Here is a 144,179-nt window from a genome sequence, read left to right as displayed (position 1 = left end):
TGCCCCTTCTCCAAAGACTCCTTGATATAACTCCGCATAGCGGCATGTTCTGGTACAGACAAATTAAAAAGTCGTCCCTTAGGGAACTTACTACCAGGAATCAAATTTATGGTGCAATCACAATCCCTATGAGGAGGTAGGGCACTGGACTTGGGCTCATCAAATACATCCTTGTAGTCCGACAAAAATTCAGGGACTTCAGAAGGAGTAGAAGAAGCAATAGACACCAAAGGAGCATCGCCATGAATCCCATGGCAACCCCAACTTGACACAGACATTGCTTTCCAATCCAGGACTGGATTATGAGCCTGCAACCATGGCAGACCTAACACGACAACATCATGCAAATTATGTAACACAAGAAAGCGAATCACCTCCTGATGTGCAGGAGTCATGCACATGGTCACTTGAGCCCAGTACTGAGGTTTATTCTTGGCCAATGGCGTGGCATCAATTCCCTTTAGTGGAATAGGGAATTGCAAAGGCTCCAAGATAAAACCACAGCGCCTGGCAAAAGACAAATCCATCAAATTCAGGGCAGCACCTGAATCCACATAAGCCATAACTGAGTAGGATGACAGAGAGCAAATCAAAGTAACAGACAAAATGAATTTAGGCTGTACAGTACCAATGGTGACAGACTTAGCGAAGTTTTTTATGCGCTTAGAACAATCTGAGATAACATGAGCAGAATCACCACAGTAAAAGCACAACCCATTCTGACGTCTGTGATTTTGCCGTTCAATTCTGGTCAGAATCCTGTCACATTGCATAGACTCAGGCTTCTGCTCAGAAAATACCGCCAGATGGTGCACTGGTTTGCACTCGCGTAAGCGCCGATCAATCTGAATGGCCAAAGACATTGACTCATTCAGACCCGTAGGCATGGGGAACCCCACTATAACATCCTTAATGGCTTCAGAAAGACCCTTTCTGAAAATCGCTGCCAGGGCACACTCATTCCCTAAACTTCTGACAGAAAACCTCTGCTTCATCCTGACCCTGGGAGAGAGCCAGCAAAACCTTTTCTGCTTGGTCTACCAGATTAGGTTCCTCATAAAGCACTCCAAGCGCCAGAAAAAACGCATCCACATTTTGCAATGCAGGATCTCCCGATGCCAGAGAGAATGCCCAATCTTGAGGGTCACCACGCAACAAAGAAATAATAATTTTAACTTGCTGAACCGGATCACCAGAGGAACGAGGTCTCAGAGAAAGGAATAATTTGCAATTATTTTTAAAGTTCAAAAACCTAGATCTGTCTCAGGAATAGGTATCTTAGGCTCTGACATAGGACTGCGGACTACATAATCCTGAATGCCTTGTACCCTAGCAGTGAGATGATCCACACTAGAAGACAGACTCTGAAGGTCCATAGCTGCAGCTGAATTCTGAACCACCCAGAGATTAAGGGGAGGAGAGAGGCTAGACACACTGCAGAGGGAAAAAAAAATGAACTCGGGATTTCTCTTATCCCTCTTCTGCGATGCATTAACTCTTTATTGGCCTGCTGTACTGTTATGATCCGGTGGTAGGATCACCAAACTGACCTGATAGGTAAACCTGAATAGTAGGACAAGCTCCGGGAATGTGGAACTATACCGACCGCAATCCTGATCCTATCCACACACACTAAAGGCAGCCGTGGAGCGTTACCTAAAAACCTAGACGCCTCTTCACAGCCTGAGAAACTAGCTACCCCTAGAGAGAAAGCAAAGCCTCACTTGCCTCAGAGAAATAACCCCAAAGTTTAGACAGCCCCCCACAAATAATAATGGTGAGTTAAAGGGAAAATACAAACGTAGGAATGAAAAACAGGTTTAAGCAAATGAGGCCCGCTAACACTAAATAGACAGACGATAGCAGGGATCTGTGCGGTCGGTACAAAAACTATCAAAAACTATCCACGCAGAAAGTACAAGAACCCCCACACCGGCTCACGATGTGAGGGGCGCACCTCTGCTCCCCAGAGCTACCAGCAAGCGAAAAATCACATATAAGCAAGCTGGACTGAACACATCATATACTGAGAAACATATTCAAGGAAACAATGAGCAAAAAGAACTAGCAAGACTTAGCTTCTCAGAAATAAACAGGTCACCAGGAAAATCCAGGAGAGGTCAGAACCAGTACTGAATACAACGACAGCAGGCAACAAGTAAAGGTCCAGGTGGAGTTAAATAGGAACCAGCATAGCAGGAAATGAGGCAGCTGAGCCCAGCTCCAGACCCGCAGTATCGCTAAAGGCCACCAGAGGGAACCCAGACGGAATTCACAACATATAGGGCACCGATGGTGTGGTGGATTGTATGGCAAAGAACGAGGACACAAGTTTGCAGTCTTTACCTGGTTTACTGATGGTAATAGTAGTCCTCAGTCCAGGGTACCAAGTGCAGGGTAGCTGTGGTCCGGCTGGCTTGGAGGCAATAGGAGATCCCTCTCCCAGGTGAAGTCCGTAAGCCTTTCCTACTAGCGCTGTTTAGTTAGTAAGGTCCCTGCCACTTGATGCTCAGTGCAAGTCCCCTCTCTCCTGTCCTAAGACAGATGTCTGTATGATAGGCAGTTTAAGCCTGTTTATAGGGTCTCTATCATGACCCAAGCTCTAAGGTCACTGATTTACCCCAGGCTTGATGCAGGCAATTGACATACAGTCCTATGCCCTCCGGTTCTGCTAAGTATCCTAGAGTCCCACTATAGCCTCGGGCTCCCAGTACTCGGTTCTGCGCTCTGGCCCCCATGGTGTCCTTCCACTGTTCCCCTGCTGAGCCTCTTCCTCCTCTGTGCTTCTTCCCTTTAAGCTCCTCCACAATTCAGCTCTTTCAGTAATCCTCTTTCCAGGGGTTGCAGCTCCCTCGTAGCTGCTCGGCCCCCATGTCTGCTCCAGAAGTCCTTCTTATCACTCCTGGAGACCAACTGTGCCCCTTCACTGTCTCCCTCAGACTGGCAAAGACTGACTGGCTCCTCCTCCAGACCAGGATACATAAAGTGAAAGGAAACTCCCCTGAATCCAGGTCCTGAGCTCCCCCTCCTGGCCTGGATTCAGATGTGTTGAATGTGAGTGCCTTACCTGACAGAAAGAATCTCCCTGGGGTGTTGTACAAACATACATCCAAAATACATACTTGAACACCCACATATGAATCCTGTACAAGTGTGGCACCCCAGGAGTACCACAGTGGTGCTGCCTTCCTCTTGGGGAGGTGTCATGTTCTCAATGGCAAGAGAACATAGCATCAGCATATATAGGAACTAGCTCTTGGAAGATGGGAACTGAGCTGACCATGAACTAAACCTAACGCACAACTAGCAGTGGCCGGGTAGCATGCCTACGTTGATTCTAGATGCCCAGCACCAGCCGGAGGACTAAATAATGCTAGCAGAGGAAAATATTAGTCCTAGCTCACCTCTAGAGAAATACCCCGAAAGGAGACAGAGGCCCCCCACATGTATTGGCGGTGAATTAAGATGAAATAACAAACGTAGTATGAAAATAGGTTTAGCAAATTTGAGGTCCACTTACTACATAGCAGAAGACAGAAAGGACACTTTCATGGTCAGCTGAAAACCCTATCAAAACACCATCCAGGAATTACTTTAAAACTCTGGCATTAACTCATAACACCAGAGTGGCAATTCCTGTTCACAAGAGCTTTCCAGACACAGTAACGAAACTACAGCTGTGAACTGGAACAAAAATGCAAAAACAAACATGGACAAGAGTCCAACTTATCTAGTAGTTGTCTAGGAGCAGGAACAAGCACAGAGAGGCTTCTGATAACATTGTTGACCGGCAAGCAACTAACAGAGCAGCAAGGTTATATAGCGACTCCCACATCTTGATGGGAACAGGTGAACAGAGAAGATGAAAACACCAGTTCAATTCCACCAGTAGCCACCGGGGGAGCCCAGAATCCAAATTCACAACAGTACCCCCCCCTCAAGGAGGGGGCACCGAACCCTCACCAGAACCACCAGGGCGATCAGGATGGGCCCTATGAAAGGCACGAACCAGATCAGAGGCATGAACATCAGATGCATTCACCCAAGAATTATCCTCCTGGCCGTATCCCTTCCACTTGACCAGATACTGGAGTCTCCGTCTGGAAACACGAGAGTCTAAGATTTTCTCCACAACGTACTCCAACTCACCCTCAACCAACACCGGAGCAGGAGGCTCAACGGAAGGCACAACCGGTACCTCATACCTGCGCAATAATGACCGATGAAAAACGTTATGAATAGAGAAGGATGCAGGGAGGTCCAAACGGAAGGAAACAGGGTTAAGAATCTCCAATATCTTATACGGGCCGATGAACCGAGGCTTAAACTTAGGAGAAGAGACCCTCATAGGGACAAAACGAGAAGACAACCACACCAAATCCCCAACACAAAGCCGAGGACCAACACGACGGTGGCGGTTGGCAAAAAGCTGAGTCTTCTCCTGGGACAACCTCAAATTGTCCACCACCTGCCCCCAGATCTGATGCAATCTCTCCACCACAGCATCCACTCCAGGACAATCCGAAGATTCCACCTGACCAGAGGAAAATCGAGGATGAAACCCCGAATTACAGAAAAACGGGGACACCAAAGTGGCAGAGCTGGCCCGATTATTGAGAGCGAACTCTGCCAATGGCAAAAAAGCAACCCAATCATCCTGGTCAGCAGACACAAAACACCTAAGATATGTCTCCAGGGTCTGATTAGTCCGCTCGGTCTGGCCATTCGTCTGAGGATGGAAAGCGGACGAAAAAGATAAATCTATGCCCATCCTAGCACAGAATGCCCGCCAAAATCTAGACACGAATTGGGTCCCTCTGTCAGAAATGATATTCTCAGGAATACCATGCAAACGAACAACATTTTGAAAAAACAGAGGAACCAACTCGGAAGAAGAAGGCAACTTGGGCAGAGGAACCAAATGGACCATCTTAGAGAAACGGTCACACACCACCCAGATGACAGACATCTTCTGAGAAACAGGCAGATCTGAAATAAAATCCATCGAGATGTGCGTCCAAGGCCTCTTAGGAATGGGCAAGGGCAACAATAATCCACTAGCCCGAGAGCAACAAGGCTTGGCCCGAGCACAAACGTCACAAGACTGCACAAAGCCTCGCACATCTCGTGACAGGGAAGGCCACCAGAAGGACCTTGCCACCAAATCCCTGGTACCAAAAATGCCAGGATGACCTGCCAACGCAGAAGAATGAACCTCAGAGATGACTCTACTGGTCCAATCATCAGGAACAAACAGTTTATCAGGTGGGCAACGATCCGGTCTATCCGCCTGAAACTCCTGCAAGGCCCGCCGCAGGTCTGGAGAAACGGCTGACAATACCACTCCATCCTTAAGGATACCTGTGGGCTCAGAGTTACCAGGCGAGTCAGGCTCAAAACTCCTAGAAAGGGCATCCGCCTTAACATTCTTAGAACCCGGTAGGTATGACACCACAAAATTAAACCGAGAGAAAAATAATGACCAGCGCGCCTGTCTAGGATTCAGGCGCCTGGCGGTCTCAAGATAAATCAAGTTTTTGTGGTCAGTCAATACCACCACCTGATGTCTGGCCCCCTCAAGCCAATGGCGCCACTCCTCAAAAGCCCACTTCATGGCCAAAAGCTCCCGATTCCCAACATCATAATTCCGCTCAGCGGGCGAAAATTTATGGGAAAAGAAGGCACAAGGCCTCATCACGGAGCAGTCAGAACTTTTCTGCGACAACACTGCCCCAGCTCCGATCTCAGAAGCGTCGACCTCAACCTGAAAAGGTAGAGCAATATCAGGCTGACGCAACACAGGGGCAGAGGAAAAACGGCGCTTAAGCTCCCGAAAGGCCTCCACAGCGTCAGGGGACCAATCAGCAACATCAGCACCCTTCTTAGTCAAATCGGTCAATGGCTTAGCAATATCCGAAAAACCAGCAATAAATCGACGATAAAAGTTAGCAAAGCCCAAAAATTTCTGAAGACTCTTAAGAGAAGAGGGCTGCGTCCAATCACAAATAGCTTGAACCTTGACAGGATCCATTTCAATGGAAGAGGGAGAAAAAATATATCCCAAAAAGGAAATCCTCTGTACCCCAAAAACACACTTAGAACCCTTCACACACAAAGAATTAGACCGCAAAACCTGGAAAACCCTCCTGACTTGCTGGACATGAGAGTCCCAGTCATCCGAAAAAATCAGAATATCATCCAGATACACAATCATAAATTTATCCAAATAATCGCGAAAAATATCATGCATAAAGGACTGGAAAACTGACGGAGCATTTGAAAGACCAAAAGGCATCACTAAATACTCAAAGTGGCCCTCGGGCGTATTAAATGCGGTTTTCCACTCATCCCCCTGCCTGATTCGCACCAAATTATACGCCCCACGAAGGTCAATCTTAGAGAACCACTTGGCCCCCTTTATGCGAGCAAACAAATCAGTCAGCAACAGCAATGGGTATTGATATTTTACAGTGATTTTATTCAAAAGCCGATAATCGATACATGGTCTCAAAGAGCCGTCTTTTTTTGACACAAAGAAAAAACCGGCTCCTAAGGGAGATGACGATGGACGAATATGTCCCTTTTCCAAGGACTCCTTTATATATTCTCGCATAGCAGCATGTTCAGGCACAGACAGATTAAATAAACGACCCTTTGGGTATTTACTACCCGGGATTAAATCTATGGCACAATCGCACTCTCGGTGCGGAGGTAATGAACCAAGCTTGGATTCTTCAAAGACGTCACGATAGTCAGACAGGAACTCAGGAATTTCAGAGGGAATAGATGATGAAATGGAAACCACAGGTACATCCCCATGAGCCCCCTTACATCCCCAGCTCAACACAGACACAGCTCTCCAGTCGAGGACTGGGTTGTGAGATTGCAGCCAAGGCAATCCTAGCACCAAATCATCATGTAGATTATACAGCACCAGAAAGCGAATAATCTCCTGGTGATCCGGATTAATACGCATAGTTACTTGTGTCCAGTATTGTGGTTTATTATTAGCCAATGGGGTGGAGTCAATCCCCTTCAGAGGAATAAGAGTCTCCAAAGGCTCTAAATCATACCCACAGCGTTTGGCAAAGGACCAATCCATAAGACTCAAAGCGGCGCCAGAGTCGACATAGGCGTCCGTGGTAATAGATGACAAAGAGCAAATCAAGGTCACAGATAGAATAAACTTAGACGGTAAGGTGCAAATGGAAACAGATTTATCAAGCTTTTTAGTGCGCTTAGAGCATGCTGATATAACATGAGTAGAATCACCACAATAGAAACACAACCCATTTTTCCGTCTAAAATTCTGCCGCTCGCTTCGGGACAGAATTCTATCACACTGCATACTCTCTGGCGACTTCTCAGTGGACACCGCCAGATGGTGCACTGGTTTGCGCTCCCGCAAACGCCTATCGATCTGAATAGCCATTGTCATGGACTCATTCAGACCCGCAGGCACAGGGAACCCCACCATAACATCCTTAATGGCATCAGAGAGACCCTCTCTGAAAGTCGCCGCCAGGGCGCACTCATTCCACTGAGTAAGCACAGACCATTTACGGAATCTTTGACAGTAAATTTCCGCTTCATCTTGCCCCTGAGATAGGGACATCAAAGTTTTTTCTGCCTGAAGCTCCAAATGAGGTTCGTCATAAAGCAACCCCAAGGCCAGAAAAAACGCATCCACATTGAGCAACGCAGGATCCCCTGGTGTCAATGAAAAAGCCCAGTCTTGAGGGTCGCCCCGGAGCAAGGAAATCACAATCCTGACCTGCTGTGCAGGGTCTCCGGCAGAGCGAAATTTCAGGGACAAAAATAATTTGCAATTATTTCGAAAATTCTGAAACCCAAATCTATTCCCCGAGAAAAATTCCGGCCAAGGAATTCTCGGCTCAGATACAGGTGCATGACAAACAAAGTCTTGCAAATTTTGTACCTTCGTGGCGAGATTATTCAAACCTGCAGTTACACTCTGAAGATCCATTACAAACAGGTGGACACAGAGCCATTCAAGGGTTAAGAGGAGGTAAGAAGCAGCTAGACAGCAATTAAGGGCTAGGCAGCAAAACTCTGAGGGGAAAAAAAAAAAAAAAAAATTCCCTTAAACACTTCTTTTTCTCCTGCTTCAGCCCAAACAATTAACACTTTGTGGGCCGGTCAAACTGTCATGTTCTCAATGGCAAGAGAACATAGCATCAGCATATATAGGAACTAGCTCTTGGAAGATGGGAACTGAGCTGACCATGAACTAAACCTAACGCACAACTAGCAGTGGCCGGGTAGCATGCCTACGTTGATTCTAGATGCCCAGCACCAGCCGGAGGACTAAATAATGCTAGCAGAGGAAAATATTAGTCCTAGCTCACCTCTAGAGAAATACCCCGAAAGGAGACAGAGGCCCCCCACATGTATTGGCGGTGAATTAAGATGAAATAACAAACGTAGTATGAAAATAGGTTTAGCAAATTTGAGGTCCACTTACTACATAACAGAAGACAGAAAGGACACTTTCATGGTCAGCTGAAAACCCTATCAAAACACCATCCAGGAATTACTTTAAAACTCTGGCATTAACTCATAACACCAGAGTGGCAATTCCTGTTCACAAGAGCTTTCCAGACACAGTAACGAAACTACAGCTGTGAACTGGAACAAAAATGCAAAAACAAACATGGACAAGAGTCCAACTTATCTAGTAGTTGTCTAGGAGCAGGAACAAGCACAGAGAGGCTTCTGATAACATTGTTGACCGGCAAGCAACTAACAGAGCAGCAAGGTTATATAGCGACTCCCACATCTTGATGGGAACAGGTGAACAGAGAAGATGAAAACACCAGTTCAATTCCACCAGTAGCCACCGGGGGAGCCCAGAATCCAAATTCACAACAGGGAGGGTAGTGCCATGCCTGGAGACAGAAGCGGTCCCTTTGGCAGGTAAGCTGTACACACAACACATGCTAACTCCAGGCCAGAAGGGGGAGCTCAAAATCCTGTTTTAGGGGAGCTTCCCAGATTTACATCCTGGTCTGTAGGAGGAGTTAGACAGTTTGCGAGGGACAATAGACAGGAAAGGAGTACAGAAGAGAGATTAGGAACTTAAGGAGGCTGCGATTGGGCCTCCTGTGAGCCAGAGCACAGAAACCAGGCACCGGGAGCCCGATGTTGTGGATAACTGCAAGGTCCACAGCAGAGCCAGAGAGCATAGGACTATACATAAATTGCCATACCATACCTGAGGTACAGCAGCAGTTGGAGCCTGGAGTCACCGTGTCAGAGACCCCAAGAGAACAGCTCAAGTTGCCTACCATGCAGGTACTGTCCCAGGACAGGAGGGAGAAAGGGGTACCTTGCACGCAAGCTACAGGAAACAAGGGACCAGAAAACAATCGCATAGTGGAAGGCTCCCAACTTGACCTGCCAAGGGGATTTCTACTTATTTTCAGGCTGCCTGGACTCATTCTGCACCTGTTGCCGGTACCCTGGACTGAAGCCTGCTACCATCAGTAAACCAGGAAATGATTGCAATTCTGTGTACTCCGTTATTTACCGGCAACCCATCATCCTTGCCATAAACCCTGGGGACCCCGCTTCACCTGTGGAAGCGTCACCATCTTGCTGCAACAACATCACCCCAGAGGACCCCTTTTAGCAGCGTCGGTCCCTCTGACTGAGAACCACAGGTGTCGTAATGAATAAACTTTATTCCAAAACACCCTTTAAAGACATTTCCCCTTAACTTGAGTGCCCAGGGCACGGAGCGGGTTGCTGCCACCGTGACCATCCCCTTAATTGAAACCGGACCCGGTGCCGAGTATCCCAGACACCGGTAGGGCGACTCACATACACACATACAGTGCTCAGCATAAATGAGTACACCCAAAAGTAAGATTTTAATCAACATCTTACTGAGTACAAGAACAATGTCCAAACTTTCGACAAGACTGACTCTCATAGATCATTTTGTAACAAATAACAAAGCTTAAAAATAGAACATTCATTACAAAATCTTCAGTATCACTCAAATTAGTTGATGCAAAAATGAGTACACCCCACGTAGAACACTATGACATCTAGTATTTTGTATTGAGCCGAGGCCACGGCCCAACTAGTGATATGGACGGCTAATGGGCGTGTCTGACTAGAAGCCGTGGCTTCACTCTATACAACTGTATGGAGAACAATGATACTACGGAGAACCGAGAGTCAAAACTAGCCAATATAGGTATACAACAAGTTAAATTTTATTTCAAAAAAGTTACATACATAAAACTGTACCATAAAGTGGTAAATAGCAACTATATCCTAAGTACATCAAAAAGAGCGATCCAGGGAGCAACAGGACATAAGTAAATTCAGTGGACACTACTTCCCAATCGTGTGCATATCAGTAGGTGCTCTCACACACATGGGACCTGCTAGTCAGTGGCAAGCGGTGTTAAAACCAAGCAGTGTGCTTCTAATAACGTTATCAGATCAATTCCCCACATAACATACGGCAATCGTTAATAGTACAACAGACTAACATAGTTAGATGAATTTACCCATTTGTATGCAGGCGTCCTGTGTAAATCCGGGATCGCAAAACCCGATCCCGGATTTACACAGGACGCCTGCATACAAATGGGTAAATTCATCTAACTATGTTAGTCTGTTGTACTATTAACGATTGCCGTATGTTATGTGGGGAATTGATCTGATAACGTTATTAGAAGCACACTGCTTGGTTTTAACACCGCTTGCCACTGACTAGCAGGTCCCATGTGTGTGAGAGCACCTACTGATATGCACACGATTGGGAAGTAGTGTCCACTGAATTTACTTATGTCCTGTTGCTCCCTGGATCGCTCTTTTTGATGTACTTAGGATATAGTTGCTATTTACCACTTTATGGTACAGTTTTATGTATGTAACTTTTTTGAAATAAAATTTAACTTGTTGTATACCTATATTGGCTAGTTTTGACTCTCGGTTCTCCGTAGTATCATTACTTATATTAAGAGTCGCCATAGTTATGTGTTATATATAACTGACGCCTTTATTTCGCTTGTATGGAGAACAAGGCCACGCCCACTGGCAGGGGTATTAACAACTCATACTTACACTTTGGTCCAGGGTCAGAAACCCGCGACTCCCCGCAGCACAAAGTACACAGAGTAACTGCAGACTAATTAATTTGGCTGGACAACCCCTTTAATAACAGCACCAACTGTTCTAGGCCTGGAATGAGCTCGTTAGTGACATATTTCAACATCTATCTTTTTCCATTCTTCAAGAACTACGTCTTTTAGAGCCTGGATGCTGGATGGAGAGTGATGACAACTTGTCTCTTCAGATTTCTCCAGGTGTGCGGTTGGGTCGCATCAGGAGACACTTGGCTACTGAATCACTTTCACCCTGTTCTTCTCCAGAAATGCAACAAATTTGTATTTTGGTTTTGGATTATTGTCATTTTGGAAAAGGGCACGTCTACCAAGTACACGGAGTGATGGCGGCATGTTCTCTTTCACTATATAGTAGAATATCTGTGAATTCATAATGCACCACAAAGGACATGGCCACCACCAAGTGTCACTGGAAGCAAGCCATTCATACATACATACATATACACGCACATATACAGGACATATAAACACATGCAATCGCACATACATACACACATAGATGCAGCAAAGTAAAAGAGCAGCACTGGACATAGACAAAAATATAATGCCCTCCTCCAACACGTGATCCATTGGTCCCATACACAAATCACCATATGAGAACTGAAGGCAGCATTCAATATAATTAACTAATGTTAGCCAGTTTTCCTTCAGAGTAAACAGAACAGAAACTGATGAACAGACTCAACTCAAAATAAAAGTTTTTGGGAGGAATATTTATGTCTAACACAATAGTGATAGGGTGGCACCTCCAAACTTACTTTACCATCAACTGGGGCACAATCAAATTGTATTGTACACTTTAAAATGCAAATGGAAGCTCCCAGCCAAATGTGGAGAACTTGTCAAATTCGAGTTTCAGTAGATTTGCTCATCTCTTGATGCTACAGCTTTACGGAGAAGAACTGTGTAACAAATTCCTTAAGACAAACTGGCTAAATCTCTGAGAATGGCATGGTGGCTCCTAGAAATAATGGAGTTCTCAAGGACTTCTAAATAAGTTGCCAGTGCTGCTGAAGCCTCCTGAGACCTCCTAGGCCACTAGTGCTGCTGAAGCCTCCTGAGACCTCCCAGGCCACCAGTGCTGCTGAAGCCTCCTGAGAACTCCCAGGCTACCAGTGCTGCTGAAACCTCTTGAGACCTCCTAGGCCAACAGTGCTGCTGAAGCCTCCAGAGACCTCCCAGGCTACAAATGCTGCTGAAGCCTCCTGAGACCTCCTAGTCCATTAGTACTGCTGAAACTTCCTGAGACCTCCCAGGCCACCAGTGCTGCAGAAGCCTCCTGAGACTTCCCAGACAACCAGTGCTGGTGAAGCTTCCTGAGGCCTCCCTGGCCACCAGTGCTGTTGAAGCCTCCTGAGACCTCCTAGGCCATCAGTGCTGCTCAAGCCTCCTGAGACCTCCCAGGCCACCAGTGCTACTCAAGCCTCCTGAGACCTACCAGGCCACCAGTGCTACTGAAGCCTCCTGAGACCTCCCAGACCACCAGTGCTGCTAAAACCTCTTGAGGCCTCCTAAGCGAATCAGTGCTGTTGAAGCCTCCTGAGATTTCCCAGGCCACCAAAGCTGCTGGAAGGTTATTTGTGTGTTGTAGCGATATGCTCCATCATCAGAACGAGCCCCAACATCCAATTGTAAATTTAGGGTCTGGAAAAAGATTGATCGAAGGGGTGTGCAGATGTGTGGTTATAGGAAAAAAATGTTGGCATCATGCTCTTGGAGTTACATCAGTACGATTTAGAAAGTAAGCACCTGTGTTATTGGAGCTGGACTTGCATGGTTCCAAAGAACTCACTTTTAAGAACTTAGATACTTATAGAACCATTAAATAACCATTTAGGGACCGGGTTTTGCGATTTGCAATACAGGCAAGAAAATGCAGCCACGCTCAGGTTGTAATCTACTTCTAATATACATATAAGGTCTATATTGAGTGTCGAGCATACAGTACATGAATGTGAATGTAACGACGAGCAGTAACAAGCGCCCAACCGCCCACGGTTATCTGAATCAGTCTCATCAGCCTATGACATAATTCTGTGTATTATTTATACCAATCACCGCCGCCTATAATATATTACAGAATCACAAAGCAACGTGTTCTACTCCTTGATAATTCAAACATTAAAATTCTATTTTAATAATCCCATCCTTCAGGCTTTGCCGGCTCTTTATGTATTAATGCAGAAATTATCCTAAACAGTTAGATTATAATGTCTTTAAAGATTAGACACTCGGTGATGAATATTAACATCTCCACTTCTCCGAAAAATCTGTGCTAATAATATCTTAGATAATACATTTACTTTACATAGTGCAAGGTCCGACTCCAAGAACCGTCTCCAGGATACTTGGGATTCAGATCCCGCAATGTGCTTAACCAGCGACATTTAAATATACGGTCGGACAACTCTTATTTTTTTATTTGCATATTTTCCTATCTTAATTCCCCGCTCGTCAGAAGCTGACTAGGACCTCTTAGCCCGATCGTTTTCTAATCCTAATTCAGTAGGAGGCATGCAAATATATATATATAAAGTAATGCGGGATTAGCGGTCCTACGCCAAAGGAGGCTGGATCCTGCTCTTGGTGGTCTTGGCCGTGTCTTTATTTCTTAACATAATCGCCAATCTGTCAAGTAATTCGTAATTCTTGACTAAGTGCAGATGCGCATATATTTGTACTCTTGTGAAGGGCTAGACCGAGCCCATTAATGAGAGGAGGAAAGAGGTGGAAAACAGGTATGTACTATATGTTCCTCGGTCATTCAGACCTCATAGAAGTCACCTGCAATTCTTCAAATCTAGAAATTAGTGATTCTAAAATAAAAGAAGATAATACACGATCATAATACCTGGCGCATGTGAAATTCACTATATTCCCTTAGTATTGGGACATGGCCTAATTATTGAATTTAGTTTTTTCATTTACTCCTACTAAATGTTCCTCCATCACTTGTGAGTGATATTATTGAGAAGTAGAAGGAGGGATAATGTTATGGGCTTGTTATCAGGCGTTGGCCTCGGCCTCTTTGTTCCAGTGAAGGGAAATATTAATGCTTCAACAAAAGACAACAAAAGACATTTTGGACAATTGTAGTTTTTCGGCTTTGTGGAACAAGTTTGGCAAAGGTCTTTTCTGTTCCCCATGACTGTGCCCAGTGCACAAGATCCATATGTGGCGCCCCAGGGTCCTGGTCATCACAGTAGCATTGCTTTTCTCTCGGGGAGAGTGATGTTACGCTTGAGGGCCAGAAGGGATAACTGCAACCAGGTACCACAAACATGCAACACATTCACACTCCAGGCCACCAGGGGGAGCTTTTGATCCTACTTGCTAGGTGACTCCCCATATATATAACTGGTAGTCTGTAGGGAAAGTTAGCCAGTTCCTGCCAGAGACACAGAGGGAGAAGGAGAACAGTCTTGCCAGGAAACAGACTGGATCCGTCTGAGGCAGAGGAGGGTTTTATGGAGCTGTGTAGCCTCAGTGCCACAGTTCCTGGAAAGAGACATTTAGAAGGCCGAATTGATTGCAGTGAACGTGCAGGAGAGCAAAGCACAGGAGAGAATACCAGGGGGAGACCAGCCCCAAGCAGGCTGCCTCCTTCTGTACAATTAACCAGAGAAAAAAAGCGATCAAAGGAGGCCAAAATAAAAAGTAGAAAAACTTTAGTATACAAATAGTTAGCAGGAATAAACAGTGGGTACCACAGCAAAGCAATGTGCAATCTAAAATCAAGAAACGCGGGACGCAGACTGGTAACGGCAAGGATTCATAATGCTTATCTATCAAAAAACCAAGTATTGTATATATCTTCCCTCATGGTGACTATGGTAATAGTGACCAGCATATATTTATAGCATTTTATGGTAGCTCAAAGGAGTCACCCAAAGCCACATAGGAACCCATATGGCGATAAATCAACATAGAAACTAAATAGGCAATAAGGAGTTAATAATTTAAGAGTGACTCATACCTATATAGCTACACCAGGGTCACCGAGAGATGAGCGAGCCGTCCAACTAGTCCGCGTCACCCCGACGCGCGTTTCGGCAAAGCCTTCGTCAGGGGGCATAGCTAGAACTAATAATGCACGTTTTTTATAGAGACCCGGAACCTATAAACAACAACCCGGAAGTTTTATCCCGTAACCATAGTGACCTAATGCATTCAATTAGTAGCCGCATATACGCTAATAGTGTGGCGTAAATTTTTACATTAATATAGAAATAATCCAGGATGCGGTATACAACATTGAAATGCAAAATATTAAGAAGAATGAAATATCACACCGCTACCATTGGAGACGCATGCGCTGCCGATATCCAGGCCCTGTCAGACGGCGTCCGCGTCACGGGGAGGCGGAGCCAGGACACATGTGACCTGACTCACGTGACCCCAAAGACTTTGCCTCCTTCTGAAGCACAGAGAACGGTAGCCGGAACACCGAGGTTGTAAGGACCTCTATGACTTATATCAGAGACCGGCAGGACAGCCGAACTTTAAGTTACCTGTCCGACCTAACACCCATGAGGCATGGTGGCACCCCTAGAGATAACACCTGTGAGGACCTTATGTGGAGCTTTAAGCCGTAAGGAACTACAACACCACGGCGCTAGAGGAAGGCTTTTGATTTCCACCTGGGTAAGGGGACTCCTAACTTGCCTCAAGCCGGCCTGACCCTGCCTGCCCTGTTATCTGGTGCTCTGGACTGCGGATGCTGAAGTCTTCAGTAAACAAGGTAAAGAGACTGCAAACCTGTGTCCTCGTTCTTCACTGCACCATTCACCATCTTCCATCTACACACCGGGAGCCCTGGGGATATACTTCACCTGTGGGAAGTTATACCATCTAGCTGCCATAACATCACCCCAGATGATCCCTTAAAGCAGCCTCAGTCCCCACTGACCGAATACCACAGGTGGCGTCACGAACACAAACTTTATTCCCTTTAAAGACCTTTCCCTTTAACGTTGATGCCCAGGGCCACAGACCGGGTCACCACCGCGACATCCCCCTGTGAACCGCAGGACCCGGTACCGAGTACCCCATGGCCCTGTGGGTGCATCACATACAGAGATGGAAGGGGGAGTTTGGTGGAAGAACATGAAGTACACAGACCGGACACTAACCCCATCCAAAATGTTTGGCCTAAACTAGAATGGAAATTGTGAACCGGACCACCCCCAACATCAGTGTATGACTCCACAAATACAATTTTGGCTGAAGGGTCAAAAGTTCCATGAGACATATTCCAACACCTTGTAGAAATCCTTCCCAGAAGAGCAGAAACTAAAAAAGGATCGACTCCATCTTAATGTCTATGTCTGTAGAATGGGGTGTAATGTGGAGTGGGCACATACTTTTGTATGTCTATAGCTGAGTTTTGTTATTGAACTTCTTGGTACTGTGTTGGTTGTGCATTATAGTAACTCTGAGTGACAACGAGAGGACAATTTTGATGTTAAAAAGTGATGCATAAGTTTTTCTCTCTACTCCCAGCCACACATGTTCTTCATTGTTGGCTACTTGTTGGCTTTACTTTGTTATGAAACAGCGATAATTGGTATTTTCAGTTCTGCAACTTCAGCATTTTTTAATGGCAGCCTAAAGTACTATCAGTACTCATCACAGGTTCAGGCTACTGCATTCACCTGGCTTTATGATTCACACTACAGATCTCCTTGTTCAGGTTGACTCCTGTGTATAAGCACAAGCTCAACAGAAATTGGGTAGGATGATTGCGAAAAGAGAGAAATGGAGAGCGAGAAAAGGAGAGGAGAAGATGAGACATCTTGCTTGGTACAGATACTGAAAGAGGAAGAGACAGAAAAAATACATGGATTCCTTCAGCCTGAGAGCTAACAGTAAGTAAGCAAAGCATAGGAATCAATGTATGAGCTGTAGTCAGCAGTGTGTCTTCTGAATGATACCAATGTATCTGAAGGAGAGTCCTTATGTCATGAAGCATCATTTTCATGAACAGAAGTGCAGAGAATAGTTTGTGAGATATTGCAGAGCTGAAATAAATACCAACTCATTGAGTTATCACTATGTGTTATTTGTAGTTTTGAATAGGACCCTATTACCTATTACATTTTTAGTGAAAGTCATTGCAAGGATGTAATATATGGACCTTGCATAAGGTCTATAGGTAGGGAACACAGGGTTTGTAGCTATATTGGGTGCATAGGTTTCAGTCGCTCCCAGTTTCAGGCCTATGATGCCTAAAGGCTCCCTTACCACATTACAAGTCACCAGTATTATAATTAGTGGATAGGAGATCTTGATAATTATTTTATATTGCATCCAAAGTGCTCCAGTTAACACCTCGTGGAGACCAGCTCAGATTTTCCTACCTATGCTCCTCATGGGCAGAGTTAACCACTATTCTCTACTAGCACCACAAATTAAGAGTTAAGCAGCTTAAGGGTCATTTCAACATTTCAAATGAATGGAATAACGGGAAAGAGCTGGAAAGGACATGTGCCCTAGGGTCTTCACCACATTGGAATCATAAAAGACCACCAGTAGTCAGTCAATGACCCAATCAAGCCAGAAGAATGGGAACCAGTTGTCACACATGTGCGTGGAGCCTTTTTATGAAGTCTAAGGGAGTTATTATCTTAGCAGTTTCCATGGAAGGGACCATACATAAGTGTCGTCATCTCTCCTGTATGAGTCTCTGAGGGATTTAGAAGGACATGCTGTACGGTCCTAGATGTGAAATAAGGGATAATTATTTTTAGGGCTGGGAATAGGTTTAAAAATAATAATAAACAATATATATTCACCTGTCCTAGGTTTTCCTCTCACCTGTTCTCTGCCACCGGTCTTTGAAGCTTCCAGGGCTCCCTTCGGCACTGAAGTCTATGATTGTCCTCATCTGATTGCATGATGATGATGTGGATACACATCATTGACGTGGCGGAATAAGTAAGAGTAGTTGAATTGTGAACCTAGGACAGGTGAGTATATAATGTTTATTATATTTTAACCCCTTCCCTCTCCTTCATGTATTATGCTTTTTGGGTCTGGAGTGAACCAGTTTAGGGTGCATGAGCCGCTACAAGGTGGAATCCTCGTTGAGCACAAGTATGCCAATCTCCAATAGTAGCATGGCAATTTCATCTTTGATACATCTATTTGCAAATATTGCATTAATAAATCTTCCCCCAAAATATACTCCTATAATTTTTGTGGCTCTTTTGAGTTATTGCTGCCTTACTCTACTCAAACTTTTCTCCCCTGTGAGGGCAGATGGGGATGGCAGCTCTCATTAGCATTCCTGCCTAGTTGGCCATGAGCTTTGATAAGTGCCTAGCAGAGAAATATCTATTTTTATTGCGAGACGTATCCTCTTAGTTTGTCTGTTTTTAGCCGAATCAGCGCTTACAAATGCTAATTGTCCATTACCATCTTGGAAGTCGCAGGGAGACGTCTGTCTTGTGCCCGCGCGGTGGGAGGACATAGGTTAATGAGAGGTGTGAACGGTTTTATGTCACAAACCTTGTAGAGAAATTTCTAGTCATAAATAATATTGTGTCTCGTATTGGTCGCTGTCTGGGATGGAGTCTCCTAAGTGCTGCCCATCTGTACAAATTACACGTGTCACTAGTGTTAGTAAAGGGCAGCCGTCACCAGGGAATTATTTTTTATATTTTCATCAACTGATGAAATTTGCCAAATAAAATTGTAATTCAATCCCAATCTAAATTTAAAGGTTTTTTTTCCATTTTCACAGATGGATATTGTTGGATAGTACTTGTAAAAACTAGCAATTTGTTGCTTATCCGAATTTGCAACCGTTCTTGAGATATCATCACTTTTCATTTCTTTACGAATCATTGCCAAGGAGACCGACCACTACTGTTGCCTAGCGTGTAAGCAGTACACTAAAGATGGCAAGGATTACAAGCTAACAATATGTTCCAGCTATCTTGGTTAGCTTCAAAGCAGTGCTTAAAAGCTCAATGGAAAAGAGTTTGTAAAAACTGTGCATGTTCTGCTGCCTAGCAGCGGTGGTCGGTCTCCAAAGCAGCGAGGTGCAAGCAAAAGAAAAATGTAAATATCTCAAGAACGATTGAAAATTTGAACAAACCGTAAATTGCTTGTATTTACAAGCACTATCCAATAATATCTATTTACGAAGAGGGGGAAAAACCCTTTAATGGTAATATATAAGTGCAAACATTTCTTTTCGAGGCTGGGGTCAAACAACAATTTCTATAATTTTTTTTATTGAATTAAGCATCTTTTGCAGCATTGTTTCATGTATTTTGCATCATTTGAGTTACAGTTGAGTGAATCGATTCATAACAAATCAAATTTGTAATGAATTTTCAACAAATTTCAGATTTTGGCAAAATATTTGGGGTTCAATTCACAAGAATCCAGCCAAATGACTGGAAGGGGTTACAAATAAATAACATACTCTCCTGTCTAACTCTCATGACCCCACTATATGGAAGAATGCCTTTTGGATAGTATGGAGCTTCCGTCGGCTCCTCTGGGAGCGGTTCATCCCCCAGAGAACAACATGATTGGTTTTTGGAATCCAACAGGTGGGATCGTTTTCTCCCCCTCTCTTCTACACCTCTAGATTTAAAGTTATTGTCACTTTGACCTTTTGCATAAACTTTCACCTGTGGATCACCTACAAATAACAAATGTCAACCCAATCCTAGCATACCCGGCTATTATGTAATCTCTTTATGAAATGAGATTACCCTAAACGCTTCCCTTATAAAGACGCACTACGATCATTTTAGCTTTAATTTTAAATAAAAGTTGACAGAACAGATTTAAACGTAATTTCAAGAATCACTGCAAATCCTTCCAGGGATTTAACACTGAGTTGAGTGCCAAAGAAGTCGGAGCGGTTCAAAAAGTGGAAGAAAAACTGATTGCATTAACACCGGCATTTCATTGTTTTGTTTCGTATCTTAGAGACTTATTATGTTATGGCAACAAAACTTTCTCATGGAGTACAATTTTTTTTTTACTCATTTTTTTTATTGAGCCACGGGGTAAGATTTATAGACTGGTAACTAATACGTTTGTGTTGGTTTTGGTGCCTTGTGAAGGACTTTCTCCATTTTACACCTATTTTTCATTTACTTTGTATAAAAAGCGCTAAGTCTTCGCTTTGTTTTGCCAGGAATTGTAGAAATTGTAATAAATTTGGAAACATTACATAGTGATAGAGCCATGCTTTTTTTTTTCTTATCCCTGCGCGCAATTAACCGCTTTCATGTCGGCTTATTTGTTTTCTTTTCATAGTGACATGCTTTGAAACGAACAAGTCTGCTCGCTGCACTTTTCACTCAGTTTGAAAAGCTCCTTAATGTACGTCTACAAAAAAAAAAAGAGAGATAACAATCTGCAAATCCCGCACCTGTCGGTGTGACCTGGCAGATTAACTCAGCAGTAGAAGTCAGCGGCTTTGGCTCAGGGATTGTTAGAGCCGCGGTTAGTATCAGACCCGTATCAGAAAATCACGACTTAGGGAATAATCCAGTTGTAGAATTTTTTTTTTTTTTTTGTCTAAAATATAGTTAAGAAAATGTAACTGACAGAAGTCACATCTATGTATGTGATTGCTGCTTATACCTTACGTAATCTACCCGAAAAAGGTTACTAAACTTAATACAAACGACTTCTAAAATAACAATAAATAAAGTAATATAGAAATGGAGAAATGTAAAAATTCAAATATAAAAATCGACTTTTAATTATGATCAATCACTGACAGTACGTTCTAAAAATTGCACACTTGATACATTTCCACCAAGCTTTTTTCTAGAAAAAAAAGTTGGGTGTCCCAAATTTTGGCCCCCCACCTTTCTACTTAGTTTGACATCGATAGCATCATTGATCCTTTTCAGGGAGCTGCCAGAGTGGTAGACTGTATATGAACTAGTACAACAAGAAAATTGATGCCTGTCTTGTAGTAGTCAGAAACAGACAGGCAGTACTATCTGTACCTACATCAGTAGTGGTGGAAACAGGGAGGCAATACTATCTGTACCTACATCAATAGTGGTAGTGGAGCGCCCCCACAAGTAAGGGCAGTGGGGTACTCGGTACTGGGTCTGTCTCTCTCAGTTCTGGGGATGTCACGGTGGCCTGACCCGGTCCGTGGCCCTTCTGAGGGGCGCCCAATTAAAGGTGTAGTTGTTTGTACGGTGTTCGTGACGCCACCTGTGGTATTCGGTCAGGGTGACCGATGCTGCTAGGGGTCCGCTGGGGTGATGGAATGGCAGCTAGATGTTATACCTTCCCACAGGTGAAGTATGTCCCCAGGGCTTCCCAGATGTGTAGGTGGTGATGGTGGATGTCGTAAGGCGCAAGGAATAACGAGGACACAAAGGTTGCAGTCTCTTTTCCTTTTATTGAAGACTTCAGCGTCCACAGTCCAGAGTACTGTTCACAGGGCTGGCTGAATCCGGCCGGTCCGAAGGCACATCCAGAGTTCCCTTATCCAGGTGGAAATCAGTAGCCTTCCTACTAGCGCCTGTGTGTTGTAGTACCTCCCTGCTGAGCACCACGGGATAGTCCTCACAACTTTCGTGGATGTTTCTGATGTTCTCTCTCTCTCTCCCCCAGGTGATATGGATAGGACAACCCGTATGACGGGGTAGGCCTGGAGCTATTTTATAGGGACCCTAGAGACGCCCCTCTCCCACAATTTGCCTCCGTTGTCTTCATAGGTATTAAGGTCGGGCAACCAACTTGGAATTAACTGTCCTGCCGGTCCCTGAAGTAATGCCTAGAGCCTATTACTCCCTCGGTGTTCCGGCCACCAGCTACGCGCCTCAGAAGGATGTTGCCGGTCTTAAGGCAAGACTCCTCCTGGTATTATCTCCTTGTGCTGTGACTTCATTTCTCACTCTCCACAATATACTTTGCTTCGTGTCCTTTCTTAGGATGCTGCCACAATGAAGTGCAGGCGCAGCTCCGTAGCTTTCTATCTCATGCTTGGCCTCTGTCAGGATCCAACCCCTGACAGGGACCCTCTGTCTACAGCTCAGATGTTCCTCCTTCTCCCCCTGTCTGCCTGACAGGTCCTCTCTGGGTCTAACCCAGGCAGCTTCTGACTGACTTCCTATCCAACCCACCAGTTTTACCCGTGTGTGAGGAGTGGCCTAATAGATAGGACCTTTGCTCCCTCTGGTGGACTGGAGTGTGAAGTGTAGTGTGTGACTGTGATACCTGGTCAGGTGAACTCCTTTAGTACAATCAGACGTAACATCACTCCCCCTGGTGGAAGAGCGACATTACTGCAACGACCAGGACTCTGGGGCGCTGCACTAGAAAAAGTGAGGCAGCACTATTTGTGCCTACATCAGTAGTGGTGGAAACAGGGAAGCAGTACTATCTGTACCTACATCAGTAGTGGTAGAATCAGGGAGGCAGTACTATCTGTACCTACATCAGCAGTGATGGAAACAGGTAGACAGTACGATCTGTATCTACATCAATAGTGGTGGAAACAGGGAGGCAGTACAATTTATACCTACATATCAGTAGTGGTGGAAACAGGGAACCAGTGCTATCTGTTTCTACATCAGTAGTGGTGGAAATAGGGTAGTACCACTATCTGTACATACATCAGTAGTGGTGGAAATAGGGAAACAGTACCACCTGTACCTACTTCAGTAGTGATGGAAACAGGGAAGCATTACTATCTATATCTACATCACTAGTAGTGTTGAGCATTCCGATACCGCAAGTATCGGGTATCGGCCGATACTTGCGGGTATCGGAATTCCGATACCGAGATCCGATACTTTTGTGATATCCGGAATCGGTATCGGGATTAATATCAATGTGTAAAAGAAAGAATTAAAATAAAAAATAGGGATATACTCACCTCTCCGACGCAGCCTGCACCTTACCGAGGGAACCGGCAGCCTTCTTTGCTTAAAATGCGCGCGTTTACTGCCTTCCGTGACGTCACGGCTTCTGATTGGTCGCGTGCCGCCCATGTGACCGCAACGCGACCAATCACAACAAGCCGTGACGTAATTTTCAGGTCCTGAATGCATTCTAGGCATTCAGGATTTGAAAATTACGTCACGGCTTGTGATTGGTCGCGTGCCGCCCATGTGACCGCGACGCGACCAATCACAACAAGCCGTGACGTAATTTTCAGGTCCTGAATGCCTAATTCTAGGCATTCAGGATTTGAAAATTACGTCACGGCTTGTGATTGGTCGCGTGCCGCCCATGTGACCGTGACGCGACCAATCACAAGCCGTGACGTAATTTTCAGGTCCTCAATGCCTAATTCTAGGCATTCAGGACCTGAAAATTACGTCACGGCTTGTTGTGATTGGTCGCGTCGCGGTCACATGGGCGGCACGCGACCAATCAGAAGCCTTGACGTCACGGAAGGCAGTAAACGCCCGCATTTTAAGCAAAGAAGACTGCCGGTTCCCTCGGTGATGTCCAGGCTGTGTCGGAGAGGTGAGTATATCAATATTTTTTATTTTAATTCTTTATTTTACACATTAATATGGATCCCAGGGCCTGAAGGAGAGTTTCCTCTCCTTCAGACCCTGGGAACCATCAGGGATACCGTCCGATACTTGAGTCCCATTGACTTGTATTGGTATCGGGTATCGGTATCGGATTAGATCCGATACTTTGCCGGTATCGGCCGATACTTTCCGAAACCGATACTTTCAAGTATCGGATGGTATCGCTCAACACTAATCACTAGTAGTGTAAATAGGGAAACAGTACTATCTGTACATCAATAATGGTGGAAACAGGGTGGCAGTATTATCTGTAACTATTTGTACATCAATAGTGGTGAAGACAAGAAGTCAGTACTATCTGTACCTACATCAGTAGTGGTAGAAACAGGGAGGCTGTTCTATCTGTATCTATATTGGTAGTGGTGGAAACAGGGAAGCAGTACTATCTGTACCTATCTATACATCAATAGTGGTAGAAACAGGAAGGCACTACTATCTGTACCTACATTAGTAGTGGTAGAAACAGAGAGGCAGTACTATCTGTACGTACATCAATAGTGATGGAAACAGGGAAGCAGTACTATCTATACCTACATCAGTAGTGGTGTAAGTAGGGAAACAGTACTATCTGTACATCAATAGTGGTGGAAACAGAGTGGCAGTACTATCTGTACCTACATCAGTAGTGGTAGAAACAGGGAGGCAGTACTATCTGTACCTACATCAGTAGTGGTGGAACCAGGGAGGCAGTACTATCCGCACTTACATCAGCAGTGGTGGAAACAGGGAAGCAGTATTATATGTACCTACATCAGTACTGTGGAAACAATACTTTCTGTACCTACAGTATCTGTAAATCAAAAGCGGTGGAAACAGGGGGGAAATACTATCTGTACCTAGCTGTACATTAATAGAGCACCTTAGGCCCACCAGAGAAATTCATTCTTGGGGCCCACTATGTAGCTACATAGAAATAAATACAAGACCAGCAATTGTGTGGTAAAACACACTAATATCAGGGTATAATATAAGGTAATACACGTCTTAATTATGTAGCAGGAGTTGGGGTAACTACTGTCATAGAATATAAAGTAGCCCTCTCATAGAATATAATGTAGCCCCCCTCATAGAATACAATGCAGCCCCCTCATAGAAAATAGTGCAGCCCCCCTCATAGGGTATAATGCAGCACACCACAAATTATAATGTAACCCCCTCATAAGGCATAATGTAGCCCCCCCATAACTCAGGAGCCCCATAGCTGCTGGGTGTGCCGCTATTTGCGACACTCCACTGGCTGGGGGCCCCTGGAGCAGTGGGGGCCCAAAACAGCTGCTGGTCAGTATGCCAGCAAATATCAGTGGCTGGGCCCACTGAAGAATCCTCTGGTTCTCTGGTGAGCCAGTCCAACCCTGAGTAGCAGCAGAAACAGAGAGACAGTATTATATTTATCTACATCATTACAGGCAGATGCAATTATATAGGTAAAATAGCTGAAGATCCCGGCGTTGCCTGGGCATAGTAAATATCTGTGGTTAGTTATAGCACCTCACTTCTCTTATTTTCCCATCACGCCTCTCATTTTCCCCCTCACATCTCTCATTTTCTCCCTTACATCTCTCATTTTCCCCTCACTCCTCTTATTTTCCCCTCACTCCTCTCATTCCCCCCTAACACTTGTCATTTCGACCTCACATCTGTCATTTTCCAATCACTCCACTATTTTCTCTCACTCCTCTCATTTTGCACTCGCACCTTTTCATTTTCACCTCACACCCCTCATTTTCACCTCACACCTCATTTTCCCCTCAGTATACATCTCCTGTATATAGTATATACCTGTATGTCATCTCCCCTGTATATAGTATATACCTGCTGTATGTCATCTCCTCCTCTATATACCTATGTGTCATCTCCTCTTTTATATAGTATATACCTGTATGTCATCTCCTCCTGTATATAGTATATACATGTGTCATCTCCTCCTGTATATAGTATATACCTGTAAGTCATCTCCTCTGTATATAATATATACCTGTGTGTCATCTGCTCCTGTATACAGTATATACCTGTGTGTCATCTCCTCCTGTATATAGTATATACCTGTGTGTCATCTGCTCCCGTATATAGTATATATCTGTGTGTCATCTCCTCCTGTATATAGTATATATGTGTGTGTCATCTCCCCTGTATATAGTATATACCTGTGTGTCATCTCCCCTCTATATAGTATATACCTGTGTGTCATCTCCCCTGTATATAGTATATACCTGTGTGTCATCTCCCCTGTATATAGTATATACCTGTATGTCATCTCCTCCTGTATATAGTATGTACCTGTATGTCATCTCCCCTGTATATGGTATATACCAGTGTGTCATCTCCTCCTTTATATAGTATATGCCTGTGTGTGATCTCCCCTGTATATAGTATATATGTGTGTGTCATCTCCTCCTGTATATAGTATATACCTGTATGTCATCTCCTCCTGTATATGGTATATATCTGTATGTCATCTCCTCCTGTATATAGTATATGCCTGTGTCATTTCCCCTGTATATAATATGTACCTGTGTGTCTTGTCTCCTGTATATAGTATATATCTGTGTGTCATCTCCCCTGTATATAGTATATACCTGTGTGTCATCTCCTCCTGTATATAGTATATATCTGTGTGTCATCTCCTCCTGTATTAGACCTTGTTCACACGTTATTTGGTCAGTATTTTTACCTCAGTATTTGTAAGCTAAATTGGCAGTCTGATAAATCCCCAGCCAACAGGAAGCCCTCCCCCCTGGCAGTATATATTAGCTCATACATACACATAATAGCGGTCATGTGACTGACAGCTGCCATATTTCCAATATGGTACAGTTTTTGCTCTTGTAGTTTGTCGGCTTATTAATCAGATTTTTATTTTTGAAGGACAATACCAGACTTGTGTGTGTTTTAGGGCGAATTTCATGTGTCAAGTTGTGTGTGTTGAGTTGCATGTGGCTACATGCATGTAGCGACTGTTGTGACATGAGTTTTTTGTGACGACATGCGTGTAGCAACTTTTTGTGTGTCGAGTTGCATGTGACAGGTTCGTGTAGCAAGTTGTGTGCAGCAAGTTTTGCGCATGGCGAGTTTTGCACGTGGCGAGTTTTATGTGTGGTGCGTTTTGAGTAGGTGCAAGTTTTGTGTGAGGCAACTTTTGCATGTGTTGCAACTTTTGTGCATGTGGCAATTTTTCCGCGTGTGCAAGTTTTGCGTGTGGCGAGTTTTCCATGAGGTGAGTTTTGCACGTGTAGCGAGTTTTGCATGTGGCGAGTTTTGCACGTGGCGAGTTTTGAGCGGCGACCTTTGTGTTTCGACTTTTATGTGGCGAGGTTGGTGTATGTGTGGTGAAATGTGTGCTGAGGGTGGTATATGTGTTCAAGCACGTGGTAGTGTATGGCGCATTTTGTGTGTGTGTTCATATCCCGTGTGTGGTGAGTATCCCATGTCGGGGCCCCACCTTAGCAACTGTGCGGTATATACTCTTTGGCGCCATCGCTCTCATTCTTTAAGTCCCCCTTGTTCACATCTGGCAGCTGTCAATTTGCCTCCAACACTTTTCCTTTCACTTTTTCCCCATTATGTTGATAGGGGCAAAATTGTTTGGTGAATTGGAACGCGCGGGGTTAAAATTTCGCCTCACAACATAGGCTATGACGCTCTCGGGGTCCAGACGTGTGACTGTGCAAAATTTTGTGGCTGTAGCTGCGACGGTGCAGATGACAATCCCGGACATATACACACACATACACACATACATACACACACACATTCAGCTTTATATATTAGATATATATATACATTTTTGGACAAAACAATGTACTGCTCCTCTATCAAGCTGTGACCATTATCAAATTAAAACAAAATAAATCATCATCCCCAGGCTGTTATAGAAAATAATTTCTATAATCTATCTATATGGCTAAGCTGTAACATCCTTTTACTATCCAGATTCACCACAAAGTGGCTGCTCCATTCCCTACTTTAGCTTTTATACAGACTCTGATACTCCCTTTTGATTGCTTGTGTTGTGATAACTGCAAAGCATCATGGCAAAGCCTGCCCAGCTGCACCTGAGGACATGTGATTTTTCTGTGGCTGATGCAATCTTCTGCCAGGTGTAAAATAGCTGTGACTATTTGGGGCAACTCCCACAAAGTTAATCGAATAATGTACAAATTTGACAGATTTAGCAAATTTTTTGAAAACTGAACACAAAATCAATTCACTTTGCTCATGCCTAGTTTTAACGTATTCATATGGCCCAGTTAAACTATTTGGACTATATAATGTGCCAAGAACACATATATGCACATTTTTAGTAGCCCTGCACCAATTTATTTAAAGGATTATCTTTGCTTCTGTCTTCAGGTGCATATTGCTCCTTTGCTCCCAGCTTCCTACTTGCCTGGGGGCGGAGTGTTCCTGAAGATTGACAGTTCAGACCGGGGCGATGTGGTCACCTGCTGGTCTGACTGTGTCCTCTCTGATGCTTCCAGCCAGCAGAGAGAGTTTTGCCTCTGTAATATAGGAGAAACGCCGGGATACAGAAGCCGGCCAGATCTAGCAAGTTTCAGAGGAGCGCTTGCAAGCTGCATAGCAAACAGCTTGCAAGTGCACATCCTTGCCTAGGAGACCAGTCACCCTGAGGTGGCAGGTAACCTAGGCAATGAGCAATAAACTATATAATTAAAAATCCCTGCATTCTTGAGAGCAGAGAAGATTTTTAATAAAATTTTTAATTGCAAACTTGCAATCACAAAGTTTTTCCCATTCGATTTAACGTTTTTCTAAACTTTTTCATCCTGTTGATAAAACTTTTCTTCCAAAAATGTAACATTTTCCCCTTGCCAGTCACAGCGGTTTATTCCAAATGCCCTCATGTATAATTATAGCAGAAATTCTCTTATGCGATATCTCCCGAAATAATACGTCTCGCTGCCTGCAGGTGCATTAAATCCCATTAATAAGCAATACTTATACCGCGCACCTCATTGCCGAATACAAAGGGACAGATTAAAAACCGCAGCTGATATGCAAAGTATAACGTATTAAGGGTTCTTACGGCACAGTGTGCCTGTTCCTGGCTTAAAGTGCTGTTAAATGAGGGGGGATTGGAGATTGTATTGAGACGCCCTCACTTGTCAATGCATACGGGTCACTTAGACTGACACGCGGTGACATGTAATAATGTCGGTGAATGCGCGTTCTTAATCAGCTCTGCGCAGTGACAGGGACTACCCTGCACAGCTCTATTAGACGATATTAGCATCAGATCACAGAGCGAGGCCACAGGCTGAGGATCAGGAGAAGATTTTTTTTTTTTCCAAAAAAAAAAAAAAAAAAAGAGGTTTAAGGTTAAATTAGGTGATTTCCAGAAATTGCTTAAAGCTTATGCAAAATCCTCTTGCAGTAAAACCCTGCATAATTCTTCCTTAGATTTGCCGGAATCTTAAGATGCAGGGTAGGTTTCAAGGTTTCTAATTTCTTCTTCTGCTGGTCCCCTTATCCGTCGAGACAAACCTTACTAATTAAACCTGCGCCGTAATGGAACAATATGTGCCGTCTGTAAACACTCTGAAGCAGAAAGGAGGTGGAGGTGGGGGGCTGTCGAGACCGGCTGGAAGCGAACGGGAGAGAGCCATTGGACTGCCTTGTAACGGAACGCAAGAAAGAAGCAAATTCCGCCATCGTATCCATTATTCAGGCAGCTTGCTCTGTTCGCCGTGTCAGATGGAGAACTGATGAGTTGCGTTCTGGTAAAGACAGTAAGCGGATGTTAACTTCCTACTGAGAGAATTTCTCCAGGTCGAATGAAAAACGTTCTACTAATCATCTAGCCCATGAAAGTGCCAGCTGCGGCCCGTACCAGGATTATCATTCTCCCAGACCTCTCACTGAGCTTTTAGCTAAATGAAAAATCTGCCATAGCCCAGGGAGAAGGCATTCAGCAGATAAGAAAGAACACTGTTTACTAAGAAGCTGTGCTGGTGCAAATAGAACAGGTTTTTCTGTGATGTAAAAATCATAAGAAAACCATTAGGTTAAAAAAAAAAAAGAAAAAAGATCAATGTATTTACACGTTTCATTTGCAGCAGTTTTTATGGGCTCATTAATTTAACATTTCTCTCTACCTTCTGTCCTCGGGGTTGTCTTATGATTTGTTATTCTGCTGCCTTTTTTCTTTCGCTCGTAACACTTGGTTACATACTGTAAATTGTCATCATTTGAAATAAAGCAACATTTTTATTATCTGTTTTAACTAAATATTCATCAAAAGGAGAGGAAGAGAGAAGAGGAGGTGACAGGCTGATTGAAATTTACGTTGCTTATAGTGCACGGGAATGGAGATCGTTTGTATCCTGCAACGGGAAACTTCACGTGTGATAGGTTTTTGGATGATGGCTTTTATAGTTCCTCGGGGGAGGTGGGCTTAGAAAGTTGAAGTTTTTGGAACTCATAGTTTGGCCCAATTTTAGATCAAAGAGGCTCTTGCCATTATTGATTTCCAACCCTGACCGCCAGTCACAGCGATTTTCCAGAATAGATCCTACTAAATATGAGAGTTCCACTTACTGCATTATGTAAGTTTGAAACCATTTAGTGTATACAGAGGATTACACCCTAAAATGCTAAAATTGAAAAGTTGACTTCCCTTGCCAAGGTTACAGATCATTGCTGCGGTCTGATTCCTAAGGAAGAAGTGTGTGCTTGCAAGCTGGTTGCTCTACAGCTTGCAAGCACTGTCCTGAAGCTGCAGAGACAAAGCTATCTCTGCTTGAAGCCTTGAAAAGTACCAGCAGCATGACCATGCTAACAGCCCAAACTGTCAATCATCAGGGGCACACTATCCCTAGCCAACAGGAAGGAAGTTAAGGGGCAGAGTTTCTGCTGCAATGCAGGTAGGTGCAAACTCCGCTAGATGGCTATAGAGTGGAAGGAGGGCTGCACCTAGACAAAGCAGGCCTGTCGTGCAGCAGCGAGCCTACCACTAGGTGGGAGCAGGAAAGTCAAACAAGCCGGGTAGGTATAGTCAGTAGCGCAGTACCAAAGGAAAAGACAAAACACGGAGTCAGAGACAAGCCAAAAGGTCAGTAAAAGCCAGGAGCGGATAAGCCACAGACAGAAGCAGGTCAGTATACAAGCCAAGCCAAAACCAGGGAGTAAACACATAAAAGGGAAACACTGAGTCAAGACGGGGATAGGGTAAAACAGAGGGTTTCAGGCTGCTAACGCAGCCGGACAAATCAGGATATACCAGAGTCAGCTACACACATCATAGGCAGAACTATAATTGACATGGTCTGCAGGACACAGCAGGGATAAATATGAAAACCTGAAACCAGACTGAGGCTGAGAAAAAGTTAACCCCTGAAATGATCAGACCGGAAGGGAAGGCAGGACCCAAAACCCGGTCTGAATCATGACACAGAGGAGCGGTGTGCTCCAGAACAGAGAACTTAAAGGGGTTGTCTATGATTGGTATTCAACTCTGCAGTCACTCTACCAGAATCTTGACAGCATGCAGTGAGCGCACTGTGAAGATTTTCCTGTAGCGGCGCTGGGAGCGGGCAGCTGCGTGAGCTCAAGCATACGATTTGCATAGAATGCATCACTTGCCGGTTAGAAGTTCACAGCTTCGCTCAATACAAGTAAATTGAGCTATACCGAATGCATCCAGTTGGAATGTGGTTGCAAGAATGAAAATCGACCACTCCGAGCATTTGAGAATCCTCACAGTGTGCACTTTGCGCGCTGTGAGGATACAGAAGTCTGCAATCACATAGAGTAACTGCAGACTTGAGCCTCAAACAAGGACAACCCCTTTAAGAAAAATATTTTCTTAAGAACTCATGATATTTATTCAATATTTTATTGTGGCATGCTGTCAAAATGCTCTACAGGCTGCAATCTGCATCACAACCATTGGGTGACTGCCTATAGATACACATAGCATAAATATCTCCCAACAGAGTACCGCAAAATCATGTGTTTTTATTAAAAGTGGTCATCTTGTGCCAAACATTGAGATATTTTGAACTAGGGGGAGGTAAGAAAAGACATATCTGTAGATCAAATTTTCTCCTACTCCATCGTTTCCATTGGAACCCAAAATTGCAAAAATCCCTCCTCCATTACAGGTCTCCATCAAGGATAAGAAACTGGAAAAAGGTGGAATTGTAAACACATACTGGATGGGCACCTCTGCTTTATTCTGATGCTGGCATACCCTGATGACTGCAGCTAATCAGTGCCTACTGATCGACTGCAGCCTTGACGTTCTATGCAATCTCGAAGAGACACTAAAAGGAGCAGCAACGTTCATCTGGTAGGTTTGTGATTTTAATAGTTTGTTTTTTACTTTTTTGAATCATCTTATGTCCATTGAAAAACTTTTCAAACTAGTGGACAACCCCTGCTGTTAAGGATCCGTCCCATTCTTCAACAGAACCTGTTAAAATATATCCCTTGACAATAGTCTACATTTTGTGAAATTAGTTAAATATGTCAAAAACTAAGAAAAACAAGATGCAAAAAAGTGTATGGCAAGCTCTTGGACTACAGATATGTTGGTATAGATGTCACTTCTTAGGTTTTGTCACAACTCCGATATTTCAGTTCTGAGATGACATAAGTGCGGCCATGAGGATTTTTTTTCCGATTGAACCCATGTTGCGGTAGCTGCACTTATAAAGTGACAGCACTATAGTTTTCGTGAAGGTTGTCAGTGGCGTTTTATATGCTACTGCGCACACCCCGACTATTGATTACTTTTGATGAGTTCAGAGCTTTGTTACATACACAGTTGTTTTAGGTTACACGGGTCATTATATGCAGGATTGAGCGATACATAGTTGGTGATGGGCTAGTCAATCACTAGGATTGGAACATGGTCGCACTTGACTGCTTAATCCTCAACATATACAATTACCAACAGGACTGGGAATTACAAATACTATCAAGTTTATAATGAGTAACTCCAATTTGGAGGGGGAAAACTAAATCTTTACATATTGAAGTTTTCTAGCCATGAAAGTTTGGATAAGTGAGTTTATTTTATGTGTATTTAAAGAAACACTCCTCGTCCTCCTCCCATGAAAGTTTTTTTTATCCTCTTAATATATTCCAGTCATCATATTATATAGCACTGTGTACTTAAAATTGCTCATTTTGCCTTTCTACCCAGCTAATTATTCACTTTTCCATTAGATCTACGACTTCATGTGATTAAAAACTGACTAGTTGAATCCTTCTAAGCTTTATGTAGAAACAGAAGGTCAATTTTCCCTGTATGAGTCATGAGTTGCTGCAAACGTCACTGGCAGGAAGAGGAGGGAGCAGCTGGGTCAGAAGTTGAAGAGGAGGATGATTCTTGCAGGGAAAAGAAACTTCCAGTTTCTTGATAGAGCAGAGAAAAGAAAAGAATTAGCTGGGTAGAAAAGCAAAATGAGCAATTGTAAGTACACGGTGCTATATAATATGAAGATTGCAATATATTAAGTGGATAAAAAGATTAAAAATGTGATGGGAGTGCTTCTTTAAAGGGAACTTGTCAGCATGTTCTCACATATAGAACTAGTAGTATCACTATATAGGCACTTATCCTCTTAGCAAAATAATACTTTTTGTTTTAGCAATCCGATGTGCCAATCATGAGAAATCGATGTATGTAAATCATACAGGTTTTGTATTCGAGATCTATCAAAAGGCTTGCTCTACACAACTTCCCTCCACCAAATTCCGCTCACTTTTCAAAAAGTTTGAGGATCTGGTATAAAAACGCAAATATTGCAAAATTTTGGCAAACTACCGTACATGTGCAAAAATCTGAGATTTTTCTATGCTAGTTTTCTGGCCAAATGTGTTGATTAATCGTCCCCTTTTTATGTGGAGTTCTTCAGATTAAACTATCGGCAATGTGGGTGACTTTGGTCTTCTGACCCACTGGTAAAGGTCCTTTTACCATCTCTATAATTGACCAAATGAGGGTTTGTAATTCTTCTCGATCCACAACATTGACTTGTGTACACATGTCAGGGATCAGCCAATAGATTAACTAGCGAACACTTGATTGTCAACTTGACACATCTTTAATATGACCTATAAAATATATGTTTGCATCAATGTGGAAAAGGTCCTCTAAGCAAGCGTTGATTCACTTGTTATATTGCTGCTCAGTGAAGCACTTGCGCCTCTGCGTACGGTCCTTCTCCTCCTGCCGAGATGCCAGCGTACTCACCACCATGGCCCACATCCTGCTCCATCTCCCTTTTCCAGGTCTGCAGCTGCCCAGGGTGCATGAACTGCACACAGGTCCCCAGGCACTGTGCTTAGGGCGCGCGCACACTTCCCCTTTCTTAAAGGGGTCACACGCATTTCCTTAAATTGTCCCCAGCCAGTAGCTGGGGGACATTTACTATTTAAAGCACCTCCTCCAACATGGACCTGCCAGTGCTAATCTCAATGTTAGCCGGTCCTGCTGCACCTCCCAGTGCTCATCTAAATGTCAGCCTGAACCGTTGCACTTGCCAGTGCTCATCTCAATGCCAGCCTGAACCGCTGCACTTCCCAGAGCTCATCTCAACGTCACTCGGTCCTGCTACTCCTGCCAGTGCCTCCTGCCAGTGCTAATCTCAATGTCAGCCTGTCCTGTTGCACCTGCCAGTGATTATCTTAACATCAGCCAGTCCCACTGCACCTGTCAGTTCTCATCTCAATGTCAGCTGGTCCCATTGCACCTGTTAGAGCTCATGTCAACGTAAGTCGGTCCTGCTGCATCTGCCAGGGCTCATCTCAATGTGAGCTGGTCCCGTTGCACCTGCCAGGCTCATCTCTATTTCTGCTGGTCCTACTGCATCTGCCAGTGCTCACCTTTACATCAGTTGATCCACTTGTTCATGCTAGTGCTCATCTCTCCATCGCCGCTCCTGTCTGCACCCATGGTACCTGTCTTCTTACTCCACCTGCGTGCATCTACTGGACATTCCCTCGGCCCGGCCCAACTACCTGTTCTGAGGGGGGTCAGTTGCTATCTACCAAAGGTCAGAAATGGAGTAGCACCTGGATCACCTCAGATCTCAGTATCATATGCTGCTGAGTATCCATGGTCAGATTGGGTGAGGCTCCTAGTCATGCTCCTCCAGGTCTTCCTTGGGCTCCAGCACAGTGCTTCCACCACCCAGACCGTTACACTCAGCACTCGTTTGAGCAGGAGACACTTGTAGAAATGTAATCTTAGTTTTTTTTTATGCCACCATTTCTGAGCACCTTCAGAAAGGGAAAACTACTAGGCTGTGTTCTCAATGTTGGCCCAAGTGCAATGTCTAGAGGGAATGCAGACATTGTTGTCCCTCTTGGGCTATGATGCCTGGGAAACCACAAACACCCCTCTTTTGCATTAAAGAGCAGCAATACAATAAAAATGTGACCACATATTTTGCATCGGGGCCCAAGAGCTTCCAACTTTACTTTTGGTTGGTTTGTGTGTTCATTGTCCCGATTGCCCAGTTGGCCTCTGACAGTCATTGACTAAATAGTGTGGGTCAAAAAGAATCCATCAGTCTGCATTTACTGAACTGATTTTGTAGTAATATTAGGTTTCTATTCTCATTGTTCAGGTAAAGGTTTCCTTTAACAAATTATAAATGCATCGTTCTTATATTTATAGATTGATAAATCTCAATGGCAGAACTTGTAGGGAAATTCCTTTAATAGTAAGAAAGATGAATTCACATAAAATTAATATAGATACTAATAAAATAATGAGGGGCTGAGGTTAATACTCTGTCTATGCCAGGAAAGTACACATTGTATTGGATGGAAAATCAATGGAAAAAACATCACAATTTGGCCAAGATTCTAGTACATTACATCAGAGATCCCCCCTTGCCCTAATCGGTGGGACCTCGGAGAGTAATAAATTACTATACATCAGATTATAAGCCTAAGGCACTAAGGATATGATGACTAGAGGGAGAATTGTGGAAGTCCTGGAAAAGAAAGCGAGGTGTATCCAGGCCAAGTCATGGACACCTGGATAATATACTCAATGTAAATGATGATAGGACACAGCTGTATGTTACCAAAAAGCATCCAAGAGAGTAAGAAGTTCTCTACATGCAAAAAATGAAGTCAAAATAACAATGTTTTAACATTTTCATTCTTCTAATAGTCAAAATAGGTACTGTAACAAAAAAAATGTTTTTAAGTAATCTAATGTGGCATTGTTATGAGTCACCTTCAGGGCTCCAAGAAAAGTTCAAGCAGGATTCTCTTTTTGGACCTCCAGGACATGTTCAGATGCTGGGTATTTGATGTAACTTTATTGCAGAAATGGAACAAATTTTAGTTGTTTCTGCAAAACAAATCCACAATGTGAGCATTTACCCTTAGATTACTTCTGTAATTTTATGTCAGATGTTTACCTTGATGGAGGATCAGCTGATGGGTAGATCCAACTCTGGAGCTAAAGACTCTTGCTTGCTCTGTGGGGTAAGGAGGACAAATGGCGTACCTCTTTCCAGCGATTGAAATGAAGGAGCTTCAAGACATTTTTGCAAGAAGTTGAGGTTAGCGGCTAAAGTGGTTTTATGACCTCCATAAAATAGGAAACAAAACTTGTAACCTCCCCAGATCCCCAGCCACATCTTCTTGTTGCAGTCACTAATTGGTGTCTGGGTCTCATCAGCATGAAATATTATTTCTTTTGGTGTAGGGTAGGCAAGAAATAGTAAGAATAATACAAATCAATATTATTTAGTGTTAAAGGGGTTGGTTATCGGATAAAAAAATATGTTTTAAAGGAGTTAGACTGTTTAAAAATAAAATAAATAATATTCATCCTCTTCGATCTCCTATAGCTCCTGTTTCGACTCTTATTCAGTCCCCGTCTGTCTTGCTGCACTAAAAAATCCAGCATGAAAATAACTTCTTCAGAAGGAAAACGATTTGATTTCTGGCACCAATTTTTAGATTTGCCAATTCTAAAAGTCATGATCGACTATTTAATGAACCTTGCCACATGTCTTAGGATAAGAAGCCAAACCAAAAACTCCATCTGCAAAAGTGTTTGGGGGTGTTTGCCCCTCATCAGTGCAAAGCAAGAGATCTGATTTGAGAGGTCTATGATTGAGAGGGTCCAAGGAGAAACATTCCCCCTTAGACATGCGAGAAAATTCTCCCTCAACTGTTGCAAGTCAGTGATTGTCAAAAAAAACATTTGCTGCCTTTTCCGATGTGTCTAGACAGGACTGGGAAGTAAACATCAACCGGAACTGAGGAAGTGTCGGAACAGGAGATGTGAAGATGAATATCTCTTTATCGTTTTTTGTAACCAGCTTGAGAACTTTGTAAAATATATTATTTATCCATTGAACCTTTTAGTTATGGGGTCAGGAAACTTTTTTATTAAGTAGGTAAAACAACATTATTATTTCCCTATCACAACTAAAGTTTACTTGTTGTGATCTTATGGCCATCACAAAAAATCTGAAGAAACCTGGAGATGTTTATAGAGAGGCCACACAATTTTGGAGTGTAGCCCTAAACTACAGTAAATATCTATTTATACTTTAAAAAAAGAGTAAACTTTTTTATTTTAAAAAAATATTCTGTATATTTACAACTTGAAATGAGTTGATCTCACACCTGAACGGTATATGCCATGATACAAAGTCAAATCCAGTTATCGGTTTGGTGAAAATGAATACATTATCTTCAAGTCAGAAATTGTTATTTGACAAACACTTTAAAGGTTGAAGAGAAATATCTGAAATATTCCCAACCTATTTTTAATAGGTAAGTCACTTAACAAGCCGCATCCACAATGTTATACTTCAAACAGAAAATCCTGAGAATTTACCTAATGCTGTGATAATCCTGTTACCGCTTTGGACTTGGAAATCATGACAAATATGTGTTGGACGTTCAGTTGATGTTTCATACGGAATGTATCCGGTATAAAGACACTGAAAAGAAGAATTCAATATTGTTTTTTAGAATTATTTATTTATTATTAGCATGTTATAGTGCAGCTTGAATCTCCTGGGCCAGGATGTAAAATCTACCCTCACAATTACCATGTGCCATGTTCCTCAAGGTTCCGGGTGTGCCTTCTTCTTCTGCTGTTCAAATATTTTTTATTAAAAGGATTTAACTATTTATAAGCCAAGAATCAGTCATTATAACTTTAATCTTAATGATAATTTTGCTGTGATATAGCCTGGGGGTCGAAAGGGAAAACAGAATAGTAAACTTGCTTGGGAAGAGGGGTGGGAAGTGAAAAACATGTGAAAAAGGTGAGACAAACAGATTAAAAAGGAGTAACATTCTTATTTATGTTACAAAATGAACAGTAGGGGTGCAACGTTAGTCCACCTCCACGTGGTGCACCCTGGGTAATGCTAAAGGACTAACAATCTTGACGACCAAACAATCAAATTACTTCTAGATCTCTTGGTCAATATGTTTGACATCATTTCAACTCTGATTTCTGTTCCTTTGTCCCCTTTCAATCACTGTTTATTGTTCGTTATTCATTCTTATATGATGTTAAAAATATGTTCATATGATTAAATAAATAAATAAATTAAACAGTAACATCGGTACAAATTAAAGGGGATATCTGGGACTTTAAAAAAAAGGCATGTAATTAGTAACAGAGGCAACTACCTGTCTCTTAGACCCGGCTCCGGTCATTGACTGCTCTTGCCAGAGATTCAGCTGCTCCCTGTCAACAGAGCAGCAGTTTCTCTTCCTGTTGACAAGTCGGGACTACTGGTGTCATGCTGATTGACAGCCGGCTTCCTCCAATTATCTCGATCCTCGAATCCACACGTCCGTTTCTCGGCTTAACTTTCCAAGCTACTGGGGCTGGTTTCTTGTCTGATCAAGTTAACAGACTGGGCATAAAAATCTAACGAGAAACTGGTGACAGTCCTAACGGGCTGACTAGGCACTGTTTCACTAGTGCTAGTGAAAGGAACTTCTCAGCCTTTCAGGGTTTTGGGCGAGTGTGGTGCCACGTCAGTGACTTCGTGTGCCACATCCTCTCACTACCCAGGCCTCCCTGGGCCCATGTGGAGAGGGAGTGTCTGTACCAAGCTGACCTTATGTGGCCCCAGTGAGTGCAGAACATCACGTTGGTGAAAGTGGGGAGACCGTAGGCGAGGAGGATGTTGTGGCTTCACTTAAGATATGTTGAAAATACCCCTTTAAAGAGGACCTACCAACTCCAAAAAAACTTCATGAAGTAAAAGGAGGCCAAACTATGAAATTTTTCTCAAATAAATGTTATTTGGAAAGCTTGAAAAAAATCTGTTTGAAAAATAGCTAAAAGATACCACAGTGTAAAGGACTGTGAGTGTGCAGCATGACACAAGAGAGATATGTGCTTCTGTGTTAGTGCTGTCTCTTACTTCATGCAGAATTTTATTATAAAGAGGTAAAGTAAAATGGATTCCAGTGAATTCTGGGGCTGTAGGAGGAGGCAACTCCTTTCACAGCCTCCTTTAATTATCTGCTTGTGTACAGTATGTAGTTAGAGACTCAGACTAATCATTTTCAGTCTAATGAAAGCTACATTTGCAAACTAATTGTTTATAAGCAGCGATATATCTTCTTGTAGATTAACCCTTTAGAAGCAGTTATGTCGTCTTCTGAAATACCCTTTAGAACCAGCATTGGCTCCATCTTTTTTCTGAGCAACATCACAGATATGGACATGATTTTGCAAGACCGATAAATTAAAATATTTTGTCTGTAGTAAAGTTCGGGCTCTTGGACTGCAGAGGGAAGTTTTTGCTTATTTGGATGTATTGGTAAATTAATACACCGTGTTTGTGATTTTTTTTTCGGGGGGGGGGGTTAATTTGTGAGAATGTAGGTCAATTTATTCCCCCCATTGTATTTTTTGGATCAGCGAGTCATCAAAACCGAAAAACAAGTCAAATACTGCCAGATCTGAGGACAAGGCTTTATTTTGCCGTTTAGTTGTTGTATTGAATCAACCCACATACCCCGTTTCCTTCATAGCCTGCATCTATCAGAGAAGAGAATCTTTCGCACTCACTCTGGTAGAGTAAAAGTAAAACCTGTGTCCCTTAAATCCTGATGGAAAGCACCTGATTTGCTAATGACACGTTTGAAAAAAATCTTATAATTGTTTTTACTGTCACTTTTTTATGTTTATTTCATAACCAATAAGTCCAGTTTAGGGGAATTTTTTTTAAGTGAAGAAAGAAACTCCTATTCCCTGGTTGACTTAAGTTAAATTAAAGACTGTGGAGTCCAGAGTACGAAGTGTTATAATAAGGACACAAGACAAAAAGCTGTTTTCACAGGATGCCTGTAAATTAAAAAACTTTATACAGACTTATGCACTGTCCTTGCTTATTCCCTAGGACAGTGATCTCCACCTTGTGGCTCTCCAGCTGTTGATAAACTACAACACTCATCGTTCTGGAACAGCCACAGTCTGCAAATGCTAGGAGATGTAGACTTGCGACAACTGGAAATCATAGGTTAATCAATCCTGCCCTACTGTAATTAGATGCAGAGCATAATAAATGTAGGATGTAAACAAAAAATACATCACTACCAATCTGTCTCTACTCCCATGCCGCCCCTCAACCTCTGCACCTCGTCTTTTCGCCTTCCTGCTTCACGCATATCTTCTAGAGCCTTCTTCATTCTAGGTCTCTGGTATCACTTTACAGGATGCCATTGCAGCGCACGTCATGATGTCCCATTTAAGCATGGGAGAACCTGAACGGTAAAGTTTGGGGTTTGCACCGAACACCTAGCACGGACCCTGAACATGGACTTCTCCAAGAAGTCTGTGTTACTGTTCAGGTTTGTCAACTTGACAGAACAAAAAAAGCAAAACTATACTCACCTTTCTGCCGGCAATCCATTAATGGCCATGTCCCAAGACGATCCGAATGGTTTGGAGAGCTGTCACATCAGTAATGCGACCGCTCTCCATGCCAGCTTGCCCACACTGCCAGAGCATGAAAAACTCTGCCTGTGACCGGCGGTGACATCATTAAGGTTACTGCCGGTCACAGGCAAAGCTTCTCACGCTCTGCTCAGTGTGTTCTGTCTGGCATGGTGAGCACTCGCATCACTGATGTGACTGCTCTCCAAACCATTCGGATTGTCATGGGACATCGCATTAATGGATTATCGGCGGAAAGATGAGTATAACATTGTTTTTTTCTTTTCATTTTTGATGAATAAATGAGTAAAAGAGGGTCTGGTAGTTTGTATTTCAAATAAAGGACTTTATTTTGGTTGTGCTTTTATTACATTTGACTATGGGGTTAGTAATGGGGCATCTGATAGACTCCTCTCCATTACTGACCCGTGGGCTTGATGTCAGCCACCATAAAACAGCTGACATCAACCTTATAACTATTATTCCACTTGCCATTGCACCATAGCAAGTGGGAAGAGCCGGACAAAGCGCCTTTTCTGGGGTCGCTGTGGGTTGCTATTTACAGGCTCGGGAGAGCCAATATCCATGGCCCCTTCCTAATCTGAAAATGCGAGGCTCCAGCTGTCTGATTTACCACCGATCAGAGCTGGTGATTCTTACGCTGTCATACAGATGACAGTGTGGGAAACTACAGATGTTCGCCCCCCATTCATTTGAATAGGGACTGGGTTCAGGTTTGAGTTCGGATATGCTCTGTTACCCGAACCAACCTTTTTTTTAATGTTCGGCCGAACCCAACGGATCCGAGCATCCACGGGTCCGCCCATTACTAGCCACAATGTTAATGACATATGAGATGACCAAAGCCTTATCAGTTCCTCTGGAGACACACATGGGTGATGTCATGTGCCATGACAGCATTGTCTGGTCAAGCCAGAAGTTCAAGCCTAGAATGAAGAAGGGAGAAGATGCACACACGGAAGGCAAAGAAAGAGGCGTGGCGTACTGACCGGTACACTGCATGGGTGGCAAGTCAGGTGAGTGTTAAGGTATATTGTCTAAGGCTTGACAAATGGCAGCTGTAGCAGGCCGCCATATTGCTGAATTCACATGGAGCAAATTGCAAAAGATCCATTTTCTGGAGAATACAAATTTTTGAAAAAATAGACAAGAATTCAATTCTGCTCTAATAAATGTGCTCATCTCTACCCTACCTTTCTTTTCTATGCCCCAAATGTGGCTCATAATACCTTAAATACCCTAATGGACCTTTAATATACATTTTTGGTAGTTCTATTTTAAAGAGGTTGTTCACTTTAGTTTTAATTCAACACACATCTTGGGGACATGATCTTGTGACACTTTCTAATTTATAAGTAATTCAGGTTCTCCTCCTTCATCAAAGACTACACAGCTTTCCTGATATCACAATGGCTACTGATAAAGGATCATGTGACCAGTCTATCAGTCTCCTCCAATAGAAAAAGACTGCACAGAGGAAACGCTGTTTTCCTATAGGAGGAGGCTGGTCACATGCTCCTCCATCAGCAGCCATTTTTACAGCAGGAGAGCTGTGCAGTCTGTGAGGAGGGCTGCAGTACCAACCAGGAGGAGAAACCGTAATACTTATATATTAGTAAGTTGAACAAAATCATGTTTCCAACACATTTGTTAAAATCGTGATAAAGTGGACAACCCCTTTTAAGGAACTACTACAACCTATAAAAACCATTCTTACTACATCTAAGAACAAAATCCTTCATATTACAATTCCTTATGATCTTTCATTCCATGTTCCACTCACTTATTAAATACCTGTTCTATTGACATAAGGTTAATATTCAGCATTTGTGAACCCTAAGTGCAGAATTCCAAATTTGTGGCACATTACGAAGCATCCAAGGGAATTTGGTTGAAAATTTTTTTCTACCATAGCGAATCACTTTGCCCACACCTCCTCTCGTAGGTCTAATTTTCAGGAATAAACCATAACTTTCTTCTTCCCGAGAACAGTAAATTAGATACTCGCAAAATCGCATTGTTACGAGTCGACCGTTACTCTCCGCAGATATAGAGCTGAAGCTGCTACAATTAAAGCAAGAGACCCTATCTCACGTAGATGCTTATAGAGAATTATTTTGTGCTGACACATAACTCTGCAATATAGAGACATATGAGGTCATAAATGCAGCCTGCTATATGTAAGGAAGTCAAGCAAGCAAATGTATTTGTATGATGGACTGTTTTCCAAGCATTTAATTGCATTGCCGCCGTGCACCAGGGGCAAGTGGATGAGAAATGATTTTGCAGAAAACAATTGGCTGTATGCAAATGTACAAAATTATATCAGACGTACAATTGATGTCATATCTTTAACATTGTCTGTGCTGCAAAAAGCAATACAGTTTATTGTTTAATTGTTTATTGGCTTAACTGAAATTCTGCAGAAGTTAATTGACTTTTTTTACACCCGAGCTTTGCAGACACAATTAACTGAGGTCTCTTTCAGTTCCTTATATACGGAGTAAAAAAACCACACACTGAAGATAAACTACTGCCTGAATAAGAGGTTTTATTGTCTCAATATAAACTGGAGAATATCTTCTAGTATTCTTGTAAGGTTCTTCTTTATGCTCGAGACGAAACGTATTGTGTTCTGTCCCTTATCCACATTACAGTGTTGTACCTGCGGCCTCGTTTAGATCGAGAAGAATTGGAATAAAAGTTGGTTTCAATTTGTTTATTGGATTTACTATATTGCTTGACTGTTTAGCTTTTTCTTTCAGCAATTGATAACTTCCCAGTTCCCATTTCATTTATTTCATTTTATTTCCTTTTCCTATGTTTGTTTCCCTTTCCTTTGACCTCTCTTTTCTTGTTCACGTCTTCTTTTCCATCTCTTCCCTCCCTCATCTTCCTTTTCCTCTTCCTTTCTTTTTTTTTTGCCTTTCTTCTTTGTTTGCCTTTTTCATCTTTTTATGCCTTGATTTCCCTTCATCCCTTCCCCTTGCTTTCCTTTCCCTTTCCTTTGCCTTTCCACCCTTCGTTTTGTTTCCTCTTTACTTTCCCCTCTCTTTTTTTAAAGATTTCTTTTCCCACTTTTCTTTCTGCTCCATTCCTAACCTTCCTTCCTTCCTGCATTCCTTCCATTTTTCCACTTGTTTTTATTGCCTTATTTCCATCCTTCCATATTTTCATCCTTTCATTCTCTTTTCAATTAATTGTTTTCCTTCTCTTGCATTTCCTTTCTGCTCTGTGCCCCTCTCTTCCTTTTAATACTTTGTACCTTTCTTTTGCTTTCTATCTTATATTTTACATCAATTATTGTAATCGTTCTTTACTTTCTTCCCATTTCCTCCAATCCTTTATCCCTTCTGTTTCTTTTTACACATTTGTTTTTCCTTCTTTTGCTTTTTCTCTTTTTTATTCATATTTTCTTTTTCATCCGTCCCTCTGCTTTTTCATCTGTTCCTTTTCCTTCATTGCTTCCTTCTCTGCTTTATCTAACTTCCCTTCTTTTTTTCCTACTTTTGCATTTTCATTCCATTTTTAAAGCTTTGTTTAATCTTTATTTTCTTTCTTTTCAATTTTATTGTATCTTTTTTTCTGCTTTTCTTTCTGCTCTTAGCTTCCTTTCAATCTTCTCTTTGGGCTTCTAATTGCTTTCCATACTTTCTTTTCCATCCATTTCTTTACTGCTGCCTTTCTTCATTATTATCTCATCCTTTCCTTTTCTTTTCATTCCCTTCTGTTCCTTTCTATCAATTCCTGTCCTTTTTTTTATCATTTTACCTTTTTTCTTTCCATGCGTTCCCTTTTCCGTCTTCACATTTTCCATTTCACATCCTTTCCTTTCTGCCCTTTGTGTTCCATCTTTGTTTTCTTCACTTTCTCTAATTTTCCTTTTTCTTTTTTACTTTTCAATCCTTTTTTTCTTTTCATTCCTCCATTTCTTCCCTACCTTCTTATCCCACATTTCCATCTCTTTCTTCCTATCATTTATCTTCCTTTCGTCTTCTTTCTATCGTTTCCTCTTTCAGCTCAAATGTACTACTCTGGGATTAGTCTACAGCACATCCAGAGTGTTCAAGCTTCCATAATTGGATTACTTGTAGTGTTGAGCATTCCGATACCGCAAGTATCAGGTATCGGCCGATATTTGCTGTATCGGAATTCCGATACCGAGTTCAAATATTTTTGTGATATCGGAAATCGGAATCGGAAGTTCCCAGTGTATGGTTCCCAGGGTCTGGAGGAGAGGAGACTCTCCTTCAGGCCCTGGGATCCATATTCATGTAAAAAATAAAGAATAAAAATAAAAAATATGGATATACTCACCCCTCCGGCGGACCCTGGACCTTAGCGATGTAACCGGCAGCCTCCGTTCCTAAGAATGCAGTGAGTGTAGGACCTGCGATGACGTCGCGGCTTGTGATTGGTCGCGTGAGCGGTCACATAAGCGGTCACACGACCAATCACAAGCCGCGACATCATCGAAGGTCCTTCACTCTGCATTCTTAGGAACGGAGGCAGACGCTTGGACCGGTGAGAGCCAGGGGCCATCCGAGGGGTGAGTATATCAATATTTTTTATTTTTATTCTTTATTTTATACATGAATATGGATCCCAGGGCCTGAAGGAGAGTTTCCTCTCCTTCAGACCCTGGGAACCATTCCGTTATTTTGTGTCCCATTGATATGCATTGGTATCGGGTATCGGTATCGGCGATATCCGATATTTTTTGGGTATCGGCCGATCCAATCCGATACCGATACCTTTGCATATCGGAAGGTATCGCTCAACACTAATTACTTGTTGATTTTGTGATCTCACTGGTACATAGTGAAAGCTTTCATTGATAACCATCTAAGGTCTTGGAACCATCAGAAATACAACTTGAGGTTTTGGGTGCCCAATTAAAAAAATCTATTAAAGGAGGACACCTCATAGGCCATGTGCCATTTATAATGCTGGTGCATTTTTTAGGCATGAAATGGGCATTTGGGCCATGAGGACTATTGGTGTGGCTTCTACTTCTACATCCCATTGTTCCTTTCTTGCATATCAGTGAATTTGTAGTAGCATGAGAGCAAGGAAAAGTCCATCACCGTAAATTTTACTACAGTGACCACGTTTGTTGTAGCAAATTCAACTCCAATGAGAATATTGGTCACCAATGTAATGCAAGGAAGGGTCGAAGTCCACCAAACCTGGAGCCATCCTTACCTCTTTCTGGTCTGGCTCATAAACACAGGTCTCTGTATGATATCCATATGCCCTAATTTTACATCTGGAGGGGGTAAGTCTTCATAACATGACACCTTTAACTACATTGAGGCCAATCATGGCAGGTCTCACATCTCACCCATCAACAAAAAGGCTCTAGCGCAGATTTCTGCTGCAATTCCTAAGCTGTAGCATTACATTTATGACCACATTTGTAGACACAAGTGCAGCACTCAGGACAACTGAGTTATTGAGGAATAATCTGCAATCAGACAGTCACTTTCATGTTAATCTTATTAGAAGAGGACATATTTGTTTTAGATTTGAATCCTATGATCTTCAGAATTACTCGTCACAAGAGGCACTTTAGCAAATAAATACAATCTTAATATCCTCCGATTTTACTCTGTGATTGGCACTAATCCGCACAATCAAGAAAGATGAGATTACTAATTTTTTGCTAATTAATGTAATATCATCAGAAACAAAAACCCTGTTTCCTAGATCCTAAATGATTGCACGACATCTTTGTTAAAAAAAATAAAAATTCTCCAATTTCAGACGATCTCGCAGTTGGGCTTTATTCAGCTTTTATAATATCTGTTCATCAGGAGAATTTTCCATGTACAGCTGCGAGCTTTGCATTAATGTAATATAGTATAATTTTTGGCAACCTGCTCTACTGCCCAGTATGTTGTACATTTTTAGAATATTTCAATTTCCACAGATTGCAAATTCTTACAAGGGCTGCTTAAAATCTTCAGGATCCTCAACTATTAGCCAGAGCAAACAGTGGCGGATAAAGAGAGCATCTCTTACCCTGGAGGACTCAGCATGTACAGTTAGGTCCAGAAATATTTGGACAGTGACACAAGTTTTGGCATTTTAGCTGATTACCAAAACATATTCAATATACAGTTATATAATCGATCTGGAGATAAAAAGTGCCGACTCTCAGCTTCAATTTGAGGGTATTCTTATCCTAATTGGAGCTACAAAGGAGCATAGGGAATGGAATAACCTAGGGATGCAGGATCAGACTACATGTTGGGATTGGTTGTAGTCTGTAACCATGGGAACACATTATTCTGCATTGGCACTGTAGGCATACCACCCAACTTTTGAAGAACAGAAAGAGTGGCAGACTATTCAGCGCAATATACGCTCTACAGCAAATTTTGACCATGCCCAAGTCACACACAAAGCCGCACCCATTTACCATTTCTTTCAGAGGGGGGCGGTGGCAGTGAGGCATGTTCAGCAGACTTTAAGACATAGACCCAAGTCCGGGACTATCCACTGCATCAAGGACATTTAGGACTGGAGATGAGTGGATCGATTCAAGGGAATCTAGTCCAGTATCAAGGTAAGTGACGTGAGTGGTGGAAGGTAGGACAAAGCCCTGACCTGCCGGGACAGCAGGACAGCCCCCTCAAACCAAGACAGTCCCGCTGTATCTGGGACAGTTGGGACTATAGATGAGTGGATCTATTCATGGGAATCTGGTCCACTATCAAGGTAAGTGGTGTGAGTGGTGGAAGTTAGGACAAAGCCCTGAGCTGCCGGGACAGCAGGACAGCCCCGCTCACACCGACACAGTCCTGCTGAATATGGGACAATTGGGACTAGAAATGAGTGAATCGATTCACGGGAATCTGGCCCAGTATCAAGGTAAGTGGTGTGAGTGGTGGAAGTTGGGACAAAGCCCTGACAGCCCCCTCAAATCGAGACATTCCCGCTGAATCCAGGATGGTTTATGAGCTAGGCTGTGTGGGGAAAATATTTTGAATCAAAAAGTTGATACATTATCGAGCATATACACCAAGCTGCAATACCAGAGGTTGCCTATAAACAAGTGTGGCACTGTTTTAGGAAAGTAAAATAACCAAGAGCAGAATATTAACACCAAAGCCATTTAATTTGCCGTGTTTACAACATTTCAGCAACAGAAAAAAAGCATTTCTTCAGATTTTTCAGAACAATACCTCGTGGTCCTGTGTTTTATCGCTCAGTGTTCATCATGTATTCTGACTTGTAGCTCTGCAACGTACCTTAACCCAATTCCTTACAGATTGCCATAATTATGACTTGTTACAAAATAGCAAGGTTGTGCATTCTAATAGAAGAGAACGGACGGCAAATACCAAGAGATGTAAAATGTAAAAGTACAGAGGATCCAGTGCGGCGTGTGGAGTGCTAATCTGCAGAATACATTACCGCCGATTTCCTGTCTATCTCTATTATAAGTCCTATTTGGATCTTAAATTACAATACAGAATACTTTTATGGAGCACATTAACTGTTTCCAATAACATGTCATAGTTTTATGCCGGCGCTCGCCAATGGCGCCAAGTCTCTTCCGATGATTTTGTATGTAAAAAATATGCAGGTATAAAATATTATATCTGCAAGTAATATAAAGTACCTGTCAAAATATTGTAAAACGCAAAATTGCTCCCCATGAGATGGACTTGCTATAATAGCATGACAGGGAACTACATTTCCATTATAATTATAGGAAACGAGTGATGTTACGTTTTTATAATTTAAAGCGGTATCCTCTGATGTGACATCTTCTCCGAGCTGAATTATGCATTCGCCGGCTTTTAAACAGTTCTCCTGGCACAAGTCAGCGAAGATGAAGTTGTCTTTCTAAAATAATTGCTCTGCAAAGCATCCATTATACCTGGAAAATGTAGAACTTGACTTCTACAAATTATACACTAGCCTTTAATGGTTATTTTGACAGCTATTAGCTTTCCATGTTTGGCAAAAAAAAAAAAATCTAACAGAAAAAAAATGTCGTAAAGTAAAAGTATTGATGTGATATGTCACATACTGAATCTTAATGTAAATCTTTCTTAAGGCTGTTAATGTTAATTGAAGATGTTATTAGGACTTGTAGGTAGACTCGAAATTACAAGTTCTTCGGTGCTGGTGAAGACCCCTTTGGAAAAGTGTTGAATTTCCAAAAAATCCATGTTTTTGGAAAGAAAACAAACAGAGGATGTTATTGCCGATTTATGTTGTCTATGACTACCCAGGTCATAGTACTGGTGGTGCAATAAAAAGATATTTATATCACAAGGTTTTTGGAATAATAATGATTAGAACTGAGCTAAAAGAATTGTGATAACCTGATTGAGTGGCCACATCGGTAGTCCGAGGCCTCCAAACCATCTCCTGCATTCTGGCATCTTCAGTGTCTCTTTTGATTAGTTAGTGCGACGCTATCCTTGCAGTGTGCATGGGGATGCCATCAAGTTGAGGTTCGCATGGCTTTGCTCCTGTGGCCATGGACAACTGACCTGACTATGGACCATGGTCCTGCAAATCTTTTTGCTCAACTTCAATAACAATGATTATTTATGTCATGATATTGGTGGTCTATTCTTAAATTTTATTTCTCATATCATGCACAATGACCCTGCAAAAATGAATGTGGACTAAGGTTGTGAATGTCTTTGTGGCATCTTTTTCCTAACAGAGAAAGAGGGGAAGAGCAAGTGTGAGGTTCTCTAAGGGTCTACGATGGAGGAGGTCCTAGGACACTTGCCCCATTTATCCTAATAAATAAGCCATAAGAATAAACCACCAACCTGAGCCTGAATTTCCCTAAAGTAGTCTAACTAAGCATCACTTTGCCTTCCCGGGTATGAATGAAGCTGGGGAGAGAACACCAGCTTCATTGGGCATTCTCAGTCTGGCAGATAGATCTAAGATGCCAACCCCATGTACTGAATAGAGAATGTGAATCGTGGCCCTTGACATAACAAGAAGTACCGCGACAAAGACGATTTTGTGCAAGTGAAAAAACATATTTTTAATCCAGCAAAGGTGTCTGTACAGAACTTGGGCCAATGCTTCGGTCATCAGACCAAAGTGGTCATAGGAACATGAGTAAATAGTAATAACAATGAACTAGGGGTAAGGAATAAAAGATTAATGATGGAACTAAAATATTTCCAAGGAACAATATGAAAATTGAAAAGAAACTGCAATGTGTGGGGTGGTTATAGAAGGGGAAAAAGGAAGAAAAAAACAATGGGAAGAAAAAGAGACCCTTGGGCATGAATTCAGGATCTGAGGTAGGACTAGTCTGAGGAAAGCCATGCCATATTGGACTAGTCCTGGCTCATTTAGTCATCCTATTTTCACGTACTAATGCTATACGTGTTTTTCACAGATAGCACTCATACCTAGTCTATAGTCTTTAGAGCCATTCATATGTCCGTTTTTTTCCTTGGATTGATTGGTCTGCAGAAAATCCTGGACACATGTCCGATTTTGATCTGAGGGTAGGGTCAAAATTAGCAATCCAAATAAATGGGTCTGTGAAAAAAATCAGACCGCACTCGGATGACATCCAAATATGGTCCAATTTTCATAGACTGTCAGATTGGAGAAGGTAGAGAAACTTTCTTTTTTTTATTTCTCCAAATATGAGAAAAACGGATAACACTTGGACCACGCGCTGATCAATGTCTGTCCGTTTTCTCATACGTGGAAAAATTGTACGTATGAATGAGCCTTTGCATGTAATAAATTGTTCCTAAAATATTGTTTTTTATGATATGGAAACCATTGCGTGGAGCATCAAGCAATGTACTGTAATTCAAGGAAACGCCAATTTGCCATTACATTGGAGCTGGTTTGGCAGGCTTGAGGGGACCGGACATGTTCTCTATAAACCTCATGCACATAGTTGTGTTACGACTTTATGTTTGATGGACTATAACTTTATCTCCCTCCAATTTTTTATGGAAGGATATAGGACATGGCCACACAAATTATTTTTTTTCTTATGGACTCTGCAGCTCCTATGGATCCATAACACTTGTATACAGCCAACATATGCAGCTTTGCTTTTTCTTCTACATGTAAACAACAAATTCAGCTTTCCTCTCCCGAGTCATTATTTGTCCATGTTCTTGTTCTTCTACTTAATATGCAGGAAAAGTTGCCATTTTTTTTTTTAGTTGAAAAGTTGTAAGATGACAGCCGATGTCTGCAAGGTGCCTGGAGTAAAACAACAGATGTATCAGCAAAAAAATATTTGCTTCAAAAATATTCTGATAATGGGAAATGGAGCCACTATGGACATCTATGCACTGAGGCTATTTGCAGGTCAGCAGGTTGTACTAATTGCCAAAAGAGCCTCCCTCAAAGGGTCCTATTAATTCATATTTAAACAGTCCGGTCACATTCTTTTAAAATATGTTTTTTTCCGCACACCTTGCCTGTTTATGCAGATCGCATCCTAAATGGTTTGTAATATCCAGCCTTGTCCTACATCTTGCGTGTCCAGAAGGCACGATGCAAGACGGGGGCTTAAATGGTGAGAAACAATCATCAGATAAGGCAGATTCTTACTGAGCTAAAACCCATCTCTTTGTGATCCCTGAGTATTTTCTTCCCATATCTCTGGCTGTTTTCTTTCAAAGAACATAACATGACTCAAAGGCAAACGCGCTTGACTCAAGGTTACCGGCAGTCGTGGATGTGGGGTGGAATTGTAGGAAATTTCTTCATACTTCTAATCAAAGGAGATAAAATTCAATGTTGAAAACTTATAACATGATGTGAAAGAATTGGAGTATAAATTGGCAAAATATAAATGTTTAGGGGGTTTTCTCAATATGCTTTGTTTGGTCGTTAGAGTTGTATCATGGATTTCCATAATATATACAGAAAAAATTGTATAAGTTAATATTGCTATATCTCGTGTCAGGATGTTGTCCTTTAGATTAAAGACTAGGACCAGAAGGAGTCATTGCATTTATTATGGTAAGTATGCCTGTGAACAGCCAATCAAGAAGCCAAAAAGCAAAAGCCCTACCCACCTCACTCTCCATTGGGTCCTCTTTTCCCACCCATGCTTAAAATCTGTTTGTTGGGTGCAAAATGGCCTTCTACAACATTAATGCTGTATTGTCATCAGAGAAACATGGCACAGCTCTCGGATATGGCATGAAACTGTCTAAACAGGTTCAACCAAAAGGCCCTCCACTAGAGTTGATGCAATCATTTTGCAGGCCCTGGTCAATTGGACATGTCAGTAATGACGGGAGCTCTGAAAGCTGCCTCCTTCTTTCAGCATCCCCAGCTACGTTTTAGATTTAGATTAGTCAGCCTGGTTGTGACGTAATGCACATGTGATGTCATGCCAAGCCAGCTAATCAAGAGAGAAAGTTTTGCCTGTAGAAAAAAAACAGCAAAAACGCAACATGTGAATACAGCCTAAAGCAAGGTGAAGATGCAATGATCTCTAAAAGGCCTAAAGTTAAAGGTAGCACATTTCCTTTGTATTTTAGCAAATATATATATAGTCATCATTCAAAATAAAAAAATGACAAAAAGGGAAATGAGCCGAAGCAAAAGTTTGGCCATCTTGCATGGTTAGTACCTTGTAGCACTCCCTTTTCACAACTTGTAAACACTTTTTGTAGTCAGACAAGAGTCTTTCAATTCTTGTTTGAGGGATTTTCATCCATTATTCCTTGGAAAATTCTTTCAGTTCTGTGAGATTCCTGGGTAGTCTTGCATCTGCTGCTATTTTGAGGTCTAGCTGCAGATTTTCAATGATGTTCAGATCATGGGACTGTGAGGGCCATTGTGAAACCTTCAGCTTGTGCCTTTTGAGGTCGATCCATTTGTAGAAACCATCCTCTTTTCACCTTCAGCTTTTTTTTACAAATGGCGTTATGTTTGCATCAAGAATTTGTTGAAATTTCATTTAATCCATTCTTCCCATTCACCTGTGAAGCGTTCCCCATGCCAATGGCTGCAACACAACCCCAAAGCATGATTGATTCACCTCCAAGCTTAACGGTTTGCAAGATGTTCTTTATGGGGGCAAACATTTTGATCAAGAAGGGGTTGTTCCAGTAGTAGACAACCCATTTAAGATCAACAAACTGCAAGCTCTCAAATGCTGTAAGCAGAGGCACCTTTGTCTCTCTGGTGGCCGGATCCAGTAATGCAGCCAAGAGGAAGACCAGCAACCCCGATGGCTTGATACTGTGAAAATAAACAAGGAAAAGACCCTGTTGGACCTATCTAGGCTTGCACAAGATCGATCTTCCCACAGATCGTTCATCCATTATGTCGCCATGGCTCGAAATCGAGCCCAAGGCCGTTAAAAAAAAATTGCAAAGTTGCTTGTTTTTTCAAGGACTTTACAATTTTGCCCATTTAAGAGGCGACAACACCTTTAATAGGTGGAATAAATACATTTTTTTATTAATGGTGTATGTCTATATATTTTATTTTTTTCCATAAACGTAGACTAAACCCCTCTTCTGTCAGATCACATCATTCTTCTTTTTCTCTATGGGATTTTATTATATGACAGTCTACAGAAGCAAAGCTTCGTACTAACTACAAAGCCCTGAGATTGAGTCAAATGATAAATTTGCAAAAAGAAAAGAAAATTTGAATAAATAGATCTTATTTGGTGTCAGATGTGTAAAATTATAGCTGTTTGCTGAGGATTGAGTTACAATCGAGTATCTGAATAATAATCCCCATGGTTTCGGCATATGTTCCTTAATTGTCTGAGGAGAACATTCCATGAGTACCCTGCTGTCATGTCCCATGGGCATTTGATTATCTATTACAGTGGGGACTTGCTGATTTGGTGATTGGCTTCCGCTGTAAGCCGTAAATCAAACTAGTTTTGCTCTTCTCTTATACACTAAGATTAAGTCTTAATATATTTAAAAAGAAACTAAAGAAAAAAAAGCAAAAAACCAAAAGCATAATAGCAACTTTTAACATGATGGTTTCCTCTATGGTGACCTGTTCAGTCCAAGAGTGCATTAAAGACCTATAGATATACTGTATATTTATTTTGTCTTCTATCGACAGAGTATTTAATGAATTAGTCTCTAACTTGTGGCTTTTCAATTATTGAAAGTCTACAACTTTTAACATGCTGGTAGTTGTAGATTTGCATCAGCTGGATACCCATGTTCTTAATGTATAGAAAGTACTGATAAATTTGCGGGAAGAGGTATATAAGAGGACTTGTTATACATGTGTAGTGTATGGCTCCTATCTCCATTACCCACTCGAGAATAACACAGTGACTTACGAGGACTTGGCGAGGTTCAACAGAAATAGAATTTTACACTCAATAAAACCAGTCAATCTGAGTTCTAATGTGTCAAGTCTACATAGGCACAATCCTGGCAGTTGAACAAACTATTAAGGCACAGAGTTTGGTGATGAAACATCAGAGTTGTTGCACAGAGCTTGACGGTTACATTTTAATTTTAAGGAACAAAGCTTGATGGTTACATACCAGTTGAAGCACAAAGGTTGCCGGCTGCACATCAGAGTTGAAGCACAGAACTTGATGGTTACACATCAGACTTGAGGCACAAAGCTTGGTGGTTATACATCAGGGTTGAGACACGTAGACAGGTGGTTACATATAAAAGTTGAGGCACTTAGCTTGGTGGTTATATATTAGAGTGGAGGCAATGAGCTTGATAGTTACATATCAGAGTTGAGGCACTTAGACTGGTGATTACATATTACAGTTAAGGCACTTAACTTTGTGGTTGCATATTAGCATGAAGGCACAGAGCTTGATGGTTACATATCAAGGCACAAAGCTTGATGGTTACATACCAGTTGAAGCACAAATGTTGCTGATTGCACATCAGAGCTGAGGCACAGAACTTGATGGTTTCACATCAGACTTGAAGCACAAAGCTTAGTGGTTACACATCAGACTTGAGGCACAAAGCTTCGTGGTTACACATCAGAATTGAGGCCCTTAGACTGGTGGTTACATATTACAATTGAGGCACTTAGCTTGATGGTTACATATTAGAGTGGAAACACTGAGCTTGATGGTTACACATCAAGGCACAAAACTTGATGGTTACATATCAATTGAAGCACAAAGGTTGCTGATTGTACAACAGAGTTGAGGCACAGAACTTGATGGTTTTGCATCAGACTTGAGGCACAAAGCTTAGTGGTTACACATCAGAGTTGAGGCAATTAGACTAGTGGTTGCATATTACAGTTGAGGCACGGAGCTTGGTGGTTACAGATTAGAGTGGAGGCACTAAGCTTGGCGGTTGCACATCATATTTGAGGCATAGTACTTGATGATTATACATCAGAATTGAGTCACTGAGCTTGATGATCACACATCAGAGTTGAGGCATAGAACTTTTTGGTTACAAGCAGAAGCAGTCTTTTAGAAATATAACTCACAACAGACATGGCCTTTCAAATTTACTTGTTTACCCTCCCAGGTGACCAGGGCATCTTGGTTTCTACATGCCTATGACACAATTCAGCAGGCCCCATAGTAGCAGCATGCAGAAGAGGTTAATTGCATAGGCAGAGGTCCATATCTATCCTGTCAAATCTTGAGGCTAATGTTTCTCTCAGAAGACCCAACAACAACCACAGATCCTCCTCACTGCTCCTATTTCTGAGCCCCATGTGCATCACTCTGCCCTGTATCACTCTCTGGCTTCTTTAAGAAGAGGAGTGCTGAACCAACGCCACCTAGTATGAAGTCTGTCTGGCTCTACTCCAACCTTCAAACCATAAAATGCACTGTGCATAAAATGAGTCATAGTACATAATAAAATTGCAGAGCCTGCCATTAAAATGTTGTTAACCAGCACATATCCACATGGGTTCCATGAAAAATGCCCAAAGGAAAAATGCTGACAGGATAAAGCTTGCAGTCAAAAATGCCCACAGGAATATTGCCCACAAGGAATGTTGCCCTCACAAAAAATTGCACAGGCAGAAAATTGCCCACACAGTTTATTAAAGAGGACTAAAACTGTATTCACACATGAAAAATTGGGCACATGCCGGTACAGCCGGACTCGCATTAGCACAGGCTCCAGAGCATGTTAGAGGTCGAGGGAAGATGATATGGTTATATTGGTACAGCCAGAGTCACATTGTACACAGGCTCTGGAGCAATATAACATATTACAGGTCAGGGGGAGGTGATAATTGTTTTGTTCATGTGGGCAATTTTCTGTGTAGGCAACTTTCCTTGTGGGCAATATTCCTGTGGGCATTCATGGCTGTGGGCTTTTTTTCTGTGGGCATTTTTCCTGTGGGCATTTTTGCTTTGGGCATTTTTCTTGTCACCATCCACATCTATAACACCTCAATACATAACAAGGCAAAGTCCACCATGTACATCACTGACGGTTTACCATTTAAGTGTACATTATGTAGGAAGGGATCATCCAGTGACATTGCCCATAAGGGCACCTCCATACAGAAAGTACTTAGGCAGCAGCTGTATTTTGCCTAGGAGGCAGTCTGCTGCAACAGAAAGTATTCTGCAACTACTAAACCCCACTATTCTGCAATCTAAACCCCACCTATACAAAAAACACCCTCCATTCAGAGATCCACAGTAATCAACTGGAATCTGGAAGAAAGGGCAGCATTTCTCTGCACTGCCACGTATGGGCAAATAAAGTAATGCAGCATTTTCACAAATTAATGTGCTATCCAAGAGCATTACTGTGCTATTACATGAGCCTGGTGGAACTTACAGAAAAATAGAAGCTCTTTGTAGCTGTTCTGTTCTATAGCTTAAAGATATTGTCCGAAACTAAGGTGGTCCAATGCACAATAGATAGCTGTTGGCAGAATGATGGTTCAGGAGATCGCTTAGCTGGAAGTTACTGAATATCTCCCAAATCCTCCATAAACAGGAGTGCATGTTCTGCTGAGAGCATCTGTGTTCTCTACGAGAGAGCTGCTGACAGTCTTCGCCATACTGGGCACTCCTGTGTCCTCTATGAGAGAGTTCCTGACAGTCTTTGCCATACTGTGCACTCCTGTGTTCTCTACGAGAGAACTACTGCCAGACTCCTTAATACTGAGCACTCCTGTGTTATCTACGAGAGCTGCTGACAGTCTTCGCCATACTGGGCACTCCTGTGTTCTCTACGAGAGAACTACTGCCAGACTCCTTCATATTGAGCACTCCTGTGTTCTCTACGAGAGAGCTGCTGCCTGACTCCTTCATACCGAGCACTCATGTGTTCTCTACGAGAGAGCTGCTGCCAGACTCCTTCATACCGAGCACTCCTGTGTTCTCTACGAGAGAGCTGCTGCCTTACTCCTTCATACCGAGCACTCCTGTGTTCTCTACGAGAGAGCTGCTGCCTGACTCCTTCATACCGAGCACTCCTGTGTTCTCTACGAGAGAGCTGCTGCCTGACTCCTTCATACTGAGCACTTCTGTGTTCTCTACAAGAGATCTACAGCCAGACTCCTTCATACTGAGCACTCCTGTGTTCTCTGTTATGATCCTTAGTGGTTGAGGATCACAAATTACTCCAGCAAGGTGACTAAACATAGGACAAGCTCTAGGGAGGTGGAAAACTGGACTGACCGCAAAACTGAACCTATCCAACCACACTAGAGGCAGCCGGTGAACGTGTCTAAAATCCTAGACGTCTCGTGCCAGCCTGAGGAACTAACTACCCCTAGAGAGAAAGAAAGACCTCTCTTGCCTCCAGAGAAATAATCCCCAAAAGATATAGAAGCCCCCAACAGATAATAACGGTGAGGTAAGAGGAAGGCACATACACAGGGGTGAAAGCAGATTCAGCAAAAGAGGCCCACTAATTCTAGATAGCAGAAAATAGAAAAGGGGTCTATGCGGTCAGTAAAAAACCCTTACAAAATATCCACACTGAGATTTCAAGAACCCCCACACCAACTAACGGTGTGAGGGGAGAAACTCAGTCCCCTAGAGCAACCAGCAAGTAAGAAATCACATTTTAACAAGCTGGACAAAAAACATGATGAACGCTGATAATCAGAAACTGAACAAACAAAAACTTATCTTGTCTTGGAGAGACTGGGAGCAAGGTAGTCACCAGGAATCTGAAGAGCACTGAATACATTGATAGCAGGCAAGGAACTGAGTATCCAGGTGAGCTAAATAGGAAACCAACCAAGGATAACGAACCAGGTGATGAAGCCAACCTGCAGAAAGACAACACTACACAGTACCGCTTGTGACCACTAGAGGGAGCCCAAAATAGAGTTCACAACAGTACCCCCCCTTGAGGAGGGGTCACCGAACCCTCATCAAGACCCCCAGGGCGATCAGGACGAGCTGCGTGGAAGGCACGAACCAAATCGGCCGCATGAACATCAGAGGCGACAACCCAGGAATTATCCTCCTGACCATAGCCCTTCCACTTAACCAGATACTGAAGTCTCCGTCTAGAGATACGAGAATCCAAAATCTTCTCCACCACGTACTCCAATTCGCCCTCGACCAGCACCGGAGCAGGAGGCTCAACAGAAGGAACCACAGGTACCACATACCTCCGCAACAAAGACCTATGGAACACATTATGGAGGGCAAACGATGCCGGGAGATCCAAACGAAAAGACACCGGGTTAAGGATTTCCAAGATCTTATAAGGACCGATGAAGCGAGGCTTAAACTTAGGAGATGAAACCTTCATAGGAACATACCGAGAGGAGAGCCACACCAAATCCCCAGCACGAAGTCGGGGACCCACACCGCGGCGGCGGTTGGCAAAGAGCTGAGCCCTCTCCTGTGACAATTTCAGATTGTACACCACATGGCTCCAAATCTGCTGCAACCTATCCACCACAGAATCCACCCCAGGACAGTCAGAAGACTCAACCTGACCCGAGGAAAAACAAGGATGGAAACCAGAATTGCAGAAAAAAGGCGAAACCAAGGTAGCAGAACTAGCCCGATTATTAAGGGCAAACTCGGCCAATGGCAAAAAAGTCACCCAATCATCCTGATCAGCAGAAACAAAACATCTCAAATAAGTCTCCAACGTCTGATTAGTTTGCTCGGTTTGGCCATTAGTCTGAGGATGGAAGGCCGACGAAAAAGACAAATCAATGCCCATCTTAGCACAAAAAGTTCGCCAAAATCTGGACACAAACTGGGATCCTCTATCAGACACAATATTTTCAGGAATGCCGTGCAAGCAAACCACATTCTGAAAAAATAGAGGAACCAAATCGGAGGAGGAAGGCAGCTTAGGCAAGGGCACCAAATGGACCATCTTGGAAAAACGATCACACACCACCCAGATGACAGACATTTTCTGAGATACTGGCAGATCCGAAATAAAATCCATGGAAATGTGCGTCCAAGGCCTTTTCGGGACAGGCAAAGGCAAACCGCTGGCACGAGAACAGCAAGGCTTAGCCCGAGCACAAATCCCACAAGACTGCACAAAGGAACGCACATCCCGCGACAAGGAAGGCCACCAGAAGGACCTAGCCACCAAATCTCTGGTACCAAAAATCCCAGGATGACCCGCCAACACCGAAGAATGAACCTCGGAAATAACTCTGCTGGTCCATCTATCCGGGACAAACAGTCTCTCTGGTGGACAACGGTCAGGTCTATCCGCCTGAAATTTCTGCAGCACTCGTCGCAAATCTGGAGAAATGGCAGACAAAATCACTCCCTCTCTGAGAATACCAGCCGGCTCAGAAACTCCCAGAGAGTCAGGCACAAAACTCCTAGAAAGTGCATCAGCTTTCACGTTCTTCGAACCAGGCAGGTACGAGACCACGAAGTTGAAACGGGAGAAAAACAACGACCAACGAGCCTGTCTAGGATTCAGGCGCTTGGCAGACTCGAGGTAAATCAGATTTTTGTGATCAGTCAGGACCACCACACGATGTTTAGCTCCTTCGAGCAAATGTCGCCACTCCTCAAATGCCCACTTCATAGCCAACAACTCCCGATTACCAACATCATAATTTCGCTCGGCAGGCGAAAACTTTCTTGAAAAGAAAGCACACTGCTTCATCACAGAGCCCTCAGAGCTTCTCTGCGACAAAACAGCCCCTGCTCCAATCTCGGAAGCATCAACCTCGACCTGGAAGGGGAGAGAGACATCTGGCTGACATAAGACTGGAGCTGAAGAAAACCGGTGCTTAAGCTCCCGAAAGGCCTCCACGGCCGCAGGAGACCAATTAGTCACATCAGAGCCCTTCTTGGTCAAATCCGTCAAAGGTTTAACACTAGAACTACTGATGGAGTCATTTTGACTCCTTTCGTTTTTTATTTCTCTTCTGTGACTACATTTTTCAGAATTCCGGCTTGAAACTCGGTGACTTTTCCTCAAATATGATGTGAAAAAAGATTTTGTGAGAATAAATAATTTTGGTAAAAAATTTGCGCGTTTTTTTCAAAATTTACCAAGAACTACTGAAGGGAGTCATTTTGACTCCCTACTATATTTTGAGGTCCTTTTGTCACTAAATGTTGCTATAAAGTTTTGTGCATAATTTTTTCACTCTGTCTTATTTACCCTGATGTTCATATAGATGTAGTTCAATTTACATGTCAACTTTTCACATTTTCCTTGTGTTTTACCTGCTTGTATTACTGTGTAATGCTGAACAAAATAGCTTGTTTACTCTAGGCTCTTATCTTATGCTAATGAAGGGTGGTGTTTTTCTAAGGTCCTAGCAGGAGACAGTATTCTGGATAGTAACTTTACTTTCAGTTCAGCTGAAGAGACAAAGAGAACAGACGCAGACATACGAGCTCTGAAGACTCATACAGGTATGAATTGTTATGAAATAGTTTAGCTGTCTGTCAACTGATTCAGCCCACCTACTTTTGAAGGTGGCAGAATAGTTATTATTTCTTTTAGTTTTCATTTCATTTCTATTTTTCAGCAGGGAACTATATAGAATTATGGAATTTGTGGGGAATATGGAGAGAAGACATTTGATAAAGCCTCAGGATATTCTGGCTACTTTGCAATCCATACCGGAGGATGAATCGGAATCCGAATTGCAGGAACATGTATTTGATTCTGACAGTGATGAAGATTTCATTCCTCAGAACATATCAAGTGAATCTGAAGACTCAGAAGGAACAAATCCACAAGGTAAGTAGTTATGTGTATTTATTTGTTCTTCCACACACTGAGTTAGGGCCTGTGCACACTAGCAGAATTCTGGCTGAATAGCCATCTGGATATTCTTGCCGCAATACAGGCCGTACCCGCCCGCTCATGCCTGAAGCTCCGCTCCGAACCCCGGGCTGGAGCCGCTGTCAGGGACAGAGCAGCGCTTGCTTACGCGTGAGCACGGCTCCGTCCCAGACAGCGGCTCCAGCCCGGGGTTCGGAGCGGAGCTTCAGGTATGAAACTCCGCTCTGTACCTGAGCGGGCAGGTACGAACCCGAATTGTGGTGAGAATATCCGGTCGGATATTCCGCCGCTAATCCAGCCAGTGTGCACGGACCCTTACAAAACAAAAATTCTAAATATTCATCAACTTTTTTCCAGATATTCCAAGCACATCAACTGGGGATCGGGCTCATGCAGTTATGTTGCCTCGTGACCATCCTCCTGGTCGTGGACAGAAAAAATCAGCAAAACGTCCCAGAAATGAAAGAACAACAGATAACGATGGCGGCAAAGGTAATGCAACAACAAACACCAGAGAAGGCGAATCTGAAGGAATACTAGTTTCAGCGGATGGTATTCAATGGAAACCTGTTGAAATTGGACAACACTTGCCTGGTAGGCGTGACAGCCAAAATATTCTTCGAGAAGCACCTGGCCCTACAGGATACGCCAGAAGAAATATCATTATCGATAGTCCTTTGAGCGCATGGCGTTTATTTTTTGATTCATATATATTGACACATATAAAGAACTGTACGCTTGCAGAAGCATGCAGGAACAATAATTTACAGTTTACTCTATCCGATGAGGAGCTAGATGCATTCATTGTGATATTCTATGCTCGTGGAATATCTGGCACGAACCGTCACTCGATTAGCAGTATTTGGTGTAATGACTGGGGAATACCGTTTTGCAAAGCGACAATGTCTAGGGACCGCTTTGTTGAAATTATGAGGTTTCTCAGATTTGATGAGAAATCTACTCGATCGGAGAGACTGCAAACGGACAAGTTTGCTCTATTTTCTACTGTGTGGGACAGGTTTATTGCAAATTGTATTGCGTGTTACAAACCTGGCCCATACATAACGGTGGATGAGCAACTTTTCCCAAGCAAAACTAGGTGTCCATTCACGCAGTACATGCCTTCCAAACCAGATAAATATGGCCACAAATATTGGCTAGCTGTTGATAAGGAGAGCAAATATCTGGCAAATGGCTTCCCTTATCTAGGCAAAGATGACACACGCCGTGCAGAGGACCGTTTAGCTGACCATGTGGTAATGAAGTTATTGGACCCGTTTTTGAAAAAAGGTCGCAATGTTACAACCGATAATTATTTTACTTCAGTAAAATTAGCTAAACAGCTAAAAAGCAAAGGAACAACCATCGTGGGAACACTGAATAAGATAAGGCAAGAAGTGCCTAAAGAAATAAAATCCATGAAAGAGGAATTGTACAACACTAAAGTGTTTAGAAATGAAGACAATTTTACACCTACAGTATATCAAGGAAAGCCCAACAAAAATGTTGTCATTTTGAGTTCCGTCCATCCAGATGTTGTTGTTGCATCTGATTCCGCTAAAAAAACTCCAGAAACTGTAAAGTTTTACAATGAAACAAAATATGGAGTAGATGTAGTGGATCAGATGGCACGAAAATATACCACACGAACATCCACAAGGAGATGGCCTGTTCATGCATTTGAAAATGCCTTAGACTTTGCGGGTATAAATGCATGTATAATATTCAAGGAGATTACCCACCGAAAAATGTCACGCAAGGCATTTTTGCAAACGCTTGTGAGAGAGTTGAGTGGTCCTTATGTCACAGATAGGGAAAAGGGTTCCATGTCCCAAGTTTCTACATGTTCAGAAGTGATGGTTCAAACAAAATTTTGCCAGATCAAAGAAAAGTGCAAGAAAAATAGATCTGTCGGCAATTGTAAGACTTGTGGTAAGTCTTTGTGTGGGCAATGTACTGCCATAAATCAAAGGCAATGCCTAAAATGCGAAACACCAAATGTTTAGAAGGTGAATTCTGCGCCATATTTTCATTTTTATGCTCCTCCACCTACATTTTCTCTGCTTTTTGTTCTTCAGTTGTTGTTTATATGTGTGCACTTGAATAAAAAAAAATGTTTGAAAAACGTCTATTATAATTATTGTTATTTTCTGTAGAAAAATAAGAAAAGCAGAAAAAAAAACAATCAAAAGCATTACTGTTGGATCTCACAATAATAATACATTACAAAAAATATAATTATTAATAAATAACCACAAATGAAACTCTAAAAATAAACGAAAACAAGCAAGGAGTCAAAATGACTCCTTTCAGTAGTTCTAGGCGGGGTCACGAGTCCAGTAGTCCTAGTGTTAACCACACTAGAAAAATTAGAGATGAAACGACGGTTAAAATTAGCAAAACCCAAGAACTTCTGAAGACTCTTAACAGACGTGGGCTGAGTCCAGTCATGAATAGCCTGGACCTTGACTGGGTCCATCTCCACAGTAGAAGGAGAAAAAATAAAACCCAAAAAGGAGACCTTCTGTACTCCGAAGAGGCATTTTGAGCCCTTCACAAATAAAGCATTAGCATGCAGGACCTGAAAAACCATCCTGACCTGCTTCACATGGGACTCCCAATCATCAGAAAAAACCAAAATGTCATCCAGATAAACAATCATAAATTTATCCAGATATTCTCAGAAAATGTCATGCATGAAGGACTGAAACACAGAAGGAGCATTAGAGAGTTCAAAAGGCATCACCAAGTACTCAAAATGGCCTTCGGGCGTATTAAATGCTGTTTTCCATTCATCTCTCTGCTTAATGCGCACAAGATTACACGCACCACGGAGATCTATCTTGGTGAACCAACTGGCACCCTTAATCCGAGCAAACAAATCAGACAATAGTGGCAAAGGATACTGAAATTTGACTATGATTTTATTCAGAAGGCGATAATCTATACACGGTCTCAAAGAACCGTCCTTCTTTGCCACAAAAAAGAATCCTGCACCAAGAGGGGAAGAGGATGGGCGAATATGTCCCTTCTCCAAAGACTCCTTTATATAACTCCGCATCGCGGCATGCTCTGGTATAGACAAATTAAAAAGTCGTCCCTTAGGGAATTTACTACCAGGAATTAAATTTATAGCACAGTCACAATCAGGGGGCAGGACACTGGACCTGGGCTCATCAAATACATCCTGGTAGTCAGACAAAAACTCAGGGACCACAGAAGGAGTGGAAGAAGCAATAGACACCAATGGAGTATCACCATGAATTCCCTGACAACCCCAACTAGACACAGACATAGCTTTCCAATCTAAAACTGGATTATGAGCCTGCAGCCATGGCAGACCCAAAACGACAACATCATGTAAATTATGCAGAACAAAAAAGCGAATCACCTCCCGATGTTCAGGAGTCATGCACATGGTCATTTGCGTCCAATACTGAGGTTTATTCTCAGCCAATGGCGTAGCATCAATTCCCCTCAGAGGAATAGGAAATTCCAAAGGCTCCAGGACAAAACCACAGCGCCTGGCAAATGACAAATCCATCAGATTCAGGGCAGCACCCGAATCCACAAAGGCCATAACCGAGTAGGACGACAAAGAACAAATCAAAGTAACAGACAAAATAAATTTAGGCTGTATAGTACCAATGGTGACAGGTTTAGCAACCTTTTTTAAGCGTTTAGAGCATGCTGAGATAACATGAGCAGAATCACCACAGTAAAAGCACAACCCATTTTGACGTCTATGACTTTGTCGCTCAATTCTGGTCAGAGTTCGATCACATTGCATAGACTCAGGTCCCTGTTCAGAAAATACCGCCAAAGGATGAGCAGATTTGCGCTCCTGCAAACGCCGATCAACCTGAATGGCTAAAGCCATAGAATCACTCAGACTTGTAGGAGTGGGGAACCCCACCATAACATCCTTAATGGCTTCAGAAAGACCTTCTCTGAAATTTGCAGCCAGGGCACACTCATTCCATTGAGTAAGCACTGACCATTTCCGAAATTTTTGACAATACACCTCTGCTTCATTCTGCCCTTGAGAGAGGGCCAGCAACGCTTTTTCTGCCTGATTCTCAAGATTAGGCTCCTCATAAAGCAATCCAAGAGCCAGAAAAAACGCATCCACATTAAGCAATGCAGGATCTCCTGGCGCCAGAGAGAAAGCCCAATCCTGCGGGTCGCCACGCAACAAGGAGATAACAATTTTTACTTGCTGAGCGGAATCACCAGAGGAACGAGGTCTCAGAGATAGAAATAACTTACAATTATTCTTAAAATTCTGAAACCTAGATCTATCTCCAGAAAACAACTCAGGAATGGGTATCTTTGGTTCTGACATAGGGCTATGAATAACAAAATCCTGAATACTTTGCACCCGTGCAGCAAGATGATCCACACTAGAAGTCAGAGTCTGAACATCCATGTCTGCAGCTGAGCTCAAAACCACTCAGAGTTCAAGGGGATGAAAGAAGCTAGACAGACTGCAGCACAAAAAAAAAAAAATGTACTCAGGTCTTCTTTTAATCCCACTTCTGCGATGCATAAAACACTTTTTGGCCTGCTATACTGTTATGATCCTTAGTGGTTGAGGATCACAAATTACTCCAGCAAGGTGACTAAACATAGGACAAGCTCTAGGGAGGTGGAAAACTGGACTGACCGCAAAACTGAACCTATCCAACCACACTAGAGGCAGCCGGTGAACGTGTCTAAAATCCTAGACGTCTCGAGCCAGCCTGAGGAACTAACTACCCCTAGAGAGAAAGAAAGACCTCTCTTGCCTCCAGAGAAATAATCCCCAAAAGATATAGAAGCCCCCAACAGATAATAACGGTGAGGTAAGAGGAAGGCACATACACAGGGGTGAAAGCAGATTCAGCAAAAGAGGCCCACTAATTCTAGATAGCAGAAAATAGAAAAGGGGTCTATGCGGTCAGTAAAAAACCCTTACAAAATATCCACACTGAGATTTCAAGAACCCCCACACCAACTAACGGTGTGAGGGGAGAAACTCAGTCCCCTAGAGCAACCAGCAAGTAAGAAATCACATTTTAACAAGCTGGACAAAAAACATGATGAACGCTGATAATCAGAAACTGAACAAACAAAAACTTAGCTTGTCTTGGAGAGACTGGGAGCAAGGTAGTCACCAGGAATCTGAAGAGCACTGAATACATTGATAGCAGGCAAGGAACTGAGTATCCAGGTGAGCTAAATAGGAAACCAACCAAGGATAATGAACCAGGTGATGAAGCCAACCTGCAGAAAGACAACACTACACAGTACCGCTTGTGACCACTAGAGGGAGCCCAAAAATAGAGTTCACAACAGTTCTCTACAAGAGAGCTGCTGCCAGACTCCTTCATACCGAGCACTCCTGTGTTCTCTACAAGAGATCTACAGCCAGACTCCTTCATACTGAGCACTCCTGTGTTCTCTACGAGAGAGCTGCTGCCAGACTCCTCCATACCGAGCACTCCTGTGTTCTCTACGAGAGAGCTGCTGCCTGACTCCTTCATACTGAGCACTCCTGTGTTCTCTACGAGAGATCTACTGCCCGACTCCTTCATACCGAGCACTCCTGTGTTCTCTACAAGAGAACTACTGACTGACTCCTTCATACTGAGCACTCCTGTGTTCTCTACAAGAGATCTACAGCCAGACTCCTTCATACTGAGCACTCCTGTGTTCTCTACAAGAGATCTACTGCCTGACTCCTTCATACTGAGCACTCCTGTGTTCTCTACAAGAGATCTACAGCCAGACTCCTTCATACTGAGCACTCCTGTGTTCTCTACAAGAGATCTACTGCCTGACTCCTTCATACTGAGCACTCCTGTGTTCTCTACAAGAGATCTACTGCCTGACTCCTTCATACCAAGCACTCGTGTTCTCTATGAGAGAGCTGCTGCCAGACTCCTTCATACCGAGCAGTCCTGTGTTCTCTAAGAGAGAGCTGCTGCCTGACTCCTTCATACCGATCACTCCTGTGTTCTCTACGAGAGAGCTGCTGCCTGACTCCTTCATACCGAGCAGTCCTGTGTTCTCTAAGAGAGAGCTGCTGCCTGACTCCTTCATACCGATCACTCCTGTGTTCTCTACGAGAGAGCTGCTGCTAGACTCTATCGTACTAAGCACTCCTGTATTCTCTACGAGAGAGATGCTGCCAGACTCCTCCATACTGAGCACTCCTGTGTTCTCTACAAGAGAACTACTGCCTGACTCCTTCATACTGAGTACTCCTGTGTTCTCTACGAGAGATCTACTGCCCGACTCCTTCATACCGAGCACTCCTGTGTTCTCTACGAGAGAGCTGCTGCTAGACTCTATCGTACCGAGCACTCCTGTATTCTCTACGAGAGAGCTGCTGCCTGACGCCTTCATACCGATCACTCCTGTGTTCTCTACAAGAGAGGTGCTGCTAGACTCTATCGTACTGAGCACTCTTGTATTCTCTACGAGAGCTGCTGCCAGACTCCTCCATACTGAGCACTCCTGTGTTCTCTACAAGAGAACTACTGCCTGACTCCTTCATACTGAGCACTCCTGTGTTCTCTACGAGAGAGCTGCTGCCAGACTCTTTCATACTGAGCACTTCTGTGTTCTCTATGAGAGAGCTGCTGACAGTCTTCGCTCTACAGAGCACTCCTGTATTCTCTACGAGAGTGCTGCTGCCAGACTCCTACATTCTGAGCTCTCTTGTGTTCTCTACGAGAGTGCTGCTGCCAGACTCCATCATGCTGAGCACTCCTGTGTTATCTACAAGAGTGCTGCTGCCAGACTCCTACATACTGAGCTCTCCTGTGTTCTCTACCAGAGTGCTGCTGCTAGACTCCTTCAAAGCTGAGTACTCCTGTGTTCTCTATGAAAGAGCTGCTGTCAGACTCTACCATACTGAGCGCTCCTGTGCTCTCTACAAGAGAGCCGCTGCCAGACGTCTTTGGCCTTTGCCAATCTCACCATGAATGAAAGTATTGGCAGTCCAAAATCGGACAGGTCGGATGGATCCTTATGTTCTCTAATATCAACTATCGGAGGAAAATTGGGAAGCCCCCTAACACATTAGGCTATCAGATGAGCTCTCTATATTGGCAGGTTGGCCAGACGTGTATAGGAACTTTAAGGGAACACTCTCTAATAACACAGAATTAGGACATCTGGTAATAGGTTTTCTAAACTAGACAACCCCTGGAAGTCTCTTTGAGACAAGGCACTCAGTGTTTCTCAGTGTCTATAAATAAATAATTTATAAAGTGCTGTTATTTTCTGTACAAAACTCTCATCTCCGCTCAGGTTAAGATGTTCAGTGGAAATTGGGACAACAAAGCAGAAGGTGACCTGCCAATGACAAGCACATTGGAGAGCTCCGACCTCCTCATCAAAGTAGAAAGACGAAATCATGCATTTTTCAGACAAATGGAACGTACTATGTATAATTTACCACTTGTAGGAATGTAGATTACAAATGTCTTGTAATTCATGCTTATGTAGAATTCTTCGTTCATGCGAACCTGTATCGTACGACATTTCTTATTCATAAGGCAAATTATTTAGAGTTTATGCTTCTCTACTGAGGTTTTCTACCAAGAAGAAAAAAAAAGATTAAAATTGTACCAAGGTAAAAGTAAAACAGGCGTCATTATTTTTGCATCTTCAGTTTTAAATACCAATAGATGAATTGCCCGCTGATTTAATTGACTATTAATTAACCCTTTAAGCGCTATTTCATCGTTAAGGATGGCCGGGCCCCTAAGCAACTAACCCTTTCAGCGTTAATGACAAGGGTGAGCGACTAATTAAATTGTATCACAGTCAGATGAAGGAGTAGTCCAATTAATTCAAGAATCAGCCGGCCAATTAGAAATGTCATTGCCAAATAACGGAGTATGTGCTGGTTCACAAAACCTAATAATCACTAGAAATAGGAGCTTACTTTTTAATTAACCCTCGTACAATTAAAGAAGGAGAGATTGTCGGAACTGGCTCTTCTGCCCATTCTTACTAATATGTAAAAAGAAAATTCTACAAGGTGCGCGGATAACACCAGGTCTGTGACAATCAGAATACGGCAGTGTTTTCAGACATGACCATTTCTTATTTTAGTGGTTTGCGTTTTTTTAAAGAAATCAGTAGAGAAACATATCTGTAGTTAGAGGACTTTGTGCTTATAGATAGTGAAGATTTAGAGGGTAGTAAAGGACTTAAATTATACACAATGTCTAATCTGTTGGCAGAACATAGCGCAAGAGGAGCTTAGGAGTCCAGTAGGTGGACTTGGTAGAATTTTAATGCATAAATATAGCTTATACTGAATCTTTTCCAACAAAACTCTATATTAAGCTGCTCAGCTTCTCTTACTGTATACCATGCTGCCCAGACATAAGACTACATTTACAACTAGCGATGGGTGAACCCGAACAGTAGAATGTGACAATACAAAAGTTACATCAACCACACAAATATGAACCCCACTTGCCACCGCTACAGGGCAAGTGGGAAGAGCCGGGCAAAGCACCAGAATTGGCGCATCTACTAGATGTGCCTTTTCTGTGCAGCTGCGGGCTTCTATTTTTAGACTAGAGGGAGTCAATATCCATGGCCACTTACCAGCCTGAGAATACCAGCCCCCAGCTCTCTGCTTTAGCAAGGCTGGTTGTCAAAAACAGGGAGGATCCCATGCCGTTTTTTTATTATTTATTTAAAGCGCAGGAGGAAAGCAATGAATACTCCCATCAACCACCCTGCTCTCACTATTAGCGGCAGCTGATGGGAGCAGTAGTCCCATCAGCTGGCACCAATGACCGGAGGTAAACCTTACACCTCCGATCACAGCTGCTCACTCATGCTGTCTTTTGATAGCGTGGGAACCGTAATTGTCTGACATGTGGTGTGTGGTGATGATATTACCGCCGATCAGAAGCTGCACTGTCATGCACATGACAGAGTGACAAACATTGTATGTTCGGGCCCCCCATTCACTTGGTCCAGGTTCAGATTTGGATCCAGGTACTGTTCTTGGAACCGAAACCAAACTTTTTGTAACTGTTTGGCCGAACCCACTGGACTCGAACATCCAGGGGTCCGCCCATTTCTAGTTACAACCTGACACGTGCAGCGCCCCAGAGTCCTGGTCGTTGCAGTATTGTCGCTATTTGCAAGGGGGAGTGATGGTACGTCTGATAGCATTAAAGGAGTTCACCTGACCAGGTATCACAGTCACACATTACACTTCACACTCTGGCCACCAGGGGGAGCAAAGGGTTCTATGTATTAGGCCACTCCTCACACTCTGGTAAAACTGGGAGTCGGATAGGAAGTTAGAGAGAAGCTGACTGGGTTTTGCCCAGGTAACATCTAGTGAGAGAGAGAGTTGCTTGGGAAGACTCAGGGAGGCCCCTGTCAGGGGTGGGATCCTGGCAGTGGCCTAGCACGAGACAGATCGTTACGGAGCCGCGCCTGCACCTCATTGCGGCGGCATCCTAAGAAAGGACACGAAGCGAAGTATATTGTGGAGAGTGAGAAACGAGATCACAGCACAAAGGAGATAGAACCAGGAGGAGTCGTGCCCCAAGATCGGCAACATCCTTCTGAGGCGCGTAGTCGGTGGCCGGAACGCCGAGGAAGTAATAGGCTCTACGCATTACTTTGAACTACGGCAGGGCAGTTAACTCAAGGTTGGCTGTCTCACCTTTACACCTAATGAAGACAACGGAGGCAATTGTGGGAGAGGGGCGTCTCTAGGGTCCCTATAAAATAACTCCAGGACTACCCCGTTATACGGGTGCATCCTATCCATATCATCTGGGGGACGGAGAGAGAGAACAGAAACATTCATGACAGTTGTGAGGACTATCCCGTGGTGCTCAGCAGGGAAGTACTACAACACACAGGCGCTAGTAGGTAGGCACTGATTTCCACCTGCAAAGGGAACTCTGGATGTGCCTTCGGACCGGCCGGTCTCAGCCAGCCCTGTTAACAGTGCTCTGGATTGTGGATGCCGAAGCCTTCAGTAAAAAGGTAAAGAGACTGCAACCCTGTGTCCTCATCATTTACTGCGACCTACACCATTACCATCTACCCATCAAGGGAAGCCCTGGGGACATACTTCACCTGTGGGAAGTTACACCATCTAGCTGCCATTCCATCACCCCAGCAGACCCCTAGCAGCGTCGGTCACCCTGACTGAATACCACAGGTGGCGTCACGAACACTTGACAAACTCTCACCTACACCTTTATTTGGGCGCCCGTTAGGAGCCACGGACCGGGTCGGGCCACCGTGACACCCCTAGAACCGAGACCGAGGGACCCGGTACCGAGTACCCCACTGCCCTGCATTTGGGGGCCGCTCCACACGTACCCTTTAAAATCAAGGGGTAAGGAGCTGATCATCACAGTAAATAATTATTTTATTAAATTGTCTCAAATTTGTCAGCTGCATAAAAGGGAGATACTTTTGTTGGAGGTACAATAAAGTCTGGTCATTAGTTAAATGAAAGTTCACCTAATGTAGTCTTAAAGGATTTTTTTGCTTTTGAAAATTCCTGTCCCTCAGGAATTTTTCCCCCTTTCTGGGTTTCCACAATTGCTCCTGGTGTCTATTATTGTGTGCTAAAGTCAGGTTGACAGCGCTGCTGCCAATCAGTGAGCACAGCAGCTCAGCTTGAGTTGACGGCACAAGCTGCTCAAAGTTGCTGAGCTCACTGATTAGCTGCAGTGCTGTCAAGGGGACATCAGCCCTACAGACAATAATAGAAACCAAAGCAGGGATGAAGTCTCCACACTCGACCCGGAGAGGGTTGATGGACCACAGTCAAGGTTAAGGAGTACAGTTTTAAGTTGGCCAAAGAAGTTAGAATGCAATCGACTAAGTCAAACTATTTTTTTAAATCAAAGTTTCTTCCAAATAGTTATTTAATTATTGGAGATTTGGCAGCTAGAACATCCACATTTCTATCTTCAAGCCAATGAACAAGTACATAATGGCTCCAAAAACTCGTGAGCAGGTTACTGGAGACCTTTACATGCTTGACACCCCAGGGAATTTACCCCTTCCATATAATGCTGCTCTTTTTGTTTTGGAGAAATGTAAAAAGGACTTTGCCAAATTAAAAAAAAAATTAGATTTTACTGAAAGATGATAAATCAGTCCGATAGAAAGCAAAACCATAGAAGTGACACTTTTTCTGACATCCTTCATATTAATGAAAGCAAATGAGACATGTTTTCCTGCACATGTAAGTCATACTCTAAGTAATTACATTAATACATTAATTAGCATTCAATATTGATTGGCTGGACTGCTGGCCGCCATAAATTTTCTAATGATTATCGAACAAGGGCCATTCATATGTCTGTGTGATGGGGAGCGTTCCTCTAACGTATGGAGCCGTCACTACAATTCATCTCTGGGCAGTTGTGGCTAATAAAAAATGTCTAATTAAAAATCTGTTTGCGAATTAGATTAGTGGTCTGAGAGGCCATTTTCCTCGATTGGATAAGATGATATGACGATCACCCCAGACCATTATTTTAGATTTGTACCGGCTAAGTTCTTACATCAATCAGTCTATATTCTGATGTCAGGTGCCATATCTAATTGTTTAATATGCTAGATGTTATTGTCAAACTGTAACAAAATAAGCAATCTCGCATAATTTCTGCCATTCTCACGGTCGCCCCCGACAGGACAGGGAAGTGACAACTACGGTACTTCACTTAGATTAGAAGTTTCAATTATTGAAATATCCATTGACCTGACACTATAATTTGGGATTTGGATTACTTCGACCCTAGATATTATAAAACTGATTGGGGAACGTTTATATACAGGTCCTTCTCAAAAAATTAGCATATAGTGTTAAATTTCATTATTTACCATAATGTAATGATTACAATTACACTGTGCCAACCATCCATCGGCTGAAATGCTTTATGGAGATGAAGATTTCATTTTTCAGCACGACCTGGCACCTGCTCACAGTGCCAAAACCACTGGTAAATGGTTTACTGACCATGGTATTACTGTGCTCAATTGGCCTGCCAACTCTCCTGACCTGAACCCCATAGAGAATCTGTGGGATATTGTGAAGAGAAAGTTGAGAGACGCAAGACCCAACACTCTGGATGAGCTCAAGGCCGCTATTGAAGCATCCTGGGCCTCCATAACATCTCAGCAGTGTCACAGGCTGATTGCCTCCATGCCACGCCGCATTGAAGCAGTCATTTCTGCCAAAGGATTCCCGACCAAGTATTGAGTGCATAACTGAACATTATTATTTGATGGTTTTTTTGTTTGTTATTAAAAAACACTTTTATTTTTAACACTTTTGATTGGACGGGTGAAATATGCTAATTTATTGAGACAGGTTTTTTGGGTTATCAGGAGTTGTATGCCAAAATCATCAGTATTAAAACAATAAAAGACCTGACAAATTTCAGTTGGTGGATAATGAATCTATAATATATGAAAGTTTAATTGTAATCATTACATTATGGTAAATAATGAAATTTAACACTATATGCTAATTTTTTGAGAAGGACCTGTATACCTATCCGTGGGAAATGTGATTCTCAGTATTGGTATATTGTATACAGGAAGGGTTGTATAAGTTGATATTAGCATAAATAATCAAATTCATTACGAATTCCCTGGAAATTTCAGATTCAACTGAATCTAATTTTTTTAGGAATGTGATTTGTACAAATCCAGCAAGATGATTGACAGACAGCTTATGTATTTCTGGATTCTTTATTGGGCTGGGAAAAGCTGGAAAAATAATGTAATATTAGTTTCACCTATCCTAGGGCTGCCCATTATCTGTCCTACCACTGCAACATCCCGCCTGGTCCTCCTCTTGCTTTGGGTCGATCTTTGGGTTGGTCTTTGGTCCGTATCTTCCAGAACTGGTTAGACCTCATTGTGGTCACATGGGGCCAAGTCAGCGATAAACACATCTGGACCAAACATTGAAAAATAATCTGAAAACTATTCCAAAGCAAGTGGAGGACATGATCGGGAGCTACAGCAGTAGGACTCATGAGGTTTAGGATAGGAGAGTAAAAACATTGACATATCTAACTCCTTTTGCCGGACCTTTGCTTATTATTCTTTGAGTTCAGGAGAGACCCCAGAGAATAATAAATGTCTTTTCAGGACATATTTTGTTAGGATGAAATTATATTTACACCAAACTAAATCTGAGACATGTTTCAAGCTTATACGATTTTTTAAGGCTGTCACCAAAGCAGGATAGACTGGGAACAGTCAGTTTTCGGAGATCCGCTGGGGCTGTAAAGGCATCAGCCAAGAAATATGCTCTGTGGGTTGTTTATTGTTAGTTTCAGACTAGACAGAAGCTACAGAAATGGACAAATCAGGAGTTGTAGTGATATTCCTCTTTGTTAATGTGTTCACAGCTACATTCCCTGCTTAGGCTTTTATACAGGCTATGATAGTTTCACCTGATTGGTTGTGCTATACCATGTGATGATAGCTAAACCGACCACGCCTGATGTCATGTGAACGTTATTTTAAATCTTCTTCAAAGTTTAAAATGGCGTTGAGTATTTTAGGTGATTTTTCACAAAGCGAATCACAAATTATAGAAATTTACTGGTTTCAGAGAATTCTGAAAAAACTTGACACATAAATCGACTTGGTCCATTTTTTGTTTTAAGGAGAAAAATCTCGACCAGCGCCATGCATGAAACAGATACTCCTGAGGAATAAACAGCAACCGAGGGTGTTGTGCTGTAAAATAGGTGCCCGTTTTATTAGATATATCTGTTGGCTGTTCCCACAGTTATTTCCCCATTGTTGAGGGGAGGGGTTTAAAGCTTTATTTTCATCTTTATGAATGGGTTTTGTCGGATAGTGCTTGTAAATACAAGCAATTTTGACATTTCCAGCCGTTCTTTAAATACAAACACTTTTCTTTTGTATACAGGTCATTGCCTTAGAGACCGACCACCGCTGCTGGACAGCAGAACGTGCACAGTGTTTACAAGCTCTTTTCTATTGAACTTGTAAGCACTGTTTTGGAGCTAACATTGAGCTGTAACTTCTAAATTCCTGCCAGATAAACAGCAGTGGTGGTCGGTCTCCTAGGCAACGTGCAGTAAACAAAAGAAAAGTGTTAAATCTCAGAAACGACTGCAAATTTTAATAGACGGTAACTAACAGTGCTTTTTTTTGCAAGCACTAGCTGACAATATCCATCTTTTATGCCTTAAGTCACATTTTGCCTCATTTCTATTATACCTCCAAGTTTGCCGAATTATTGAAACTATGTTACAAATCTATTAATCCATAAAGTAGCTATAATATATTGAGGTTTTACGGCCAATGCTGTATGAATTAGAATCTAATAATATGCAAACATATTAAAAGCAAGAAATAGATTAAATCGAAAAGTTTAACAAACCCTGCTCTGCTTTTATTTTCCAGGTCTTTGAATTTCCGTGAGCATTTTTGTTTCCCGCTTATTTTGCCCATTAATGCAGACTTCAAGTCTCTTTCCTTGCAGATATATTGAAGCTTTATGTACATTTCTCCTTTTAACATCTTCCCCTCAGGGCATGAAATACATAAACTGACCCCGGCTTGAAAAAAAAAAAGCACAAAACTCTAGTAGAACAAAATGTAACAAGCCTTGTATGTTTGCAGAAACATTTTCTTATTCTGACAGGGACTGAACGCGGCTATTTGAAGTCTGCAAGCTGGACATAGATAATGGTGCATCTTGAGACCATTGTCATTCTTGTCAATAAAACGGCCTCGGGGAACGCGCAACAAAGCCACCTTTTTGGAATCAACATTTTTCTGTCTTGCTAAGACATCTGTAAAGCTCCGGTCTGCGAGGTCACGTTATTTCATTCTGATGTGTCTCCGTGATAGCATCATGCCGACGAAAAATAAATATAAAATAACATTTGACAGAACGACAATGCCGACGTCTCCTTATCTTATTTACTAGACTCTTTCAATAACAAACACTTTTATTTCATATATCAAAGACTCTCTTTTTTGTGGGGTGGGGGTAGGGAGCCAGAATTTAGCATTTATTTTTGCTTCATCTGAAATCCAATATTAAAAAATTACAGAATATTATAGGAACTGAAACATATACATTCTATTAGAGAAGATGAGCGAATTGATTCAATGGAATTTGTGTTGAATTTTAGGAAATTTGCGATTCGTCTTACAAAAATCATGCTGCCTACCATTTTGCACAAAGCTTCCATCTGGCAGAGAAAGCTCTTATGACCTCAGGATCGGCCATGCGGACTTCTCTATGATTTATATCAGCTAGCACATTACTTAGTAAAGCAGATCACAAGGTATAGCACAGCCAATCAGGAGGAACTATCAGAACCTGTGTAAAAGCCCAGGTAGGGAATGCAGTGGCTATTTTGTAATGAATCTGGATGGTCGGAAGACGTTACAGCTCAACAATAAAAAAGAAAAAGGAAAAGCCATAAAATACTGAACTTCTACATTCCACTTATAGGGAATGTTGATGTTTATTATGAGATGTAATTTTTTAAAATTATTTTTGCTTTAGTTTGCAATCACCTTAAAAGGACTCTGACAGAATGACTGTTCAAACAAGGTCCCGTCGCTCGGTGCACCATGGTGGGGCCAATCACTTAAATACACCTTCCCACCTACTTGTTTTCCCTCTATCTCTGCCCCCTCTTCTTTGATTGACAGCTCTGGCTTCTTACGGTCATAGAAAGGTGGAGATAGATGTAAAAAAGAGCGGGTGGGAAGGTGTATTTAAGTAATTGGCCTCACCATAAAGCACCAAGCGCCTGTGCTTGGTTTGAACAGTCATTCCGTGCGGCCAGAGTCCCTTTAAAAAAAATTTAGAAGTTGAACATTCATGGCAGTTCATCAGTAGAGGGGGATGGAGCGCTTCTCCTTTAGGGGAACGCAATGCTGATGTCTGTAAAGCGCAGCGGAATATGATGGAGCTACATAAGTAAGTCATTAAATAAATAAAGATGAGGAGGAGGGTGTATTTAATTTGAAAACCCTTACAAGAATGGCTTGTTAATCCTTTTGGAAATTTTACTCAATCTCTGTCCACTGTGTCTGATTGCCAGCTCCTCAGTGTCCCTCCTCCCCTGCTGACATCTCACACTGCTCAGTATAAGCTGCAGCTGTCAGTCAGGCTGGGTGGTCAGAGACAGAATACAGAAATATTACATTTTAAAGCTGAACTCATAAAATGTTCATCTTAACATCAGGATTATAATAATAATCTTTATTTTATATAGCGCTAACATATTCTGCAGTGCTTTACAGTGTTTTGCACACATTATCATCGCTGTCCCCAATGGGGCTCACAATCTAAATTCCCTATCAGTATGTCTTTGGAATGTGGGAGGAAACCGGAGAACCCGGAGGAAACACACGCAAACACGGGGAGAACATACAAAATCTTTGCAGATGTTGTCCTTGGTGGGGTTTGAACCCAGGACTCCAGCGCTGCAAGGCTGCAGTGCAAACTACTGAGCCACCGTGCTGCCCTACAGACATTCTGACATGGATTTTGAAACTAAATACACCAGCCTCAACTGGTCTATGAAACATATTTAATAGTGTATATAATTTGTATTGTAAGACTTGGTGCCAGATCTAGCATAAGTATGTTTCCCACATGTATACGTGGACAACTGTCCAAATTTATCTACTTGTTAGCTCTGAACTCTCGCTGAGCTTGTCAACCCTCTTGCTTGCCAGAGCTGCCAAAAGCAGGTAACAGTGGCTAGGGCTGGGAGCAGAGCACAGATCAGGAGTCGGTGTTATCAGGGCATGATGTGGGGCAGAACTCCTCCGATGTGCGTGGAAATGGGGAAACAGTGGACCAACACTAGCAGTAGGTAGAGAGGAACCCAGCCAACATTCATGCAGTTCAGTGGCTATATAATAGGGCAGGCAGTGGGCCCACTTGGGTGCAAGAGCCCCTGGAATTTGCCCGGCTTTGGCGCATGCTGACGACTTCCCTAGGAGCATGCATGAGTGTTCGTGTATGGTAGCGTGTGAGTGCCTTACATTGAACATGACTGGTAATCTGTCAGTACAGTCAATATGTCGGAGACCCCACAATGGCCATACTCTGTGACTGCAGCAAGCATCAGTGGAATCATGGATGACCTTCTCAGCACCGGTGTTTTCACCCTATGAAGTATTATTTCCTATTTCCCAGGTCTGTGGGATTATGATGTAAATGTGACATTAGCGTGGATCTTAGTGATCAGGGCCATTGTTTGATGTTCTACACATGCTCCTCGTCCCCATAAAGATTTGGATGAAATGCTGAAACTTTGCAAGCACGATGGTCTCGGAGGAGAACGTAGACCGCGCAGTTTACTTTGAACTGACATTGTTTATTTCTAACATTTACAGAAATAAACAGGAAAATCTTTTCAACACTAACAATCGGATTTGATTCCTGATGCTTTCTGGCAACAAATCACATCTTCTCTCAAGCGTCAAGTGCAGAGTATGTAAATACTTGACATAAGAGTCTATAGATCTGTGAAGCTTTAATGCACTTAATGATGCCAAATTGCGTTAGTGTAGAGTAGACATACATGAGATACATGGAGGAAGACCATTAGGCTCCATTTTTCTGCTGTGTCGGAAAGATATGGATTTAATGGGTGTCAATCTCAATTGAGGCGCTGGATGATAAATACATTTCTACAATACAATACGACAGAGGATAATACCATGTACCATCTGCAGCTATAAAGGAATGATGGCTGAGAAGTAACCATTGGACCCCAAAACAAACCGTGGAATTGGGGCGCCACTCCACCATGAGTAGCAGAAGATGCCGGTGAGTGTAAGAAATTAAATTGTCGTGATTATTCTGAGATTTGCCAATAATTTCAATAACCTTAAAAAACAGCAGAGAAAAAGGGGTGAACTAGTGTTTCTTCTCCACCCAAGCCCCATAATACATGTATGGCTAGCCACTATGGCAAGTGCCCTAGGAATCAATTGTGATCCCCCATAAATATCTGTAAAATACAGTTCAATTTCAGACTCTGAAAATATGGAAAACTTTAGGATCCCCAACTATTCCAAATGAAGATCTCCAGCTGATTTTGATTAAAACTTGTTCAACATATTTATTTCAACAGCTTAAAATTCCAGGTACGGTGAAATAAGGTGTTAAGACATCAACCTACACATTTCATACATAACACATTCCTTAATCATGATGCCATACCATGACTAAGTGTGATGAGTAAAGTTCTGTACCATGAATAAGGACAGTGTCATGTCTGATATGCTAAGGTTGATGTTTTCATGCCATTTCTCGAATTTTAATGATTTTGTAATGATTTTCCTTAGAGTTAAATTATCAGTTCCAAGGAATAATGATCCCCCCAAAATTGCCTGACAGTATGAAAGTGCAATTGTCATCCCAATAAATCCAATGGATCCACAAAAGATTCTAATTGATACTGCTAAACAACCATCCGAGGTATCCCAGGCTTCGCTCCCTTCTTATGGCTTGGCTGCCCCCTGTTGTGCTCCACATCAGGTTTTGCGGGTTGCCCAGCGTGAATCAATCTATATATATAATTGTCTAAGGGTTTTTCCGTCTGTCTGTCTGTCTGTCCTGGAAATCCCGCGTCTCGGATTGTGGAGGCCGCCAGGCCTCGACCAATCAGCGACGGGCACAGCATGGAGACGATGATGTCATAAAGGTTGCCTCGACCAATCAGCGACGGGCACAGTCTGCCGCGAATTCGCCTCGACCAATCAGCGACGGGCACAGTATTGACGTAGATGTCATAATGGTTGCCATGGTGACGATGATGTCATAAAGGTTGCCTCGACCAATCAGCGACGGGCACAGTCTGCCGCGAATTCTGGAATCATCATTGTCCATATACTACGGGGACATGCATATTCTAGAATACCCAATGCGTTAGGATTGGGCCACAGTCTAGTATAATATAATCTCCCTATTTAAGGTCTATAAACACACATATTGTGTCTTGGGATTGAGTTTCAAGACCACTATGTTTGGTGAGCTCCACTTTCTTCCCGTGCTTTGTTTACTTGCTTCCATCCCTGCTGGGTTTCTTTTCATCTGCCCTGCTTCTCTAGAGATTTCAGAGTGTGCCAAATTGTCGTTGTCCGCGTGCCTTCGAGCTTGCTACATCAACGCCTGGGGTCAGTGTGCCTACCGGACCTGGGGCTTGGAGAATCCATCTCACCTGGTGAGCCTTCACAGATACACTGGGTTTTCCAGGATGAAGGTTCTGCACCTTGCTCAGCTCAAGCAAATCTCAGCCACCTATCTTGCATTTAAATTGCAGCCTAAAGGGAATTTAATCCTTCTCCTTTGCCCCTTGCCTTTTGCCTGCCTCTAACCCTGATTATTGATATTGCTGGTTGTTCATGGTCCTGTTTTTTGTGTTTTCCTCTGTATATAATATTTCAGCTGATCTCTACCTTTCTGCAAGATCTGTGATCTTATCTCTGGTAATGCTCCTGTCTGACCCTTGTCTTGACTTTTATATTTCATCTCCTCTTGCTAATGGCTGTAGTACTATTGTCTCTGATCCGACACTTTGGACTTCGAAGTAAGGAGTCCGGCAGCAAGGAGCCTACAGTCATATCCACCCGTACCTTTTTTCATGAGTCTTGTTGTAGGGTTGTCCCACTATAATGATATCGATAACCCATCCTTGGAATGGGCTATCAATAATAGATTGGTGTGAATCCGACACATATCACCCCCCTGGATCATCAGTTCTACACCTATATGCATCGGAGCAGATCTGAAGCACCTGTCTGAGGCCACTAAACCGTTGATGCATCTATGCTGTTCAGCTCCACGTCTGCCTACATTCGGCCACCACTGGAGCTGAGAACAACTGATCGATGGGTGTGTCATGAGTCCAAACCAGATCAATGTTATGTTGATGACATGTCCTAAGAATAGAGGGTAAGTCATCAATATCATTTTAGTGGAACGGTCCTTTAAGGACTCCAAATTCAATACAATGTTGCAGCATATTAGCAAAATCTTCTACACGGTGGAATTTGCGTCATATTCGCTAGGAGCTATAAACATTTCCTGACAGAATATCACAAAATCACATTTTCTGCAAACCTGGTCCTCTTACATCCCCTGTCTTGGGATGAAGAACTAAGAATTAAGATAAGATAGTGTCACGTTTGAACGTCTATCTCATCTTGTACAAAGGATATGCTACAAATGTATGATAGATGCAGGTCCCATTGCTGTTACACACATGTTTAGAGCTAAAACTGTGCCCCATCGTGGCCCATGTAGAATTGAAGAAGTGGTCCACATGAGCGCCACTCTTAATTCATTTGTATGGGTGTTCTGAAACAGCAAGCGTGTTCAGCAATTTTCAGAAACTTGGAAACAAACAAATGGAGAGAAACGCACAAATGTGGTCACCTCTTTACCGTCTGAACCACATTCTAGCGATAGACGTAAGTCTATAGGGAAAAGTTGAAACGTGACTTCCAAATGAAATTTAAAAAATGTATATATTCATCTTTATTAATACAAATCCACCAAAAAATATTTATGAATACAGATGGGTTCACATTGTAAAATAGACTGACGCGTTTCAGGTGACCGTAGTGAAAGCCGATATGGGTCTCGTGATAGAACCTGCATCTATCAGACATTTAGCGCATATTTTGTGGATGAAACAGGTGCGACAACCTTTGAAAGGAAGCTAGCTTCCATTCCCTTAGATTACCCTGGCCAATCTGACCGTCGTACAGAAGGTCCTCTACCTTATTATTGTGGAGCTTTTCAACTCTGTCTTAGTTATGGATCCTAATGATGGTGCTGCCCTTTATTTTACCAACATACCCTCCTAATAAAAAGGGATGGTTTATAGCAGTCACCGAACATTAAAAACAATGGCGCAATTACCATAAATGTGCATCTCATTGTGATCCGTGATCCAAACTGACCTACTTGTATCCATTTTTTCTATTCCGTTTTTGTTTTGTTTTTTTTTGTTATGCAGCTCGTTCAACCTTGACAGATTTAATACATCGTAATTATTATTTTTGGAAAGATGTAATATGTGAGACAATGTTCCTTGGGGCTACATGTTATTAAGCTTGTTATGTACTGTTACTAAAGAGGAAATACCAATTATCATATCATTTAGTGGAGCAAAATATTATCCTTCTTTCATGAGTAACTACTTCCTTGAAGTTTATTCAAGTGTTTATTACCATTTAATGTAATATTGCTTCTTGGAGGTATCCATTACACTGATAGATTCAGCAGGAAATTAGCTATGTCTCCATCATGTCTTGCAAGAAAATTCATATGATTTTCTCTGCTTTTTATTTGTATCATTTAAATGACTTGGACGGCATTCAGATAATACTTGAAGAAGGTCAGAGCTGAAGAAGGGAATTTTGTGGTTTTGGAGTTTCAAATAAATGACTACAGGCAAGAAAAGAAGAAAACTAATGTTAACACCAAGGTTGGATCTGTAATACCAAAGTTGTCAGTAATCTGATTGCGAAACCTTAAAAAAATATAGAAGTTGTTGAGAAAGGAAAAAAAAAAGAAAAAAGAAAAGAATATACGAGTGAATTCGATTTTATGAGATTCCATCTTGGGGAGAAAAAGTGCGGCGTCCATAAATAATGTGATAAATTGTACATTAGAGGAGCAGGAGAGGGAATCGTTAATTGTGAAACTTTCTTTAATTAAATCTGTTTTTAACACATTATGTATCTACGTGTTGGAAATGAGACATGAATGTAAAGAGCTGGAATTGCAACAAGGAAACTCATCTCCGATGTTTTAGAGGTGACCTGTCGGTAGGACCTGTCGCCCCTCAAATTGTGTTTACATTTATATTTCAATAATAGATTACATATTCCTGGGATAATAGGCTTAACTTTAAAGGGAATCTAAATGTAGGATCCATCTTGCTAAGCTGTCTATATGGGCTCGCAAGTCATAGAAAGCTGAATAAAATGACACCTTGATATCTGCGATCCGATGTCTTATTCCAGAGAAATCCACATTTTTCTTAATATGCAAATGAGCTGTTAAGATCTATGGGCCGGAGAAAGATCTTCCTGAGAAACTGCCTCCAGAACTTATTTTAAGTGAAAGAGGACATTACCAGTGTGAGACATCTAATGACTGATAGTCTGCTCTCCTGATCTACATGACTCACACTGGTAACGCCCTGTTTCAATTAGGCTAGGCTCACACGAGAAAATCGGTCAGATTATACTAATCGATCAGAGATTGATCATAGCGTCATTCGATTTTCTCAGAGGTGGAGAAAAAGAAAACAGCTTCCCCATCTTCTCTACATTGTGCGTCCATGAAAATCGGATGTCATCAGCAGTACAGTTCGATTTTTTTCAACAAACCCATAGACTTGAATGGGCCAGCGCCATCCGATTCCTGGAGGCAAATCGTGCACACTGTGATTCTTTCATCGGACTATCTCGGTCCGAGGAATAAAATCGAACATAGCGCCATAGAATAACAAGGTAACAAGTGCTATTCATCAAAACGTGAGCATGAGCCCTTAAAATAAGCTCCTGAGGGAAACAGATGGTTACTGTTCTTTACTGCCATGCCGTCACACACTATCAGTAATGTTTATTGAGTGTTTTTGTAGCTTCTATCCCTATTTTTATTGCTAAGCACTGACTTCCTCTCAATATCTACATTCACTGCCATATGGCAGCTGCATTCCCTTTCTTTGCTTTTATACAGGCTATGCTACCTCCTCAAGTTGGCTGTGCTATACTATGTAATATTATAGCTTCATGTTATTATGTGGAAGACATGCATGAGGGTATGCAATCCTTCTCTGGCTGATGCAATCTTCTGCAATATAATGTGCAATGTTCTGCAGCCATTTGAAGTACATTGAAAATTGTTTGAATTTGCCAAATTGAACAAATTCCTAAAAATTTGTCTCGAATTCTATTGACATAAAATTGATTCGCTCATCCTTAGCCAATCCATTATGATGCTAATTGTTGATGCCAGAAGAGCCTAAAAAATGTTTCCGCCCACATATCATTTCCATCGACCTTTTGGCGCGTTTTCCACCCTTTTTGTCTCTAGCGGAGCAATTTTCCTGTAAAGTGGAATTCTTAGATGATCTCTCCATTAAAAAGCAATTAACCAATGCTGGACCCCCTACTTTCCAAGGACCCCCATGGCAGCCACCTTCAGCATTTACCTTCTTTCTCAACCCTTACTACCTCTTCATGCTTCGGAATCACTTTGGACCTCATTGTTGGGGGAGGGGGTCATATCGTTTGGATCCCTTTATTACTGGCTTGTTACATTGTTACATTTCCGCTGAGAATTAGAAATAAGCTTTATGACTCCGGTGTTATTGGAAAGTATTTATCCATTAATCAGCCTGTCTGCAACCCTCCGACAACCATTATAAAGGGTTAAAATGTAATAATGCACTCGTTTTTTTTCTTCTATAAAGCAAAGCTCTTCCGCGGAATGATCCTTCCCGATGCTAGAATCACAAATAACTGACACAACTCATTGTGCCGCCTGAACCTCACCGTCATTTTCAGCCTATATTTCAATATCGGGATGACAGAGATAAGTAGAGTGCGCTTATTGAGGCGTCGTCTGCGGATAATGATCTGCCGGGTGACTACGAAATCTGCAAATAAAATTGTGTTCCAACCTTACGAGTAACTCAGTTACGGCGCTTTAATTTATTTCTTAAGAAAGTTACGAACACCAAAAATCTCATTTCGCATGTGAATTTGCGCGAGGTAAAACCACTTACAATGTGTATCGTTATAATGTCATAAATTACTACAGGTTATTGATGGCACATGCTGTTCCCAGAATCAATAATAAGGATTTTTTTTTTTGTCTTTCCAGCAGTCGATGGTAAGAGAAGAGGATATGAGTCTATATCCGCGCGGGATCATTGTGTGTTCCTAGACTTGCACGTTAAATACATTTCATTCGCAGGAGGTTTATTTATCTTGTATGGGAAGGAAAGGTCTCGTAATGGAGTATATTCTGCTCATGCTTTGATGTCTCAATCACGTCCGAGCGCTGTATATACAATATGTGATCATGTTCTGCAGATTTTCTGCTTCTTTAGAGAAAATTTTAATAAAGTCCTTGCCGTGTTATGTGGAAATTGCAAAGTACTATTGAGGCCACACAAATGCGGCTGTGAAAATGAGAAAGTTGCAATTGACCATAATGACCATAGTGTAACATTTCTATTAGAGCCTAATGTAAAATGGATTTATCATCAGATTTCACAATTCAAACTGTATACCTATTAAAACTGATGAGGCTGGTATACTAACTGAGAAAAAAATCCATGTCACAATGACTATGCATTCCTCATTTTCGACCCACTTACCCTGATTGACAGCTCATCAATGTCATTCCTTCCTGCTGCTGCTGCATCTCTGCCCAAATAGCTTTTTTTGGCCGCTCCTTAGTGTTCCTCCTCCATGCTGCAAAAAAACTTCCACATAGCTTGATTGACAGATCCTCACTGTTCCTCCTCTTTGCTGTTGCAGAATATACTTAAACGTAGCCTGATTAACAGCTCCTCAGTGTCATTCCTCCCTGCTGCTGAAAATTATCCTCCCATGTTGCCTGATTGCCAACTGCTCAGTGTTCCTCCTCCCAGCTGCTGTTAGACATCCTCAAGCATAGCCTGATTGACAGCTGTTCCTTGTTGCTGCTGATCCTCACCCACAAAGCCTGACTAACAGCTCCCTAATGTTCCTCCTCCATACTGCTGAAGAATATCCTCCCGCATAGCATGATTGACAGCTTCTCAACATTCTTACTCTCTACTGCTACAAAAAATCTTTGCACATAACCTGATTGACAGATCCTCATTGTCCCCCCTCCCTGCTGCAAAATATCCTCCTTCTTAGCGTAATTGACAACACTTCACCATAGTGTTCATCCTCTATGCTGCTTCAGAATATCCTGACATTTGGCTGATTGACAGCTCCTCAATGTCCCGCCTCCCTGCTAATCTCAGTAAACTAGAATACTTTATATCACCAGCTTGAAAAATGATTTAAAAATCCAAAATGTTGGCCTACTGAAATGTATGTTCAGTACATGCACTTGGTCAGGGCTCCTTTTGCATCAATTACTGCATCAATACTGCGTGGCTTGGAGGCAATCAGGCTTTGGCACTGCTGAGGGGTTATGGAAGCCCAGGTTGCTTTGATAGCTGTCTTCAGCTTGTCTGCATTGTTGGGTCTGGTGTCTCTCATCTTCCTCTTGTCAATACCCCTTAGATTCTCTATGGGGTTTATAAACCAGGTATTGGTATTTTTGGCAGTGTGGACAGGTGCCAAGTCCTGCTGGAGAATGACATTTCCATCTCCAAAAAAGTGAAGTGCTCTAAAATTTCCTGGTAGGCGGCTGCGCTGACTTTGGTCTTGATAAAACCCAGTGGACCTACAGCAGCAGATGACACGGCTCCCCAAACCATCACTGATTGTGGAGACTTCACACTAGACCTCCAGCAGCTTGGATTGTGGCCTCTCCACTCTTCCTCCAGACTCTGGAACCTTTATTTCCAAATGAAATGCAAAATTTACTTTCATCTGAAAACAACACCGTGGACCACTGACAACAGTCCAGTTCTTTTTCTCCTTGGCCCAGGTAAGACGCTTCTGGCATTGTCTATTGGTCATGAGTGGCCTGACACAAGGAATGTGACACTTGTAGCCCATGTCCTGGATACGTCTGTGTCCAGTGGCTCTTGAAGCAATGACTGCAGCAGCAGTGCACTCCTTGTGAATGTCACCTAATTTATGAATGGCCTTTTCTTAACAATCCTTTCAAGGCTGCGGTTATCCCGGTTGCTTGTGCACGTTTTTCTACTACACTTTTTCCTTCCACTCAACCTTCCATTAATATGCTTGGATACAGCACTCTGTGAACAGCCGGCTTCTTTAGCAATGACCTTTTGTGGCTTACCCCCCTTGTGGAGGGTGTCAATGCCTGCCTTCTGGACATCTACAAAAAGCACAAAAGGACTGACAGCACTCACTTCTCTAGGGTGCCCGTTCCTCGTCCAGGGAACCTTCCTGGATATTCCAAGACCATCCAATATACAAATGAACAGCGCTCCATCCGGGTGTAGAAATCTTCAAAAAACGCTTTATTAAGCTATAAAATACAGCGACGTTTCGACCATATGCTGGTCTTTATCATGCTTGATAAAGCATGATAAAGACCAGCATATGGTCGAAACGTCGCTGTATTTTATGGCTTAATAAAGCGTTTTTTGAAGATTTCTACACCCGGATGGAGCGCTGTTCATTTGTATATTGGATAGCCTTCTGGACATCTGTCAAGTCAGCAGTCTTCCCCATGATTATGGAGCTACTGAAACAGACTAAGGGACCTTTTTAAACGCTTAGGAAGCCTTTGCTTAATTATTCTAATTTACCGAGTTAATGACGTTTGGGTTTCCATTGGCTGTAAGCCATAATCATCAACATTAACAGAAATAAACTTGAAATCGATCACTCTGTTTGTAATGACTCTATAACATATATACGAGTTTCACTTTTTGCATTGGAGAACTGAAATAAATTAACTTTTTGATGATATTCTAATTTTGTGAGAAGCACCTGTAGCTCATTCTGCATCTATCAATGTGCAGAGAAAGCAAAAGATTCCGTATAAGCCAAACTGTGAGAAATGATTAATGAAACCCATTTGCAAAGGCATTTTTTAGCCTAAAATGTATGCATATGACTAAAAAAAATAAAAAAAAAAATTCCAGAAGTGTAAATATCATGATTGCCACTACAATGAAATTTTACCCAATACTCAGCAGGGGGCAACAATGAGAATTTTAGGAAAATCCTGCCAAGACATCTGCAATCATCGTGAATCCTGAAGCATGATGGGAGTGATAGTAAAAAAAAAAAAGAGAACAAAAAATACAACTTAGTGCAATCTCATTTTTTTATTATTTCATCACATTATAATGTTTACTGGTGTCATTGATTTTAATATCAATGTGACTGACATTGCCTTTGAATTGGCATTTACTTTGCTGCTTTGCATTTTTTTAAATGAATCTGATGACGGACACAAAAATACTGAAAAATATAAATATTTCTTTAGTAATTTTCGGATTACGTATGTAAGCAAATTTACCAAGTCTCCCTGGCTGTGATGTTCTATACTTGTCGGATTAATTATAATGTAAATGTGACATTAGGGAGGACCTTGAGAATAAATTGAGCTCAAACTACTCTGTACACTCCTCAGACTTGACTACCCTTTATTGCCATCTTTCAACATTATTGCTGTAGCCTGCCGGTTTAATTGTTTCAATATATGGAGGGCTAACTCCTTTCACGACTTAATTATTGTTCATAAGAAAGGAGACAGCGAGTCATGAGCTTTGTTTCTGAGAATGCTGGATGTAAATATGTGGCTGCATCGTGGCGGTAAAGAAAACGATCTGTTTACCTACCGCCGTTAAAGACTTAAACAGGCAAAAAAAGATAATAAAAATATAAATCACGTGAAATCCGGCTGGTCTCAGCTACTTGGAGGGCGCCGGCCATAAATGTGTGGAAGCCCAACTTGTTATCGTTTTTTCCATTGAAAAGAGAAATTAAAAGTACCGTATTTTCCGGCATATAAGACGACTGGGCGTATAAGACGACCCTCCAACTTTTCCAGTTAAAATATGAAATCTTCTTAAAAGTCGGGGGTCTTCTTATATGCCGTATGTCGTCTTATTGGGCCGGTGACTAATGTGCCTTTTGGGGTGGGGAGTGGTCCCGATGATGAAGAGGGGGCGTCTCACAGGCAAGTGTGAGTGGAGTAGCCCCCTATTACCTCATTGCGGCAGCGTAGGGGTCTCTGTGCTGGGGAGCGGCGGCTCCTCATTGCGGTAGCATAGGGCTTCTGTGCTGGGAGCGGCAGCTCCTCTTTGTGCCGTGGGGCGGTGCATCTTCTTGCAGCGTCGGGGCTCCTCCGGAATCTCCTCAAGGCCCGGAGGCACCGGCAGCTCCATTGCTGCGATGCGGTGGCCTCCGGGAAAATGGCCGCTGGGGGTGGCGCATGCTCAGATTCAGATCTCGTCTCCCGAGATCTCGGGACGAGATCTGAATCTGAGCATGCGCCGCCCCCAGCGGCCATTTTCCCGGAGGCCACCGCATCGCAGCAATGGAGCTGCCGGTGCCTCCGGGCCTTGAGGAGATGCCGGAGGAGCCCCGACGCTGCAAGAAGATGCACCGCCCCACAGCACAGAGCCCCCACGGCACGAAGAGGAGCCGCCGCTCCCCAGCACAGAGACCCCCACGCTGCCGCAATGAGGTAACGGGGCTACTCCACTCACACTTTCCTGTGAGATGCCCCCTCTCTTTGTCATCAGGACCACTACCCCCCACCCACCATATGCACATTTGTCTGTACCCGGCGTATAAGACGACCCCCGACTTTTAAGAAGATTTTGAGGGGTTAAAAAGTCATCTTATACGCCGGAAAATACGGTAATATTGACATAATATTACAAAAATAATAGTGCCATACAGTGACGAAATAATACTGCTGTACATGGTAAAATATAGTAATGCCCTGCAGTGCTGAAATAATACTGACACAAAATGCATAATACTGTAAACTGTAGTAATGCTGTGCAGTGCCTAAATAATGCTCCCATACAACCCAGAATAAAGTAACGCCACATAATGCCATAATAATAGTGTTATATAGTGCATAAATAATAGTGTGATACGGTGACTAATAGTGATGGGCGAACCCGAACAGTAAAGTTCGGGGTCCGTGTCGAACACCTACTGTTCGGGCATGGGCCCCAAACACGGACCATGAAGTCTGTGTTACTGTTCGGGTTCCGCACTGCAAACACTGGGTGTTTCTCGCACTGTTATGTGCAGGACAGCATCAGTGGTAATATCATTACTGGCAGCCAGAGAGCGACGGTTCCCATGCTTTCAAATGACAGCGTGAGCCCACAGCTGTGATCAGAGGTAAAAAGTTTATCCCCGGTCACTTGTGTCGGCTGATGGTACTATTACTCCCATCAGCCTATGCCTGCACGATAAATAAATAATTTTAAAAAATGGTATTTTTGATAATCAGTCAGGTAAAACTGGCACTTGCGGGTTACAGCCGCAGCTGTCAGCTTTAGCAAGGCTGGTTATCAAGAATAGAGGGGTCTCCACGCCATTTTTAGAAGCAATTATTTAAATAATTAATTTTTTTTAAATGAGTCCCCCCATTTTTGACAACCAGCCTTGCTAAAGCAGAAAGGTAGGGGCTGATATTCTCAGGCTGGTAAGCGGCCATGAATATTGGCCCCCCTAGCCTAAAAATAAATCTATTAGATGCACCAATTCTGGTGCTTTGCCCGGCTCTTTCCTCTTGCCCTGTGGCAGTGGCAAGTGGAGTTCATATTTGGGGGTTGATGTCACCTTTGTATTGTCCAGCGACATCAAGCCCACGGCTTAGTAATGGAAAGGAATCTGTAAGGCACACATCCATTACTAATCCTATAGTTGTATTGTTAATAAACCAGCCAAAAAAAAGTATTTTATTTGAAATGAAACAAAACACACTTATACTCACCTAATGCCCATTCCACTGAAGCCATGGTCTCCTGTAAAAAAACAAAAATAAAAAACAAACATATCCCTTACCTGTCCTTTGTTTTGTCCCACGCCATAATCAATGTCTGGGATAAATAGTTTTCAACCTGGAAAGTGCCAAGATGCGACCGCCCAGTCTGACAAACATTGGAGAATGAGCTGCTGCGAGCTAAGCCTCAGTGACTAGCGGCGACATAATTGAGGTTACTGCAAGTCACTGAGGCAGTGTTCCCAGCTGGTACCCTGAACTAAGGTGACCTCGGTGAGATCTCTGCTAGTATGGTGAGAAATTTCTCCCTGTGAACTCACCACTGCACCATGAGACTTTTTCTCACAGGGCTAGCGATGATCTCACCGAGGTCACCGAAATTCAAGAGTCCGGCTGGGAACACTGCCTCAGTGACCTCAATGACATCAACCGCCAGACATGGATTATGACAGAATGAATGACAGGTGAATGATATGGTTATTTTTTATTTTTGTTTTTCTTACAGGAGACTATGGCTTGAGTGGGATGGGCGCTAGGTGAGTATAACCGTGTTTGTTATTTTAAAATAAAAACTAAAAGTGTGTTTTTTTATTTCAAATAGATGACTATATTCTATGTGTGTGTTTATTTACAATATTTGCAATACAACTATAGGATTAGTAATGGAGAGGCATCTTATAGACACCTCTCCATTACTAAGCCATGGCCTTGAGGCCACCGGACAATATTGCTATGCTATTTTTAGGCTGGGGCCAATATTCATTGCCCCTTATCAGCCTGAGAATACCAGCCCCCAGCTGTCTGCTTTAGCTTGGCTAGTTGTCAAAAATGATGGGGGAACCCCTAGCTGCTTTTTTAATTATTTTTTAAAATAATAAAAAAAAAAACGACTTGGGGACCCCTCTATTCTTGATAACAGCCAAGCTAAATTTAACAGCTGAGGGTTGCAGCCCACAGCTATCAGTTTTGCCTGGCTGGTTATCAAAAATACAGGGGAACTCTCTAGTTTTTTTGTTTTATTATTTATTTAGAGCGCAGGCGCCGGTTGATGAATATTCCCATCAGCCGCCACCTGCTCTCGCTGTTGTTAGCGGCAGCAGGCGTTGGCTGATGGAAATAGTAGTCCCTTCAGCCGACACAAGTGACCGGAGGTAAACTTTTTACATATAATAATGTCATACTGTGCATAATAAAGTAATGCCATGCTATAAATAATGATGCCATACACTGCACAATAAAGTAATGCCATGCTGTAAATAATGATGCCATACACTGCATAATAAAGTAATGTCATGCTATAAATAATAATGCCATACACTGCATAATAAAGTAATACCATGATATAAATAATGATGCCATACATATTACATACCGTAATTCCATACTAGGATTGTTTCACTGCAGAAACTCAGAACGGGCTGTGTGTCATGGGTCTTGATTCGTTGAGATAGTTAGCAAATGCCACCATTGCCCAGGGTAACATTTGTCATTATGATAGACAAATAGTGACTATTATCATCAATGTTACTTTATACTTACGCTTTTTCAACGTTTTCCATTTCCCGGAGAGCTGACGAATAAGCAAAATCCAAAAGGATAAGGAAAACAAAACTATGAAAGTTTATCAACTTTCGCACACTTCCAACAGCTTGTTAGTTGTAGAAGCCAAAGTACCAAAAGATGAGATAGATTGTTTTGGCTTCTGCTGTGACAGAAAGAGCATGAGAATCTGCACTAAACTTCACAAATGCTGGGAACGACGCAGTGTCCATAGTGGCAAATCGAATATTTCTTCAAGACGAGGTGCCAAAATGAAAGATGGAGCCAATATCTTGCACCACGAGGGGACACAAGATTTTTGCTGACTTGAGACATGAAGATTAAACAACTCAAAGTATGTGAACACTCAAACATCACATCAGCATGGACAGTCTCACGAGAGAATACTCCAAACTCTGTGCAACATAAGTGACCAGAAAGTAGTTGACCACTGAGTTTCTTCAGTCTGATCTGGCAATGCAAAGATAGCCACAATGTATTCTCTGTAGGCAACATCTGACTGTACCGGATTTGGAGCCGGGTAGCAAAATGATATAATCAGTATTATGTAAAGAACAGTTTGTTTTCAGGGCAGGCAGAGTTCATTTTGTTGTGTGAAATAAGTAAGAGGTCAGGGCAGGAGGAGGACAATAATCAAAGTCAAGAACAGATGAAAAATCAATGGCAGGAGTCCAAATTTGATAGAGGTGTGCTTAGTAAATTGCAACGAACTATAGAATGCTGTTATGCAAGGATATTTGGGGGATGCCTTCCATAACTTCGCCAGTACGGCACTGGTTGGGTAAGGAAAGCGTAGTTGCATGTTGGTTGTTTAAGATAGGGGAGTAAGAGGGCACCACCTTAACATGAATAGATGCGAGTGGAAGTGAATTCTACTCGAATTATACACACAAAAAAATTCACATTCACTGAAATGTGGATTTTTTTGTAATTTTGCGCCTAGGCAGACTTAGGATAATGGTGGCTGCTTAACCATAAAAGACCATTAAAATGTTAAAGAATAAAAAAAAAATCATCTTCAGATTGTGTTTGTGCTGAAATTTCTGGTAAGTGAAAGGTCACAGCATGCGGAGTGACTCTGCACGTGCATGAGCAGACCACTCCCGGGGCCCATCGAAGCCAGAAGTCCTGGCCAGTGTTAGAAGCCTAGGAACTTTAGAACGAGTGGCAGCATTTTGAAGATGGGATGAGGATCAAATGGGTGATGGTAAGGATTTGAGGGGCCAGAGAGGTGAATGGTGAGGTTAGTATAAGGCTTTTTATCTTTTTTTACATACCATAATTATGTTTATTATGCTCTGGGGTCTACAGAGACCCTAGAGTATAATAATGGATATTAGATTTGCAGAAAATAACCTAAAGAACTGCAAATCCTGAGAAAATCCCCGAGAACAGATGAATTCGAATTTTGGCTGATTCACTCAACTCTAGGTGCTAGCAACCTGAGATGGAAAGAACCAACAAGATGCTCTAGAATAATAGTGAGTCCCAAAACTTCTTCAAATCTTCAACTAGTGTCGAATACTTGTAAACTGCAAAGAACTATAGAATGCCGTTAGTCTAGGTTTGGATATTTGGGAGATCCCTTCAATAACTTGGCCAGTAAGGCAAATAGCAAAAATAAAGACAAAGCAAACCTTCAAAAATGCCAAGTTATACAAACCGGAGACCTGACCGACTAAATACCCCGACACCCACAAAAGAGAAACAATACTGAAATTTCACAAAATCCATGGTTTTATTAATACAGAAAAGACTTAAAAACAACAACGCGCACGAAGTCATGATTAAAACAGTGTGCGCTAAGAACGAGAAGAATGCAATTTGGTAATTAGTGGTTTTAGTACCTAAAACTTTTTTTTGAAAAAAGATAAGCTCTGATTTTTCAAAAATGTCAAAATATTAAAAGTCTTTAGAACCGCTGAGGTGCCATCATCTTCACACAAGAAAATCTACAAGCTTTCTAGAAATATGACACATCATGGCATAAGCTTTTAATTTTTTTTTCACGTTTGGAAGTGATCTCCAGCGCTTGCAACTTACAATGAGAGATTTAAAAAGTACAACTGAGATATTTCTAACTGTATCAATTCCCATAGGATCATAATGGCAAAATTCCACTTTTCTTTTTTAAGATAATTAAAATTGATGTCAAGGTTGTAAAAGAAATTCAGCCCACTCACCCCTTAGATGATGAGAATGTTCAATTTGGCATTATATGTCGACAGTCAACAAGGTCTGATTTAAAACAGAACTGAAATTAACAAAGCCATCCAACATAGAATCATCCCTTCAAATTAGCTATGATAAACAGGCAAAATCACGAAAAAGTGGGACACTTAAAAAAAAACATGTATCAATTTCTGTCTACGAATAACTTATCCCAAAGAGAAAATTTACACCAAAGTACTTGGTGTTCAAAACTTGGTCAATTAAATGTTCTTCAAACTTGTTAAATAATGATGAAGTTTAGTTCATCAATTTTTACATTTTAAGATTTTTTGGTTTATTTTTCATATCTATTTATCCAATGAGATACATACGGGTTGTGGCTGTGGAGATATAGAAGAGTCACTCTATGCTGTACTTCAATTTATAGTCATCCACAAAGCCTGAAGAAGGGCAGTGAAAGAGAACAGATTCTGATTATTTCTGGTGGTGATTATACAAAAATTCCCAAAATGTAAAGCTGATTATTTGTCTAGTTTCTGTATCTTTTTGGATTCATAATGTATGACACCAGAGGTACATTGGTCTATAAGGGGCATGCACCTAGTGACGTTGTAGTGTTGGCTACACTTTGGCGTGTTTTTCAACAGGAACTGTCGCCAAGAGATCCTATCCAGTGTGAGGCTGCTCAGTCGTATGGTCTCAATAATTTCTTTGGGAGGTGAAAAAGACTATATTTATGGGAGTGATTGTCTCCAAAAAAGGTAAGGCATGTGCCCAAATAGCATTCACCTTTGAGTCCTGTAAAAAGCCTCCATGCAAAACAGAAGGTTGACCTAACCAGAGAGAGAAGCAGGACGTGCAGGGCAAAAAAGTTGAAAAGTTGTTAATAAGTGGTCTGAGGAAGCGACAGAATGAGATATTGGCAAGAGACCAAATTTACTTTAATTAGGTAGTGTAATTTCTACAAAAATGATCCCTGCATCGCGTTTGTTTGTGAAAGGACCAAACCTTCTCCAGAGAAGGACCACCAAGCGTTGCACCTCGTAATGAGTAGTAACCACTAAGAATCATCTTAATCATCTTCTGAGCAAATAAAAAAGACTGCTACTGACCACTGTCCACAGCTGTAGAAACGAAAAAACACGATTCAATCCCAAGTTCTACGTGAAGCGCTTTGTTTTCATTACCGTATGACTCGAAGGAGTATGGAAATCTTAGAAAGTGTAATGCGTTGCTTGTTCAGGAACGCAATTAGTAGATACACTGTTAGAGAATTTGGAGTTAAGAATTCTCTACTTAGGAGGCATAACTTTTAGCTGAGGAAGAGAGACGCACCTTCCAATGTGGAGGACCCAACATGTCCATTCATTGTTTGGGCAGTTCATGGATCGTTTTGCTCATCTCTAGTTACATTAGAGATGGTCATGGTAATCTCAGAGGAAGAACTTCTGGTGATCGCAATATTTATGATGGGCCAGGAATTCTTGAAAGCTTTTTATTTTGACTTGGATTGGAAATCCAAGTCTAAGTCTCAAAATCAAGAGAACAGGTGCGGGGATTGGTTTTTTTTTTGTCATTCTTTGCCAGTCTTTACCTAATGAAAAAATCTCAACGATTTTGTCTAATTCACCAATAAGTGTATTCTTTACTAACTACAGGGAGCTAACATTCCTTCCAACTATAATTGTCTTAATGCCTGTTTTAATCAGTATTAACTACTAGCAATACGATGCTTTTAATTATGTTTTAAACGAGTCCTTTATTGGCCTGTTTTGGGAAGCAAATTAGTCAAAAGGAGCTGTTAATCAAAAACGTGTTACTGGCACAAAATAAATGTTCATTTAAGGAGCCATTTAAAACAAACCTGGCTCATTGACTCTGACAACCTACAAGGACATGAAGGTCTCCCGAGGATATTTCCTCCCGTAGTCTTCCAGATACGCCTAGCTGCTCGCAAGTTATAAGTAGAACCATATTAAGCAGTTTGGGTCATTCATCAGCTAACTTTTACTACTGTATTCAGGAAAATGAGCCTCCTAGGAACTTCTCAGCAGATCTATCCCTTCATTAGCTAAGTAATATTGAGAGAGCTGTTACCCTGTCAGTATGAATGGACTGAATTAGAGTCAAAAGGCCATTTCGTCAGGGAGCCACTTGTTAAGGACCGTCAAGTATTTAATTAATAATCATCTCTGATATAAGGGTAATAAAAAAAATGATTCAGTCAGATGACTAGAAATATGACAATACGTAAGATAGATCTCAAGGGAGACTATTGGAACTGAGTATGCTGTCTACTGAAGTGCAGCCTCCTGGCATTGATTTCATTTTTGGAGGTTTCAAAACATGTGTTTAGTCCTATGAGCAAACTAATCAAAAGTATGATACCAAAATGTTTTATATATGTAACATCCAGGTTGGTAGCTGCCTCTTCTGTTTCTGCTTCTATCTTCTTCATTGCAGGTCATGTTCACATTGGCCATAAAACATACAAAACCTACAAGAAACAAAATGAGCAAAAACCCTGCTGTAACTAATTAAAAAGCAAAAGTGCATTTAAATAACTCAGGGTTCTTAGTAATACTGTTTTTGATCAAACATAGCATAAAAGCCATCCCACTGCAACAAGGTGACTCCGATTGGGAGGTTCTACACTGTCTAATATTAAAAACCTTACCATGTGTCAAAGTTGACCTCAACTGGCCAAGCGTACTGAAATCCAACATGCCTGATTCTTTTTTCAGCCAACAGCTGCTGTGGGGGTGAGGAGCGTTGAAACACATACTGTACATATAGGATATTAGGACTTTGCTCTTCAGTGCATGGTCACCTTTGTTTCTTGGTTCACATTGAGAACATCGAGTCTGGTGCACATGTGTATGAGGGAGTCTGAAAGAACAGCTGTCAGATGAGAGTTATTGAAGGTGTGTGGACAATTTCTGCCCTTAACTGAAATATGATCCAAAATATTGTTCCACATTTTCCCATTAAAGTAAATATCATTCTGCTTTCACATAAGAAATTAGAATACATATGTATAAAAATGAGAGATTTACATGAAAAAAAACAATATAGGTAGACAAGTATACATGGAAAAGTAATAAAAACACAATAGTCACTGAAATAACTCGAAACAGACAAAAGTAAATATCGATTTAAATGTACTGAATATCAACTAATTAAAATCAGTTGTTGCTTTTTCAATTTCTGTAACGCTCAATGATACTTCAGCAGCCATCCACAGTTATTTTGTCATTTTCTCATGAGCAAACTGCTCCCACTGTCTAAGGTGTGGAGGTGCCTTCTCCAGACTGAAGGTCTCAGCTTCTTCCACTGATGATCAATGGCATTTAGGTCATGGCTTATAGAAGCCACTTCAAATTAGTCCGTTGCTTTGCTCTCAGGCATTTTTGGATGTTTTTAGCTGTGTTTTGGGTAATTATCCTGTTGGAAGAACCATGACCGAGCTTTCTGACACTGGGTGGCACATTTAGCTCCAGAAAGCCTTGATAGTCTTGATATTTCATTGTACCTTGCACAGATTCAAGACTCATTGAGCTAGATGCAATAAAGCAGTCCCAAAACATAACTGAGTCTCCTCCATGTTTCACAGTAGGCACAATGTTTTTTTTAGGGTTCATTTTTACGTCTGATGTGACACTGAAAAGCTCGATTTTTTTCTCATTTGTCCAAATGACATTCTCCCAAAAGCTTTGTTGTTTGTCATTACGCATTTTGGCAAATTCCAGTTTCGCTTTTCTATGATTTTCTTTCCACAATGGTTTCCTCTTTAGTCGTCTTGCATGACATCCACTTTGGCCAAAACAGTGTCAGCTGGTGCGATCTGACACTGATGGATTTTCACGTTGAGTACACCTGTAATCTCTTTGAAAGTTGTTCTGGGCTCTTTGGTTACCATTTGTGTTATCAGTCTGTTCAATTTCTCAGTAATTTTCCTCTTATACATTGAGGTCAGCTGCATTACTATAAAACCTTAAAAACCTTAAACTTCTGAAAAATATGAGCAGCTGTAGTAACAGGACCATCATGCTATTTTGAGATGTCTTATAGCCTTTACTGTTAACATACTTGTCTTTCATTTTCCTTCCAATCTCATGGGACAACTCTAAGGTTGTCACCATATTCAATGTGGTAACCATCATGATACCAAACAGCACAATAACTACTTTTCACCCTATAAATACGCAGACTCACTAATTACAAGTTTGTAGACACCTGTGATGCTAATTGCACCTTAGTTTCACATGTCCCCATTGTCAAATTAGTTTAAATCTTTTCTAGGGCTACTATTAGTTTTTTTCCAGGCTATTTTTATTATTTTTCTGTTGAATTACAATTAAAAAACAATGTCTGATTTACATTAGTTTATATTCTGAGGCTGGACAGATATTTGTCTGAGATGGTTCAGGGAATCCCACATTGAGTGGGGGGTTGAACACGATGACCCTGGAGGTCCCTTCCAACTCCAACATTCTATGATTCTATGAAGATTACTTTTGTCAGTTTCAAGTTATAGCAGTGACAATTGAGGGTTTTTCTTAGTTTACTAGAAGGATACCAACAATACTTTCCATATGGATGGGTGGATCGATACATAGATAGATAGATAGATAGATAGATAATAGATAGATAGATAATAGATAGATAGATAGATAGATAGATAGATAGATAGATAGATAGATAGATGATAGATAGATAGATAATAGATAGATAGATGATAAATAATAGATAGTAGTGATGAGCGAATATACACCTTACGCGAGATTTCTCGAGCACGCTCGGGGGTCCTCCGAGTATTTTTTAGTGCTCGGAGATTTAGTTTTCCTCACATTAGCTGAATGATTTACATCTGTTAGCCAACATAAGTACATGTGGGGGTTGCCTGGTTTTCTAAATCTCCGAGCACTAAAAAATACTCGGAGGACCCCCGAGCATGCTCGAGAAATCTCGAGTAACGAGTATATTCGCTCATCACTAGTAAATAGATGATAGATAGATAATAGATAGATAGATAATAGATAGATAGATAATTGATAGATAATATTTAGATATATAGATAGTTAATAGGTAGATAGATACAGTAGATAGATAGATAGATAGATAGATAGATAGATAGATAGATAATATTTAGATAGATAGATAGATAATAGATAGATAATATATAGATAGATAATAGATAGATAATAGATAGATAGATAATATTTAGATATATAGATAGTTAATAGGTAGATAGATAGATAATAGATAGAAGATAGATAGATAGATAGATAGATAGATAGATAGATAGATAGATAGATAGATAGAAGATAGATAGATAGATAGATAATAGATAGATAATAGATAGATAGATAATAGATAGATAGATAGATAGATAGATAGATAATAGATAGATAGATAGATAATAGATAGATAGATAGATAGATAGATAGATAGATAATATTTAGATAGATAGATAGATAATAGATAGATAATATATAGATAGATAATAGATAGATAATAGATAGATAGATAATATTTAGATATATAGATAGTTAATAGGTAGATAGATAGATAATAGATAGAAGATAGATAGATAGATAGATAGATAGATAGATAGATAGAAGATAGATAGATAGATAGATAATAGATAGATAATAGATAGATAGATAATAGATAGATAGATAGATAGATAGATAATAGATAGATAGATAGATAGATAGATAGATAATAGATAGATAGATAGATAGATAGATAGATAGATAGATAGATAGATAGATAGATAGAAGATAGATAGGTAATAGATAGATAAAATAAATGATACTGTACATCCATGCTGACGTCTTGCTATCTAGTAATTTCTGGAATAATGACAGCGGAGTAGGTTATTGCCCTGTATATCAGGACTTGCTTTCTCAGTCGCTGACAGGAGGCTCCGTACAGACAATTACTCTGTAAAAATCCGTTCCTAGCAAATGACAATAACAAAAATGTGGATTGATCAGAGGAATAATAAATGGCATAAAATGATAGAAACGGAAATTGTGATAATGAAGCTTCGTTTTATTTACTGTGGATGCAGGAGAACATTTTATGGACACATTAGACTCTGTGATCACTCTCTCTGGAGGATGCAGACATGGGACACAATCAGGGTTATCTTATCATTGAGGAAAGCGAGTGTTCATAAGGGAGAAATGCTACATTTATGGGGTATACTAAAAACATGTCATCACTATCCATTGTCTATGAATATTTCAATGTTACAGCGAAGTGGAGCAAACCCCACCTAAAACTGTTCTTTAAATCTCATAATTAAAGGGACATTACCGTTTTGGTAAATAAAATATACAGCTTTCCAACATAGTGGCGGTAATAATTTCTCCCAGTTTTCCAGATCTCTTCTGATTGTCACCGCTCATTACAAGACACTGATACCTTGTAACTCCATTGATTTATGATCAGTGCAGATTTGTGTCCTTCAGAAGTAAACTATGTCGTTTTTACTCAATGACACCAAGCAGAGATCTTAAAAAAATGATGCAGAAAGTATAGTCAAAAATTATGTAAGAAATAAAAGTAGTCTCTCTAGGCTACCACCTATGGATAGCCACCCGATAAATCATTGGCCAACATACAGTATTAACCTTTTCAAGACCTGCCGAATTTTCATTTATATCCTTTCATCTTTTCCTCTGCATCTTTTAAGAGCTATAACTTTTATGTTTTTCCAGTTATATAGCCGCGTGAGGGCTTGTTTTATGCAGGACAAGTTGTAGGATTGAATGGCATCGTTATCATATAATGTGCTGAAAAACGGGGAACAAAAATTCTATGTGGGTTGAAACAGTGAAAATTACCCAAATTTCCACCTCTATTTTGGGGGGGGAATTTTTATTTTTACAGCATTTATTGTGCAATAAAAATAACCTGGAAACAAGATTTTCCCGGTGAGAATGATTACAGCGATACCAAACATATATGTATCTATGTGGCTAAAAAAAATGTTTAGAACCTTTTAAAAAATAATTGTTTGTGTTGTCTGTTTCTGGGACCTGTAAATATTTTGCCATCGATGGAGATGGGCGAGGGCTCGCTTTTTTGCATGCTTTTTTGCATGCTGAGCTGTAGTTTTTATTAATATCACTTTTAGGGTACATATTACATTTTGATCATTTTTATTCTATTTTATTTTGAAGGAAGTGAAGTGTGTAAAAAAAAAATGGCAAATTAGCGGCTCTGTTTAGATGCAGTTGATAGCGGCTTCTAACTGGTTAAACGGCAGCAATCAGAGATAGCTCTGTTCACTGCTGTTATATTTTGATGCCACCCATATATCACGTATATCACCTGCTGCGTGTGATACAAAGATAGATACAGTGGGTACGGAAAGTATTCAGACCCCTATAAATTTTTCACTGTTTGTTTCATTGCAGCCATTTGGCAATTTCAAAAAAGTTCATTTTTTCTCATTAATGTACACTCTGCACCCCATCTTGACTGAAAAAAACAGAAATGTAGAATTTTTTGCAAATTTATTAAAAACGAAAAAGTGAAATATCTCACGGTCATAAGTCTTCAGAGCCTTTGCTCAGTATTGAGTAGAAGCGCCTTTTGAGCTAGGACAGCCATGAGTCTTCTTGGGAATGATACAAGTATTTCACCCCTGGATTTGGGGATCCTCTGCCATTCTTCCTTGCAGATCCTCTCCAGTTCCATCAGGTTGGATGGTGAACGTTGGTGGTCAGCCATTTTCAGGTCTCTCCAGAGATGCTCAGTTGGGTTTAGGTCAGGGCTCTGGCTGGGCCAGTCAAGAATGGTCACAGAGTTGTTCTGAAGCCACTCCTTTGTTATTTTAGCTGTGTGCTTACAGTCATTGTCTTGTTGGAAGGTGAACCTTCGGCCAAGTCTGAGGTCCAGAGCACTCTGGAAGAGGTTTTCATCCAGGATATCTCTGTACTTCAAGTTTCCTTCAATGGCAACCAGTCATCCTGTCCCTGCAGCTGAAAAACTCCCCCATAGCATGATGCTGCCACCACCATGTTTCACTGTTGGGATTGTATTGGGCAGGTGATGAGCGGTGCCTGGTTTCTCCACACACACCGCTTAGAATTATCACCAAAAAGGTCTATCTTCATCTCATCAGACCAGAGAATCTTATTTCTCATAGTCTGGGAGTCCTTCATGTGTTTTTTAGCAAACTCTATGCGGGCTTTCATAGGCCTTGCACTGAGGAGAGGCTTCAAGTCATAAAGGCCCGACTGGTGGAGGGCTGCAGTGATAGTTGACTTTATGGAACATTCTCCCCTCTCCCTACTGCATCTCTGGAGCTCAGCCACGGTGACCTTGGGGTACTTCTTTACATCTCTCACCAAGGCTCTTCTCCCACGATTGCTCAGTTTGGCTGCTCTAGGAAAACTTCTGGTGTTCCCAAACTTCTTTTATTTAAGGATTATGGAGGCCACTGTGCTCTTAGGAACCTTGAGTACTGCAGAAATTCTTTTATAACCATGACCAGATCTGTTCCTTGCCACAATTCTGTCTCTGAGCTCCTTGGCCAGTTCCTTTGACCTCATGATTCTCATTTGGTCTGACACGCACTGTGAGCTGTGAGGTCTTATATAGACAGGTGTGCGCCTTTCCAAATCAAGTCCTATCAGTTTAATTACACACAGCTGGACTCCAATGAAGGAGTAGAACCATCTCAAGGAGGATCACAAGGAAATGGACAGCATGTGACTTAAATATGAGTTTCTGAGCAAAGGGTCTTAATTCTTATGACCATGTGATATTTCAGTTTTTCTTTTTTAATAAATTTGCAAACATTTTTACATTTCTGTTTTTTTTTTCAGTCAAGATGGGGTGCAGAGTGTACATTAATGAGGAAAATTGAACTTTTTTGAATTTAGCAAATGGCTGCAATGAAACAAAGTGTGAAAAATTTAAAGGGGTCGGAGTGCATTCCATACCATCTGAAGATAATAGATAGATAGAAAGATAGATAATAGACAGATGATAATAGATAAATAGATAGATAGATAATAGATAGTAGATAGATAAATAGATGATACATAGATAATAGATAGATGATAGATAGATAATAGATAGATAGATAGATAGATAATAGATGGATAATAGACACATAGATAATAGATAGATAGACAGATAGATGATAGCTATATAGATAATGGAGAGATAACATTATTCCTTTTTATAGCTGACCAGGGATACAATGTATAGGACCTGATACATCTTTGGTCACATATATACCATGTACTTTGGAGGAGGCTCCAGGGAGTGAACAATACTTCTTAGAAATATACTTGTTAATGCTTCTGCCAGGGTGAAAAAGTCACTAGAAAGTTTTCTGAGAACAATACTGACGCCAACTCCTCTGACCGCTCCACTACAACTGTCATCATTTAAGAACAATATCCATACAGACATGGCCTCTGTGCGCCTTTGTCCTGTGGATTTGTTAAGCAGTGGGGAATGTGGAGCGATTTGTGATATTTTTATGTCCTGCAATCCTGGATATTTTTTTTTTTCAAATGAACACAGTTTTCCATTACCCTCTGACCCGACATTCTGGCAGAAACAACGCTTGTACTCATTCATTTCTCCAAATCAATACGTCTTTCTTTGGCCATTGTGATCTGTGTAGTCTAAGCAAACCCCAAGGTGGGGGTGGGAGACGGCTTTTCAACGTGGAAAAATTGTGCGTTTAAAATTAGGCAGCGAGTGGTGATTCCATAAACTGAGTCGACAAATAGATAAACTGACTAAATATAATCATTGGCGGCGACGAACAGCTGGAAAGGAGGCAAAAGTACAATCCTATGGTATACTGAAGAAGTGTGAGCGAATCCTGACGACTGAAGGCCTCTGTCTATCAACTTTTTCAGATTTAAATGGGTGTTGAAAATTCATGGCTGCCTTCTTCCAAAAGCAGCATCACCCAAGCCCACTGGTTATGTCTGGTATTGCAGCGCGGTGCCGCGTTCAGTTCAAAAGAGCCAATCTGCAATACCAGACATAACCTGCATACCGGTCTGGCGCTGTCTATGGAAGAAGGCAGCCATGTTTTTCTAACCCTGGACAACAACTTTAAAAAGAATAAATATATCTGCTCATCATATGGCTAGTCATTGTGTGCCTTATAGTATAGAGCAGTTAATGGGGTATATTGTTAATCCCTGGTGGTATAGAGAAGTGAAGGTGTAATCATAAATGGAGCTTTAGGGTAGTAAATGGGCTAACGCTAACATCTCTTGTGATCTAGGGCAGTAAATTGGATTATGGCTCCAGAATGTGATTTTCTGGATTTTATTTTTGGTATTTTATCTCTCAATGTTCTCAATGTTACAATTAACCTACCCTTAGAATTATAGATTGGCCATGTCTTTGTCAGTGAGCAAACTTACAAAATCAGCAAGGGATCAAATAATTATTTCCTTCACTGTTGGTTCACCAAGTGAGGTGGATCATCTAAGCCTCTGGTCTGAGTGGGCACATGAACCTTGGGCATAGATCTATTAGGCTCACCAAGTGAGGTGGATCATCTAAGCCTCTGGTCTGGGTGGGCACATGAACCTTGGGCATAGATCTAATAGGCTCACCAAGTGAGGTGGATCATCTAAGCCTCTGGTCTGGGTGGGCACATGAACCTTGGGCATAGATCTAATAGGCTCACCAAGTGAGGTGGATCGTCTAAGCCTCTGGTCTGGGTGGGCACATGAACCTTGGGCATAGATCTAATAGGCTCACCAAGTGAGGTGGATCATCTAAGCCTCTGGTCTGGGTGGGCACATGAACCTTGGGCATAGATCTAATAGGCTCACCAAGTGAGGTGGATCATCTAAGCCTCTGGTCTGGGTGGGCACATGAACCTTGGGCATAGATCTAATAGGCTCACCAAGTGAGGTGGATCATCTAAGCCTCTGGTCTGGGTGGACACATGAACCTTGGGCATTGATCTAATAGGCTCACCAAGTGAGGTGGATCATTTAAGCCTCTGGTCTGGGTGGGCACATGAACCTTGGGCATAGATCTATTAGGCTCGCCAAGTGAGGTGGATCATCTAAGCCTCTGCTCCGCATGGGAACATGAACTTCGGGCATATATGTAGCAAGCAGGAAGGCACGTGGACAGTGAGGACTTAGCACACTCTGAAATCTCAGGAGAAAGCACAGATGGTGGAGCACACCAAAAATTAGAATCTCAATCCCAACACACAGGTCTTTGTTTAAATGGGCCTTAAATAGGTTAAGGGAGATGATGTTATTGATCCACTCTGTGCAACCTTCACGGAGCACAACAGAAGGCAGTGAACCCAAATGAATTCAGCATTCCCAGAACAGGTGTAACACAAGTACACGTTTTCCATCAAGTGGGAGTGTAACCACCAAGCATTAGGTGCCTCCTAAAGAGACTATAACCATTAAGCGTGTTGTGCCTCTGCATAAGAAAAAGTACTACTTTTTACGGATACAAAAAAAGTTTTTGCATCATTCCAACGGATGCATCACCCTCGTACAATGGCATTTCTACTAGGATTTGAGTTTTCTAGAGATCTCTGCATCCCCTCCATTTCGGGAAAGAATGGGGTTTCCACTTTTGCCCCACCAACATTATTATTTATCAAATTTAAATGGAAAAGGTTTAACAGTATATACCAGTGTGTATATAAAAACGAAATGGACCCATTTGCACAGATCTTCCAGAGTGAAGAGCATTACAGAGAAGTAAAACATTTCTTGCAGATAAACGTGTGATGCGCCCAGCAAGGAGCAGACAGATGGGACAGATGTGACTCCCGACACACCTGTTCCCTCTCACTGAGCGCCTCTTGTTGTGACATGAAGACGCTGATTAAACCAGAAGTGCTATCACTTCACTTATTCGCCACGTCTATATTTGTAAACAATATTAACACGTTCTTACCTTCTCTTTACATGCACCATAATGGAAGCTGCATGCAGCAACGTGCCTAATGATCCCTCCGGTGCCGATGTGTCTTACGTTCTATTTAAAGAAACAATGACATAAAAACAGATATTTCTAAAGAAAATCAGCCCTTCATGCAACATTCATGATCTGGCAAAGGTTTATATCTACAGATCGGTCATTAACCCTAAAGATGCATCCAAAGAACCAAATGGCGTCACAAAAGATACTAACTGGTTTTCTGATCCCCCTTTTCTCTATTACTGTAAATTGCACATTTTAGAGTGGTCTTTTATTATGGCCACCCTAAACACACCTGTGCAATAATCATGTTGTTTAGTCAGCATCTGTATATACAACACCTGTAGGGTGGATGGATTATGTTGGCAAAGGACAAGAGCTCACTAACAAAGATTAGGATAAGAGCTCACTAACACAGATTAGAAGAAGAGCTCACTAACACAGATTAGAAGATCTCACTAACACAGATTAGGAGAAGAGCTCACTGACACAGATAAGGAGAAGAGCTCACCAACACAGATTAGGAGAAGAGCTTACTAACACAGATTAGGAGAAGTGCTCACTAACGCAGATTAGGAGAAGAGCTCACTAACACAGATTAGGAGAAGAGCTCACTAACACAGATTAGAAGAAGAGCTCACTAACACAGATTAGAAGAACTCACTAACACAGATTAGGAGAAGAGCTCAATAACACAGATTAGGAGAAGAGCTCACTAACACAGATTAGGAGAAGAGCTCACCAACACAGATTAGGAGAAGTGCTCACTAACACACATTTGGAGAAGTGCTCACTAACACAGATTAGGAGAAGAGTTCACTAACACAGATTAGGAGAAGAGCTCACTAACACAGATTAGGAGAAGAGCTCACTAACACAGATTAGGAGAAGAGCTCACTAACACAGATTAGGAGAAGAGCTCACTAACACAGATTAGAAGAACTCACTAACACAGATTAGGAGAAGAGCTCAATAACACAGATTAGGAGAAGAGCTCACTAACACAGATTAGGAGAAGAGCTCACCAACACAGATTAGGAGAAGTGCTCACTAACACACATTTGGAGAAGTGCTCACTAACACAGATTAGGAGAAGAGTTCACTAACACAGATTAGGAGAAGAGCTCACTAACACAGATTAGGAGAAGTGCTCACCAACACAGATTAGGAGAAGAGCTCACTAACACAGATTAGGAGAAGAGCTCTCTAACACACATTAGGAGAAAAGATCACTAACACAGATTAGGAGAAGAGTGCACTAACACAGATTAGGAGAAGTGCTCACTAACACAGATTAGGAGAAGAGCTCACTAACACAGATTAGGAGAAGAGCTCACCAACACAGATTAGGAGAAGAGCTCACTAAGACAGATTAGGAGAATAGCTCAATAACACAGATTAGGAGAAGAGCTCACTAACAAAGATTAGGAGAAGAGCTCACTAAGACAGATTAGGAGAGGAGCTCACCAACACAGATTAGGAGAAGAGCTCACTAACACAGATTAGGAGAAGAGCTCACTAACACAGATTAGGAGAAGAGCTCACTAACACAGATTAGGAGAAGAGCTCACCAACACAGATTAGGAGAAGAGCTCACTAACACAGATTAGGAGAAGAGCTCACTAACACAGATTAGGAGAAGTGTTCACTAACACAGATTAGGAGAATAGCTCACCAACACAGATTAGGAGAAAAGATCATTAACACAGATTAGGAGAAGAGCGCACTAACACAGATTAGGAAAAGTGCTCACTACCACAGATTAGGAGAAGAGCTCACTAACACAGATTAGGAGAAGTGCTCACTAATGCACATTTGGAGAAGTGCTCACTAACACAGATTAGGAGAAGAGCTCACCAACACAGATTAGGAGAAGTGCTCACTAACGCACATTTGGAGAAGTGCTCACTAACACAGATTAGGAGAAAAGATCACTAACACAGATTAGGAGAAGAGTGCACTAACACAGATTAGGAGAAGTGCTCACTAACACAGATTAGAAGAAGAGCTCACTAACACAGATTAGGAGAAGTGCTCACCAACACAGATTAGGAGAAGAGCTCACTAACACAGATTAGGAGAAGAGCTCTCTAACACACATTAGGAGAAAAGATCACTAACACAGATTAGGAGAGGAGTGCACTAACACAGATTAGGAGAAGTGCTCACTAACACAGATTAGGAGAAGAGCTCACTAACACAGATTAGGAGAGGAGCTCACCAACACAGATTAGGAGAAGAGCTCACTAATACAGATTAGGAGAAGAGCTCACTAACACAGATTAGAAGAGCTCACTAACACAGGTTAGGAGAAGAGCTCACTAACACAGATTAGGAGAAGAGCTCACTAACACAGATTAGGAGAAGTGCTCACTAACACAGATTAGGAGAAGTGCTCACTAACACAGATTAGGAGAAGAGCTCAATAACACAGATTAGGAGAAGTGCTCACTAACACAGATTAGGAGAAGTGCTCACTAACACAGATTAGGAGAAGAGCTCAATAACACAGATTAGAAGAGCTCACTAACACAGGTTAGGAGAAGAGCTCACTAACACAGATTAGGAGAAGAGCTCACTAACACAGATTAGGAGAAGAGCTCACTAACACAGGCTAGGAGAAGAGCTCACTAACACAGATTAGGAGAAGAACTCACTAACACAGATTAGGAGAAGAGTTCACTAAAACAGATTAGGAGAAGAGCGCACTAACACAGATTAGGAGAAGAGTTCACTAAAACAGATTAGAAGAGTTTACTAAAACAGATTAGGAGAAGAGCTCACTAACACAGATTTAGACAAACTTGTGAACAATATTTGAGAGAAAAAGACCTTTTGTGGACATAGAAAAAGTCAATGATCTTTAAGCTGAGCTCATGAAAACTGGGAGCAAAAACAAAAGTGTTGTGTTTCTATTTTTGTTCAGTGTAAATGCTTGCTCCATTAAAATGGGGCAATTCTGCTTAAGTATGCATCTGGCAACTGATCAGGGCCGGACTGGCCATCGAACAGTTCAGGCAAATGCCAGAAGGGCCGGTGCCAGTAGTGGGCCACTGCGCACCGACTCACCCCCCCCACCAGCAGTGCCGCCGCCGCATTCAACTATACCGGCGTCTATGATGCCGGTACAGTTGAATGCAATGATGGAGGAGAGAGCGTCTGCTGACGCTCCCTCTCCCATCATTCCACACTCTGCCTCTGACACTGCGAGTGCGCTCGCACTCACTGTGTCCCACGCAGTGCACCAGCAGCTGCCGAGAGAGGATCAGGGAGCAACGCGGGCACGAGGAGAGGTGAGGAGTGTGTTTTGTTTTTCTTTACTGGACTGTGGGGCCTTTCTCGGGGGGGGAGAGAGGCGGGCTGTGCTGTATACTACTAAGTGGTCTGTGCTATATACTACTGTGTGGGCCATGCTGTATACTACTGTGTGGGCTGTGCTGTATACTACTGTGTGGGCAGTGCTGTATACTACTGTGTGGGCTGTGCTGTATACTACTATGTGGGCTGTGCTGTATACTACTATGTGGGCTGTGCTATATACTACTGTGTGGACTGTGCTATATACTGCTATGTGAGCTGTGCTATATACTACCATGTGGGCTTTGCTGTATACTACTATGTGGGCTGTGCTATATACTACTATGTGGGCTGTGCTATATACTACTATATGGGCTGTGTTGTATACTACTCTGTGGGCTGTGCTGTATACTACTGTTTGGGCAGTGCTGTATACTACTGTGTGGGCTGTGCTGTATACTGCTACATGGGCTGTGCTGTATACTGCTATGTGGGCTGTGCTGTATACTGCTGTGTGGGCTGTACTGTATACTGCTGTGTGGGCTGGGTTGTATACTGCTACATGGGCTGTGCTGTATACTACTCTGTGGGCAGTGCTGTATACTACTGGGTGGGTTGTGCTGTATACTACTGTGTGGGCAGTGCTGTATACTACTGTGTGGGCAGTGCTGTATACTACTGTGTGGGCTGTGCTGTATACTACTATGTGGGCTGTGCTGTATACTACTATGTGGGCTGTGCTGTATACTGCTATGTGGGCTGTGCTGTATACTGCTGCGTGGGCTATACTGTATACTGCTGCGTGGGCTGTGCTGTATACTGCTACGTGGGCTGTGCTGTATACTACTGTGTTTGTTGTGCTGTATACTACTGTGTGGGCTGTGCTGTATACTACTATGTGGGCTTTGTTATCTGCTATGTGGGTTGTGCTATATACTATGCGGGTTGTGCTATATACTATGTGGGCTTTGCTATATACTATGTGGGTTGTGCTATATACTATGCGGGCTTTGCTATATATTATGGGGGGTATATTATATTCTCTGGGGGAGGCCGTGTTATATACTATGTGGCTGTGTTATATACTATTGTGGGGGTATATTGTATTCTATGGGGGAGGCTCTGTTATATACTATGGGGGTATATTATATTCTATGGGGGAGGCTGTGTTATATACTATGGGGGCTGCATTATATTCTATGGGGCCTACATTATATATTATGGGGAGGTGGGCTGTATTATATTCTATGGGGGGGGCTGTATTAGATTTTATGAGGGATGATTGCATCATACTCTTTGATGGGGCTGCTTTATATTCTGTGGGGAGGTGGGCTGCATATTCTATTTGGGGCTACATTATATTCTATGGGGGGCTGTATTATATTTATATTCTTTAAGGGGTGATTGCATCATACTCTATAAGGGTGCTGCATTAAACTATGAGGGGGGCTGCATTATATTCTATGAGGTGGCTGCATTATACTCTGGGTTGGCTGCATTATACGCTGGGGTGGCTGTATTATATTCTGTAGGGTGGTGGCTGCATTATACTATATATAGGCTGGGTTATACTGTATTGAGGACTATGGGGAATACATTATTCTATATGAAGAACTATGGGGTGCATTATACTATGGGAAGTGAACTGTACTACATGGATGACTACGGCGGTGCCTTATACTATATGGAGCACTATGAGGAGTGTATTATGCTATATGGAGGACTGAGCAGTGTATTTTAATATATGGAGGACTATAGGGAGTGTATTATACTATATGGAGGACTGTGGTGCACATTATAATATATGGAGGACTATGGGGTGTATTTTAGTAGACAACTAAAATGCTGCATATTCAGATTGTTTTTACTGGAACAAAAATCCTTGTTCTCAGCAGCACATCTACAGGCCCTGTATCTGATACTCTAGAAAATCTGAGGATCCAGCTTCAGAAGCAGGAGCAAAAAACTAATGAGAGAGAAGCAATAGGGAAATGTATGGATCCGTAATAAAGTGCATATTGTATCTCCATATGCATCCCTGCTGTATCTCTGTGTGCAGGAGCATACAACACGCAATCCTCCATACTGTATACTGGCCCATATACAGTATAATTGGCCCCACACTGCACTCCAAACAGTATAATGGCTCGCAATAGCCCTCTAAACAGTGTAATTGCCCCACATAGCCCTCCAAACAATATAATAGTCCCACATAACCCTCCATATAATATAATGGCCCTCACATAGCCCTCCATACAGCCATACTGTTTATTGGCCTCCAAACAGTATAATGGCCCCACATAGCCTTCCAAACAGTGCAATGGTCCCTATTAGCCCTCCAAACTTTATAATTGGCTTCACATACTCCTCCAAACAGTATAATTGGCCCCCAAACAGCCCTCAAAACAGCATAGTGGCCCCCACTAGCCCTCTAAACAGCATATGACCCCTATACAGTTTTCCAAACAATATAATGGCCACTACACTGTATGAAGCTCCCCCACATAGCCCTCCAATTTGTAAAATGGCCCCCACATAGCCCTCCAAATAGTATAATGACCCCCAACAAAGTCCCGCAAATAGTATAATGACCCCAACATATCCCTAAAATTTGTATAACGGCCCCCACGTAGCCCTCCAAATAGTATAATGGCCCCTACAATATACTCATTTATTTTTTTTAAAATGCTCACCTCTCCCTTCCTGTGGTATCCCCATATGTCTTCCTTTATATTATTATTCACAGATGATATATTGTTAGGGTATGCCTTTATTTTCTAGTTGAAAGGAACAGATCGCAGAGAAGTCAACTGATCAGAAGACTTAGGGACTCCATCCATCTTTGCCTTTTTTCTGTGGATTGGTTTGTGCAAAGAATGGCAAATCTGTCCCATTAAAGTGAACACCCATTGCAGTATACAAAAAATGTAAGTGGTACTATAGTGCGCCCTTTCTTTTAGCAACCACTAAAAGGCTCCAATAGACCGTAGCTAATGCAGTTTCTGCAAACCACACACCACACAGATCCACGGACAGCAGATAGGGGTCTGTTCACATTGCATTTGATGCTTTTATAACAAGTGGGGAAAGTTCCCAGTGCGTATGTCAATTGCATGCAGAGGGCTCCATGAACCCACGGGAGGTGTAAACAGTGCACTTTTCGATTCCACTTCACTGCAATATGTCAGTAAATCTTTTTTAGAAGCCGTTCCTTGTCACTTAAAATTGTTCAAAACAGGCTCAGAATAGTGTAAAATCACATTTACCAATCCGAAAATACAGCAAATAAATAAACCGTAGAGTATATTTTTCAATAGGAGTCAAGCAGAGACGTATGCCACTGAATGCCTATCCATGGATATATGTCAGGCAATTCTCAGCTCACATGATGTGGACAAAGCCGAAATGCAAAGAGACGACTGATGAAAATAAATGCCGCTAGTGATAGAAATATAATGAGGCATGAGAAATACATTACAGGCAACAGGTTTGCACAATATATGCAGCCTGCAGAGAAAGTTTTTTCTGAAATATTTAAACTCTGTTTATTTGACTTTTCTGACCACTAGATGGCAGTAAAGAGAAACATCTAAACTTTTCCAAATAATTGGGCCACTCCATAGTTTATTATTATTTATGTTTATTTATATTTATTATTTATATTTACAGCTCGGAAACTTTCTATGATTGTTTATTCCAAAGGTTTATCACTTCAGAAAATCTGTAAACTCTTCACCGTGGTACTTAACTCTCATTGACAACAATACTTTATCATATAGAGGTGACTTCAGCTCTCTGGGGTTATTTTTTTTATTAGTTTGTGTAAGCGAAAGGAGGAACTGTTTCATTATAGTGAAGCTTGAGTGTTTTATGCTTTTTATATAATATGTGTGCATTGTATTATTATAATAATATTAATCTTTATTTTTATAGTGCTAACATATTCCGCAGCGCTTTACAGTTTTGCACACATTATCATCGCTGTCCCCGATGTGCTCACAATCTAGAATCCCTATCAGTGTGTTTTTGGAATGTGGGAGGAAACCAGAGAACCTGGAGGAAACCCACGCAAACACAGGGAGAACATACAAACTCCTTGCAGATGTTGTACTTGGTTATTATATAGATTTATTACAATAAAAACAATTAAAAGGTCTGTATAAGATCTGAAAATATGGCTGCTGCCTTCCAGGAACAGAGTTGACATTGTCCATTGGGTAGTGTTTGGTATTGCAGCTATATAGGGCTGAACTGAAAGACCACATAAGCCCAAAGACTTATTTCTGGTATATAGCATCTGTGTTTTCTAATTTCATTAATTTGTTATTCATATTGACTATTCTTATGCATGGAACACAGGGCACACATATTTTTGGCAACTATGATGTATTTTTATACTGCAAACTCATATGGAATGCATTTTCAGCTTATCTGCCCTGCCTCCTGCTTGTGATAGGTTTAGCCTAGGAAGCAGAAAAAGGCTATATTTCATAGGATATATTAAAGTTTCTACAAACAGCACTCACAGATAGTGAGTCAGAAGAGTTTAAACACTCTGTGCATCGAAAGGGAGCAGGAAATAGAGACCAGCCAGAAGACATTAAAATTTGAATGGCCATGAATTGGTCAAGGTCAAAGGGAACAAGAATAAGCTGCCCCTAGTGGTGGCTGCTTGAATTCAGAATGCTATAATTTACAGATGCTTCTCAAATTAGAATATCATCAAAAAGCTAATATATTGCATTTTTCAATACAAAAAAATGAAACTCATATATTATATAGTCATTACAGACAGAGAGATCTATTTCAAGTGTTTATTTCTGTTAATGTTGATGATTATGGCTTACAGCCAATGAATACCCAAAAGTCATTATCTCAGTAAATAAGAATAATTAACAAAAAAAAACACCTGCAAAGCCTTCGTAAGTGTTTTAAAAGGTCAGCTTCAGTCGCTCCACAATCATGGGGAAGACTGCGGACCTGACAGATGTCCAGAAGGCGTCACTGACACACTCCACAAGGGGGGTAAGCCACAAAAGGTCATTGGTAGAGAAGCCGGCTGTTCACAGAGTGCTGTATCCAAGCATATTAATGGAAAGTGGAGTGGAAAGAAAAAGTGTGGTAGAAAAAGGTGCACAAGAAACCAGGATAACCGCAGCCTTGAAAGGATTGTTAAGAAAAGGCCATTCATAAATTAGGTGAGATTCACAAGGAGTGGACTGCTGCTGGAGTCTTTGCTTCACCACACACAGACGTCTCCAGGACATGGGCTACAAGTGTCACATTCCTTGTGTCATCCACTCATGACCAATAGACAACGCCAGAAGCGTCTTACCTGGGCCAAGGAGAACAAGAACTGGACTGTTGTCAGTGGTCCAAGGTGTTGTTTTCAGATGTAAGTAAATTTTGCATTTCATTTGGAAATCAAGCTCCCAGAGTCTGGAGGAAGAGTGGAGAGGCCACAATCCAAGCTGCTGGAGGTCTAGTGTGAAGTCTCCACAATCAGTGATGGTTTGTGGAGCCATGTCATCTGCTTGTGTAGGTCCACTGTGTTATCAAGACCAAAGTCAGCGCAGCCGTCTACCAGGACATTTTAGAGCACTTCATGCTTCCCTCTGCCGACAAGCTTTTTGGAGATGGAAATGTCATTCTCCAGCAGGACTTGGCCCCTGTCCACTCTGCCAAAAGTACCAATACCTGGTTTATAAACAACAGTATCACTGTGCTTGATCGGCAGCAAACTCGCCTGACCTTAACCCCATAGAGAATCTATGGAGTATTGTCAAGAGGAAGATGAGAGACACCAGACCCAACAATGCAGACGATCTGAAAGCTGCTATCAAAGCAACCTGGGCTTCCATAACCCCTCAGCAGTGCCACAGGCTGATCGCCTCCATGCCACGCCGCATTGATGCAGTAATTGATGCAAAGGAGCCCTGACCAAGTATTGAGTGCATTTACTGAACATACATTTCAGTAGGACAATATTTAAAAAAATTTTAATATCATTTTTCAAGCTAGTGTTATAAAGTATTCTAATTTACTAAGATAATGACTTTTGGGTTTTCATTGGCTGTAAGCCATAATCATCAACATTAACAGAAATAAACACTTGGACTAGATCACTCTGCTTGTAATGACTCCATATAATAAATGAGTTTCACTTTTTGTATTGAAGAACTGAAATAAACTTAACTTTTTGATGATATTCTAATTTAGTGAGAAACGCCTGTATGTCTATGCATTAAATTTGGGGCTCAGTATCATGTATATTAAATATCTCCATATAATATTTTGAACGTATGGATATTGCCTTTAAAGAAATACATTACAGAAGTACTAGTTATCAAGACTAGAAGCAAGGCAGGGCAAAAGGGAACCCATTTTGGAAGTTTTTATGATTATACAGCAAAATGAGGTTTGCACAGAGCGCTAATCCTAAGGCTGTGGCCATGTGGTGACTTTGGCCACGACCCAAAAAGTTTGCTGTGTTGCCACAGAAAAATGCAACTGAATGAGATAAGATTGCAACTTTTGAGGTTCCGCAATCACAACAAACAAGTGCAAAAAAATCCAGATTTTCTGCTTCTTGCCTCGTCTCATTCATGGCACTTCGCAGGTCACGATCGTGACCTTTGGCCACAAGATTTGTGTTGCCACTGAAGTTACTTTGTAGCCTCAGCCTAAAACTCTACAATAGAGAGCCCTAGAAAATATATCGAGTACCCCATATATCCTGTATGGCCAAGTATGAAATTACAGACCCAAAGGGGTACAGCACGAGCCTATAGACTGCTATGGGCACCGCCGTATTACAAGAATAAGTTGTGTAAATACCTTATAGTAAAATGTCTTAATAAGCCCCCATATTCTTGATGCATGAACTATATACATGTATAAATTCTGTACTAATATTCCACAATGGTCTTTGAGTGCTGGTGGGAATGGCGTAAAGCGGTTATAACTTTAAGGGCAGGACAAAAAAAAAAGAAGTTGTATCTATTTAATGATTACGATACATTCGTAAAATAATGCTTCAACTTTAAAGACATTTTAGATGAGTCTTTCCATAAAAGTGTCACATAAAAAAACCCCAGTGTGCCCTCTAGGCGGGGGACTGCAGGTCCTTGCACGGAGCCGAGGGGTCCGCAACTCTTTCTGCAGTGTCTCCTGCCATCTTTAGTTCACTTTCAACAACTGCATTTGCAAAATACATTAACAGTACATAAAAAAAAAGACTTCCACTCCTCCAGCCCAGTGGAAATACACCATTAATAGCAATTTCTGGCAGAAAGATTTGAAAGGAAACAGCACAGGAAATGATCTAATGATTCCAGAATAGGACATTTCCCTGAAGCACCAGCTGCTGACCCGAGAGCTAACCGGGATCTGTGGGGTGGCACTGGGTGAACCAAGCTGCTAATGCATCCCAGGGCTGCAAATATGTAGCAGGGGTTAAATGATCCCGGTGTATATATATATATATGTGTGTGTGAGTGTATTATATATAGTATGAGGGATCGCTCACGGACACCTGGAGCAGATTAAAGCCACATGTAAGTGGATACGCAGCTTATTATTACTAGCGAGCAGCCCGCTGCCGCACGCCTGGTGTGTTACATAGCAAACATAGAGTCGGATTCTCACCAAGAGATCTGGAAAAATGAGATTTAGAGAGATTGAGATTAACTATATTAATAGTAGGTTAAAAAATTATAATAAAGCTCCACTTTGTTTTACTATTTTAAATTATACAATGTAACAGTTATAGAATGGTAAAATCAATAAATACATTCTGGTTGTGTACTATTATAATAATAAATATTATATATATAAATATATATATACTATATATATGTGTATATATATATATATATATATATATATATATATAATTATTATTATAATTATTATACAAATATAAACATAAATAAAAAATATATATGAATACATGGAATAAGATATACTGCATCCATCCCCCACAATATTAGTAGATTTTGGAGATCAATTCCAATATTCCTATTATTTATGAAAAAGGGATTTATTTATATTATTATGATAGACTGATCAGCTGCAGAACCTCTTTTTGAAGAGTAAGATTCCTGTGTTCAATATTGATTGATGAAAATTACATGTCATCTATATCAGAGGTACGCTGCAACATTCTGCAGCTGCTCAGTAATACTTGTATATGATGTTATACAGCAACGTTGTGATGTTCTGCAGCAGCTGAGGTTTGCATTATGACGTTTTGCACAAAATGAGATATTGTGGTGTTCTGCAAAAACTGGGGGGTATATCATGATGTGCATCTAAGGTGTTTATTGTGATGCTCCATAGCAGCACAGGTGTATGGTATGATGTTCTGCAGCAATACAGGTGTATGGTATGATGTTCTGCAGCAGCACAGGTGTATGGTATGATGCTCTGCAGCAACATAGGTGTATAGTATGATGCTCTGCAGCAATACAGTAGAATGATGCTCTGCAGAAAAATAAGTGTATGGTATGATGCTCTGCAGAACAGTTGTATGGTATGATGTGCTGCAGCAGCACAGGTGTATGGTATGATGTGCTGCAGCAGAACAGGTGTATGGTATGATGCTCTACAGCAACATAGGTGTATGGTATGATGCTCTGCAGTAGCACAGGTGTATGGTATGATGTGCTGCTGCAGAACAGGTGTATAGTATGATGTTCTACAGCAATACAGGTGTATGAAATGATGTTCTGCAGCAGCATAGGTGTATGGTATGATGCTCTACAGCAGCACAGGTGTATAGTATGATGTGCTGCAGCAGCACAGGTGTATAGTATGATGTGCTGCAGCAGCACAGGCATATAGTAGGATGTGCTTCAGCAGTACTGGTGTATAGTGTGATGCTCGGCAGCAGCACAGGTTTATAGTATGATGTGCTGCAGCAGCACAGATGTATAGTATGATGTGCTGCAGCAGCACAGGTTTACAGTATGATGTGCTGCAGCAGCACATTTGTATAGTATGATGTGCTGCAGCAGTACAGGTGCATAGTATGATGTGCTGCATCAGTACAGGTGTATAGTATTATGCTCTGCAGCAGCACAGGTGTATAGCATAATTCTCTGCAGCAGCACAGGTGTATGATATGATGCTTTGAAGCAGCACAGGTGTTTAGTATGATGCTCTGCAGCAGCACAGGTGTATAGTGTGATGTTCTGCAGTAGCACAGGTGTATGGTATGATGCTCTGCAGCAGCACAGGAGTATAGTATGATATTCTGCAGCAGCACAGGTGTATAGTATGACGTTCTTCAGCAACACAGGTGTATAGTATGATGTTCTGCAGCAATGCTCTTGTATAGTATGATGTGCTGCAGCAGCACAGGTGTATGGTATGAGCTCTGCAGCAGCACAGGTGTTTATTAAGAGGCTCTGCAGCAGCACAGGTGTGTGGTGTGATGCTCTGCAACAGCAAAGGTGTATAGTACGATGCTCTGCAGCAATACAGGTGTATAGTATGATGCTCTGCAGCAACAGGTGCATAGTATGATGTTCTCAAGCAGCGCAGGTGTATAGTATGATGCTCTGCAGCAGCACAGGTGTATAGTATAATGCTCTGCAGCAGGACAGGTGTATAGTTTGACGCTTTGCAGCACCAGCAGCACAGGTGTGTGGCATGACGCTCTGCAGCAGTACAGATGTTTAGTATGATGCTCTGCAGCAGCACAGGTGTGTGGTATGATGTTCTGCAGCAGCACAGGTGTTTAGTATGATGCTCTGCAGCAATACAGGTGTATAGTATGATGTTCTGCAACAGCACAGGTGTATGGTATTATGCTCTGCAGCAGCACAGGTGCATAGTATGATGTTCTCCAGCAGCACAGGTGTATAGTATGATGTGCTGCAGCAGCACAGGTGTTTAGTATTATGCTCTGCAGCACAGTTGTATGGTATGATGTGCTGCAGCAGTACAGATCTATAGTTCGATGCTCTGCAGCAGCACAGGTTTATAGTATGATGTCCTGCAGCAGCACAGGTGTATAGTATGATGTGCTGCATCAGCACAGGTGTATAGTATAATGTGCTGCAGCAGTACTGGTGTATAGTATGATGCTTTGCAGCAGCACAGGTGTATAGTATGATGTGCTGCAGCAGCACAGGTGTATAGTATTACTGTATGTTCTGCAGCACAGTTGTATGGTATGATGTGCTCCAGCAGTACAGGTGTATAGTTTGATGCTTTACAGCAGCACAGGTTTATAGTATGATGTCCTGCAGCACAGGTGTATAGTATGATGCTCTGCAGCAGCACAGGTATTTAGCGTGACGTTCTGCAGCAGCTCAGGTGTATAATATGATGCTCTGCAGCAATGCAGGTGTATAGTATGATGTTCTCCAGCAGCACAGGTGTATATTGTGATGTTCTGCAGCAATACAGGTCAATAGTATTATGTGCTGCAGCAGCACAGATTTATAATATGATGTTCTGCTGCAGCACAGGTGTATAGTATGATGTTCTGCAGCAGCACAATTGTTTAGTATGATGCTCTGCAACAGCACAGGTGTATAGTATGATGTTCTGCAGCAATCCAGGTGTATCGTGTGATCTGCTGCTGCTGCACAGATGTATAATGTGATGCTCTGCAGCAGCACAGGTGTATGGTATGATTTTCTCCAGCAGCATAAGTGTATGTTATGATGTTCAGCAGCAAAACAGCTGTATATTATGATGTTCTGCAGCAATACACATGATTAGTTTGATGCTCTGCAGCAGCACAGGTGTGTAGTATGATGCTCTGCAGCAATACAGGTGTATAGTATGATGCTCTGCAGCAGCACAGATGTATAGTATGATGCTCTGCAGCAGCACAGATGTATAGTATGATGCCCTGCAACAGCACAGGTGTAAAGTATGATGCTCTGCAGCAGCACAGGTGTATAGTATGATGTTCTTCAGCAATACACTTGTATAGAATGATGTTCTGCAGCAGCACAGGTGTATGGTATGAGCTCTGCAGCATCACAGGTGTTTATTAAGAGGCTCTGCAGCAGCACAGGTTTGTGGTGTGATGTTCTGCAGCAGCAAAGGTGTATAGTATGATGCTCTGCAGCAATACAGGTCTATAGTATGATGTTCTACAGCAGCACAGGTGTATAGTATGATGCTCTGCAGCAGAATAGGTTTAAAGTATGATGTGCTGCAGCAGGACAGGTGTATAGCATGAAGCTCTGCAGCAGCACAGTTGTTTAGTATGATGCTCTACAGCAGCACAGGTGTGTGGTATAATGCTCTGCAGCAGCACAGGTGTATGGTATGATGCTCTGCAGCAGCACAGGTGTATAGTATGATGTTCTCCAGCAGCAGTGCAGGTGTATAGTATGATTTGCTGCAACAGCACAGGTGTAAGGTATTATGTTCTGCAGCAGTACATGTGTATGGTATGATGCTCTGCAGCAACATACAGTGGGGCAAAAAAGTATTTAGTCAGTCAGCAATAGTGCAAGTTCCACCACTTAAAAAGATGAGAGGCGTCTGTAATTTACATCATAGGTAGACCTCAACTATGGGAGACAAACTGACAAAAAAAATCCAGAAAATCACTGTTTTTTGATCATTTTATTTGCATTTTATAGTGGAAAATAAGTATTTGGTCAGAAACAAACAATCAAGATTTCTGGCTCTCACAGACCTGTAACTTCTTCTTTAAGAGTCTCCTCTTTCCTCCACTCATTACCTGTAGTAATGGCACCTGTTTAAACTTGTTATCAGTATAAAAAGACACCTGTGCACACCCTCAAACAGTCTGACTCCAAACTCCACTATGGTGAAGACCAAAGAGCTGTCAAAGGACACCAGAAACAAAATTGTAGCCCTGCACCAGGCTGGGAAGACTGAATCTGCAATAGCCAACCAGCTTGGAGTGAAGAAATCAACAGTGGGAGCAATAATTAGAAAATGGAAGACATACAAGACCACTGATAATCTCCCTCGATCTGGGGCTCCACGCAAAATCCCACCCCGTGGGGTCAGAATGATCACAAGAACGGTGAGCAAAAATCCCAGAACCACGCGGGGGGACCTAGTGAATGAACTGCAGAGAGCTGGGACCAATGTAACAAGGCCTACCATAAGTAACACACTACGCCACCATGGACTCAGATCCTGCAGTGCTAGACGTGTCCCACTGCTTAAGCCAGTACATGTCCGGGCCCGTCTGAAGTTTGCTAGAGAGCATTTGGATGATCCACAGGAGTTTTGGGAGAATGTCCTATGGGCTGATGAAACCAAACTGGAACTGTTTGGTAGAAACACAACTTGTCGTGTTTGGAGGAAAAAGAATACTGAGTTGCATCCATCAAACACCATACCTACTGTAAAGCATGGTGGTGGAAACATCATGCTTTGGGGCTGTTTCTCTGCAAAGGGGCCAGGACGACTGATCCGGGTACATGAAAGAATGAATGGGGCCATGTATCGTGAGATTTTGAGTGCAAACCTCCTTCCATCAGCAAGGGCATTGAAGATGAAACGTGGCTGGGTCTTTCAACATGACAATGATCCAAAGCACACCGCCAGGGCAACGAAGGAGTGGCTTCGTAAGAAGCATTTCAAGGTCCTGGAGTGGCCTAGCCAGTCTCCAGATCTCAATCCTATAGAAAACCTTTGGAGGGAGTTGAAAGTCCGTGTTGCCAAGCGAAAAGCCAAAAACATCACTGCTCTAGAGGAGATCTGCATGGAGGAATGGGCCAACATACCAACAACAGTGTGTGGCAACCTTGTGAAGACTTACAGAAAACGTTTGACCTCTGTCATTGCCAACAAAGGATAGATTACAAAGTATTGAGATGAAATTTTGTTTCTGACCAAATACTTATTTTCCACCATAATATGCAAATTAAATGTTAAAAAACAGACAATGTGATTTTCTGGATTTTTTGTTCTCAGTTTGTCTCCCATAGTTGAGGTCTACCTATGATGTAAATTACAGGCGCCTCTCATCTTTTTAAGTGGTGGAACTTGCACTATTGCTGACTGACTAAATACTTTTTTGCCCCACTGTATGTGTATGGTATGATGCTCTGCAGCAGCACAGGTGTATGGTATGATGTGATGCAGCAGCACAGGTGTATAGTATGATGTTCTGCAGCAGCACAGCTGTATGGTATGATTCTCTGCAGCAGCATAGGTGTATGGTATGATGCTCTGAAAAAAGTATATTCACTATATTGCTGGATTAGTATATATTACGTCTCACCAACAAAAACTAATGCCATAAAAATACAATTTTATTAAACTGATCTTAAAAATAACCAATGAACCTAAAAACAACAGCATCAAGCAATTATTAATCCACTATACTAGACAACACTCTCCGGTGGGTTGGGGGATGGGTATCCCTATTAACACCCTTATCAACCCTGAGCGCAGGTTTATAGTATGATGTTCTGCAGCCGCACAGGTGTATAGTATGATGCTCTGCAGCAGCGCAGGTTTATAGTATGATGTTCTGCAGCCAAGGAGGTGAATAGATTGATGCTCTGCAGCAATCCAGGTGTATAGTATGATGTTCTCCAGCAGCACTGGTGTATAGTATGATGCTCTTCAGCAATACAGGTGTATAGTAAGATGCTCTGCAGTAGCACAGGTGTATGGTATGAAGCTCTGCAGCAATGCAGGTGTATAGTATGATGCTCTGCAGCAGCACAGGTGTATAGTATGATGTTCTGCAGCAGCACAGGGGTATGGTATGATGCTCTGCAGCAATGCTGGTGTATAGTATGATGCTCTGCAGCAGCACAGGTGTATAGTATGATGTTCTGCAGCAGCACAGGTGTATGGTATGATGCTCTGCAGCAATACAGGTGTATAGTATGATGCTCTGCAGTAGCACAGGTGTATGGTATGAAGCTCTGCAGCAATGCAGGTGTATAGTATGATGCTCTGCAGCAGCACAGGTGTATAGTATGATGTTCTGCAGCAGCACAGGGGTATGGTATGATGCTCTGCAGCAATGCTGGTGTATAGTATGATGCTCTGCAGCAGCACAGGTGTATAGTATGATGTTCTGCAGCAGCACAGGGGTATGGTATGATGCTCTGCAGCAATGCAGGTGTATAGTATGACGCTCTGCAGCAGCACAGGTGTATAGCACAAAAGCTGTTCCACTCAGCGTGTTCTCATGGACATTTCCTCTCTGAACCCAGTTCACACAGGTAATATACAGATGATCAGGTTTTTAAATACATCAGATAGGGATTGCATACATCAGTTAGGACTGCTCTATATGGGTATACCTTGACGTTTGGTGGAGCAGCTTAGTATACATTTTTTGAAAAAAAACGTATCAACCAAGTACCCTGTTTTTTACATCTTTTTACTAGCACTTACGGATTACTGTGATTTTTTGAAACTGAGTGTTTTTGGTTTTACTATGCTCTTTTGTGTCTTCAAGTTTCTTGGTCATGTGTGAACATGTTCCTACAGACTTGTTCACTGTGCAAGTAGCCCATGTGTTCCTGTTTCCACAGGTGTATAGTATTATGTCCTGCAGCAGCACAGGTCTATGGTATTACCCTCTGCAGCAGCACAGGTGTTTAGTATGATGCTCTGCAGCAATGAATGTGTATAGTATGATGTTCTACAGTAGCACAGGTGTATATTATGATGCTCTGCAGCAATACAGGTCAATAGTATTATGTGCTGCAGCAGCACAGGTTTATAGTATGATGTTCTGCAGCAGCACATTTGTATAGTATGATGTTCTGCAGCAATCCAGGTGTATAGTATGATGTCCTGCTGCTGCACAGGTGTATGGTATGATGCTCTGCTGCAGCACAGGTGTATAGTTTGATATTCTCCAGCAGCATAAGTGTATGGTATGATGCTCAGCAGCAATACAGCTGTATAGTATGATGTTCTGCAGCAATACAAGTGATTAGTATGATGCTCTGCAGCGGTACAGGTATGTAGTATGATGTTCTCCAGCAGCACGGGTGTATAGTATGATGTTCTGCAGAAAGAAAGGTGTATAGTATGATGTTCTGCAGAAAGAAAGGTGTATAGTATGATATGCTGCAGCAGCACAGGTGTATGGTATGATGTTCTGCAGCAATGCAGGTGTATAGTATGATGCTGTCCAGTAGTACAGGTGTGTAGTATCATGATCTCCAGTAGTACAGGTGTATGGTATGATGCTCTGCAGCAGCACAAGTGTATAGTATGATGCTCTGCAGCAGCACAGGTGTATGGTATGAAGTTCTGCAGCAATACAGGTGTATAGTACAATGTGCTGCAAAAAAACACCAGTAAAAAGGCCGAGATGCTTACCTGCCCAGGCCTCCAAACAAATGCGCTATCAGGGTGCAGTGGACCCAATTCAAGATGGCAGTAACACAGGTGCAGCAATACTGATGAAACAACCACTTTCAATCTAGTGTGTGCCTGTTTGGTATATTAGTGCCCAAAAAATCATAATAATCTGTGTGCGTCGTTGTTCACATCAGGTGATGCCGAGCACCTGGCTTACAGCCTATTAGTGACGCCCATACTCTTAGGTCAGACGGGCTGCTCAGTGCTAACCGAAAGCATCCTGTGTGAACAGAGGCCACAGTTTACAGAGCCATCTGCACACTGAAAGATAAAGAAAGTGCAAAAAACACATATCAATATCTGTGAGGCATTAGTTGATATTATGGCCAAAATATGGAAGCTCACAACCCACGTCATGTTTTCCCTGAGAAAAAGCTAAACGCAAAACGCGCGTCGGGATGTTGCCACCACTTAAAGGTAATGTGCCAGCGTACTTCCTTCATGTGTCCTCTTTAATCTTGGTTTCTTTAGCTTTTTCATCGCTGACATATTAGTGTTTTGCAACCACAATCCGGTTCATTCACCATTCCTTCTTGGACATGAGGACATATTGACAGATTCCAAGTACAGATTTTATTATGGATTATTCTGATACTTTATAGGTCATATAGAAATACATTTGTGGGTTGTCCATCAGAGGTTGCTGACAGTGATCTGCAGAGCTGTAGATCCAGGTCCTGTTTCTTGCTTTGCATCTCCGTACATTTGGCAGCGTGGCTGGGACATCCACATTAATGTTCCCCAGTGAGTTGTAGGAGTCTGATAATATTGGAAGGGAATGCTAACGTCTGATAAGATAACGTGAAGATGAGCCAAGATAAATCACTCTAAAAAGATGGATTTTGAGAACTTTCCAAAGTTAAAACATTAATGACCGTGGTAAAAAAGAATCTTCACATTCACATCTCAATGCTTCATCTACTGCGAGGGATAAGGAGGCTGCACAAAATCTACATATTTTACACTGATGAACAAAATTTTGGTGGGATTGTTGTTTTTACCATTTATAGCAAATAGGAGATCAATTGTTAAAAGAAAAGTTTTAACCAAATATGGCCTTAAAATAGATTAAAGGAGTTGTCTGGTGATCATGTGTCACATATCCACTGGATAGCTGATACTGTAAATGTATCATCAATTGGGGTCTGATCTGTGGGACCACCAAAGTCCTCGGTGCGATTGTAAAAGTATTGAGCATGTGCGACTACTGCTCTCTATATGCTGCATAGGGGTGGTGGTTGCACATGCTCACTACTGCTCCATTCACACAGAGGATTTCAGGACTCATTTTCGGGATGAATCTTTTTTACAGGACAACGCCTTTAACATCTTCCAGGGTTGACTTTCTACACTTGACTTATACAGATGTAGGTTGTTTAGTTATAAGGGGCGCAGAGGGATTGCTGCATTCGGAGCCTCTGTGGTTACACAAAGTCACTTAGTTGCTGCAAACTTTGAAGGTCACCTCAACCCCAACCTCAAATTGTTCCATGTGGAAAATATTGTGGGTGATCATGGAAAGTTTGACCCTGTCAGATATTTTGAGAGAAGTGCCACCATCTCATCTCCAGGAAAATATTGAAGTTATCTAGCAGTGATCGCCCTGGTTTATCATCATTTGCATGACCATCACCTTCATGTAACACTAGGTAGAGGCCTAATAGAGATTGGACATTAAAAATCAGGTACCTAAAAATGTGCCAATATGTACAATGTTCCAGGTGCCACCTTTTCAGTGGAGTATTTGCTCCGAAGAGGAATTTTTTGTAGCCGAGAGTCCAAAATTTGCCAAATAATCCAAATGTTTTGGATACATTCCTGGGAAATTCTGAGTTGAAATGGGCAGAGATTATGTAGACCCCACTTAGAAGTAGGTTGGTCTGCAAGGTTTAGGTTGGGTGGGCTGCTCCACAGCGGAGTCGGTGGCATAACCAGGCATGATTGAATAGTCTTTAATTTACCAACACAAATGTTTGGTTACTGCACCTTTATACCCCTCTGAGATTCATGCCAGCCTAGTGGAAGAGTTGAAGTGAGTGCAGGTTCATCCGTTCAAAGACTTTGACATTGATGAAGACAGTTACATTGGTCAGTGGCAGTGCCGTAGACTTACAATGGAGTGGCGTGGCTCATGAGTTCCGTCTGTTTTTTCCTGGCCATGGCTGTATGGCAGTTCTGTCAATCAGAAGGGGTCCCCATGGTCAGACCCCCAGCGATCTAATGCTTATCACATGTTCAGTGGACAAGCGATCATTTGTTCTAACCCAAATACCTTTTACAGGGAACCTGTCACCCTTAAAATCGAGGGTGAGCTAAGCCCACCAGCATCAAGGGCTTATCTACAGCATTCTGTAATGCTGTAGATAAGCCCCCGATGTAACCTGAAAGATGAGAAAAAGAGGTTATATTATACTCACCCAGGGGCGGTCCCGGTTCCGGTCCGATGGGTGTCGCGGTTCGGTCCGGGGCCTCCCATCTTCATCAGATGACATCCTCTTCTGGTCTTCACGCTGCGGCTCTGGCGCAGGCATACTTTGTCTGCCCTGTTGAGGGCAGAGCAAAGTACTGCAGTGCGCAGGCCCAGGGCCTCTCTGACCTTTCCCGGCGCCTGCGCACTGCAGTACATTGCTCTGCCCTCAACAGGGCAGACAAAGTACGCCGGAGCCGCAGCATGAAGACCAGAAGAAGACGTCATCCTATGAAGATGGGAGGCCCCGGACCGAACCGCGACGCCCACCTGATCGGACCGCCCGCTCAGGTGAGTATAATATAACCTCTTTTTCTCATCTTTCAGGATACATCGGGGGCTTATTTACAGCATTACAGAATGCTGTAGATAAGTCCCTGATGCCGGTGGGCTTAGCTCATCTTCGATTTTGGGGGTGACAGGTTCCCTTTAACACAAGTTATATGATGTTAGACATATTTGTCACAAAATACGGTAAACTGTAAGTAATTAATTCATTTAGACGTTTGTTTTATTATTTTTTTTGCCCAGAAGAAAAATATTGTCCATCTTTCTCAGTGAACTGGATCCAATCTCCATTTATCTTTCATCCATGTGTCTATTTTTACCATCCATGTGGCATCTGTTTTTATCATATATTAGACAGAAAAAGAAGGATTTGGGACTCACCTACCAGTGATTTGTTAGGGGCAACTTATTTTCTTTTAACAGAATTATCCCTTCTTAAAACCTGTGATTGATGAGGAAACTTATGTAATATACCCCCAGTGCTGGCTTCTGGCTGCCTCCTTCTGTTCGGTGTATTAAGCTACCATTCGTAATCCAGCACACCTCTGAGGTCATGCTCTCCAGCTTTAGTAGGTCGGCTCTGGCAGTGGCACGCCGCCTGAGTATTTAGGTAGTTTGCATGCTAGACTCTGCCTGCAACTATTATTCTATGCTCCACTCTGTTATGTTGCTGGGTTCTGCTAAATCTAAGACTCTACTCCTCTGCATCACTAGAATGTTTTCTTCTATTGTGAGTAATCTAAAATACTGAACTCTGCTACATTGCAGGGCTCTGCTATATTGTTACAGTGAGTCACGAGACCTATTCAACTTACCTATTCTCACCAGAGAATCTCCTGACCTTCCTAGCTTCTGAGCTCTGTTACATCGCTGGTCTCTGCTATAGTCACAAGTCTTTTTCGCTGTGCAGGTATCCTGACTCCACTTCGTCAGTCTTCCTTGGCCTTTATTATTGTGTAATACTCTACTCCTCTACAGTAGTTGCCGACCAGTCATTACAGCCTCCATTGCTGCAGCTTGTCCATCTCTCTCCACCAGCTTCATCTGTATGTGCTGCTCAACAACTGCTCATCTAGACCGAGGACTTAAAGAATCCACTTCATCAGGTTGGATGTAACAATCCCATCTACATTTCAGCACTGTACAGTTTTCATTAAGTCAAAGAAACTTTATTAATCTAAATATAAAATCACTGGTACATGGAGGTACAATACGGCCCATCAAACTTCAGTACATACCAAATTAAGGACAAATTGTATGAAGTCGTAACTCGTAATACAATATTTTTTTTTTAGTCTAACATATTTTTTTGTAAATCCATTTTTTCCCAAAAGGTTTAAAATCCTAAATCTTCAATCTTTGCCGTCACGACTGGGTGTATTTAGTGTGGATTTTACAGTGCCAGCAAATTAGATGAGTTTAGACTTAATCTCATCCACATGCTGCTGTTTTTTCAAGGTTTTGTGTGCAAAGTCTGCTTGAAAATCAGATTTTGTTGCATTTTTTTTTTTTTTTTTAAATTTACAGAAAATTTTCTTGCATAAATGTACCTTTTTGGTGCAGATTTTACCCAATGGGGGCTCAAATCTGCAGGTTAAACCACCAGCTTGGCATTGTTTTGGTATGTTTTTTGGCATGTGTCACTGGTAACACTGGTGAAATCACTGGTGAAATCACGTTACCCTCACCGCTCTCACCAATATGTCAAAGATGAAACCGGAAAGATCATACAGATCCCACTGCTGTCACCAGTTTGTCCAATCGTCAGGATAATTAAATAATTGACTGATGAATGATGGAAATGGCTGCAGCTGCTTCCACTACTAGGCCTGTTATTGGGGAACAAACAGTGATTGTATGGTATATACACCTCCAATTCCAGCTCATGGAATATATATCTATACCAGATACGATCACTGTTAAATGATATTTAACAGGGCGAAATGCAAGATTCTACTGTAACACCCCAGGTAACCGGTTGTTACAGTGGCATTGCTTTCCTCACAGGGAGAGTGATGTCACGCTTGGAAGCGAGGAAGGATCCATTTATCAGGTAATCAGCACATACAACACCATTCTGACTTCAGGCCAGAAGGGGGAGCTCTGCACCCGACTTCAGGGGAGCTGCTCACTCTGGTCAGTAGGAGGAGTCAGTTGCTAGGCCGTTGCTAGGCAGTTAGGAAGAGTTAGTGTTGGTGAGAGGAGCGCGACTGAGGAAGGAAAAGTTGGAGCTGTGCAGAGTAGGGTTGAGCGAAACGGGTCGTTCATTTTCAAAAGTCACCGACTTTTGGCAAAGTCGGCGTCTCATGAAACCGAGCCGATCCCAGCGTTGCATCGGCCATGCGGTACGCGACTTTCGCGCCAAAGTCGCGTTTCAATGACGCGAAAAGCGCCATTTCTCAGCCAATGAAGGTGAACGCAGAGTGTGGGCAGCGTGATGACATAGGTCCTGGTCCCCACCATCTTAGAGAAGGGCATTGCAGTGATTGGCTTGCTGTCTACGGCGTCACAGGGGCTATAAAGGGGCGTTCCCGCCGACCGCCATCTCACTGCTGCTGCTCTGAGCTTAGGGAGAGGTTGCTGCCGCTTCATTAGAAGCAGGGATAGTGATAGGCAGGGTCCATTAACCACCAAACCGCTTGTGCTGTAGCGATTTCCACTGTCCAACACCACCTTCGGTGTGCAGGGACAGTGGAAGCTACATTTTTTTTTTCTCTCAGCGCTGTAGCTCATTGGGCTGCCCTAGAAGGCTCCCTGATAGCTGTATTGCCGTGTGTATGCCACTGTGCAAACCAACTGCTTTTTTCAAAGCACATATCCTCTTGTTCCTTCCTTTCTGCACAGCTATCTTTTTTGTTTGTCCACACTTTTTATTTAATTTGTGCATCAGTCCACTCCTTATTGCTGCCTGCCATACCTGGCTGAGATTACTGCAGGGAGATAGTAATTGTAGGACAGTTTCTTTTTTTTTTTTTTGTGGGAGATTAAGATTGGCATTTCTACTAGAGTGCCATCCCTGTGTGTGCCATCTCTCATTCAGTGGGCCATAGAAAGCCTATTAATTTTTTTGCTTGATTTGGGTTCTAAAATCTACCTGAAAAAAAATCACTACATCAATCAGTGGGAGATTAATATTGCCCTTTCTGCTTGTGTGCCACTCCTAACTCCTGTGTGTGCCATCTCTCAGTCAGTGGGCCATAGAAAGCCTATTTATTTTTTATTATTTTGTTTCTAAAGTCTCCCTGAAAAAGAAAAAAAAAAGAAAACAGTGGGAGATTAATATTGCCCTTTCTGCTTGTGTGCCACTCCTGACTCCTGTGTGTGCCATCTCTCACTCAGTGGGCCATAGAAAGCCTATTTATTTTGTATTATTTGGTTTCTAAAGTCTCCCTGAAAAAGAAAAAAAAAAGAAAACAGTGGGAGATTAATATTGCCCTTTCTGCTTGTGTGCCACTCCTGACTCCTGTGTGTGCCATCTCTCACTCAGTGGGCCATAGAAAGCCTATTTATTTTTTATTATTTTGTTTCTAAAGTCTCCCTGAAAAAGAAAAAAAAAAGAAAACAGTGGGAGATTAATATTGCCCTTTCTGCTTGTGTGCCACTCCTGACTCCTGTGTGTGCCATCTCTCACTCAGTGGGCCATAGAAAGCCTATTTATTTTTTATTATTTGGTTTCTAAAGTCTCCCTGAAAAAGAAAAAAAAAAGAAAACAGTGGGAGATTAATATTGCCCTTTCTGCTTGTGTGCCACTCCTGACTCCTGTGTGTGCCATCTCTCACTCAGTGGGCCATAGAAAGCCTATTTATTTTTTATTATTTGGTTTCTAAAGTCTCCCTGAAAAAGAAAAAAAAAATAAAACAGTGGGAGATTAATATTGCCCTTTCTGCTTGTGTGCCACTCCTGACTCCTGTGTGTGCCATCTCTCACTCAGTGGGCCATAGAAAGCCTATTTATTTTTTTGCTTGATTTGGGTTCTAAAATCTACCTGAAAAAAAATCACTACATCAATCAGTGGGAGAAAAATATTGGCCTCAGGGCTTGTGTGCCACTCCTGACTCCTGTGTGTGCCATCTCTCACTCAGTGGGCCACAGAAAGCCTATTTATTTTTTATTATTTTGTTTCTAAAGTCTCCGTGAAAAAGAAAAAAAAAATAAAACAGTGGGAGATTAATATTGACATATGTGCTTGAGTGACAGTCCTGCGTGTGTGGCATCTCTGTGATTTGGTGCCACAGAAAACAGAGTGTGTAACATTGTGCCTGATTTTCCTTGTGGTCTCACCAACCTGTTAAGGGATATTGAAATCATACTGAAGTTATAGCTCACCGTGTAAGTTGTTTGACAGCAACAAATAAAGTTACTTTGGTTAAGATTTTAAAACAATGAGGAAGTCTAGTGCAAGAGGTCGTCGTGGGCGTTCATTGTCAGCTGGTAATGATGGTAGTGGTAGTGGAGCATCAGGTGGTCGTGGGGATAAAAATATTCCACCTAAGTCTGGAGCTGTGGAGCCAGTTTTGTCGTCTGACTACACAAGGCCTCGAACGCTCTCTTTTCTGGGAGTACGAAAACCGCTTTTAAAGGCGGAGCAGCAACAGCAAGTTTTGGCTTACATTGCAGACTCAGCCTCTAGCTCTTTTGCCTCCTCTTCTGAAACTGGTAAATGTAAAAGCAGCACGTCGCTTGTGGATGTTCACGGTCAGGGACAAGTCGCTTCCTTGTCCTCTTCAGCAAAAACTACAACAAGAGAGAAGGATGCAGCAGGCGACACAACGGGTTACTCCATGGAGCTCTTTACACATACCGTCCCTGGCTTAGAAAGTGAAACACTTAACAGGCCATGCCCATTACAAGTAGATTCTGACATGGAGTGCACTGATGCACAGCCACAGCCAGAGTACTATGCTGCTCCTTTGACTCAGACCACCACATTGCCCTCTCAGGGTACTGATCCACAATCAGACCCTGATGAGACTATGTTGCCCCGCCACGAACGCTATACCACCGACCGACACAGTGACACAGATGAAGTTGCACACGAGCTCGAAGAGGAGGTAATAGATGACCCTGTTGTTGACCCCGATTGGCAGCCATTGGGGGAACAGGGTGCAGGCGGCAGTAGTTCAGAAGCGGAGGTGGAGGAGGGGCCGCAGCAGGCATCAACATCGCAACAGGTTCCATCTGCCGGGCCCGTATCTGGCCCAAAACGCGTGTCAAAGCCAAAACCTGTTGGAGGACAGCGTGGCCATCCGGTTAAAGCTCAGTCTGCAATCCCTGAAAAGGGATCCGATGCTAGGAAGAGTGCAGTCTGGCATTTTTTTAAACAACATCCAATTGATCAGCGCAAAGTCATCTGTCAAAAATGTTCAACTAGCTTAAGCAGAGGTCAGAATCTGAAAAGTCTAAATACCAGTTGCATGCATAGACACTTAACCACCATGCATTTTCAAGCCTGGACTAACTACCAAACGTCCCTCAAGGTTGTAGCACCCTCGGCCAATGAAGCTAGTCAGCAACGCAACATCCCTTCCGTCACTGTAAGGCCACCATTTTCCGCACCACCGGCAGTATCTGTGCAGGTTTCTTTGCCAGCCAAAAGCAGTCAGGGTCAGGGAATCACCAGTTTTGTAGGAGGAAATATTGCATCTAGGGCACCGGCGGAAACAATACCGTCTCCAACCGTCTCTCAGTCTGCCATGTACACCGACACACCAGAAAGTTCCACGATCTCCAGCTCTCCAGTCCAGCTCACCCTACATGAGACTCTGGTTAGAAAAAGGAAGTACTTATCCTCGCATCCGCGTACACAGGGTTTTAACGCCCACATAGCTAGACTAATCTCGTTAGAGATGATGCCCTACCGGTTAGTTGAAAGCGAAGCTTTCAAAGCCCTGATGGAGTACGCTGAACCACGATACGAGCTACCCAGTCGACACTTTTTTTCCAGAAAAGCCATCCCAGCCCTGCACCAGCATGTTAAACAGTGCATCGTCCATGCACTCAGGCAATCTGTGAGTACAAAGGTGCACCTGACTACAGATGCATGGACCAGTAGGCATGGCCAGGGACGTTATGTGTCCATCACGGCACACTGGGTGAATGTGGTGGATGCAGGGTCCACAGGGGACATCAATTTCGGGACAGTTGTGCCTAGCCCACGGTCTAGGAAACAGTTGGCTGTAGGCGTTCGCACCCCCTCCTCCTCCTCCTCCTCGTCCTCCTGCAGAAGCTACAGCTCTTCCACAGACCGCAGTCGGCCAACCACTCCATCGGCAGATGACACTGTTGCACACCAGTTGTCCCATTATGGGCCAGCTACTGGCAAGCGTCAGCAGGCTGTATTGGCTATGAAGTGTTTGGGCGACAACAGACACACCACGGAAGTTCTGTCCGAGTTCTTGCAACAAGAAACGCAGTCGTGGCTGGGCACAGTAGATCTTGAGGCAGGCAAGGTAGTGAGTGACAATGGAAGGAATTTCATGGCTGCCATCTCCCTTTCCCAACTGAAACACATTCCTTGCCTGGCTCACACCTTAAACCTGGTGGTGCAGTGCTTATTGAAAACTTATCCTGGGTTCTCCGACCTGCTCCTCAAAGTGCGTGGACTTTGCTCACATATCTGACGTTCGCCTGTACACTCCAGCCGTATGCAGACCTATCAGCGGTCTTTGAACCTTCCCCAGCATCGCCTAATCATAGACGTTGCAACAAGGTGGAACTCAACACTGCACATGCTTCAGAGACTGTGCCAACAGAGGCGGGCTGTTATGTTTTTGTGGGAGGATACACATACACGGGCAGGCAGTTGGATGGCAGACATGGAGTTGTCAGGTGTGCAGTGGTCGAAGATACAAGACATGTGTCAAGTCCTTCAGTGTTTTGAGGAATGCACACGGCTGGTTAGTGCAGACAACGCCATAATAAGCATGAGCATCCCCCTAATGCGTCTGCTGATGCAAAGTTTGACGCACATAAAGGATCAGGCGTCTGCACCAGAGGAAGAGGAAAGCCTTGATGACAGTCAGCCATTGTCTGGTCAGGGCAGTGTACAGGACGAGGTAGCGGGCGAAGAGGAGGTGGAGGATGAGGAGGATGATGGGGATGAGTAAATTTTTAATGCGGAAGCTTTCCCAGGGGCACTGGAAATTGGTTGCGTGGCAAGGCCGGGTTCTGGTTTTTTGAGGGACACAAGTGACGTAGATTTGCCTGAAACTGCCCCTCAACCAATCACAACCGGAGATTTGACAACTGGAACTTTGGCCCACATGGCGGATTATGCCTTACGTATCCTAAAAAGGGACACACGCATTACGAAAATGATGAACGATGACGATTACTGGTTGGCCTGCCTCCTCGATCCACGCTATAAAGGCAAATTGCAAAATATTATGCCACATGAGAACTTGGAACTAATATTAGCAACCAAACAATCAACTCTTGTTGACCGTTTGCTTCAGGCATTCCCAGCACACAGCGCACGTGATCGTTCTCACACGAGCTCCAGGGGGCAGCAGACTAGGAGTGTTAGGGGTGCACACATCAGAAGTGGCGTTGGACAGAGGGGTTTTCTGACCAGGTTGTGGAGTGATTTTGCTATGACCGCAGACAGGACAGGTACTGCTGCATCAATTGAAAGTGACAGGCGACAACATTTGTCCAGTATGGTTACTAACTATTTTTCATCCCTTATCGATGTTATCCCTCAACCGTCATTCCCATTTGATTACTGGGCATCAAAATTAGACACCTGGCCAGAATTGGCAGAATATGCATTGCAGGAGCTTGCTTGCCCGGCAGCAAGTGTCCTATCAGAAAGAGTATTCAGTGCTGCAGGTTCAATATTAACCGAAAAAAGGACTCGTCTGGCTACCCAAAATGTTGACGATCTAACATTCATTAAAATGAACCACAACTGGATTTCAAAATCTTTTGCCCCACCTTGCCCGGCTGACACCTAGCTTTCCTATGAAAAGCTCTTGCCTGTGGACTACTGTGAATTACTTTTCTAATGTCTAATTTTCTGCAGCTGATTGTCCAGCATACGACATGTTTACACCTCCCTAAATGGCCAAACTCCCCACACCGGGCCGTGGTATCGCGACTTGGCGCAAGCACCCGTGAGACTGCTGTTTGTCTGAAGAGGTGGGTGTGCTTGCTTTTGGTCGACGGCATTGCTACTGGGTCCCTCATAGTACAATAAAGTGTCTCTGGCGGTGGTGGTGCGCACCCAACGTCAGACACACTGTTGTAACATGAGGGGCCCTGGGCCTGTACCGCCGGCCACAAGAGAGTTCACCCACCCCCAGGTCAAACATTGCTCTACCACTTCCACAGTTATCTCTCACACTTACACCAATGTTTAGTCTATGCGCTGACATCCTTCCATACCTGCCACTGACAATACCATTGTGTTGACATGTATGATGGTACTTAACATAGTCAGGGGCAGTGTCCTCTATTTACCACAGTAAATACTTTGCGCTAAATTAGTAGGTCTGAAACAACGCAGAGGATCCCACCCCTGAACCTAATGATTGCACCCTTTAGTGTTTTTGTTTTGTTTTAATGCGAGACATTCACATTTAATTGTTGTTTTTGACTACTAACTGGCAGACACTCATTACAATCGGCCTCCGTTGACCAGACCACTGCTGCCCGTGTACCCCTGGAAACAATTATAAAGTGCCTACAGCCAGCCCATTTTATTGTGTTAGGCCTTCGAAGCCTGTCTGCGGTCCCTCCTTCCACTAGGCCTCCACTGACCAGACCACTGCTGCCCGTGTACCCCTGGAAACAATTATAAAGTGCCTACAGCCAGCCCATTTTATTGTGTTAGGCCTTCGAAGCCTGTCTGCGGTCCCTCCTTCCACTAGGCCTCCACTGACCAGACCACTGCTGCCCGTGTACCCCTGGAAACAATTATAAAGTGCCTACAGCCAGCCCATTTTATTGTGTTAGGCCTTCGACGCCTGTCTGCGGTCCCTCCTTCCACTGCTGCCCGTGTACCCCTGGAACCTAATTTACAGTGCATAGAGCCTATTTTTTTATTTTTTTTAATATTAATAAAGCCATGATGGACTACGCTGTACCACGCTATGAGCTACCCAGTTGACAATTCTTTTGCGAGAAAAGCCATCCCACCCCTCCACCAGCATGTTAAAGACCGCATTGTCCTTGCATTCTGTCAATCTGTGAGTCCAAAGGTACACCTGACAACAGACACATGGACCTGTAGGCATGGCCACGGAAGGTTACGTGTCCTTTGTGGCGCAATGGGTTAATGTATTGGATGCATGGTCCACACAGGGGACAGCCTGCTAAGTCTGTCTGCAGTCCCTAATTCAAGTTGTCCTCAACTGAATACAGCTTTTTTTTTTTTTTTTTTAAATTGCTGGATGGGGCCTAATACCTCTGTTTGCTGCTCCCTGGTGTTTGTCCTCAACTGAATAAAGCTGAGCTTCTACCTTCTGGCTCTGATTAACTGCTGTTTTTAAAAAATTGGTGGTTCCGGCCTACTAACGGTGTCTGCCCCTGCCTGGTGTTGTCCTCAACTGAATAAAGCTGAGCTTCTACCTTCTGGCTCTGATTAACTGCTGTTTTTTTAAAAATTGGTGGTTCCGGCCTACTAACGGTGTCTGCCCCTGCCTGGTGTTGTCCTCAACTGAATAAAGCTGAGCTTCTACCTTCTGGCTCTGATTAACTGCTGTTTTTTAAAAAATTGGTGGTTCCGGCCTACTAACGGTGTCTGCCCCTGCCTGGTGTTGTCCTCAACTGAATAAAGCTGAGCTTCTACCTTCTGGCTCTGATTAACTGCTGTTTTTTTAAAAATTGGTGGTTCCGGCCTACTAACGGTGTCTGCCCCTGCCTGGTGTTGTCCTCAACTGAATAAAGCTGAGCTTCTACCTTCTGGCTCTGATTAAGTTTTTTTTTTTTTTTGTTTGTTTTTTTTAAATTGCTGGATGGGGCCTAATACCTCTGTTTGCTGCTCCCTGGTGTTTGTCCTCAACTGAATAAAGCTGAGCTTCTACCTTCTGGCTCTGATTAACTGCTGTTTTTAAAAAATTAGTGGTTCCGGCCTACTAACGGTGTCTGCCCCTGCCTGGTGTTGTCCTCAACTGAATAAAGCTGAGCTTCTACCTTCTGGCTTTTGGCCTATACTATCAGATATTAAACTGCATTTGGCCTACTAGTGTGGTTGGGCCCTTGAAACAGTGTCTGCTGCTCTTGGGTTTGCTACTCCACTGAACAAAGCAATGCCGCCTGTTTAGTCCTGTTACCAATTTTGAACTGCATTTAGCCTACTTTATTCTTTGGCCCTATATCTGTTTCCTCTTCATCCTGCCCATTGCCCAGCCACTGCTAGATGAGTCTGCTGGTACATTGACCTAGACCACTACATTCCCCTTGCACTCTACACAGCCAGAATCTGACCCTGCTGAAAGTAAGGTTCCCCTTCCCGCATGTTATACCACCTTACACAGGGACAAAGAGGAAGGTGCAGATGAAAGTGCAGGTTCCTTCATCAGGTGGGGGGGGGCATACTCGTTGGCGACGTCACTGGCACAGGGCCCCTCAGAGTACGCAAAAGTGTCACTGCTGGTGGGAGGCGCCCCCGCCATGCAAACACACCGCCGTACTTTGAGGGGCCCTGTGCCAGTGCCAATGCGAACGAGTGGGCCCCCTTGCTTGCTCAGGATCACAGCACTTGCAACGTTAAAATACTTACCTCTCCCTGCTCCACCGTCGTGACGTAGTCCGTGTTTCCTGGGCCCACGAAAAACTTGAGCCAGCCCTACTCCCCCCACAACTTTGGCCAAATGACCCCCAATTTCCAATGCCCAACTATTATTATAAAGTTAATAAAGATTGACAAGCTTCAGAAACAAGAATGGATGTTTTTGGCATTAAAATGGGCACTGTAGGTGTTTTCCTGGCCTCCACTCACTGCCGACTATGCTTCCCCATTGACTTGCATTGGGTTTCATGTTTCGGTCGATCCCCGACTTTTAGCGATAATCGGCCGACTGCACTCGACTCGACTCTGGACAAAATCGGGTTTCCCAAAACCCGACTCGATCTTAAAAAAATGAAAGTCGCTCAACCCTAGTGAAGAGGAGTGATTCTGCAGCTCCTGGGAAGGAAAGACAGAACAGAGCAACTGATAAAGAGACTGGAAAAGAGGCAAAGATGAAAGTTAAGACCGGAGGAGAATAACTGAAATTTAGCTACCTCTTGACAGAGCGCAGACACAGGTGTTGCCGGAAAACCGAGGTTGTGAGGGGCTCTAGGACTCACAGCAGAAACTGGCAGGACAACTGAAATACAGGTCACTTGCCCACCCTAACACCTGAAGATACAGTGGCGTATAGAGCCAGGGTCATGATAGAGCCCCTGTAAAAAGGCTCGAGCCACCTGTCATACAGATTAGTGTCCCACTTACACAAAGGACAGAAAACTCATGAGGACCTTGTTGGACAGCTATAGGCAGCAAGGAACTACACCACAGCACTAAAGGGAAGGCTTCTAATCAGACCTCGTAAGGTGAAAATCCCAACTTGCTTCCAAGCCGGCAGGACCACCACCAGCACCTGTGATCCAGTACCCTGGACTGTGGCTGCCTGAATTGCTTCAGTAAAAAGGTAAAGAGACTGCAACCTTGTGTCCTCTGTTTCTTATTACACCATCTCCATCTACACATGGAAGACCTGGGGACCTACTTCACCTGTGAGAAGTTATACCATCTGGCTGCCATATCACCTCAGAGGACCCCTTTAAGCAGCGTCGGTCACCCCTGACCGAATACCACAGGTGGCGTCACAAACATTCCTTTATTTCAAAAAAACCATGAGTACCCCCACAGCCCTGGCGGGCGACTCACTACATCTGGACAAGTAAAACAAAAATTACATCTATAGAATGGGAGGACTAGAACCTAAGCAACAACAAGTGTGAAAAAGACTTGAGTGTACTAATAGATCACAGACTGCACACGTGTCAACGGTGCGATGCAGCAGCAAAAAGGTAAACACAGTTCTAGGATGTACAGTTGTGCTCAAAAGTTTACATACCCCAGCAGAATTTTTTCTTTCTTGGCCTTTTTTCAGAGAATATGAATGATAACACCAAAACTATTTCTCCACTCATGGTTAGTGGATGGGTGAAGCGATTTATTGTCAAACTACTGTGTTTTCTCTTTTTAAATCATAATGACAACCCAAAGCATCCAAATGATCGTGATCAAAAGTTACATATGTCAACGCGTTTCAAAGCATGCAACACTTCATCAGGACAAACCACTATATTCTGTTTTGTCCTGATGAAGAAGTGTTGTACGCTTTGAAATAAGCGCTTCCAATTACTCTTCACTGTTCCTTCATCATCTGGTGGGAGTTTTGATATTGCGAATTTAGATCCATCTTTCCATTTGTCTACATTAAATTTGATATATTTAATAAAGAAAGGTGTTTATAAAGATATGCAAAGATAATACAAAGTGGAAACAAAACAATACGATATACAGTATACAGTTACATAAAATAAAAATGTATACCAAAAGAAAATTACAAAACATGATGTCACGGAAATGGCTGAGAGTTTAGCAGAGGGAGGTACTCCATAGGAAAACAGACAGAGCCCACAGCAAGCTGATGAGAGACTAAACCTAAATTCTGCTTTTTATTAGACCATGGTTTCGCCCACATACCTTCCCTTGATTATCTCATGTGGGGGCTGCTTGGGGGTTGTGCTAGGTCCTTCAGAATTTTATGAGATACCCAACTTACATCATCGCCCCGGAGGTCCCAGGTGGTAGATATTGTCGTCATGTTTCCTATTGCAATTTCATCTTTTTATAGAGATGAAACATGACATAGATAGCACCATCCATTGGGCCAATATTTAGTAAGAGGGATTCTGCTGGCCTTATGGTGATATTAGTGAATGCGTTCTGTTCATCCCTTCGCTACATCTCCCATAAATATCAGATCGATGCAAACCCCAATATTCATAACTAGACACCATAGACAGAATGTCTAACTTCTATTGTCCAGTTTTTCTTTGAAGAGAACAAGAGTGACCTCTGAAGGGGTTAGATTTTTCACTACTCTGCCTCTTGAACATATGGATCTCAGACTTTGCATATTTTTATCAGAGCATTTCTCTGCTGTAATTATGAGGTCCCTACTTCAATGGAGGTTGAAGTGTCAGCTTTCTTTCACTTCCACAGTTAAAATTAGTTTCTAATTTCCCCAGCTATAATGAATCCCATATGTTCAAAGTGGAGTCCTACTCCAGTCGAGGTTGAAGTGTCAGCTCTTCTCCCTTCTCTGGAGATGTTTTTATGGATTTTACATTTTCTCTGACACCATATTTCTGTAATGTAATAAAAATACATAAAAAATTGCAGAAAATATGCACAGATTTTTAAATGCAAAAATGTTGCAGATTTCTGTTTAGAAAAAAAAAATCTGCACCAAATATGCAACATGTGCACCCAGCCAAAAAAAGACTTATACACATACATCCATACCCCACAGCCTGGCAACTAGAAAAGAATATAAATACCCTCATTTCTCATTTATATCTATGAATACTCCATTGATTGCTCATGTTCTACATTACACCATGAAACGGTAACAAGCTGTAAAATGCCGTTAGCACAATATATCCTCAGCTTTATGCAATCCGCTAAGCTAACCATTTCCCATTCATTTTTCCCGGAAAGGTAATAATATATATAATGAGGGCAATGATGGGTTAACCTCAATATGAGAGAAATAAAAAGAAATGTAAAAAAAAAAGGTTAAAAAAAAAAAGATTAAAAAAAAAGAAATTAAAGTAAAACCCTCGTGATACAATGACACCGTCTCTGCGCTCTTACAGCAAAAAACACGATGATAAACCACCACAAAGACGGGTGTTATGAATTTTATTAATGACTAAGAGACAGTGCGCTAAACATCAAAGGTCTGTGGAAAAGATTAATGACCCCGTGTGAGACTGTTTAATTACCTCCAGCTAATTAGATTCTTGACCAAATTTTTAATATCTGCATTCCTTCTAAAGCCTAATTGAGATTCCACATTATTTATCAATCTTTCAAAAAGGCCTGAGTGAGCGGCTTTTTGCGTTTTTTTTTTCCCCTGTGCACTTTGACTCCATTTATGGTCAATTATGAAATAAATAGTAAAGTACCGGTAACTATTCTGCGCGCCGTGTGCAGGCAGAATACTTTTAGCTTGTTTATTTTTTTTTACGTCTCCTTTACTGTTAGCATTTTCCTATACTTAATGACATGTTTTTTTTTCTGTGTATCGTCGGAGAAATATATGTATCGGTATCACTCCGTCTGCCTTTAAATCAGCCTTATCGCGCTTGAGATTCGCCAACTGATCTTCCCGACGGTCTTACCTTCATCTTAAATCAAGGAATGTTGTGTTATAGGAGACATCAGAAGATAATAACATTTTCCTTGTCATTATTTAGACTTTGGTAGAACATAGCACCTGCTTTAAAAAAAAAAACAAAAAAAACAATAATAGAATATATATATATAAATAAAATAAAAATTACAAAATGTTCTTTCTGTGTTTTGCCGGAGGAATAATGCAACATTTTCTTTCATTCCCGGGCGATCGTTCAAAGGTCCAAAATTTAAAACACGACTAGGTTGCCGCTAATACACATCTTCTCCTTTGTAGTCATGTGGGAAGCCAGGGCGCTTTTTTTTTTTAACAGTTTAAACTCAATAAAAATGTTTTTAAAAAAAAAATCTTTTTCTTTTTCTCCTCAAACTCCTCCAGAGGTTATGATAATAGATGACAAGGAAAGAAAGCTAAATGCGACCTGCTGTGAGACTTGACGCCCAATCGTTTTCAGACATCTTTTCAGAAATAAAATGAGCCAAATAGTTTTTTTTTTACTTCCTGTAACAAAAGGGAAAAAAAAAAAAAGTTAGATAACTTCAGTTAAAAGTATGTATTTTTAGTTCCCAGGCGGCTGTGGGAAATTTTATTTTGACATTGTTATAATGTCCCTGGAGGACGAGAGTGTTGGAGCAATTTGAACATGGAAATAAAATGAATAGTCGAGAAAATGCTATAAAAACAAAAATAGTTGTCACCGTGGCTAAAAGCTAAATAGTCATCTAAAAAAGATCATTGGAACAGTTTATAATTGTAAAACGATGCAAGATTTGGGGTTAAGAGGAGGGGGAAATCCTGGTTTACTGTGAAAACTTTAAAAATTGAGTTATGGTATAAGCTTTGTATTCCAAAAACTAATGAATATTTTTTAAAAAATGAGTACAAATTAAAAAATAATTCAAATAACCAATTTGGAAATACTTAAAACTTTATATATCTTTCCTAACATTTTGCAAAGCCCCAAAATACAAAGTTCAGTTGAATTTTTAGAATCCGTTTTGATACTTCTTCATATACTTTATCCAAGGGAAAAAAATATATATTTTCGAAAAGTTTGCACTTACTGAGATTTTTTTATTAGTTGAACATGCAAAAAGGATCAAAGAAAAGTAAAATAATAAGGAAATCAATCATAACATTAAAAACACTGACAGATAAAGTCAATACATGGATTATCTTGTGACAATCAAATCTATCAAGGGGTGAGATATAATAGTCAGCAAGTAAAGTATCCTGTTGGAAGCAGGAAAAATGGGCAAATATTAAGATTTGTGCAACTTTGACAAGGGTCAAAGTGTGATGACTAGACAACTGGATTACAGCCTCCCCCAAAAATGACTACTTTTTTAGGCTTGAGAAATCCACATGGTCGAAAGTTGCCTTATTTTGTCTCCTCACTTTTGTGATGCTTTATTTTGTCTCCTCACTTTTGTGATCCCTTATTTTGTCTCCTCACTTTTGTGATGCTTTATTTTGTCTCCTCACTTTTGTGATCCCTTATTTTGTCTCCTCACTTTTGTGATGCCTTATTTTGTCTCCTCACTTTTGTGTTACTTTATTTTGTCTCCTCACTTTTGTGATGCCTTATTTTGTCTCCTCACTTTTGTGATGCTTTATTTTGTCTCCTCACTTTTATGATCCCTTATTTTGTCTCCTCACTTTTGTGATGCCTTATTTTGTCTCCTCACTTTTGTGATGTCTTATTTTGTCTCCTCCCACTTGTGATTTTTTTTAACAATTTGGAATAAAGCACAAAGTTTTATTAGGATCACTTTATGGTGCCTCGGATTTGCCTGGATTTCTACTGTCTTTGGACCTGGTTGGAGGCCCTGTCGAGCAAGCACAATTTTATCAATGGTGCATGGGACTAATATACTAGAGTGAGGAGGTTATCAGGCAGTTTATGATACCTTGTACGGTGATGGCCAGTACCTGGATTGTCAGAGATCAGCGAGTCCCTGTGGAGCACAGCCGGCCCCAGGACTGGCAGTTTGCATTGTGGAGTTAGATTCCATCTCCAGAATCACCAGGTAAGTGGATTACATGGATCATATTGTGTCTCTCTCATTTTCTTACATTTTCTGAGCAGTAAGAGGCTCTTCTATATTGTGATTTGCTACAAATCAAATATTTTGGTAACACTTGTACGTACTTAGTAGCTAT

This window comes from Ranitomeya variabilis, chromosome 7 (assembly GCF_051348905.1).
Source record: "Ranitomeya variabilis isolate aRanVar5 chromosome 7, aRanVar5.hap1, whole genome shotgun sequence".
NCBI lineage: Eukaryota > Metazoa > Chordata > Amphibia > Anura > Dendrobatidae > Ranitomeya > Ranitomeya variabilis.
The sequence above is the reverse complement of the archived record's forward strand: the minus strand, read 5'-3'. Positions refer to the sequence as shown.